This window comes from Malaya genurostris, chromosome 3 (assembly GCF_030247185.1).
Source record: "Malaya genurostris strain Urasoe2022 chromosome 3, Malgen_1.1, whole genome shotgun sequence".
Taxonomy (NCBI): domain Eukaryota; kingdom Metazoa; phylum Arthropoda; class Insecta; order Diptera; family Culicidae; genus Malaya; species Malaya genurostris.
The window spans coordinates 170809843-170954021 of record NC_080572.1 but is presented as its reverse complement, the minus strand read 5'-3'; the positions used below and the strand labels follow the sequence as shown (position 1 = coordinate 170954021).

At 36.9% G+C, this 144179-nt stretch overlaps 6 protein-coding genes across 11 annotated transcripts in view; 3 read left to right on the top strand and 3 right to left on the bottom strand.

Moving 5' to 3' along the window:
- Positions 1 to 20277: 20277 nt before the first annotated feature.
- LOC131437198 (nucleolar complex protein 3 homolog) lies at positions 20278 to 23317 on the bottom strand. 2 transcript variants are annotated; one of them, XM_058606377.1, is made up of 2 exons: positions 22962 to 23317; positions 20278 to 22897 (listed from the first exon to the last, which is right to left on the bottom strand). In XM_058606377.1, exon 2 carries the CDS (start codon positions 22876 to 22878, stop codon positions 20506 to 20508), a length of 2373 nt encoding a protein of 790 aa, XP_058462360.1. In that variant the 5' UTR covers positions 22879 to 22897; positions 22962 to 23317; the 3' UTR covers positions 20278 to 20505. The 2 variants fall into 2 exon arrangements, with proteins under 2 accessions (XP_058462360.1, XP_058462359.1); XM_058606376.1 differs by having other exon boundaries at positions 20279 to 22902.
- Positions 23318 to 32052: 8735 nt separating this feature from the next.
- Positions 32053 to 45840, top strand: LOC131435569 (spermine synthase). 2 transcript variants are annotated; one of them, XM_058603594.1, is made up of 5 exons: positions 32053 to 32531; positions 33979 to 34087; positions 44311 to 44433; positions 44489 to 44925; positions 44985 to 45840. In XM_058603594.1, the coding sequence occupies exons 1-5, from the start codon at positions 32250 to 32252 to the stop codon at positions 45150 to 45152; spliced, it is 1119 nt and encodes a 372-aa protein (XP_058459577.1). In that variant the 5' UTR covers positions 32053 to 32249; the 3' UTR covers positions 45153 to 45840. The 2 variants fall into 2 exon arrangements, with proteins under 2 accessions (XP_058459577.1, XP_058459576.1); XM_058603593.1 differs by lacking the exon at positions 33979 to 34087 and adding an exon at positions 32929 to 33040.
- A 7214-nt stretch (positions 45841 to 53054) lies between these two features.
- LOC131439043 (palmitoyltransferase app) lies at positions 53055 to 113730 on the bottom strand. 4 transcript variants are annotated; one of them, XM_058609568.1, is made up of 11 exons: positions 112892 to 113730; positions 75272 to 75691; positions 73955 to 74233; positions 73546 to 73891; positions 73366 to 73477; positions 73136 to 73290; positions 72952 to 73073; positions 72765 to 72894; positions 70131 to 70188; positions 54324 to 54764; positions 53980 to 54172 (listed from the first exon to the last, which is right to left on the bottom strand). In XM_058609568.1, exons 3-11 carry the CDS (start codon positions 74110 to 74112, stop codon positions 54126 to 54128), a joined length of 1569 nt encoding a protein of 522 aa, XP_058465551.1. In that variant the 5' UTR covers positions 74113 to 74233; positions 75272 to 75691; positions 112892 to 113730; the 3' UTR covers positions 53980 to 54125. The 4 variants fall into 4 exon arrangements, with proteins under 4 accessions (XP_058465549.1, XP_058465551.1, XP_058465550.1 ...); XM_058609566.1 differs by having other exon boundaries at positions 53055 to 54764; XM_058609567.1 differs by lacking the exons at positions 53980 to 54172; positions 54324 to 54764 and adding an exon at positions 60671 to 69797.
- Positions 113731 to 117986: 4256 nt separating this feature from the next.
- LOC131437594 (congested-like trachea protein) lies at positions 117987 to 119498 on the top strand. The gene is made up of 2 exons (XM_058607048.1): positions 117987 to 118113; positions 118354 to 119498. The coding sequence occupies exon 2, from the start codon at positions 118414 to 118416 to the stop codon at positions 119317 to 119319; it is 906 nt and encodes a 301-aa protein (XP_058463031.1). The 5' UTR covers positions 117987 to 118113; positions 118354 to 118413; the 3' UTR covers positions 119320 to 119498.
- LOC131437595 (uncharacterized) lies at positions 119490 to 120345 on the bottom strand. Its single transcript, XM_058607050.1, has 2 exons — positions 120187 to 120345; positions 119490 to 120114 (listed from the first exon to the last, which is right to left on the bottom strand). Exons 1-2 carry the CDS (start codon positions 120254 to 120256, stop codon positions 119618 to 119620), a joined length of 567 nt encoding a protein of 188 aa, XP_058463033.1. The 5' UTR covers positions 120257 to 120345; the 3' UTR covers positions 119490 to 119617.
- An 8101-nt stretch (positions 120346 to 128446) lies between these two features.
- Positions 128447 to 144179, top strand: part of LOC131437159 (triple functional domain protein) — a 181212-nt gene continuing 165479 nt past the window's right edge. The window contains exons 1-2 of the mRNA XM_058606325.1: positions 128447 to 128598; positions 130266 to 131201. Coding sequence (XP_058462308.1) covers positions 131023 to 131201 — 179 coding nt within the window. The 5' untranslated portion in view covers positions 128447 to 128598; positions 130266 to 131022. The remainder of the gene's footprint in view (positions 128599 to 130265; positions 131202 to 144179) is intronic.

Here is a 144179-nt window from a genome sequence, read left to right as displayed (position 1 = left end):
AAATCACAGCAGACAACGCAGTATCATCAACGTTTCGCTAGAGTTCACGCGGTACAATCAGAAGAGAATGCTGCAGAAGAATATGGTTCCGTTGAAGGCTTAGAACCAATCCCCGAGACTGCTCAATCACAGGATGAAAACAATCACTGGTCTTGGAAACTTGATCAACTGATGGAGCAAGTGTGCGAGTTAAAACTGCAATGGTCAACAAGACTCCCCAGAACGTCGAATTCCCAGAAGACGGAACAACCAATGCAGCAACATAGAGACGCGCGGCAACTGGCACGGCCGCCAACAACCGTTCAAACGAATACGCTGCAAAATCAACGGCGATTTCCAATAGCCGTAAAGCAAGAAAGGAGGACGGAAGCTAGACAGGAACAGCATCCATCACTGATACAACAGGAAGACATTTCGGGTTATCGGCGACTAGTATTGATTTGCTGGAATTGTGATGAAGAAGGACATCGTTTTATGGATTGTCCAAAACCACAAGCAATCCTGTTTTGTTACAGATGTGGAAGAAAAGGATACTCCTTACGCAGCTGCTTTACTTGCAGAACAGACACGGGAAACGAAGAAGCGGAGAACCGACAGTAGAGGGAGACGATTTTCCGCAGCAGTTCGAGAATCCCTCAACAGTTCCTGAATTTAAAAACATTAGTTCGATCATCATCAATCTCGGACAAGACAACCGGCCGCATGCAGTCATCAGTGTGCTAGGCAGAAACATAACAGCCTTATTAGACAGCGGCGCTAACTGTTCGTTGTTAGGAGGAAGCTACGTGAAGTTGGTAGAAGAACTCCAGTTACGAGAAGGCATTGTAAACGGTGGCATCCAAACAGCTGATGGAACTCAGCACAACATAAACAGCTTCACTCGATTGCCTATCGTATACAACAATCGGAATGAAACGTTACCGGTACTCTTGGTTCCCACCATTCCAGATTGTGTGATTTTAGGAATGAATTTTTGGGAGAAATTCGGAGTAAAGGCGATTTGCTGTACACTTGAAGCCGATTTCCAGAAAACGAAGTCTACAGAAGAAGAGTCGATGAAAGTCCTGACAGATGAGCAGTATCATAGACTTCAGCAAGTGATAAGAACTTTCCCGAAAGCAACCGGTGACAAGTTAGGAAGAACTTCCATGTATGAGCATCGGATCGACGTCGGACAGGCAGTTCCGCGTAAGCAGCGCTACTATCCAATGTCTCCATACGTTCTAGAAGAGGTCAACCGTGAAATCGACAGGATGATAGCATTAGACGTGATTGAAGACGCACTTTATTCACCTTGGAATAACCCTTTGGTAGCGGTAAAAAAGAAAACAGGCCAATACCGCGTCTGTTTAGATGCTAGACACCTAAACTCCGTCATGGTCAACGAAGGATATCCAATACCGCAGATATCATCGATCTTGAACAACCTCGGTGGATGCGCTTACATATCGTCGCTTGATCTGAAGGACGCATTTTGGCAACTACCGTTGCACCCAGATTCGAGACCTCTAACAGCTTTCACAGTCCCGTCCAGAGGACACTTCCAATTCAAAGTGGTTCCATTCGGATTATGCACGGCGAGTCAAGCATTGGCACGAGTAATGACGCAACTGTTTGCAGATATGGAGCCGCAAGTATTCCATTATTTGGACGACATAGTTATCTGTTCTAAGACGTTTGAGGAATACTTGAAAACCTTGGAGGAGGTAGCAAGGCGATTGGAGCATGCGGGATTGACAATATCAACAGAAAAGTCCAAGTTTTGTCGTCGCGAAATCAAATATCTCGGGTACATTCTCAACGAGAGTGGATGGAAAGTTGATGAGGATAAGATAGCAAGCATCGTTAAGTTTCCGATTCCATCAAGCAGGAAGGAAGTTCAACGATTCCTCGGTCTCTGTAATTGGTATCGTCGGTTCATCGGAGATTTCTCACAACTGGCCGCGCCAATCACAGAACTCACGAAGACAAAAGCGAAATTTCAATGGAATCCACAAGCAGAGCAGGCGTTCCTGAAGCTGAAAGCAGCGTTGGTATCAGCACCAGTATTGGCAATGCCAGATTACACAAAGCCATTTGATATTGCGTGCGACGCTAGTGATGTGGCGATAGGAGCAGTGCTATCACAGAACATAGATGGAGAAGAACATCCTATTTGCTATTTTTCGCAGAAACTCTCATCTTCGGAAAGGAAGTACTCAGTGACAGAGCGAGAATGTTTGGCCGTAATTCGTGCTATTGAGAAGTTTCGAGGATACGTCGAAGGCACCAGATTTACAGTATACTGTGATCATGCAGCATTGAGTTATCTGAGATCCATGAAGAATCCAACAGCGCTCATGAGTCGATGGTTGTTGAGGCTTAACGCATATAATTTCGACATCAAGTATCGGAAAGGCAGCATCAACGTCGTTCCGGACGCATTATCGAGAATTGTTTCTAGCATGGTGTTTGTGATTGATGAGGTTAAAGACGATTGGTACAAAAGCCTGAGAAAGCGGGTGATGAACAACGGGGACAGCTTTCCTGACTTTCGATTGATAGGAGATGAACTGTACAAAAACTGTCTCTGCAAGGATGAGCTTGGAAACACAAGTCACAAATGGAAGAAGGTCGTTCCAAAAGAAGAGCGAATCGATATCATTAGACGATATCATGATTCACCAACAGCCGCACATCTAGGTTTCTTCAAAACATGGCAGAAAATTCAGTCTCATTTCTACTGGCCAAAAATGCAGCTAGAAATTGGCAAGTACGTGAGGGAGTGTAGTACGTGCAAGGCGAGCAAAGCTCCGAACACTCGAATGCTTCCTACAATGGGCAAGTTGAAACCGGCTAGACTGCCATGGGAACTAATCTCGATGGATTTTGTGGGCCCGTTAACAAGATCAAAGCGAGGAAACACCGTTATGCTGGTAATTGTTGATTGGATTACGAAGTATGTCATCGTGCACCCCATGCGATCAGCTGATGCGACAAAAATGGTAGAATTCTTAGAGAAGGAAGTGTTTCTGAAATTCTCTCGTCCAAGAATAGTACTGAGCGACAACGGAAAGCAATTTGAATCCATGGCATTCAAATCTTTGCTAGCACGGCACAACATCGTTCACATGAAAACGGCGTTCTACTGTCCAATGGTTAACAACACGGAGAGGGTCAACCGAGTTCTCGTAACATGTATACGTTCACTGTTAGAAGGGGATCATCGTGAATGGGATGAACAGCTTCCGGCGATAACGGCGGCAATCAACAGTGCCAAACACGAAGTAACCGGAGTCAGTCCACACTCAGCGAACTTCGGCAGAGATCTCATTCTTCACACGGACCTGTACAAACAACAGAATCTGAATGCTGAGGACGACCCAAAGGTGGCGCAGGACATGCGATTATCAAAAATCCAGCGAATTCAAAAGTTCATTGTAAAGCGTATTCAAAGCAATCACGACAAATCAAAACAACGATATGATTTCAGAAAACGTGTAACTTCATTCAAGATTGGCGATTTGGTATGGCGCAGAACATTCGGGCTATCATCGAAATTGAATCACATCAGCCAGAAATTAGATCCAAAATTTGTACCAGCCATAGTTAAAGAAACGCTTGGAACAAATCTGTATCTCTTAGAGGACGTTACCACTGGAAAAAGGGGACGATATCATGCGAAGGACATCAAAGCCGATTAGAGAACTTTTATACAGCTATGTACGCAGACCAAATCTGTCAACAAAGAGTTTTGAAGCTCCAGAAATACCGCAAATGATCGGGATGATTTACACATTATCAGGGTGCGGCAAGCAACAACTTTTAGACTACCTTCCCACCTTGGTAAGACGATTTGAAGGAAACAAGCCTTCTGCAGGCTTACCGTTAGCGTGTCGTGAGAAAACGCACCCAAGTTGTACGATTATTGAAGCGAAAAGCCTTTTTTCAGGCGTGCCGGTAGCGGACCGTGAGAAAAACGCAAATCGGAACCTTCGTAGATTCAGCGAAGCAGAGCCTCTGCAGGCCAGCCGGTAGCGAACCGAGAGAAAAACGCATACAGTCGAGTAGAGGAGACAGAAAGCCTTCAGCAGGCCGACCGTTACCGTAACGGGAGAAAACGGATGGTCGAAGCATAGACTCGGGAGTCTTGTCAATCCAAGTCATAGGATCGAGGAAAGCGAGTCATAAGGTGGACAGATTGGTTGGGGAAGGCCCAAGACAACTGACAGTCGCAGCAAGTTGCTGTCGAGACGTCAGGGACGGGATCGGACTTCCTCCCAGAAAAAACTGAGGATGTCCACACGTTACCGTTCGGCGAGAAAACGGATTCAAGCTAGACCATAGCTTGAGTTATGTCGACAACCAACAGAGAATCATTTAGAGTTCTACGAAAACAGCCTTCTTCAGGCAGTCCGTTAGCGTACCGAGAGAAAACGCACCCAAGCACGAAGAAAACAGCCTTCTTCAGGCAGTCTGTTTGCGTACCGAGAGAAAACGCACCCAAGCACGAAGAAAACAGCCTTCCTCAGGCAGTCCGTTTGCGTACCGAGAGAAAACGCACCCAAGCACGAAGAAAACAGCCTTCCTCAGGCAGTCCGTTTGCGTACCGAGAGAAAACGCACCCAAGTACGAGGAAAATAGCCTTCTTCAGGCAGTCCGTTAGCGTACCGAGAGAAAACGCACCCAAGTTAATGCAGCTTTGAGGGAACCATCAGGAGGATACGTCCATCACGGAAAATGAGAACTCAAGAACCAGATAACAGTACAAACAACACAGGACAATAGCGATAGCGCAGCTAGTTGGCGCAGAGTGGAATCGCACTGGGACAAAACTCGCGCACAACGATAACTGCAAATGGACGAAGCAAAGCGCCCACCACTTTCGTAAACCGCGAACCTTGGTTCAAAATATTAATGTATGACCGTACAAGAAAGATACCGTGAAAACATCGAAGCCTTCGCAGGCTAGACGTTTGGTCAGATCGGGAGAAACTGACAGTCGTTGAACAAGCTATGAGCAACACCAGTTACCATTTAGTGTCACGATAAAAGCCACTCAGTAAAAATACGTTTTGCGGAATCACCATTACAATTCCTGGATTGGTGTCGAAAATTTTCTCAGATCCAGTGTCCATATAATCCATAAGATCGTAAGGGAAACAGTCGCATCAGGGGTCGTCATGACAAATCGTCAGAAGTAACGCGATTCTGGGCGCGGTAAAACCCTTGCTATGGACTCATGACGTTCTAGGGACTAAATACCCCTTTACCTATGCAATTGTGTACCTAAATTTGTACATATCTATCACCTATTATTGTAACTTCTCGTAAATTAAGAATAATCTAGTTTAGTTTTATAATAAATTAGTATTGATTTGTGCCTGTTGAGCTAAAGTGGAAGGGTACAGAGAAGTGAGGATAAAAAACTCAGTCGGAGACGTTTTGCACATATTTGTGGTGTTTGTGATCGCTAAATTTTCCAGAATTTGCTGGTATACGATTTTGAAGTTTTGTTTAGTTATGTCAAGAAATTTGGTGTTTTGGTGAGCATAAGCTTGCGTATTATGATTAGTATATTTTGGTTATTTGTCTAACGTTTATTACAGCAAATTTCCCTCTGAGCGATCCACAGTCTCTGACCGACTTTTTGTATGGAAAAGTTTAAGTTTTAGAATTTTTCATGCATCATTTGCAACGATGCATGAAAAATTCATCCGCTTTGGTAAAGTTGTGTAACGTAGAGTAATTTTGTTAGGTAATATCAAGTATGCACTGAACGATAACTCGGAAAGTTCTACATATGCGGCGTAAGTTGGAGGAAGCACAAACCGGCAATACTGGCAGCACGGTACTATCACTGATCGCTCCCTCGTCAAACGCAAATGGCTATAAGCGGACATTAGCTTCCGCTCACACGTCAATCAGCACACAACGAAAGTAGAAGTGAATGTCTGAGTCGTTTCATCATTCACAGAAGACAGACGGTAGTCCGTGTGGCAGCAGCAAATCCTAAAAACATTTCTCGGTCGTTGGCTGCTAACGAAAAACGTGGTGAAATACAAGAAAATTAAAAGGTATAACTCAATATAGGACATAGAAGTCCAACTCTTACACCAATGTATTGCAGTTCTGTCTCAGCACTAAACGGGGATAAATAGAAGAGAATCAGCCCACGTGGCTGTGCTGCAAAAACGGATCGCCTTCTCAGAAGAGAGGAAATTCACACCACTTAAGCTAGTGCAGAAAATGTTAGCTCACGTGCGAATGACAGTGAAAATCGGAACTACAACCAGGCTTTGAACAAGAAGAAGACGAATAAGACGAGCCGAGTCAATTCACTGGAAGCCCCGGAAGGGTAAGAAAAATCAAACGAAGTTATGCGCAATGGGAGAACTACATGTTCGCCGTTTTAGGGCCCTCATTGGGAGTCATCTCATTTTGGAGTTCCCTCATTTGAAGTTTTGCTGTTGTGGAGTTTCCCCTTGGGTGTTAAGCTGGCCTTCGCGCCTAGTGAGCGAGTCTCGCACTGGTCGAGCCACTGACAATCCAAAGCAGATCCCGTGCTGATACTGCATCGACGATCGAAATCCCGTGCTGACACGATACCGACGTTCATCAGATCCCGTGCTGATACTGCATCGACGATTGAAATCCCGTGCTGACACGATACCGACGTTCATCAGATCCCGTGCTGATACTGCATCGACGATCGAAATCCCGTGCTGACACGATACCGACGTTCATCAGATCCCGTGCTGATACTGCATCGACGATCGAAATCCCGTGCTGAAGGCAATTGGTGGCAAGTAGAACAGGGAAGCTCCGGTACCGTGAGTAGAGTTTTGAGTATGCATAGATCAGTTGAAGGTATAGACAGGGAAGAAAGAATTGAGATGAGAGAAAGGAGAAGCTAGTATAGAAAGTTGTGGATAAATGATGAAGCTTTGTGAAAAGAAGAAGGCAGACGGAAGGAGAAAGAGTGCATGCTCAATATAAATGTTATGAAACGATACACAACGTGAATTTTATTTGGGCTAGTTGGCTTTCCGTCGCCAAAGGAAAGAAATTCCTATATATTATATGGTAACAGATCATAAACCGCTAACATTCATCCAAACAGCTACCAAAAATTCAAAAGTACTCCGTTGGCGCCTCGAACTCGCCACTTACGATTTCGACATCTCTTACAAACCCGGAAAAGCGAACGTCGTAGCGGACGCTTTAAGCCGAAAAATCGAAAACGACAATAGCAACTTAGAAGTACACGTTAACACATCCAGTAACAACAGCTCCAACCAATCCGATGACGAAACAGTTCACTCCGCGGAGTCATCAGAAGATTATTTCATTCACTTCACAGAGAGACCAATTAACAACTACAGGAACCAAATCATATTCAAACAAACCAATTTCCACAGCATACTAATACCGTTTTCGTTTATTGATCAGAGCAGCCCGAAAGCTGACCCAGAGTCGCCCAAACAACGTTTAATATGTTTGTTTTAGCAACCTGAGGTCGCTCTAGAGCGGACTCCAATCGCGTAGTTTCGCTCTGAAAATTTTTTCGGGTCGCACCACGCATCCAGTCGAGTTTGTTTATTTTATCTTTTTTTCATGAGTTGTTGTTTAGGGCGCGTAAAACGTGTTCGTTTTACTCGGAGTCAGAGTAGCGCGCGTCTAGGTTCAAAAACGAAAACGGTATAACAGAGCACCCATTTCCGAATTTCAGAAGGATAACAATTTGCTCACCCAATCATAACCTAGAATCCATAACACAAAACTTTAAAACATATACTAACGGAAGACAAACAGCAGTCCTCGCTCCGGAGAACATGCTACAACTAATACAAAATGTTTATAGAACAAACTTTTCTAACATTCATTTCGTAATCACGCAAAACATCGTCGAAGATGTAGCTCTCGAAACCAGACAGGACCTTATCGTAATAAAAGAACACGAACGTGCTCACCGTGGAGTAACGGAGGTAGAAAATCAAATCAAACGTTCATACTTTTTCCCTCGAATGACGAAGAAGATTCGCCAGCTCATCAACTCCTGTCCAATTTGCGCTCAACATAAATACGAGCGTAAACCGTATAATATTAAAATTTCACCTCGCCCAATAGAAAACAGACCGTTTAACCGAGTCCACATGGACATTTTCAGCATGGATAAGTTTTACTATCTTTCCTTAATTTGCGCTTTTTCAAAACATTTACAATTAATCCAGATCAACTCACGCAACCTCACCGACATTAAAAATGCATTATCCCAATACTTTAGAACGTTTCAACCTCCTCAAAAAATAATTTGCGACCACGAAGCTTCATTTACAAGCGTTCAGTTTCAAATTTTTTTGGCAAACTTCGGAACCCGCATTGAATTTGCTTCATCGTCAGAATCGAACGGTCAAATAGAGAAAACACACAGCACAATAATCGAACTCTACAACACAAACAAACATAAATTTAAAGAAACTGGTTCACCAGCAATAGTTCAAATAGTTACATCATTGTATAACGACACAATCCACTCCGCTACGACCTACACACCCAACGAAATAATCTTTAATCAACGAAACTCAACAGATCGTAGCGAAATAACAGAAAGGGCTAACCAAATTTTCGAAAATGTTTCAAAACATCTTAATAAAGCAGCCAATAAAATGAAAAAACATAACCAGCTTAAAGAAGAACCACCAGTAGTAAACGAAGAAAGCAGCGTTCACTTGAAAAAGAACACCAGAAAAAAACTAGACCCAAGATTTTCAACAACAAAATGCCTTAAAAACAACGACAGAACCATAATGATAACAAGAAACGTGAAGAGAAACAAAAATAAACTGAAAAGACTAAGGAACCCAAATTAATTGATTATCTTTTTATCTTTTCAGGAATCCAATATTATGAATGTTATCAAAAAAAAAAAAAAAAAAAAAAAAAACAAGAAAGGATACCCTCTAAGTCAAATAAACCCAACTTATAATCATTTCATTTGCTCTTCTAATTCTAGCCACAAGACAAGACCAGGAAGCGAAAAATAACCAACTACTAGTATCAATAATTAATAACAAACGAAAACCAAAAACACGAACTGAGACAGAATAAGAAAAATGATAGACAGAAAATTAACATTTTGTTTCTTAATCAGCACGATTGTATATTGTCAGAACCTAGAAATTTCAAATTTAAACGACCAACCAATCTTGACACTTATTACAGGAAAGTGCATAATACAAACAGATACTATAAATATAATACATCCAATCAATATAACAGATTTGGAAAGTACCATAAATCTCTTGTCTAATCTAATTTATTCAAAGTCTGATAATTACTTAAGCCAAATAGCAAAACACAAAATTAGAGAACTTCATTCAAATTTCTTAGAAATTATGCCTAGGAATCGCAGAGTTAGAAGTCTCGAATCGATCGGAACAATATGGAAGTGGATAGGTGGAAGTCCAGACGCAACGGACCTAAGAATTATCAACCAAACCATGAACGAGCTGATAAGCAGTAACAACCAACAGTATAAAGTGAATGAGCAACTCGGAAACCGCCTCAAAGCAGTTACAAAAGCCATTAAAGAGGTGACGGAGAACAAAGCAGCAAACAAACTCGTATTAAATGAGATAGACACCATCGTCACGATAATGAAAATAGACATCATCAATAAACTTTTAGAAGATATTTCAGACGCCGTCATACTATCCAAAATCTCGTTAACCAGCAACAAAATTCTTTCATGGAATGAAATATCAATTGTTAAGTCTATCCTTGATGATCAAGGCATAAGAACAGAGCTTCCAGATGAGGCGCTCAGTTTGGTAAAACCAATAATAGCCGTCAACGATGAAACACTATTGTACATCGTACGAATCCCACAAGTTAGTCAAGAAGAAGCATCAATAGTACGTATAATTCCATTACCCACGAAACAACAGATAATTACTCAGTACCCAAATTATCTGATAAAAACGAGAAAAACCTTATACTTGACGACAAAACCAGATGAATACATCCAACAAAAAACATTCATTAACCAGTTCTCCGACAGTTGTATACAACCCCTAATAGAAGGACGACGCGGTAAATGCATAACGAAAGAATCACCTCAAACTAAGACACAATTTTTAACAGACGATCTGCTACTCATAAGCAATGCTAAAAATGATCTGTTGCAGTCAAACTGCGGTCCAGATGATCGGAACATAACCGGAAATATTTTGATATCTTTTACAAATTGCTCCATTAATTATAAAAATCAAACTTTCTCATCGTATTCAAAAGCAATAACGTCGGAAATTCTACAAGGAGCAATGCACAACCTTTTGATAGATCAACAATCGGAGGAAAACGTCCTGGAATTGATAAACAACATGACAATAACCAACAGGAAGAAATTGGAACACGTCTACCTGATGCAATTCAAAAGTCAATTATGGAATTGGAGTCTGCTCGGTGGAATCTCCATCTCAATGATATTCACCATTACGATTTCTGTTTATGCTTTCCTCTATCACCGAAAACTATTATACAAAATTATTATTAAACTCGTGAAGAAAAGACGAACCAAAAGCTCATCACAGGCAAATCAACAAAATCAGGACGCATGAGGACATGCTTTTTCACCCCCCGGAGGAGTTACAATGATCCCGTCCATAATAACTGCTGACCCAACAGAACTTCATTAGTAACAACACCAGAAACACACGGGTGCCTACAGCAAGAAACGCTGACTAGACAGATCGACCATAGCAACGACGAGCGACGATCCCTGGAAGAAGAACGGAAGTCCACCGCCACATCAGCAGGATATCGATGAGACGCGTGCATCAGCAGAATAGGTTAGCGCAGGTAAAGCCATGATCGGGCTTAGGAGAGTCAGTTAATTGATTTCAGTTGAGCGGTACAGTTCGTGTACGCGTAGAAGTAAGACGTTTGTAATTAGTTAAGAGTTAATGTGAATAAAAATATATTTTTTTTTGAAACCCACGAGCCACGACTCGTTAATATATATGACCACTATTTCTGGTACTTCCGGAACCGGATACCGGGAACCAGGATAGCCGGAATCGGTTTGTTTAGTTGCCTACTGATAATGACTATCGATTTGTGTAGTTTTGAGACCAGTTTAGAAAAATTTTCACGTTTTTTGTTTCGCCGGTTTAAGTGACGGTGTACAATATTGAACACACTTTACCCTATAATTCCGGAACCGGAAGTCGGATCTGGATGAAATTCAGGAATTCCGTATGGGACCACGAGACCTTTCATTTGAATCTAAGTTTGTGGAAATCGGTCAAACCATCGCTGACAAAAGTGAGTGAGATCCATTTTGGTATATATGACCACTATTTCCGGTACTTTCGGAACCGGATACCGGGAACCAGGATAGCCGGAATCGGTTTGTTTAGTTGTCTACTGATAATGACTATCGATTTGTGTAGTTTTGAGACCAGTTTAGAAAAATTTTCACGTTTTTTGTTTCGCCGGTTTAAGTGACGGTGTACAATATTGAACACACTTTACCCTATAATTCCGGAACCGGAAGTCGGATCTGGATGAAATTCAGGAATTCCGTATGGGACCACGAGACCTTTCATTTGAATCTAAGTTTGTGGAAATCGGTCAAACCATCGCTGACAAAAGTGAGTGAGATCCATTTTGGTATATATGACCACTATTTCCGGTACTTTCGGAACCGGATACCGGGAACCAGGATAGCCGGAATCGGTTTGTTTAGTTGTCTACTGATAATGACTATCGATTTGTGTAGTTTTGAGACCAGTTTAGAAAAATTTTCACGTTTTTTGTTTCGCCGGTTTAAGTGACGTTGTACAATATTGAACACACTTTACCCCATAATTCCGGAACCGGAAGTCGGATCCGGATGAAATTCAGGAATTCCGTATGGGACCGGAAGACCTTTCATTTGAATCTAAGTTTGTGGAAATCGGTCAAACCATCGCTGAGAAAAGTGAGTGAGATCCATTTTGGTATATATGACCACTATTTCTGGTACTTCCGGAACCGGATACCGGGAACCAGGATAGCCGGAATCGGTTTGTTTAGTTGCCTACTGATAATGACTATCGATTTGTGTAGTTTTGAGACCAGTTTAGAAAAATTTTCACGTTTTTTGTTTCGCCGGTTTAAGTGACGGTGTACAATATTGAACACACTTCACCCTATAATTCCGGAACCGGAAGTCGGATCTGGATGAAATTCAGGAATTCCGTATGGGACCACGAGACCTTTCATTTGAATCTAAGTTTGTGGAAATCGGTCAAACCATCGCTGAGAAAAGTGAGTGAGATCCATTTTGGTATATATGACCACTATTTCTGGTACTTCCGGAACCGGATACCGGGAACCAGGATAGCCGGAATCGGTTTGTTTAGTTGCCTACTGATAATGAATATCGATTTGTGTAGTTTTGAGACCAGTTTAGAAAAATTTTTACGTTTTTTGCTTCGCCGGTTTAAGTGACGGTGTGCAATATTGAACACACTTTACCCTATAATTCCGGTACCGGAAGTCGGATCCGGATGAAATTCAGGAATTCCGTATGGGACTACGAGACCTTTCATTTGAATCCTAGTTTGTCAAAATCGGTTTAGTCATCTCCGAGAAAACCTAGTGAGATTATTTGACACATACACACACACACACACACACACACACACACACACACACACACACACACACACACACACTAGTCGGTTTTTCAAGTGATTGCATAACCTTTCTATATGAGAAAGGCAAAACCGTATAGATCCCAGAAGGCACAGTACAGGGGTGGCATTATGTATCTCGATTCGACTGAAATTTTATCGAATCGACCACGTTTCGTATTATGGTTCTCGATTCGAAGTCGATCATCGAGCTTCGTTCGACTTCACTCGAAGAAGTATTAGATTATCGAGAAGTTTTGGCATTATGGAACCAAAACAATCGAGCTCGTAAACGACTGAACTCGATAAGAAATGGTCGAAAGCCTTATTACTATCGACTATGAGTTTTCGAATACGTTTCTTTTTTATTTAGGTATTATCGATAACATCTTAGATTTTGATAAACATATTAGTATTGTAAATCTTTATTTTAATGCATTGTTTTGTATATCGTTGTATATATTTTGTGTGTTTGGAATATTATGTACAAGTCGAACTGTTTAGAAAGCATATTAATTGAAAGCTGCGTGGTGTTTACTTAAAATAACAAAAGTAAGTCGAAACTAACCTATGCCCAGTAACTGTAGTTTGTAATAAAATTTCTGAATCCTGTGGACAGAAAACGTCGCCTAAACGGATTGTAGGAAAAAGCTTATTGGCTCGATAACAATGAGCCAATCAGCCATTTTTACCCATATATCTAACTCAAGTAAATTGAAAAATTTGTCCAAACACCTTGAAAGTATTTAGAATATGCCAAAAGCATCACAATCTCGTGCTATTAGCGTGTATTTGACTCTTCAATAGTACCTAAATAGATTATGAAGACTACAAAGAATGGATTGCTCCTGGTATATTAGCTAAAGCAATATCTTCTAATAAATATGATAAAATACTACAAAGAAAGCTGCAAAACCTAAAAGCCTTTGATTAAACTACACATATGGATGACGTAAATTGTATTAGACTTGAAACAATACATGAAAAATGCAGAATTTTTTTTATTATAATTTCAAAAGTTCATCGATAAATTGTGTACTAGAACACGCTTGAAAAAATTCTTTACGTTTTCAAATGGAGTGGAAACGAATCTGCTTCTTGATTTAAATTTCAGAAATGTGTTCATGTTAATTTCGTGCGGCAACTTAAAACCGCAGTATTACAAACAGTTTGCTTCTTTTCAGTACTTGAACTGAATAAATGTAATCGAAAATACTCAAACAATAATTCAGTTTAATTTTTTTTCATGATTGCTATGTATATGGGTTTGTTATGTATGTTATGACCAGAGATGCCAGATATTTTCATAGAAAATCTGTATTGATTCGTATAAAATATCTGTATTTATCTGTATTCGCTAATAAAATGAAATTTCTACAATACAATTATGTCAAAAGGTGTTATTCCAATAGATTATGGTTATAGAGTGGTAGATTAAATTTCATATCTTATATTATATTCATCGACGAAATTTTATAGTTTTTTCCTATCAACAACAATTGAATTATGGTGCCATATACTTGTATAATTTGAAAATGTTCACTTCATAAGTTGAGACGGATTTCCAAAACCCAATATGCAACATCAAGTCAGGTAATACAACTGTCAGTCTGGCAATAGGGTTTCATGATGCCAAGAGTTGTTTAACTTTTAAGTTCAATTTAGTTACAAATTTTAATATAAATGAATTTCAGTGTTCTTCATTAAATATCTGCACAAAAAATATATATTTTAAAAAGTGATTTGTACGTTGATTCCTAAACGTTTATCTCGTCATTGCAATCAAATACTAATAGATAGCTCAAATACTAATAGATAGTTTAATTTTTTTCCTTAATACTTTTGGTGAAATCTGTATAAATCTGTATTAAATTTAAGAAATCTCTACTCTGTATTAAATCTGTATGCGCATGTAAAAATCTGTATAATACAGACAAATCTGTATAAATGGCATCTCTGGTTATGACAGTTCGAGCAGCGTCAGTCGAAATCTAGTACCACATTGTTAGGATCTCGATCACGAGGTCGAAAGCGATACGTAATGCCTCAGTTCAGTCGAATCGACTTCAAAAATAATCGTTTCGAGCAACTCGATTCGAGATTCATAATGTCAGCCCAGTTTTGCAATTTTGAAAATTTGATTGTTATTTCTAGAAAAGTCTACATGCTCGAAACTAGAAATAGTTTTTATGCGAAAACCGAACAAACTATGAAAAATAGTGAAGAAAAATAAGGTTAGAAATATAACTACAAATCGAAGCACAAAAATTTGCAATACAGCTTGCTGTACATCATTCAAAACTGCTTCCTGATCGTTTGGAAGCACTTCCACGTGATTAGCTAATGCTTCCTGATCGCTTGGATCGGTTTCCACATTATTTGGAAAAAACATTAGACCGTACTACTTCTTCCGCATCATCAACTTCGGTAGCTTCAACTGCTTTCTGTGTAGTATGGTTTTCATTTTCAAACGTTTTGGTTTGAATCACTAAGCAAGCAGCACTATACCTCCTAGTAGGGCTGCGAATATACTTACCAACAGGTGATAGTATATTCTTAAATTTATCCGCCCTGGAGATTTTCTTTTTCGGAAGTGCCGGCTGATTGTTCAAAACCGATTTGTTAGCACGAATGTTTGAATTTCTGTGTGCAGACATGTTTTCGGCTTTTTCATTGATATATCGACCGACTTTGGATTGGATGTGGTCATATTTAGGATTTTTTCTGGCCGATATATTTTTCTTCGGGCCAACTCCATTCCCTATTCATAGGCTTCTTCAGACGATGTTCTTTTGAATTCATTGCATTGTTGTTTTGGTGTTATTTGTGTGCTTTTGTTTCGAATAATCTTTCGCACTCGAAATTGGTTTCCGCTTTAATCACTTCTCCTACAGTAATTAAAACAAGAAAAGCGAGCGCACTGCTTATATAGTTTTTTAGTTGTTATTTTTCTTCACCCTGGTTACTACGTAACCACGGGTGTTGAATGTTTTTCTCTGTGCACACTTGTATCCAACGATTACTATGTTACTTGGATCGTGCGCGGATTGGTAATTTTTCCACAGCAGTGACATTACGCGCTCCGACGGAAAATATGTTCGAATAATCAATTCATTTATTCGCTTTTAGTGCGAACATCATTTTTATAAAACACACATTCCTCTCGAAAAATGAATTGTCCACCGCACAGAAGAATACGTAAAAATAATAAAAACGGTTATGTTCTCTAGCACAAAATTTGGCTAACCCCTAAATGACCATACCTGCATCGGCCAGAAATAGTCGAAAACACGTTTTCGTTCGGCACGTCAGAAAAGACATTGCACTCCGTTGCCAAACAAAAAGTGTTCTGTAAATAGCAGAAACTTTACGTCTGCTTGGCAGTTCAAATTGAACTGCTGAGTTTAGAACTAAGCAGTTAAATTTGAACTGCTCTGCACTGATGAGTCAAAGACGAAACGTAAAAATAATATGAAAAATAGTAAAGAAAAATAATAACTAGAAATCCAAGCACAAAAAGTTGCAATACAGCTTGCTGTACATCATTCAAAAATGCTTCCTGATCGTTTGGAAACTCTTCCACGTCATTAGTTAATGCTTCCTGATCGCTTCGATCGGTTTCCACATTATTTGGAAAAACATTAGACCGTACTACTTCTTCCACATCATCAACTTCGGTAGCCTCAACTGCTTGCTGTGTAGTATGGTTTTCATTTTCAAACGTTTCGTCGGTTTGAATCACTAAGCAAGCAGTACTATCTCCTAGTAGGGCTGCGAATATACTTACCAACAGGTGATAGTATATTCTTAAATTTATCCGCCCTGGAGATTTTCTTTTTCGGAATAGCCGGCTGATTTTTCAAAACCGATTTGTTAGCACGAATGTTTGAATTTCTGTGTGCAGACATGTTTTCGGCTTTTTCATTGTTATATCGACCGACTTTTGATTGGATGTGGTCATATTTAGGATTTTTTCTGGCCGATATATTTTTCTTCGGGCCAACTCCATTCCCTATACCATTCATAGGCTTCTTCAGACGATGTTCTTTTGAATTCATTGTTGTTTTGGTGTTATTTGTGTGCTTTTGTTTCGAACAATCTTTCGCGCTCGAAATTGGTTTCCGCTTTAATCACTTCTCCTACAGTGATTGTAACAAGAAAAGCGAGCGCACTGCTTATATAGTTTTCTAGTTGTTATTTTCCGTACGTAACCACGGGTGTTGAATGTTTTTCTCTGTGCACACTTGTATCCAACGATTACTATGTTACTTGAATCGTGCGCGGATTGGTAATTTTCCCACAGCAGTGACATTACGCGCTCCGACGAAAAATATGTTCGAGTAATCAATTCATTTATTCTCTTTTAGTGCGAACATCATATTTATAAAACACACATTCGTCTCGAAAAATGAACTGTCCACCGCACAGAAGAGCGAAGAGTGAAAATTGTACGACATTCAAAAAATGCATCAGAGGAAGAAGTTCGAAGTACGACAATGTTAACCTCCCATCCCGTGTTCGGATCGACGGGGACGAAATCGAGGTGGTCAACGATTTTGTGTATTTGGGATCAACGCGCACCCTTGATGTTTTTTAACAGAATGTGTTCCATACCATGGTTAAGTGCAGATGGAAGACGAAAGAACCACGAGTTGCTTCAGCAGCTCGAACAACCACACATTGTGCATACCGCAAAAATCGGATGTTTGCGTTGGACGTCGTAAGGATGCCAAAAAATGACCCGGTGAAGATGGTTCTTACGGGTGACCCTACAGGAACAAGAATACGGGCGCACATCAAGACGATGGATCAGTTCGGGTTTACATCCCATCCTTATAAAACAAAACCGCTTACGTTGGGGACAGAAGAAACCAAGTACAGTATTGTGTAGTGAACAATAGACCTCGAAAATGAGTGAACCAAACGAACAAATGCTACCGCCGGTACGAAAGAATACAATTATTGTTGACGTCAGACAGTGCAAAATTCGACCTTCGATACGAGAACTTGAAGGTTTGTTTAAGGAGCAAATGCATCTTGACATTAAACGTGTGCATTTACTTCAATGCAATAAGACCAATAATGTTGTTTATATTCAGTTTTATAAAGAGTTGGATGCAACTAAAGACAATAATAATGTGCACTATGTGGAGCATGAAAATATCAAGTACAACATTCCAGTATATATGAAAGATAGTGCTATAGAAGTGCGTGTGCATGATCTTCCCTCAAGCGTCATCGATCCTTATATTCGCGCAACTATGTCCCAATACGGAGAGATTCTCTCTATCGAAAAAGAAAAGTGGAAGAATTTTTTCCCCGGTATTCTAAATGGCGTACGTTTGTTACGCATGCGCTTGAGGAGGCCTATACCTTCTTATGTGACATTCGGTCAGGATACAAGAATACCGTGCAAATCATTTGTTACCTATGACAATCAGATGGCCAAATGTCAATATTGCCAAAAAGCTGTTCACTATGGTAAGCCATGTGATAAACCGGACATGGAGACAACTATACCAAAGGACAACGGTGCTTCCTTCACATCAACCCCAAGCAACCCCAGTACACCTGTGACAGTCACCAACAACAGGGAAGTATCCCCTTCAACGAAACCATCCTACGTAACCCCTATAGAACAAAGTACACCAGCTGAAGTTAACAGCTTACCATCCAACCAACCAGCAACTGCAAACAATGTACAACAAGGCGCATCTACAGCAACTAGCAACGAAATCAACAACAATACCACGGCAATGCATGACGAGACGAACCACGAACAAACTGCCCCTCAATCCTCGCAGGACTCAAACGGAAGCTCCTCTCCCCCTAGAAAAAGGGTGACAACGAGATCCAATACAAAAAAACTACAAGGATCAGCCCCATGGGGTTGTTCGAGCCATTGATGTGGAACAAGGCAACCAAAATTTCTAATGATCTACAATCAAACAGTTCAATCAATCGTCACACTTTTGAATTCACAAATGCATGAGAGTCTGCTTAGATTGAACTTTATTAGGAACCATAACCGAACACGCGAACCCAGAATATAGCCTTTTTTTTTTTTTTTATTCAATAATATATTATAATATTAAGGCACACTGCTTAAGCTCTAAGATGCCAAGGGTATTTACTAATCTTAATTACGACTAACTTAAAACTAGAATAGTATTATTATGTAATGTAGTATCGGGGTAGCGGATTCTCGACAATTCAGCTTTCAGCAGGCGAGGTGAATTGAATATTGGGTGAGGGTCTTCCAAATGGCGAATATCCATGTTGGCCGCATCCTTCGGTCCGTGTGGGTCCGCGGGAAACACCCCCAGGCTACGAAGGCCCGGCGGGTGGCCCGCATGCTGGTCATTGACTGGAGCGGTCTTCCGGTGATGGTGATGTTACGGAAGAGAATGAAAAAAAAAGAAGTAAATATTGTGGGAAACGGGGTAAAAAAGGGGTGTGGGAACAAAATGTTTGAAAACGACAGAGATCTAATTAGTTGCCATCGAGATGGTGAAAAAACAGGGAAAGGGGAATGAATATAGTCTTTATTCGTCGTGATTTGTATGTGTTTTGTAGAAGACAAAATTAAACCAATAGCCAAAATGTATGCAATTATATGTTTGTACACGATACGGATATCGATATTTAAGCTTGCGATACGGATATCGATATTTATGCTTCTCTTCGCCAAACTTCAAGTTTTGTATGCAAGCAGCTATTTTTATAGCGTTTCTCTACCATTACTACCATTCTGCGATTTCGGTTGAAGCGATAAACTTTTTCTCATTATCAATCGAGGTCATCTTATATAAATTAGAAATTAATCTTATGCACTCAAAATTTACCCTGGTGTAGTTGTCAATTTGTCAGGCGAAACGACATAACATGAAATTTCATCCGATCTTCTTGCTGTCTAGCAACAACCTACCCCTAGCTATAATTTTGCTTATATTTATAGATTCGCGTGCTTCCAGCAGCTGCGCTTTAGCATCGATTGACCAATCAGAGCGATGCTTTCTCTTTGATATATCGTTTACTTCTTCAAAACCGTCGACTATGCAGGGAAATCCAGTATGCCGGAGATTTTTTGCAGACAAAATAGGACACTGCTAGCTATTAATCAAACATTTCAATGATACACAATTAAAAATACATGCCTATGAACATTCAAATCAAAACGTAGAAATATTTCCAATCAAATGGTGACATAATATTAATAATTTATATAAAATTGACTGAGCTGTAATTGTTCAAAACCTGACCACATTTCTACGTGTATTTTTCTTGAGTTTCTAGTTTGCACGCCTATATAGAAAACAAAAATGTGTTCCACATTAAAATTTTTATCTGAAAACTCAGCTAAATCGGCCACGTAAAGTTTGTACGCAAATAGGCCTGAATAAAATATCTTTTAAATAAAAAAAAAGACGATGGATCGATCAAGTAGGGAACGACCTGCGAAACCTCCGCAGTCTGCAGTGCTGGCAACAAGCGACAATGGACCGAGTGGGATGAAGGCGGCTTCTACATACAGCAAGAAATTATAGGACTCCTCTCTGACCGGTCAGAAAAAATGGGAAGAATAATGACGTTCGTACACGAAATAGTTCTAGTCTCTAAGCGGACCGAAAAGAATATGGATCAAAACTACAGCATGTGAAAAGTCTGACATGATACCATTATGGCACCTAAGCTACATAGTCGCGATATATGCAAACTGCTCACTCAGGAGTTCTGTGTTAAGATTTTAGAATTTCCTGCCGAATATTTTTTCGCTTGTCAGGATTTTAGCCAATAATTTTATATTTTCGAACTTTTTAAACAAAATTTCTTAACATTTACATTATTTATTGATCTTACATGATTTTTCAAAAAAAAAAAATTCTGTTCCATTGCATGGAGCTCGCTGTACACGAGAACAAATCATTTCAAGCTCTGGATCGTTAAACCTGTGCACTCTACTTGTTAACTGTTTATTTTCCTTTGGAGCAGGAATAACGGGAACAAATGCCATTTTAGTACTGTCATGTCTGATGAACAGATCTAACGGTGTTAGTTTCGCTAATGCAGGAGGCAGCATACCTGGCCCAGAACTGGGAACGTTATTAGCGATATTGCAGGCCAGTCTTCTAACATGTGTATGATAATGTCTATGCAATGCTGATAGTTCGTACAAATTGGTGGAGCTTGCGTTGCTGAATTCCGGATCTTCTACATTCGGATCATATTTGCCCGATCCTACAACGCATTCAGTATCCAACAAGACATCTAGTGAAGAGTTTAAAACAAATCCCATTTTTATAACACCAAGACAACCGAGTGTACCGAAGTGCAGCAGCTGTAGAGTCATCGTAGATAGGCGTTTTACAAATGCCAAATATCGATGATAGGTGATGTTGTTACGGCGTTTAAGCAGCACGTTATCCAGTGTCATAAGTATAGGTTCCAAATCATCGTGGGTTTTTCCAGCATGAACGCTCAACAGATTTTTATATAAATGTGTGTAAAATCGTGCTGGATCAATATTGAGAATCTCGCCTTGTCCTTTGAGAATAGTGAATACCGTCTTAATGCAGTGCAATTGTTCTCGATAGCCAAGATCGCCATGAATTAAAAGATTATCGAGCACATCGATTAGATCCGAAAAGAAATCGATATTAATTGTGTGTGCAAACTTGGCAAGTCCTTCTAGGGTGACACTTAAAAGCTTTGATTTTGGTGCTGTCTTTAAAATCCGGAAAAAAATCATGAATACAAGTTTCGATAGATCAGTTGACTTTTTTAATTTAACTTGACTGTTTTCTTCGGCTTTTGTTTCAAACAGTTCTTTTTCCAGCTCTTTAAGTTTCTTTTTGCGCTTGCGTTCCTGTTTGGATAAGTTGATGACGCGTGATTTTTTCGCTTCCAGTTTTTTCAATTTCATTTCATGCTCCTTTTCAGCGTCCACATTAATATCTTTTATTGGTAAATATTTAAGACAACCTATCATTTCTGAGTGCACGGCATGTTGCTTCTTTTTCACCAACTGGTTAATGTGACGAACAATATGAATGCTTATGTCAAACCGATTGTCCACCTTAAAAATTGCTACAAAACACGCATATATTCGTTTACGAATATCCTCGCGATCGTTGTTCAACAGAGTAACAAGCATTTGCGCTTTGTTTAAACTGTAGTTAAAATATGGATGCGCAATCAGCAAATCACAGATGCATTGTACAGCAATTTCTGCTATTTGTACTTTTTCACCTAAGGATTGATTTTGTTTTACCCGACCACGATGTAGGATTTGAGTAAATTCTTCACACAGCACAAGAAATTTTTTATACTGCAATAGAAGCTCTTTCTCGTAATTGACGCGTAACAAGGTGGATTTTTTCAACTTCTGTGAATTCGCATCTACAATTCCAAGTCTATACTCAGGAACAATATCCTTAAATACTTCCACCAAAGAAATTAGGGCCAATTTTCGAATTACAAACATGTTAACTTTTGCATCAAGATTTGTTTCAGTAATTAAATCCAATAGCAATTGTAGGCTGGTTACCTTCAGTTCAGGATTTTCTACAATCGATGCACATGTTATGCCAATCATATATTTTTGTTTCTCTATATCCTCGAATCGTTCCATCAACAAATCAGTTGTACTAACTTTGATTTTTTCTACTGGGATTATATCAGATTCATCGTTGTTAGTCTCCATAGCTTCCATAGACTCACGTTCTTCGATTTCAGTTGGTTTCTTAAGAATTATTTCAGCATTACGATTGATTATACCGCCCTTCTTAGTTTTGATTGGCAGAAGTGGTTTTGTTTTACCCACATAGTTTAGTTGATTTTGAGCTTGAATGCGATATTCATCTTCAATCTGTTCGGCACTCTTTTTTACATCAGCACGTTCTGTTGAAATATTGCTAGGTATAACGACCGAATCGATACTATTGTCAGATGACATGGTACCCGCAAAATCGTCAATCATATCGCCAATATCATCTACATTAACATCGGGCAACCTCAAGGGAATTCCTTTGCAATCATTGGATTTTTTTGCCACTTGTCGGGTCGCCTTGCATTTTTTACGAAAAATGTTAACCTTATCTCCCTTGTTTTGAGTGGCTTTTTGAATTGAGCCCTTAAAATTACCAAAGTTTTTCTTGTGCTTTTCATGATGTCCACGCTTCGCTGAACTGATTTTGATTTTCTTCCGAATTGGCATCCTATAATGCGTTTTATAACTAAACTGTTGAAATGATGGTACTGTAGTAAACGAATCGTGAACTGATTAATAAATGGACTTACGAAAATTTATAGAACGATGGGCTGCTTCACAATTGAAAATCACTTCAAATTTCTAGATTAACAATTTTTCGAGAACACATGGCCAAATAATGCGAAATGTCAACACCGAAAAGCGTGTTTGCATATAATATAACTAACATGTGATTAGGGCATATCGAGCGATATGCACTTTTGAAAGTTACGAAAAATAATGCTCATTACTCAAGTTTTGAACATGGAATTGAAGTATATTGCACACAGTTTCGTAGATTGGGCTTCTATCTACGAGATTATATCGATTATTGTGTAAATGAAGGTTGTAGAGCCGAACAATGAGCATTATATTTTGTAACTTTCGCAAGGGCCTATCGTGCGATATGCCCTAATCACATGTTACTACCGATATATATGTAGAATGAGAGCTAAAGAGGCGAAAGAAAACCAATTCACACTGCAATTAACACGCTGCCTGAAAATTACTTAGTATTAAGTACTTTCATCCGATGGATAGTGTGCAGCTACCCACTCGTACGCGGCGGGCAGACCCTAAAACCCAAAATATCGATGGTGTGCAGGTTATCAATAAATAAGGTAACGGTTTCAGTAGTCATCTCATATACGAAAACCATTAGTTATAGTGAAATTTTCGTGTCTCTGTTCGATAGATTGACCTTAAGGGTGGAATGAAAATAGGTGCATTCGCTTCGAGTTTTCGCGTCGCTATAACAGCAGTATTGAACAATTTTCGAACTATTTTTTCTGTCGTTTATATATTGAATGTCGAGTAATCTGCAAAATTATATGCCGACTCTACTAATAAGATGACTGTTGGTGCAATAGCCCTACAATGATTAGCTTCACCATGAATATCGCATAGCACATAGATTTCTAGTAAATATAGTGAGTTTGAACAAGCTTGAATTTAAAAATTTTAATTTTTTATCATCGGATGCCAATCTTTGGTCATAAATGTTAAATAAAAAATGGGTGGGTAATGTCTGAAACATAACTGGATGACACTGAAACATAACTGGTAATGCTTAGTTTTCTGATTTTACGTTTCGTCTTAGACTCATCAGTGCGCAGCAGTTTATGTTGAACTGCTATCGCGATCTGACTGTTCAACATAAACCGCTAGGCAGACGTAAAGTTATTGCTATTTGCAAGACACTTTTTGGTATTACACCGAAGTGAAATTTCTAAACTGACGTCTCGGATGAAACAAGTTTCGGCTTGCTAGCCATACAGATTGTGGTAATTATGAGGAGGAAAATTGTTACGCTACACACTGCAATACTGACCTGCTAGTTCCCGTAGAATCAACAGCTGATCGGTATTCAGTATACTCTACCAAATACGGTGTGCATCAGACTGAAGTAAAAATGGTCAAATTACATATATTTATAGATTCCTCTCTGTGCCAAACTTTATACTACGCAGAATGATGCTGTATTTTTTTATACATGACGCGAAGCCTCCCTATGCCGAACGAAGCAGAACTGCTACTAATATAAATTCGAGGTGTAGACCAACGATTGAAGCAGTTGGCCGTGCCAGGGTTGCCACATTGAAATCTGCATTTTTCAGAAGAAAAATCTGTAAATCTGTATCGGGAGCTCAAAAACCTGTATTGAAAATCTGTATATAGAAGTGATAAGAAATCGAAGCACAACGGAATGAAAAAGTCTTTAGAACAAAAATTTAAAGAAAACAAAACTTTTCTTAGTCTGAATTTTATGATTTTGTGGTTGAAAAAACGCTGGAAGCTGTTTTTGCGTTGGAGCCTTTCGAAATAATGATTTGACGAAAAACTTTCAAAATCCAATCTGAAAGTGAAACTTAATCTGATTGATCAATTGGCAATCTTTCTTCTTTACTACCTTACGTTATGGCCATCTTTTCATCTTATCAGAAGCAATTTTTGAAAGCATAAGCAATTTTTAATCCACGCTATCAATCATCTGTACAAATCTGTATTTTTTGCCAAAAATCTATAATCTGCATATACAGAATCTTGGTCACAAATTTATCTGAAAAATCTGTAAAATGCAGATTAATCTGTATATGTGGCAACCCTGGGCCGTGCACGAGGAAACAAGAGGATGACATCATCATGGTCTGCTGTGATTGGTTCGTGAAAACATGGGTCGATTCTAAAAAATGTTTCAATAGTATGCTATTGAAATACTGAAACGACGTTGCCATTCATGTTTAAGTTAAATGTTTCCCAATTGATTGGTTGTTAAATTATAGCAATCCATCAATAAATGACTGAACTATTATCGTTCAAAATTATGACAGGAAAAGGTTACGCGACTGATTTTGAAACTTTTTATTGCCACCCTGCGCCGTATAGTGAAGAGTAAGGAATTTTCAACGCTAAATAATCGAATAACCCATCGACTTGATTAATAATATCAGTTACGAGCGCTCATTTTGGCAGAACATTCAAATAAGTATAAGCTTCCATTGCTTTAGCTGTAGTTCTACTCAATGTTCTTGTTTTTACGTTCATTTTATCGAACGCATGTAGTACAATCGCCTTGAAGTTGAATTCGAGACCATGCGTGACACATTTTTGATATCTGCTTCAAATAATTGTTTTATTTATCGGAAAGAAACTTTTTTTCCATCGTATAGTAAATTTTTAGAAAATAAACTATTTCGTAATGATATGATGAAGCGTGGACATTGTATAATATTACTGGTTGCGAGTCTCGACATACAATAGCAGTGCTTGGAAAATGAATGAACTGAATAAGCATCATACATTCGCTTCATGGTTCATGAATGCACTACCAACTGAACCATTCGCCAGACACTTCTAAGCAGACGAAGTTGGTTCACATTGATATGTATTAGTGAATCAAAGCTCGAAAAATACCATGGAAACAAAACAAGTTGGAAAGGAAGCAAACATATGTTTACATTCAGCACATAATGATTTCTTGCCACAACTGACTTTAATGATTCATGGGATGAGGCAATAACAAACTAAATAAAATCTAGGCAATTCAATTTCTTGTGTGCCGAACACTAAATTATTGTAAACACTGGTAGATACGGTAGGTACATTTGTTTTAAGTCTGTGGTGAAATAAAAAACTTATTGTATGACAACGCTTATTTATGTCAGAGAATGCTCACAATTAGTATATTTGAGTGCATTTTGTACCCACCCTTTGGAAAAATCAATGGGATTCATGAAACTGGATATCGGGAAATGTCTTGAACAAATCATTTTTGAGTTACTTGTTGTAGAAAGAAGCTCAAGCGAGTTGCAAAATGTGGTCCATATATAAACGCTTCAAATTGTTATGGAAAGCATACATAAGTAATAAATGATATTGATATCGTATGCTACTCGTCACTATTTTATACAGGGTGATTTTTTAAGAGCTTGAGAACTTTTTTAAACAATAAAACGCATAAAATTTGCAAAATCTCATCGGTTCTTTATTTTAAACGTTAGATTGGTACATGACATTTACTTTTTGAAGATAATTTCATTTAAATGTTGACCGCGGCTGCGTCTTAGGTGGTCCATTCGAAAAATCCGCTTTTTTATCGACAAATTTTGTTCAGCGATGAGGCTCATTTCTGGTTGAATGGCTACGTAAATAAGCAAAATTGCCGCATTTGGAGTGAAGAGCAACCAGAAGCCGTTCAAGAACTGCCCATGCATCCCGAAAAATGCACTGTTTGGTGTGGTTTGTACGCTGGTGGAATCATTGGACCGTATTTTTTCAAAGATGCTGTTAGACGCAACGTTACAGTGAATGGCGATCGCTATCGTTCGATGCTAACAAACTTTTTGTTGCCAAAAATGGAAGAACTGAACTTGGTTGACATGTGGTTTCAACAAGATGGCGCTACATGCCACACAGCTCGCGATTCTATGGCCATTTTGAGGGAAAACTTCGGAGAACAATTCATCTCAAGAAATGGACCGGTAAGTTGGCCACCAAGATCATGCGATTTGACGCCTTTAGACTATTTTTTGTGGGGCTACGTCAAGTCTAAAGTCTACAGAAATAAGCCAGTAACTATTCCAGCTTTGGAAGACAACATTTCCGAAGAAATTCGGGCTATTCCGGCCGAAATGCTCGAAAAAGTTGCCCAAAATTGGACTTTCCGAATGGACCACCTAAGACGCAGCCGCGGTCAACATTTAAATGAAATTATCTTCAAAAAGTAAATGTCATGTACCAATCTAACGTTTAAAATAAAGAACCGATGAGATTTTGCAAATTTTATGCGTTTTATTGTTTAAAAAAGTTCTCAAGCTCTTAAAAAATCACCCTTTATGTACATGCAGATTTAACGCATATCAAAAGAAGTCGAACAGAAAAAATGGAGAAAGAGAGAGTTTAAATTCATTACTTTTTTAGACAGTGAGTGCGGAATCTGGCCATATTTTTGTCGGCTGTCCGAATTTGTCACATTAGAAAAAAGAAAATTAAATTGCAGGAAAGAATGAATGTTTTCTTAGGAAGGAATTGATGTTTTCTTAGGGGGAAATCACTCTAAGGTTGTTCGCAACGCTGTTTTATTACGTATGGGTTGATCTATTTTAGATCTACGACTAAACCATGTCAATCACAACGCTGAGATCTAGTTCTATTTTACGAGCACAAATTTGAAACAGATTTAAAACTGCTGGACGAATTTGTTTCAAATTAATGAAAATTTGAAACACGAATAGAACACTGTTTTAAATATCTTACGTAAGTGTGGGTAGCGAGATTTGACAGGCGAAATGTCAAAGCGTCGAATGACATATCAGAAATTGTCAATATAAGCAGTTTTGCACTGAATAATACAGTATCATTGAAAAGCACTGTAGCTCACTATCATCGAGAAATTTTCTTTAGAAGTTCGTGACAAAACTTTATATCGTTTCCGAAACCATTTATTTTGTTTGTTTGTTTCGGATTTGAAACATCACAGTGAGTTGACATAACACCAATACATTAACAGACAAATGTAGAACAGATGTTAAATCTTCGCATTGAGATCATCAAGCTCGAGTTTTATTTTTGAATATTTTAAATTATACGACAGCCTGTCATTTTAGAACTAATATTCATCACAGCGTTGCGAATAGCCTGAAGGTTGTCTGAGCTCAAACAAGATTTTGCGGGCTTGAAAAAGTTTATAAAAATGCGGAAGGGGTCAGAGACATAACTAAATTATGCGAATAAGAATATAATATAAATTATTGATATCTCGCTAAGCGGAGACATAAATTATCTATGATTTCTTTTAAAATTTATGAGAAACTGTAAAATATTCACTCACATACTGATATGATATGCACTTCACAAACTAGATATTTTTAGTGAACATCTTGCAAGCCAGTCGTAATTCCATATAAAAAGAGCTTGTTTGAATATTATTCAGTTCTTCTATACAATGATACCATAATCTATGATACATCAGCTAGATGAAATATTGTTATCACGCCAGTGATTGTGATCTGCAACAAATAATGAAGAATCTCGCGAGAATATCAATTATAAGAGCAGTTTGGTTATAAATTGAATGATTAGCCCACTACATTCAATCACTAGAAAATATTCCGAATTTCTTTGCGTCGTTTTTTTGTTTTATGTATTTTGTATTCCGAATACTTTATGTATTCATCATCAGTGATCATGTTTTAATGGTGAATATTTTAATGTGGAACACATTTTTGTTTTCTATATAGGGGTGCAAATTAGAAACTCAAGAAAAATACACGTAGAAATGTGGTCAGGTTTTAAACACTTATAGCTCAGTCTATTTTGTATCAATTATTAATATTATTGCATCATTTGATTAGAAATATTTCTAAGATTAGATTTGATTGTATGAAGCCACGTATTTTCAATTATATATGATTGAAATTTTTATTAGTATCGAGCAGTGTCCTATTTTGTCTGCTAAAAATCTCCAGCATATCGGATTTCCCTGCCATAGACGACGATTTTGAAGGAGTAAGCGATATATCAAAGGGAAAGCATCACTCTGATTGGTCAATCGATGCAAAAGCGAAGCTGTTGAAAGCACGCGAATCTATAAATATTAGCGAAATTATAGCTAACGTTTCAGTCCTACGCGTAGTATGCTAGAGGTAGGTTGTTGCTTGACAGCAAGACGAAAAGTGCCATAAAACGATTGAAGCTGGTGTGCTCTGATCTTGAGTCATGCAAGATCGGATGAAATATGTCGTTTCGCCTGAGAAATTGACAACTACCCCAGGCTAAATTTTGAGTGCATAAGATTAATTTCTAATTTATATAAGATGAACTCGATTGATAATGAGAAAAAGTTTATCGCTTCAACCGAAATCGCAGAATGGTAGTAATGGTAGAGAAACGCTATAGAAATAACTGCTTGCATACAAAACTTGAACACAAGCTTAGAGAAGAGAAGCATAAATATCGATATCCGAATCGCAAGCATGTACAAACATATAATTGTATACATTTGGGCTATTGATGTAATTTCATTGGCTACAAAACAAATACAAATCACGACAAATAGTGTCTATATTCTGAGTTCACGTGTTGGTTCCTAATAAAGATCAATCTAACCAGACTCTCTTGCATTTGCGGATTCAAATGTGTTACGATTAATTGAAAATGTCGATCATTAGAAATTTTGGTCTGTTGCCTTTTTCCACATCAATGGCTCGAACAACCCCATGGGGCTGATTGTTGTAGTTTTTTGCAATAATCGTATTATGTAACGTTATAAAGGTTTGCTAATATTTTGTATTATCCATACATACAGTAGTTGAAAAACTCCAAGAAAACTAAAAAAGCACATAAATTTTCATTCTAAAACTCGTGTAAACTTTATTGATTATTCACGGGAGAGAAAAATTCTCTGGCTTATAAGACTTAAAATTGAAACGGTTTCATTAACCAATATACTTCGTTGTATCATTACACAAATAAGATCATAAATAAAATATACCAATATTTTTCTTGATAAAAATATAAAACATTATTGAATCAACAAATACATTATCAATAACATAAACTCAACTTTGCATGAAATCCGCATGAGAGTATACAAATCAGTACATTACAAATAATAATTCTGCATGAATGGTAGTTCTTCTGATAAATGAAAAAATAAACACAGTCTAGATGACAGACTGGATATTTTTGATAGGGTAACGTGGCTCCATCATGACACATGCGAGTCCTTGCCCAAATATTTGAATATTATTAGATATATTTGAAACGACCGTTAAAATTAGAGTGTCCTAATATTAGAATTTTTTGTTTGATTCTTAACTCCGGGACAGAGATGCCATTTATACAGATTTATCTGTATCATACAGATTTTTACATGCGCATACAGATTTAATACAGAGTACAGATTTCTTAAATTTAATACAGATTTATACAGATTTCATCAAAAGTATTAAGGAAAAAATTAAACTATCTATTAGTATTTGAGCTATCTATTATTATTTGATTTCAATGACGAGATAAACGTATAGGAATCAACGTACAAATCACTTTTTAAAATATATATTTTTTGTGCAGATATTTAATGAAGAACACAGAAATCCATTTATATTAAAATTTATAACTAAACTGAACTTAAAAGTTAGACAAGTCTTGGCATCATGAAACATTATTGCTAGACTGACAGTTGTATTACCTGACTTAACGATGCATATTGGGTTTTGGAAATCCATCTCAACTTATGAAGTGAACATTTTGAAATTAGACAAGTATATGGCACCATAATTCAATTGTTGTTGATAGGAAAGAACTATAAAATTTCGTCGATGAATATAATATAAGATATGAAATTTAATCTACCACTCTATAACCATAATCTATTGGAATAACACCTTTTAACATAATTGTATTGTAGAAATTTCATTTTATTAGCGAATACAGATAAATACAGATATTTTATACGAATTAATACAGATTTTCTATGAAAATATCTGGCATCTCTGCTCCGGGATTACACCGAAGGCGGTTCGTTTCGATTCGAGTGCCATGTAAAAAGAAGTGCATTGTATATTGCATATTTTTTGTGTATTGAAATGCAATCTGGGTACTCTTGATTATTGAGCATTTTTAAAAATTGTATTAGAGTGTATTAGAAGCTCAGTAATTTATTTTTGAGATTATCGGAAGAAGATGCATTTTGTCATCAACGAAAATTCGGTACCAACATGAGGTCAAGTCATATAGTAAGATAGGTCCATTCGAATCTTGCACAATCTCTCCTATATTTTTCTAATTTCGCTAATCCCGAACTAGAGGTGCTAGATACTTACTCCATATAAAAAATCTGTATTTATCAGTATTCAATAATATGACGAAATTTTGTTAATTAAATTAAATTTGTAAACTTATTCCAATTCATTAAGTTGTCAGAATAAGAAAACAGTTACAGATGCAGATAATCTGATCAATTCGTATTCGGCGTATTAAACCTTGCATATTATTTAAAACGACCTATAAGCCATTTGTCAACATCCTCTTTTGAAGGATAATTTCGGGCATTTCAACGCACTTTGGTAATTAGTATTAGCAGTTCTGGACAAATCTGTTTAGTGCTTCCAGAATCTGTGTTTTGTATCGGATCAGTGTTTGGGTTTTAAAATCTCAATACTACAGATATATCTGCATGTATGGCAACACTGTCCCGCACAATCCCACATAAATTTTCGTAAACCTGCAATTCTCACCTAACTTCTCCTAAACCCTTTTTAAACTCTGAATTTTGTTTGAACTCAGACAACGTTTATGTCAGTTGTAAAATTTAAATCTGAAAACTATAACAAAAAACTGGCAATCTCAGCAGCGTTTTACTCGCGTTTCAAATAAAGAAAAGACAATAGCAGTAAAAAACTGACTCTTTTTTCAATATTTGCAAGACGTGACGTGGCGAGAGAATGACACACTTCAGCCTGCTGAAGCAGCCAGAATTTTACCAGACTTTTGTCGGCTTCCAGAATTTCTCACAAGCGGGTTGTAGATTCAGACAGATTTCAAAGTTGTTTTTTAAATTGATTTGTGTAATTTTTTAGAGTGTATTCACACCGCAGATTTTGACATTTATGTTTTATGCTGGTCGTCACATGTTCATACAGTTTTATGATTTTTATGCAAGCTTTTACCGGGTCGCGCTATTTCATTCGTTAGCCGTTCGTGTCGTAAATGCTAGCTCTTCGTTTGCACATGTGTGTCTCGATCGTCGGATAATATAAAACGGAAAAGAGGCGAGGGCGAGATTTTCAGTGAAATTTTATTGTGGTTTTCGTGTCTACAGTCAAATATCAAAAGAAATGTCGGCGAACACGGTGCTGCTAGATTTTTCACTAGATCCAACTCGCATAAGTGACGAGGTGTCTCGCAAAGATATAGTCAAGCTGTGTAGAGAACACTTGGAAAAATATTTGCCGGGACTGAAGATTACCTACGATATGCTGACGGAGGATGGATACCTTTGTATGCTAACTACGGTCGGTGGAATCGTCACAACCATCAGGTTCTTCAACCAGGGTCTGATTACGATCAACATCGAGTACTTTCGGGCAGAGCGCGAGCCGCCTAAAATTTCATTTGAAGTATGGTTCTACTGCTCTATTCTTGCTTGTTTATCATTTTAGCTATTTAATTAAATATTTTCCGCTTTTTATGTATTATTTATTACGAGTGTCCATATTTTGAAATTTTTATACTATGGAAACTCATAAAATTGGATGATTGACCACAGCCTTCAACGGAAGAGAAACAGAAATAGAATTTGTGAAAAATCGATAATGTTAGCGACGCGTTCATGTTACGTATCAACGGGATTCATTTAATAGTCTTTGTCCAATGATTGTCAAAACCATTAAATTTGTGATATTTGCACTTAACTAACAGTACGATACAAATTTGGCTGTTGTTAAACATCCTCAAGTTGCATTTCGCCATTCTCAGTATAACGTTTTAACTATTCCATATTATTACTGGTTGTAGCAAATAAAATCGCTAGAAAATAATTTACGCCTAAAGTTGGAAGCAAAACGTTCCAAGCACCTTCCACCGATAAAAAGGGGCAGTAATATTGACGTATATTTAACAAGCTCAGGTTAGAAAAAAATTCTCTATATAACTACTATTTTTCTTCCTCTTGTCTTACTTAGCCTAGCATCATCCATTTCATACAGAATAAATACGATTCCCTCTAACGTTTCATTCATAACAAAAAACGACAGATGCAAGCTGCTTATTGCAACATTGGTAGCGTAGCATAACTAATGTTAAATTGGGTCCTTCCATACTCAGCATGTTTTCCCCAACTTGATCGATCTAATATGTCATTTCAATGAAAGAAAAACACTCCATGTTGCGAGAGTAGAGACTGCTTTTTGCGGTTCTTTCCTATCAAGGTAGTGATTTTGAGTGTACAAAAATTTTCCCTTTGTTTTTTTTCTGTAGTTTGTAATGCGTTAATAGCACTGCGAGAGGCTAACAGGTAACGTGTTGAGATACATTTTTTTGCTTCACCTTTTCATATCGTTTTCACCACGAAATACGCAATAATTATTATCTTAAGGGTGGATCTAGACTTATTCTTACTCTAACCTGAGAATTAAAGGGTAATGATTGGCGTCCCATTTGCAATCTATAAAGACGGTCTCATTGTTAGTCTTTTTATAGTGTGTAGGAATGTGACATTTTTACATCGACTGCACAAATCTCGCATAATTAACCTCCTAGATCCGCGCCTGCCTCTTTTTACGTTGGAGAGTCTTTGGATTCTCATTTTCCCTTTCACACATTACCAAAGTTGGAAGTAATATTCAAAATTAATAGCTAATTGAAAGTTACTCTAAAAATATGAACAAAATTTATTCCAATATTGCCAGTTTTGGTACTGTTTTTGTACATTTAAATACCATGCTTTCGGTTACTTTATTGTTTCCTGTTCTTATCTCCTATCAAATGCGCACCTATCAAATCACCAAATGTCGTTGGTATGATGTTTTTGTTCCAATCACCACCACCCAAAATACCACCGAACAGCAAACACGTGAGCTCGAAAACAGTCTGGTACTGAACTTGAAACTAAATCACGGTCAGTCCTTGCCGACTTTACAACGTGGACCGTTGACTAAGTACTTCCCGACAGCAGGTAAGAACATTTATTAAATATTTATTCGACATCTATATTTTAAAGTAGTTTTTAATCATTGTTTTGTTTACTAAATACCTGTTACATACTGACAACTTCGAATCCAGTGCCCATTCTGTAACTCAGTATGTGATAGTTCGTTCGTCTGGTGTCTAAAGGAAGCCAGATTAAGAAGGGCTGACAAAGATGTAAATGCCCTAAAAACCTTTCTCAACATAGACAAATTTGTTTATATTTTGTTTTTATACTCTGTTCGCATAATGGAGTTAAATTTCCTTATTTAACTATTATAAACATTGTAACCCGCTGGTGTGAACTTAGTAATTGTTTAAAGCAAATAATCCTAAGGAATAAGACCATGCTGTGACGAGTTGGTGTAGTATATACACTACTTAGGTTGTGTAGACACCTTCAACCACATATTTGTGGGTACATTTTTAAACTTATTGTTCAATAGGTGCCGCCTTTGGTGTTTAAGGGGGGCACTTTGGGAAAAATCGATTTTTAATCGATAAATATGTTATCTAAAAACAAAATCAGTCTCGGAAGATGCTTGATATGTTCGTCATTTTGAATAGTATTGTTGTATAAGAAACATTCATTTTGCACGTTTCACCTTCGGCTCACCAGTGCATTAGAAAATCATGTTGGACTGTCACCTCGCATATCAAAAAAATTCACTTAGCCGACATAAAGTAATTGCTATTTGCAAATCACTAGAAAATATAAAAATTGTGTTTCTTATTCTCAAACGTACGTACAATACATTGACCATAGAAAAAATTGAGTGTATGTGTGTATAACGCAAATTTGCACTCACTTTCTTCAGAGATAGCTGAACCACAAACGAATTTGCAGACATGACAGTCACGATCTTTTTTGGCGCACATCTACGGTCCTCCCTGAAACTGGCACCAATGGTGATAAATTGGTTGCACTGCTGAGTTCCCATCATCACATTCATAATGCAAATGTCAAACCGTGAGAACCCTTTCGATTCGTTTGCTCATTTGTATATATTGAGATTTTATCGCACACTTTGGTCGAAATGATAACAATGCAATTAATCTCGTGCTCCACCAAGCGGTGAGTGCGGTCTTTTTAGAAAGTACCGAGAACGAACCAGATTTTTTTTAAATATTTGTAAGCACATACATGTCTATACTTTATGTTTCGTCTTCGACTCGTCAGTACATAACAGTTTATGTTGAACTATTATGTAACCTAGCAGCTCAACATAAATCGCTAGGCAGACATAAAGGACGAAACATAAAGTATAGAAATCGGTTATGTGCCCAATGTACAAAATAGGATAACCCCTAAATGACCATCACCTGAATCGGCCAGTTTAAGTCGAAACTCGTTTACGTTCGGCACGACAGTAAAGACGTTGCACTTCGGTGCAAATAAAAAAAAGTGTTCTGTATGTAGCAGAAACTTTATGTCTGCCTAGCGGTTTATGTTGAGCTGCTAGGTTACATAACAGTTCAACATAAACTGTTCTGTACTGACGAGTCGAAGACGAAACATAAAGTATAGAAATTGGTTATGTGCCCAATGCACAAAATAGGATAACCCCTAAATGACATACATGTCTTTCTTATTTATCTTTGGCTGAACCACTATTAACAAACATAGATTCGTAAAAAGGTCTCATTCTCTTTCCCTCATAACAATTTTGATTTTCATGTTAATCCGACTTGCGATTCCTGAATTACAGGGTGATATGCGCATAAAAAGAGAAAAATATGCACTCAATTTCCACCGATTTTTATGAACATAAATTCATATGAAAGGATTTTAAATTCTAGTGGTACAGTAAGGTGATGAGCTTTAAAAACTACAAACCCTCATTTAAAGTGACAATGCAACAAATGTATGAAACTCTTCCAAACTTACGCTTAGTAGTATTACAATTTGAAGAACTTATATGATGGTCAAAAAACCTGTTTTAATCCACCTAGTGGTGTAATGATGCCTTTCTCATATCGATCATACCATCATATATAACACTGGTATTCTTCAAAAAAATTTTCTTCGATTCCTAAAAGAATTACCGAAATCGGTTTGTTTGACCGTCTACCGATAAAAACTATTAATTGGAAAAGATTTGAGATCGATTTAAAAAACTTTTTACGGTTTTTCGCCCTTTTCAGTGATGGTATATAATTTTTAACATACTTTACCCTATGTTTCCGGATCCGGAAATCGGATCCAGATGAAATTCAGGAATTACGTATGAGACGACAGGACCTTTCATTTGAACCTAAGTTTTTGAAAAACGGTTGTGCCATCTATGAAAAAAGCTGCAGAACATGTTTTCATTTTTTTGTACATTTTACCCCATAACTCCGGAATCGGAAGTCGGGATATTAAGGAATTTTGTATGGGACTACAAGACCTTTCATTTGAACCCAAGTTTGTGAAAATCGGTTCAGCCATCTCTGAGAAAAGTTAGTGAAAAAAAACGTAACATACACACATACGCACACACACACACACACACACACACACACACACACACACACACACACACACACACACACACACACACACACACACACACACACACACACACACACACACACACACACACACACACACACACACACACACACACACACACACACACACACACAGTGATTGCATAACCTTTCTATATGAGAAAGGCAAAAACCGACTTTGGTTATGCCAGTTTCAGGGCTGGCAATAATCAACTCCGTACTTCATCATCACTGAGTTCAGCTCACCTGTAAATCGGTTTCAGAAGCATCACAGCTACTTGAGTAGCTGGGTAAACATTTGTGTAGAGAAAACATCGTCTCAACATCGTAGTGTTAAGCAATCAGTAGATGAGCGCTGAGTGCACATCAAATAATAGAACCCACTAAGAGACGATTTGTGAGTTGTGATCAGTGCTGTCAACTGTTTTTTCCAAAAATCTGTATTTGGCGAAAAAAACTATCTGTACAATATCTTTCTCGAAAAATCAAACATCAGTTTAGTGCGAAAACTGATTTTGCGACAAAAAAAAAAAAAAAAAAGGTCGCTCGACCTGGTTTACCCCTATGGAATCCAACACAAAAACTGAAAATCGGTATTTATCTGTATGAAAATTGAAATATCGGTATTTTGAGAGAGCATATCTGTATTCCTGTATCGAGTCCAAAAATCGGTATAAATACCGAGAAATCGGTATAGTTGGCAGCGCTGGTTGTGATTTGATGTGCTTGTACATCAACACATTGAATCAGATTCTTATGACACTGTCTCGCTTGTATTCCCCATCCACCAGAGTTGCCATGGGCGGCCAACGTTCGAATCGATGCCATTTCAATCCAATTCTCAACTCATGTTTTCGTATACTGGAAAACGCTTTCGGTTCAGTAGCCAATTATGTTTAGCTCGAGACATGAAATTCAATCGTTTATGGTATACATCACGCTACGGTTCGACTTTTGTATTCGTACATTAATGCTCGTGCTCGTTTTGAGTATCAGCAAAAACAAAACCGAAAATCTGGGCTGTGTTGGCAGCTCTGTGGTTTAAGCATACACTCACCGGTGTAGCTCGGTACGGTGATGCCAAACTCAGTACTCACTTTTTAAAACTAGGAATGAGAGTTAGATGCTACGAAATCAGAACTGAGATCATCAATACCATCATAATTTGATGTCAGCGGTGTTCTGTATAAGTGATTGTGTTTGTTTAGATCAGCGATGAGTTTCATCTTTACCATCATTTTACGGATTGCATCGAAAATTATGAGGTGAGCTGATGAATAGAAAAAATCGAGCCCCACGAATTGGATAAGGAAACCAAACAACTAATGCGGTATCAAGGATTGGCCGAGCCAGTGAACAGTACAAAACTTTCAAACAGTGTGGGTCTTTGAAATCCTTAGCGATTTTAGAAATGAATCCCATATGACGTAACGCTGATATTAATGTATTCCCAAATCATTCCCCTGGTTCACTCTAGTCAGAACTGAACCACCAGTATAGTAGCCGAATTTAACAGGATGCATATTACGATGAAACGTGATCACCTGACACTTTGGAACGTTGATAAAAAGTTTATTTACGCTGCACCAATCGACGAAGAGTTGGATGATTCTGTATTCGCCGACAATCCTCCACAGTTCGAACTACGAGATACAATTTTAGGTCGTCTGCACAGTTTGAAACCATCTCTCAAAGCCAATGAAACATCAATAAAAACAGCGTGAATAGCAATGGTTCCAAATTACTGCCTTGTGGAACTCCAGAAATATTCGAAAACTGCGATGACGTGCTATTATCTAATTTCACTCGTAAAATTCCACCAGAAAGATACGAGTTTAATCAGGACACAAGCTGAGCAGAAATCCCGAGATGAGATAATTTGCATAACAGTATCTTATAGTCAATTTTGTCAAAAGCAGCTTTTAGATCCGTGTTGATGACATCCATCTGTGCCTTAGTCTCCATGCAAGTGATACACTTTGACGTAATCGTTATTAAATTAGTTGCAACTAATCGTCCTGGCATGAATCCATGTTGGTCGAATGAGATGGAGTTCTTTGCACAATCTATGATAGCCCCACTGACGATCATTTCAAAAAGTTTGGAACAAGCAGAGATACTGGTTATCCCGCGATAATTTACCACATTTCGTCGATCCCCATTCTTGAACACGAGACACATGAATGATTGCTTCCATACAAGTGGAAATTTTCGCTAGTTCGAACGATCAATTAAAAAAAGTGCTAAGCGGTCCTGCAAAAGGAGCAATACAACGATTTAAAATAGTAGCGAGTAATCCATCAGTATACATATACATATAACCTTATGTTATGTTGTCAATGTCAATGTTGTCAATTATAAATACTCATAGTTCATAGTTCTAGTGTAATAGTAATCAATAACAATACAGATTGAATTAGAATACATTCGTCGTTTTCGCTTGAGAAAACTAAAACTGAACCAGGCTAGTTTTATCAAACAAGCAGTTTTCACGAAACTGTGTTGGTTTGGCACTTAACAACGGAGATTTGAGCCAACCTGATATAAAAACCACGAAACGGACTCGATTTTCAGTTCAACAACGTTTGAAAACTGTTTTGGGTTTGATCGGCAACTAATCGATTTTTTTTGCGTTCAAATCAAATCTTGTCAGTACACTCATCAATATATTTGGAAAATCAAAATAGTGAAACAGTATTTTAGTAGAATTAATCAAATATCACTAGCACTAGCATTAGAGACCACCCGTGTGTTGGTACTCCGTTTTTGACCAGAACCAATTAAGTTTGCAAAATGTTTTTCTGAAATAACTTGCTTGGGAATAGTACGTAGTTTCACATTGTGTTAACGGCATGGACCCCTGTATGCTGACCAATATCGAAAATAAGAAAAATGTTAAATATCTCTAAGGAACGATCTCACCAGTATCTTGTTTTCTCCAATTCGCATTGCTTTAAAACGCGTGATGACCACTACTAAAAAATTTAAATAAAATAAACAACACTCGCGGATGGGTTTGCTGCAAACCAATTCTAGATTTTCAGCTTGAATCACACGATTGACTTGTAAATTTTCACACATATATAAATCTGATAACACCGACAATGATATGCAGGTGGCGCTTCGATCGGTTGACATAGTTTAATTTTGGGCGGTAAATTCGCAGTATTCGTTGTTTGAACATTTTTTAGTTTACCTATCAGCATTATTCAATAAACGACAAAAAAAATCAATAGCAGGTTGTGGGACTATAGGGCTTCTCATTTTAATCTAGTTGAAGAAAATCGGTTATGCGATCTCTGAGAAAATCGAGTGAACTTTTTTTTCATTTTGTTGCGCATTTTACCCTCATACTCCCTAACCGGATGTTCGATCCGGATGAAATTCCATAGGAGACAATGGGACCAAAAAACCTTTCATTTGAATCTAAGTTGGTGAAAATCGGTTAAGCCATCTCCAAGAAAATCGAGTGCATATTTTTGGTACACACATACAGACATTTTGCGTACTCGACGACCTGAATCGAATGATATATGATACTAGGCCTCCGGGACGTAGACTTGGGACTTTCTCACATACACACACAAGTGTATTTTGTTTTGACAGCCGATTTTTGTTTACGTGTTTAGCATTCTGTTGAGTATGAAAAAAACACATTTTCGCTCTCTGATTTCGGTCCAAAAACACGATCGCGACTTGAGAAACGCGTTAAGCCATGCTCATACTGAATCGAGTCTTTTGACATCGATTGGTAACTGTTGATGAAACTTGGATCAAATAGCTAGACTAATAGACTGTAACCGGTATTTTGGAACTTGTCAAAGATCAGCTGATCAACTATTTGAACTCTAACAGCTACCTAAGACCTATACGCTAATACCGAAACAATCTGGATATCGGAAGAGTCACTCTTACGAAATCGCTTTAAACCTTGTTTTGGAAAAAAGGAAGGAAAAACCGAAAGTAAAGAGACAATTTTTGCAGTGTTATTGGATCTCAAGAGCGCTTTCAACACATTTTCTAAACCTATACTGTTATTGAAAGCTATTTATTTGATAGAACATTTAAACGAAAACTTATATTCTCTGGCTCGCATTAGAAAGTTGAAGTTAACAGTGCCATTAAGAATGTTGCCAAAAAGTACGGTGTATTATGCCGGTTAGAAAATGATTTAACGACCAGTAGTGAAGTTTTCCTGTATAAATCGATCATTTCTCCTCACATTGACTTCTGGTCATCGATTCTGTTCCTTGCTAACAACACGCAAATATTAAGACGACAGTGATTGCAAAATATGGTTATGCGAATTGATTTTAAAATGTGATAGATATACTTCCTCTAATATTCTATTGGATGCATTACAATGGCTTCCAGCGAAGCAAAGAGCTTATTATTTAACCATAACATCTTAAATGGCATGCTGCCATTATTTGTGTGATCGGATTGAAAGAGGAAGTGACTTGCATAGGTATAATCAGGGCCGCCGAGAGAAAATTCGGGAGGACTGCAATATTACGTGAGAATTAAACAAACATTGTGAGCATAGGAATATCATCGAATCAAAAGATTTTTATACATTATTTTGACAAAATAATTCGAAAGTCAAATTTATTTTGATTTTTGATATTTTGTTTTGTTATGAGGAATGAAAAAATAATTTTGAATCGTATTATGTATTTTACACGTAAACTTCCGTAATAAAATCTCAAATGAATTTGTGAAATTTTATTTACTCAACAATTGTATTTGATTTTCTCAGATTGTATTTTTTTATTTTTATTTTTTTTTCACTTCCAAGTAAGACACAAGGCTGTTTTCTGTTCTGTATTATGATGATGATGGCTTCCTTATTTCTTCTAAAAAAATCCCTATTTCTTCTAAGTGGAATCACCTGCTACAAAATAAACGAGTTAATCGAATTTAGACTAAATATTCGATTCATTGTACCGACATACTCTAATTTTTTTTTTATAAAATCATATCAAATCTCCAAACAAAGGTCAACAGATTTCACGCGCGACTTGATTGTTTATTATTTCCGCTTCATTGTTTTGATTATTTATTAAAATTATATTGGTTGATCTGGGCAGCCGGCTACCGAGAAAAAATTAATTTATCAAACAAACAAATATGTTTGCCTTTCTCGTATAGAAAGGCTATGCAATCGTTGTGAAAACCGACTTTACAACCGAGGCCCGGATGGCCGCGTATCATCTACCATTCGACTCAGTTCGTCGAGATCACAAAATGTCTGTCTGTGTGTGTATGTGTGTGTGACAAATAATCTAACTCAATTTTCTCAGAGATGGCTAAACCGTAACTCAGATGCAGATGAGTGTCAAAACATTCAAAATCAGGATAAAGAGAATCATTTAGTGCGACGATGCAAAATAAAGAAAAAATCTTATTTACATGACATAACTGTCAATGTTGCTCGAATAACGAAAATGCAACGTTCGCCAATGATCCTCGTTCGCTTCCCTTCTCCTTTGCTCGATAATCGCTCTGAAATTCGGGATGTCCGTATATTCGGGTGCGAATGAAGCCGACGCTGCTTTGTTGCTCGCACGAAGATCTATTTCTTGCATTTGTTATTCACATTGAGCATACCCCCGAATGACTAACGCGAATATGGAACGAATATTCATGCAGCGATCATCGTCAAAACCTAATTCGCGATGATCGTTCGTGCTGTCTTCGAAACAAGCAAATTAGGAGGTTTTCCCCTGCATTAATACCGTAGTTTTATGTGTATGTGATGAACCATATCCCAGCACTCCCCCATTGCTGTTACCTCACGAGATATGATGAATTTATTAGATGAAGAATGCTTCGCGAAGAATGAAATCCAACGATCATCGCAGTGACGCTATTCGAACCAATTCGAAGAGAAAAGTAAATGAACGAATGATATAAAACGAAAACGAATGTATAAAACGAACATGCACGATGTATACCAACAGCGAAGAATGTATTAGTAGATTCCGGTTCTCTACGATTATTGCTTATTCATTTTCACCCTTCTCTCTTTCGTGCAGTGAATAGTTCAACGTTGTTCGAGACGGGCATATTCGAAGACAGGATATTCGAATCGAGGATAGGTGAATAAATTAGTTACACGAAGAATACGTGCAACATTGATAACTGTTTACAATTTGAAAAGGTTATGTTAGTTCATACCCAAAGAAAGTTTCTTATTTTATTTAAGATCGAATAAAAAATTTCTTCGCAAAATCTTCTGGTGATATTTTTGAAAATATAAGTAATATGATAAAGGCATCATTACACCACTAGGTGGATTGAAAAAGGTTTTTCCTACTTATTCAATATTCCGATATATGTTATCTCTGTTATTACCTTTGAAATATTAACGAAATTATGCAATAGTTGGTTTGTATCATTCAATTTATAATCTTGAAAGACAAGCAATAACATGGAAAAAGAAAACATACCAAATAAAACTTTTCTTTGAAGCTAGCCGCAAATTGATAAGTTCAATGAAGAGATAATTTATTAGAATAGAGCAATCAGAAGTGAAACGTTGAAAATGTTTAATAACTTAAATGTAGAAGATACTGCTGCAATTGTCGCCTTTTACGACATGGAAGCAGGAACCCAGTGGATCTATTCTTGGCTCATTTTTTCCGTCGGATTCCACACGGCATCTAGGCTGGTACTGTTCGGAGGAAGATAATAGGTACTATCAATCTCCTATTGGACCCCAGCCCTTTGGAAATTTTCTTGACTAACCCTGGATAGTAAACTGGAAATATTTGAATGTTTTCTCGTTCTCAGTCGCTCTTTAGAAGAAGATTCGTTAACTGCTGGATTAACCAGATCGTTTTTAATTTAGTTTAGTTTACAGTTCACACCTTTGTAGGGGTATGAGGCGGGACCATCATCATCAATAGATGACACATCAGCAAAAAAACTCAGGTCGTGCAGATCATTAACACCGCGGAGCAGTGTATTATAGACCATCTGGAATTTTTATTTCGATTGAGATCCAAACGAAGTGGACAAAAAAAATCAAACCGCGTTCGCCAAGGTTGTTACTTTTCACTTCATCTCGAAGATAGTGAATCTTAGAAAACATCCACAACAATAATGACTTCTATGTACACCGAACCCGGGTTAGCGGTTGAATGCATTAGGCGCTGGTCCTACAAGCCAGTTGTCGTATGTTCGAATCCCAACCTGGAAGGATTCTTAGTGTCAATATGATCGTAGCACTTGCCATACAAGGAATATAATGCCAGGACTTTGCTTTGTGTACACCAAATTGCTTAGCTGTATGAATCGATTACCATAAAACACAACACTACCTTTTTGTTACAGACATAAATCCAGTTCTTATTATTCCAGACGCTATAGGAACAATCGAAAATTTATGTTATTGTACTAGTAAGGGATCTCTCAACCCTGGATAATCCAACTTTTTATTTCTGCACTCCTTTCGCAGTATATCGTTATGTCTATTATTTACTATATTCAAAATCAATATAACATACATGACGTACTCCTACGGGTGAGCACAGTTATCACATAAATTGAAACAACATTTGAAAATGTACAAATCTGCAAAATGTGGCTACCACAGTTAGAAACACCGTAACTTCCTTGTTTTAGTTATTCATTATATTTCAAAAAATTGCATGACTCGTTAAATTGTATATCTATGAGTATTATTCAACGTTTTTTTTTTCTTTTGGTTTTCAGATGAACGCGTAATCGAGTATGATATCGATAAGGTACTCTACGACAAACGATCTGATTTTCAAAAAATTCAGATCGTTCACTCAAAAAGTCTGGGCAACATGCTTGTCCTAGACGAATTGCAAAGTAAGTTTCCTCCTGTTTCTGAAGCCAAATTATCATTATCTCATGCTCCCATTAGATATTGCTGAAGCCGATCTTATCTACACCGAAACGTTGATGCGTCGAGGTGTGGAAAACTACAAAGATAAAGAGATTTGCATTCTCGGTGGTGGCGATGGTGCGTTGCTTTATGAGCTGCTTAAAGAGAATCCCAACCACGTCGTGATGTTGGAGATCGACGAGCTGGTGATGCAAGCGTGCAACAAGTACATGAATTCCATCTGTGGTGACGTACTGGAGAAACGCAAAAGTGACAATTACGAGATCATTGTTGGCGATTGTATGGTTTATCTAAACAAATATATCAAGGAAGGTCGAAAGTTTGATTACGTCTTCGGGGATCTAACCGATATTCCCATTTCGGATACACCAACCGGAGAAATTTGGGAGTTTATTCTTACAATCCTGCAGTCATCTTTCAAAGTTTTGAAAGCGGGCGGCAAATTCATGACACACGTAAATATTTTAAATCGAAATTGACCTTTACCGATTAATAATTATTCTTACTTCGTTAGGGTAATGGAGTCAGCTGCCCCGAATCGCTTGAAATGTATGAAGAACAGCTTTCCAAATTATCACCAAAGGTTAGTTTTACTAAGTGCTCCGCGTTTGTGCCATCCTTCATGGAAGAATGGGTTTTCTATCAAGTGCAGCATCAATCGGATGCGACAGACAGCGTTTGACTTCTAAACAGCGGTAAAGTCTGTAAATTTAATGCTTCAGCCACTTTTACGGAAACTATCAAATTTTTAAACTATCTGCATTGCGTTCACTTCAATAGTAAACAGTCAGCCGTCATGATAGTTTCGGTACTTCCAGTGTTGATAATATTGATATTCTCAAAGTTCAGCATTTTTTCTTATCAAGAAACTTTGTCGCAATTGATGTATAATAGTAGATACTTGTTATAGTATACCTTCACCATAGTCACCAAAATCACTATCGCAAAATACGCTTTTATTTTGTTACAGCCAGTTATTACAATGAGACAAGAAGAAAATGTCAGCTGACGAACGTTCAGAATTTGTTTTCGTTGTTTGGTAATTTTATGATCGAGTAGGAAGGAACAGTGTAGCACAAATAGTGATCGCATTCTATTTACGGATGAATCCGCGATAAGTAATCAAATAGTTCCTGTTTTTTAGTTTGATCTGGTAACTTTAGTACACTTGTACTACGTGTGAGTAAGTTTTATTCAATAGGTTTTCTGTGTGACATAATGGCCATTATTATCTTATTAGAAAAGATAAATAAAAGCTGTACTTATAATAAACTAGTAATACCTAGTAGTATAAATTTTGTTGCGAAACACCCTACGCTTCGGTAGCGCAGGTATATCCTTGCTTAAAATAAACCTTAACTTGACACATACGCTTATAGTTGAATTATTTTCCATAGCAATATCACCTTAAGCGCACAGCGAAATCTAGCCATGTTTGTCAATATAAAATTGTCACTAATACCGTTAACACAATGTCTTAGTGTGTGTGATCGTTTTGACATACGGTTTGCTGACACCAAAGTAGAGATGGTCGGGTATAGAAATTCTTATACCCGACCCGTACCCGAGTGATCAGCAAAAAAATTTACCCGTACCCGATCAAAAATAAAAAAAATTACCCGTACCCGACCCGTACCCGATCAAAAATAAAAAAAATTACCCGTACCCGATTAAAAATAAAATTTTTTACCCGTACCCGACCAAAAACCCGTCGGGTATGGGTACGGGTCGGGTTTCGGGTAAAATACCCGAGACCCGACCATCTCTACACCAAAGCATTATTTTGCAAAGCGCCATCGTTGTCGAGAAGCTTAAAATCTATCGCAATAATTTTAATCAAAATCTATTATCAAAATCGGTTCAGTATCAACGAAGATACAGCTATTTGAAAATACCGTTCCGAATATTTTTGAAGCTTGGTGGTTGGTGTAAGTGAAATAGGTGTTGTTGGAGGAGTCTTAAGTCCTTAGGTTTAGGTGCATGATTGAGCTGATTCTCTCCTACGGTTTTGGAAAACAATGAAGATTTCATACACGCTGTGGATGATCTAAAATTTAATATAAATATTCATTTTTTAATTAATTTAATCAATTTCACTATACGTTGGAAACAAACGTCTCATTACTGCACCCTATTTGACTATTCGACGCGATACAGCAATTTTATTTTTTTCATGTGATTTATTTTACCTTTAATCATTTTGGTCGTTCACCGTTTTTTAAATATAATATTCCCTTCTCCGACTATTGTTGGGGCCCAGCCGTCCCAAGGAGGTGAAACGTCGTAAATTGAAAATTTTGTGAAAGAGTAGAGGGAAGGACTCAAACTTTTACCCTTTTCCTTTCCGGGGAGACGTTCTGCCAACTACGCTTGTCTGGAACATGTGTAGAACACGCTCCAGTACCCAACAGATGAAATAGTGCGGGATACTGCACACAAGCCAAGTGCGTTTCGACTACTGCCCTAGCTGCTGGGTGACGGGGCTACCACGTTTGGCATAAAGTCGTTTGGCATAATACCGTTTGGCATAACGCCGTTTGGCATAATGGTTATTTGGCATAATGGTTATTTGGCATAATGGTCATTTGGCAAAACAGTCATTTGGCATAACAGATGAACATGCTGCTTAATAGAAATTGTTCTAAGCCGAATGGGTCACTTCGCCGAATGTCATTTCGCCGAAAGGGTCATTTCGCCGATTCCTACAAACGTCTTAAAATCGTAATGGGAATCGATTTAAAATAAAGACAAATTAAAGATAATAACGTTAACGCCCGTTTTGTTGACCTACAATTGTACTTCTTGAATAAAGATTGATTCATGAACCTCAGAACGGAGCTCCCAAAGAAACTTGTTGACTACTAATCATCAAAGCAATTCCATAGGTATCTACCAAGCAAATGTATGTGGTATTTTCCGTTTACTAAATAAAAACATATTTAATGCGGCTACGCCACATCGATTTGATTCGTGTGCTGTCCGACCTCGCTACCGCTCGTTCGGACCTAACTAAAGCAAAGAAACCTAGCTTTGAGTAGACCGGGCAAACGAGGCGGTTACAGGTTTGTATGCAAGAGGCCGCCGCTTCCGACGGCGGGTCGGCGGCCAACTCAGCCGGCGTCGCCTTGGCGGCTTTATGACGACTTTCGGCGAAATGACATTCGGCGAAACGACTTTCGGCGAAATGGCTTTCGGCGCAATGACCCGCTCCCGTAGAAAACAACGGAGCTATAGGGATGGTAAGGAATCTGGAGTGCAATCGGGCCAAACACAGATTGGCGATTGAATCCATAAGTATGACGAATCAGTTGGCGGATATTTTCACCAACGCATTGGACGCTAAAAGATTCGATGAAATGAGAAAAAAGTTAGGAGTAAACGATCGAGAGGGGGTGTAAGTGAAAATGACGGAGCGATCGTTGACAGGAAAAATTTTATTCATTTTAATTAAGACTTGAAATAAACGGTCACTAGAAATATACTGTTCTGTACGGTACCATTCATTCTTCATTCCGACCGGTCATTTCATCAAACAAAACAGCAAAACAATATTTTTTTACCTTTTTTTATAAATATAAAAAATAGATATAGAATTCGCTCAAACTTTAGAAAAATTTTCCGAGGCCCGGGGGCCGAATGTTATATACGAATCGATTCAGCTCGACGAACTGAACAAATGTCCGTGTGTGTCTGTAGGTTTGTTGTCAACTAAGAGGTCGAGATCTCACAGATGGCTGGACCGATTTTGATCAAACTAGTCGCAAATGAAAGGTCTCCCCGTCACCCTGAACGATTTTGAATAGTTTTGAGATAGGATGTTTACTTTTTGAGTTATACGAAGTTTTATGTCAAAATTTTCAGTTTTTTGACAGTATCTGTCACAATTGACCTTGAAAACAGAATATATTTTCAGACTTATTCAGATTCCGCACGGTAATATCTATCCCACAAGCGATAGATTGTAAAAATCCGTCCGGAGATATCGAAATATTTGTGTAAGCGACTTTTTCCCCTATTCCAGCAGTAGAAGTTTTGAGCGATGTCTGGCAAAGAAATGCTTGGGAGCAACATAAAACACGATTTTTTATACTGTCACATACATTTGTTTCTAAGTACCCAAAAAACTGTGTACAGCATGATATTTTGCCTCGGACCGATTTTAGCACGGTTCGTTTTTGGCAACATAGTTGTTCTAATATGACACATGTAAACTAGACGATGGCAAGCATTTTCGAGTTGAAAGCAGTTCCATAATTATATTGATTTAAACTACTTACAGCAATAAATGCTGGAAGAACATAACACCCATATACCATTCGAATCAGTTCGTCGAGATCAGCAAATGCTTGTGTGACAAATAATTTCACTCAATTTTCTCGGAGATGACTCAACCGTTCTCAACAAACTCAGATTTATATGAAAAGTCGTATGCTCTCAAACAAGGTTCCTGAATTACGTTTGGCTCCGACCTCTGGTTCCGGTTCTGGTTGGTTCTGCTACAGGAGGACATGTGAAACGAAATTAAAATTGTGTAACTCTATTTTCTCGTAAATGGCTGACCCGTTTTAAGATTCAAATGAAGTCTAAGAATTATCTAAGATTCAAATGAAAAGTCTTTAGATTCTATAAGACATCTTGCTTTTTAGTCAGATCCAACCTCCGGTTTCGAGAATACAGGATGATTAGTATAAAAATGTCTATTTCACATAAATTAATCAGGTTTATCGGGACTATTTGGATAGTCGATAACCAAATAAACTTATTTCATTTTTGGTTGTATTCAGTTTTCGTTTCTGGATTATATTGGTTCCTGATTATATTGGCTCTGGAAGTACCTTAAATTACCGTAAACTCTAAAGTGGAAATTACTTCGACATATCATGGAATGTTTAATCGATTGTTACACTTTTAGATTCAAATTCGATCCGATTCTCAGTTTCGACATTACAGAGTAATGAGTGATTAAAATCGCAAATTGCAACTTAAAACGACGGACATTAGAATAATGTCATGAAAACTGAAACACCGAAGAATATTTATGCGAAAAACACATGCGGATTGATAAAAAAGGTATCATCTCAATGCTAGGTGGAATAAGCAAAGATAAACTCAAGATTACAATGTCCCATACGATTCAATGAGAAATGTTGGGTCAGTAATCGTGAACCAGTTGGTTCAGTAATAATGTAATTTTATTGACCCTCCGTTAATAAGCGTCGACTAGTTCCGACAAAATGCCATGGAAACGATTCAAGGAAGGAATCAAACATATGTTTACATTCAGCACATAATGATTTCTTGCCACCACTGACTTCAATGCTGCATGGTATGAGGCAATAACAAACTAAATAAATTCTAGGCAATGGTTCTAAGTAGTTTTTACTTTCTTATTGCAAGAATCACTGGGTATGAGGCAAAATCGTTCAATATCGTTCATACTGTAATGTGATATTTTTCCAAACATAAACAATCATTGTCATAGCTACGACGCATCTAGCGATCAGACGCTTGTTGTTTTGCTTCAAAATACTGAAACTGACAGTGAACCGAGCTCATCGAGGGGTCCTATTCAAATGATACATAAGAAATCGCAGACTACTCCATCTTGAGTTTATCTTTGGAATAAGCACGTTTTTCATTAAGTATTCACTTCACCCAAAATAGTGTCGATCGCAGTAACCTCATGGTTTCAGGTTCAGGGGTGGAATCATGTAAGGTGATAAGTGACTATCACCTCCTGGTGATAAAGAGGTGATCACCAGAATGTTTGGAATCACCGAAGGTGATCACTTTTACTATCACCATCACCGGTGATTGAGCTAACTTCACTCATATATCACCTGTCAAGAAACGTCAATTTTTCAGGAGTAAAATATGAATGTGGCGTATACCGTTGATATTTAGAGGAGTAACATATGAAAGTGGCGTATACCCATATAATATTTTAAAATCTAAATTTTTATTCCTATAGTTTTCAATCCTTTTCATTAATTCGAGTCATGTTTATCAATGATGATTTGTATGGATCGAAGAGTAACGCTGAAAAAAATTACCTGCGCATAAACAAATAAAAAAATTCACTTGTTGGTTTAATTTAGTGCCGATTTTTATTTTTCAATGGAAATCAATGTCACAGTCAATTCTTTGGGATAAATTTGAAAGCTTTGACACGAATTGTTAGATCTTCTTGATGTTTCACAACGGATGGCATTCCTCTCGAATGAGAAAGATCCGTTAAATAATTTCTTGTATAGTTTTCATTCACTTTACGATTATGTCATTTCACAGAGCTTTCAAATGCTACCTCCATTTTGGAAATTTTACCCACCGGTACTACGAATATCCACTATGATTAGCAGCAACCAATTGTCCAAAAATATTGCCTTATTTAGTTCAACTCACAAGAAGAAAATTAAGAACGCAGTTTTATCTTTTTTACTCGTTCAGTTGAACGAGACTGATATGTCGCTCACTAAGTCACGGCCATCTAATTCTACTGAAAATGTTAGCATAGATTTTTTATGTTACGTTATGTGCAACATGAGATGTCTACATTCATAAACTTATCACTTTTCCAGAAAGCAATTTATCTTTGACTCTACGAATACCCCAATGATATTCCTTCAAATAATAATTACAACATAAATGAATTGATTTAATTGATAAATACTACCGTTCATTCTATGAATTCTTTAAACCTTATAAACTAAGTTCTTTTCATTTTGGTATTTAATTTTGACACAATATCAGTACGAATTTTATTAAAAAATTATCCTTCGATCAATATTGGTAGGTTGTTTATATCAGTGGCTTAAAATTCACCTAACGGACAATAATTTATAAAGCCACTTCTCAAAAAATCAAATCACTACTGAAAGTGATAACTAAATTGCTATCACCTCCATTTTGACATGAAGGTGATTAAATCGTGGTGACTATCACCTTACGTAATGCCAACGTTTGATAGTGATGTTAGCCTCTCAGCAGTGGTGACAGAACTTGGTGATTATCACCTTACATGATTCCAAATTTTCAAAAGTGATAATCACTTGGTGATAATCACCTTACATGATTCCACCCCAGGTCTGGCTGCCAGTATATATTTTAGATTCGGGTTCAAGGCGTTTAATGTCGTTTTCGCTTGATGCCAAACCTAACCCAGTTTCCACTCAAACTGCTGTCAAACCGTTCGTTTGAAGCCAGTTTCGAACCTAGTTTTGACGTTGTTGAACTGTAAATCGAGTCAGTTTCGAACCTGGTTTTTATATCAAGTTTACTCAAGCCTCCGTTGCTAAATGCGAAATCAACACCGTTTTTGTTTGATGTAACTACCCCGTGAGAGTTTCAGTTTTCTCCATCGAAAACGATATAAGAAAACCACCTGCTTATTTAATTTTTTCGTGTTCGTGTAGGATACGGGTGACGATTTCGATTTATTTAATCGGGTACGGGTCGAGTCCAGTTTTAAAATTTTTCATGCCCGACCAACTATACTCCGTATCTTTCGTGTTTTCTTCAGAATTTGTGATACGTAAGTTCTATGTAAACTACGAGCATTCAAAATTTTAATGTTTTTTTTTTTTTTTTTTTTTAAATAACTATTTATTGGAATATGAGTTAAAATTAAATTATTAAGATTTAAATTGGGTGTTCAGCCACAAGTGGTGACTTTTCAGCCCTGTTATATATATATATATATATATATATATATATATATATATATATATATATATATATATATATATATATATATATATATATATATATATATATATATATATATATATATATATATATATATATATATATATATATATATATATATATATATATATATATATATATATATATATATATATATATATATATATATATATATATATATATATATATATATATATATATATATATATGATTTGGTTATTACCATGAAGACATCATTTGCTTCCGCAATTCTGAGATTTTTGTGTAGGGAAAATTCTAAACCTACTTGTATTGTGAAAATTTTAATGTTAATTTTCTTTTCTCTTCTTCGTATGACCATTAATGAATGAATTCATAAAACCAACTCAAGCACAAGGCTTCGGAGAGATAATATCCAGCCAAAAAGATAATATTCACCAGAGGATATAGCTGAGCATATTGTTTAATTGTTCGTACATTTTTGTAGTGTATTCGCATACGTAGTATTGACTAAGGTAGAAATAATTTTAGTAGATTAGAAGGTTAGTGCAAGTCAAACTTCAGACATAGAAGACTGTCTTTATATAGGAGAACACGGCCAAGACCATAGCGGATACAATACAAAATTCTGAGGAGTTTCACTGGCAAAAACATGACTACGGCGAAGCAGCTGGTAGGATGACATAATACCGGTGAACGACCAAAATGGTTAAAGCCGGAGTAAAATAAATGATATAAAAAATGGCATAATACCGATCAAATCGACACCACTGATAGACGACCAAAAGATACAGACGTACATGCTAGACTGGTGACCAGATGAAGCACTTTGCTGCCTGAGTGTCAAATTATATGATGAACATAAGGGACGTGTCATCAGTAACGTTGAATGAACTACAAGTTCTACAAAGTGTAATTGCCATTTACTGTTAGTTGCAATTGTTTTACATCCATAATATAAACACACTATCATAACAATGTACTTTGCCTCATTGCCTACAATGAGGAACGCATCTCTGTAGATATGTACACAATAATATTTTCTTTGCGCCAACATTTACCATTCGTCCATTCTATTATACAAAAAGCAATCACTGCTCATAGCAGTAGCATTCTATCATTTCTATTGTACAATCACTTGTTACTTAGTATGTATTAAATCCTTTTTCTCTATTGGCAATCCCAATATCAGGAAACTTTGATATTCATAGTGTAAAAATTATTTCTCTTCCTAATTTTCTACTCATTTAGAAAACACAATACTTTTATGGTATCTCTATCGGTGCAATGGACGTGTCTCATCGCGCATGGACGTTGTTTAGGATACCTGTTTCAAATTAACTAGATCGTTGTGCGGGCTGTTGGTGGACACACTTGTCATAAGTAGTGACACAAGAAGCAACGATCGCTTCAAGAACAAGAAGATGAATATGTTATGTGCCCTAGTAGTTTGATCAAACAATGGCCGTTTTGACCAAACAAGACTGTGAGTTGTTTCCGATTGATCCATCCAAGCTATCGAGATCGAGTGCAGTATCGATCATCGTTGATTCCTGCAGCAATCGAAGTCGGTTGGAGTTCGTCATAAATGCACTAGTGTTGCTGCTATTACTGCTTATGTTATTGTTAACAGTATTACTGCTAGGATTGTTATTGCTGGTACTATGACTACTGGCAGGCGTTAGAGGCCCCGTGGAAGCAGAGAGGGTAGCATTGCTATTGCCATTGTTTCCCCCAGCTGCCTGAATGATTACGCTTGGATCAAGCGTTTTGATCACATTCTTCATTTCGATTGCTGTGATTGGTTGGGAACTTTTCAGCGGTGGTAGTGGCATGTGAGTGGACGGTGTAGCAACCTTCGCAGTTGAAACGACATCGACCGACAAATTATTCGTCGGTTGGATCAATCCCGTAGCACACTTATTTGCAAATGCACTCGACATCACTGGATCATCCAAATCAAGGTCATTCGTTATAAAAGAAGAGTTGAGTAGTGATTGATCATCGACGACAACCGCACTAAAATTATTATTGATACTATTACTGCTAGGTAGCTGGTGGAAATTGCTAGAAGCACTGTGCCGTTGACCAACCACATTACCATTGCTGGTGTAGTTGCTGCTACCAATATTAGAATACACGTGCAAATGCGGATCGTGCATCGACTTACCGCTGGACGTATCGCCACTGTGCGTCACCACAGGATTCAGGCTAGACCTTTTCGGTGCTCCTCCTATAGTACCATTCCCAACCACTCCAGGACCGGGAGGTATATTACTGTAAACATTTTCATGGCCACTCACACTGGACACCATCATCAGTTCACTTGCGTTAATAATCTCATCAGCGTTATGCATCTTGTCACTGTTGGTGGGAGAGGATCCTACATTCAGTAGCTTCCCGTTGGCGGTTGGTTCGCGGAATAGATTACTGTAGCTCCCACTTAGATCTCTGCCTATTTTCGATAAATTTCCGCCCGCTTCCATATCAACGATCGTGTCGTCATCCATGACTATGGTCGTTGTTGTAGTGTCTTCGATCGCTGAAATATTACCGGTGTTGGAAAGTGGAACCTCATTCTCAACCAGATGTGCTATGCTGTTGGATTTTTCTGAAAGAAGGACAAATATAGTAGTGTTGACAATCGGTTACCAAGTGATAGAAGTATACATAATCAAAAATATAACAAACTTGTAAGCGAAACGATTATACTACAGGCTGAAGCTGTTAATAAACAGTGAAAAATCAATTCGGAAGAATGCAGTATAAATTGTTATTAAGTTAGTTTGAGTAATTTATGTTGAAATATTATCCAATGCTCCATCAATATTTACAGCAAACTCACTTATCATGTTTATACGAAACAAACAGTGCCATGTGAAAGTGTGTCTAACATGCTGTTGTACTAATGCTTGTGAATTTTGTTTTTGCGTGGAAGTATACGTGTGTGGTTGTATGTGTGTGCGCGTTTGTACGTGGATTAAATTAATCGAACAGATATTTGTTAAAAAAATGTTTACTAGAAATAAATTTAAATGCTTGTATTATACCTCATCTGTACTTCCCGCTATCACAAGGTTTATGGATATTAAATTTCACTTAACATGGTACAAACATGAAAATGTTTAGTTTTTTTATGTCGATGAGTTAACGAACGAATTGAGGTGTTATGTTCATATTGTAAACACTATGGGTGGCTTTCAAGTTGATCAAGTTGTATATCAGCTCATAACATTTTTTTTCTAATCGTATCATAATCTGCCGAACTACTTTCTACACTACCCAAAAATCAAACTCTTTACACAATGTTACAACAGATGCTCTTCAGGGCGATTCTGTGAGGTCTAGCTGCCATACAAGCATTATTGAATAAATATTTTTGCAATCTAAAACAAAGAAACGTTTCTGTACTTAAATATCTCCCGTAATACGCATGATTGTCCCATACATGGGATTTCTATACATGGGACAATTATACTTTTAACAGCAGTATAGTAAGCAAACATGTGACCAATCTTTCCATTTATGTGAAAACAAGTATCGCGAAAAAATTAAATTGGTTCAATTAGTTGTAGCGTTTGAAATTTGATTACTACCATAGAAGAATTTACGTACCAAGTATGATAGTTTATAATGCGGCCTTATTCCAAGAGATGTCTCTGCAAACAGAGATTCGTTCACCGCTGACACTATCGCAGCTTTTTTTTTGCTGTAGAATCTCTTCCAAAAAAAACTGTTACTGTTTTGCCAATTGAAAGTTAGTGTGATAAGTGAAGCTAACATGTCGAAATTCTTGTCCAGTAAAGAACATTTACGGGAAGTGTAGATTCATTACTTTACTGTTTAAAAAAAGTGCTACTGAATCCCATCGAAATTTTTTTTAAACTTATTCTAGCATGCTCTATCGGCTACGAACTTGTGACGCCAAACCTAACCCAGTTTCCACTGTAACTGCTGTCATACCATTTGTTTGAAGCCAGTTTCGAACCTAGTTTCAACGTTGTTGAACTGAGAATGGAGTCAGTTATGAAACTGGTTTTTATATCAGGTTTGTTCAAACCCCCGTTGCTAAGTGCGAAATCAACACAGTTTCCCGAAAAATGTTTGTTTAATGACACTACCCTGGGTCAGTTTCAGTTCGCTCAAGCGAAAACGACATCAGATTCTATCCTCGGTCATTAGTATTGTGAGCTTATCGAATTACCTAATAGTCACATTCAAAAGAGTCTTTCTAAATTCATCCTTTCATCTCCGAGGAATTTTGTTGCATTAAAAAACACTGGGATTTGTCGGTTACGTCACATACAACATTACATTGAATTTAATTGATATTGTTAGCATCCAAATAAACTTAAATTTATCGAAACTCGTTAAGTCCTCTTCAAGAAAATTCAGCCGATGAAAAATATGCGACTAGTCGTTTACGTCATTCATACTATTATATTTTCAGAATCAGAAGTGAAAACTATTTGATCTTCAAACTTGATCCGCAATTTAATAGTAGCTTTCAAATGAGCCTCGAGTTGTTAAAATCTGATCTCTGGTCATCTACACGTCATGGGAAAAATCAGAGAGTGGAAAAATTGGATCCACATAAACTGAATGATAGACAGTTGGAAAAGCGTAAAACGTAGACTTTCCAGACAAGCGCCCTTATTCTGAATAACGTCGTATCGTTTTTTCCCCAAAATCAAAGGTAGCTATGATTCCATCGAACCACATTCGATCGAAAAATCAATACGTCGTTACTGAGAATAAGGGCGAAGAAATCCCTTCGTTTTTGCTCCATAGCATAGCTATCGAAGGCAACCACTTTGAATAAAGTTGCTTGAACCGATGGCACACCTGGAAAACATTATCGCGATTTTTTGTTCTTTTTTGATATTTTCGTTAAATGCGACATAATTTGACAGTGAAAACGTCTTTGAATCATATAAAATATTTTTCGCATTTTCACCGACTGTAAACAACTACATAACTAAATCAGCAAATGCAAAACTAATTTTTTTTTATCCCTGATGTCTTAGAAATGCATGAAACGTCGAGACGTAGTGTAATCTAAAAAAAATTCTTTGAAAAAAAATCCAAGTAGAACAAAACCGCAAAACTAAAGAATTTTTCATGACAAATGTATTGGAAATGCATGAAACGTCCAGATCTGGTGTAATTTCAAATACAAATTTTTCTAAAAATAGACTGGGATTTTGAGATTTCCGAAATAAAAAAAAAATTTTTGATGCCAAAGGCCTTAGATATGCATGAAACGTCCAGTGCTGGTGTAATCTCACAAAATATTTTTTTGAAAATGTGCCAGTTGACTTAATTTTCGGAATAACACTAGATCTCGACGTTTCATGCATTTCTAAGACAAAAAAGAAAACCGGATAAATCAAAATCCACGTAAAAATGTCGCGTAAAATATGCGGTAACCTCAGTGTACCTCACTGTAACTTCATTACCAACAGTCAATTTTATCATTGAAAAGACTGCTATTTTCAAAGTGCGTTGCACTTGTAGTGTGTCTAGACCGATTAGTAATCCGCGACCTTCATAATTCGGTAATTGGCAGTCGGTGAATGACAAAACGATCCTCTCGATTCTATGTTCACCATTAGATAACAGGGGTAACTATCGAGCAATATTCGAAATGCTTATGACAGACATGTGATATCGGAATCACTGTACACATCACTGTTTACTGTTACCAGCGCCATTGACGAGCGATGGTGAACTCACGAAACAATATTTCCTTCTTCCAGACTCTGTCAGCTTGAAGCGAAATCAATCTTCAGTTCAGCAACGCCATCGCACGGCATCTCTTTCAACATATCATGTCAATTGTATGGGTGCGCAGCCCTGCTATTTTGGCGCGCACGAATTTGACATTTCTCTTCCCTACTTCTATGTATGAGATTCGATGCGGACTCATCTGAGGGCCAATGATTTGTTCGGGAAATGTTAGAGCTGGATATCTTGTTAATATGATGTCTTTGCTTCTTCTGAGCATAAAATGATAAACAACCATCGTTTTATTTTGAACAAAATTTTGGTAAAATGCTAACAAGGAGCATAAAGCTTATATATTTTATCAACGTTTTAGCACATTCTCAAAAAGCAGTCAAACCAAGAAATGTTGATAAATTTGGTGAAGCTTTGGAATACAAATAAGGAAAACGATATATTCATATGTGTACATAAAATCAGCACTATTGAGCAATTGTTTTCTATTCAATAACAAGTAAATTTATTCTGAAATGGATTTCGAACACATAATGATTCATATTTTGAATGCACATGTGGTAATAATAAACGATAAATATCCAATACATCAATAAACCAATTGTGTAGTCACAACTTTGAACTCCTCAAAATCCTAATAAAACAATCATGAGATTATATTCTAACGTAGTAGACCATTTTTCATAAGCTTTATGAAGTAAAATGAAGCATCAAACCTATATCAAATCTATTTGGGAATGATTTCAAATTCAAGAAGTTTTAAAAATCAGCTTTATGGTAAACATAATCCTTTTTATGGAAATTTCGTAATGAACAAACTATTTCGTTGAAAGCATTATTTTGGAATATGTGTGCCATGTCGTTTTTATTGGTTACCTACTAAGAATATCTTAGATTTATTTACTATTTTGACGCTCAAAGTTAAAAGTTTATGCGCTCTTATTTCATTGTGAATATGCGGGTAAAAAAGGAATTATTACTGAACAACATGAAATTTTTGCGGATTTTGCAAAAGTCGGCATGATTTACAAACAAAATCTGGTGATCAATCACCTTTATTTTTATTTGATATCAGTGAATGTTACGGTAGAACATCAAAATTATGGACAGCAAGTTTTTTCTCATGCTAATTACATTTGAATGATGAAGGTAAAAATCCTGTATCCCAGAACAAACGTGTCATAAAAGTACCTTAAAACCTTAAAATTTGATATGAGTGAAACTGTCATCCAAAGAACACTCACACACAAAATTAATTCAGAGAGGCATTGATTATATCTGTCTAGGAATACACTTCAAACCGCAAAAATTTTTGGTTTCTATATTATCGATCATCGGAGCTGGGAAATTAAGCTGAGTTTTGAGTTGTTTCGTTTCACTGTATATTCTTTCTGTGCGCAAAACATGTCTGTCACCTCAACGTTGTACGCGTACAGCGTTGTACAGAAATCATTGTACGGAAATCACATGTCTGTCAGCGGTAAGAGTTGAACGAACGAGCGAACAGTAAAGCGATTTTAAACAGTGTCCAACTGTAAAGTGCATAGTCATCTTAAGCAACGGGGAACTTTAGCTTTAATGTAACTGATGCGTTGCTTGAATGTAAGTTGTTCACCGCCAATGGCAATTGTTGTTGAAGCGTGTCTTCTGAGTAGCGGATGTTGTAGTTTTCTTGAGACCATTCAAAGAAATTATGATATCATTGAAGTACAGTGAAAATATTAATGGTCTTAGATAGCTTCCCTGCGAAATTCCGGATGATGCGAAAAAATATTCAGAAATGTAATCATCAATTTTTTATTGCCAAACGACTATTCCGGAGGTAGCCAAAGAAAAATATTCGAACCGAATCCAAGTCTGTCAAATTTAACATCCTTGATATCGTGGTTGATTATATCGAAAGTGGAGGACAGATCTGTGTAAATGATTTCAGTCAGTAAACCGTTCGACATCGTCTAGCTCACATCAAATGCATAACCTCTTCCTTGAAATGTGGATATTAGGCTTCGATTTTGATGGTGCGGTGTGATCAAGCAAACCCCATGGTTTTCAGACATTGCAAATTCCGAAAGTGCTACCAGACAAATGGATGATATTAAGGCAGATTTAGCGCCTAATGGATCGAGAATCTAGAGATCGTCGTACTGGTGGTAAATAATCTGCAAATCCCCAGATTGTACGATCATGTTTTACGATAAGAAACGTATCTGTTTGTTTATAATTGATGGTGTAGAATGTAGTGATACAACATTCAAAGTTTACAGCTTACTATCACACAATGAGTTATTATAATTATTACTATTATTATTATCATTGTTATTATTATTTTAGTTTGTTTGTAAGAAGTTATAAAAATTTAATATCGAACTTCGTCTAATTAACAAGAAACATTCGAAAGAACAGACTACGCTAACATAAAGTAACTATTCATCTAGCAAAATAGGTAGAATTCTGTGCTAATAAAGCCGACATAGAAAAAATATAAATTTACGATCAGTTACCATACCGTAGAATAAAAATTATGAGCTAGCCTAAAACGTAGGTTTGAAAGTGAATAACGAAAGAATGCAAAAAAAGTAAGACGACTACAAACACTCACCCCACACCCTTGTCAGTTGACTTCTTTGCTCTGCTTTGTGTGTAGTATACACGCTTGTTAAGTGCTATTTTTGAGATTTCATCTCCAATAGAGATTTTCTCACATTGAATTGTGTACCTTGACTTATGACAACCAGAACGGTGTGCAATAACTTCTAGTGAGTAAAATGCTTGATGTCGTTAGTTTTGAAAAGGACTTTTTATTATCGTTTAGTCTTCTTTGCTTGGATCATAACTATTGATTCATCAATGTTCACAGTTTGATTAGCAAAATAGAGTATGTTTGTAAATAAATATTAATTATTAATTTCATTTTTATTCTGCTCTCCATCGCACGCACCGAAAACAATTCTTAAATCATTGCGCCTAGCGCTAGTTGAATTAGTACTTTTAGCACTTGTTTTAGAATAACAATCAATCTAAATGTAAATGAGTAGTCCAAGCCTCAATGCTACTGGCAATGGAGTCAAATGTCAACAATACATAATGCACTTTGTAACTTTCATTGTAAACGATCAATGTTGCTTTTATACCCTTCCTTACACTATACGGAGTACTTGAGGTTATTCTAAACTAATTAATAATAATAATAATAATGTATCTTTTATTTATGAAGCCACAGCCAACATTTACTGTTGGTATTCGTTCTATCATTTTTGGAACACACAAACCATTTTTTGCATTAAGAAGTGAGATGAAATAATTAATAAGAAGTATTTTTTTTTGCCAGAATGCAAGCGTTTTGTAGTGAAGAGCAATGATTTATAAAATATTCTGTTTAAAAAATCTCTGGTGTAGTTCTACTCAGCAAAAACGAAGGTAATCGACAGTCAAAAGTATGTACACTATTGATCTGCATCTTATTTCTCGACAATTGCAGCTTGTCTCCACATTCCGTAGCGTAGAATAGTATTTAATCCTCTCACAAGACCTTGTATTTTGTGGTGTAATCTAGTATTTCATTTTAGTGTTTGATATGAAAAAGCGGTGAAAAAAACAAATGTGCATTTGTTAAAAGCACCAACAGCTTAGTTTGTATGTTTGCTGTCGATAGTTCAGAAAAGGGTCATTCTATTTGTTTTGTGTTTCTTTTTTTTCTCATTGTAAATATCAATTAATAATTATTAACAGTTGTAATGGCATTCCAATCTATAAATCTTTGAAAACTTAAACAAAGTGCAATTTATGAAACCGGAATTAGCTCTATTTCTGTTACATTATGCTTTCTAGCGGCGATGGCCTCTAAACAAGTTTCGTTCATTGTTTTCATTCGTCGTAGTATTTTCATCTCTTCATTGAAAATAAGCTTCAGTCGTCTGTTTAGGTCAGTATAAAACTTATGTAAGAAGCACACGGTTTGTTATTTGGTCATCTTTTACATTCATGCTACCATAGATGTATGCACCTTTGTTCCATGGGAGGTTCTTCTCATATATTGTTCCATACACATTCTTTCGGAAAGTAAAATCAACCAAACAACAGTATCTCAATAGCAACAGCGTATCCAATATGCATTTTTAGGTGTTTTGTAATTTTTTGTTCTGCTTCGAAGGATAGAATCAGTATGGCAACATAGGTGTTGTGCATTATCCGTTTTTAATTCAACAATCTAAAAAGCTAGATGGAACAAAATGAAAAATCTTGGATTGTTTTCCAGCCTTTAGTAAATTTCTTTAAGTGCAGAAGCTTTAATGAGTACATTTTGAATTGATCTAGCAATGCTTCGAGGATCGAAAACTAATTATCGAATCAGTATTATGTATTAAAAACTCTGTATTACTTCCATAATTCAGTACATTCTGTTGTCATTGTCTCTTATACGAGATAGTACTGGGTGGTCCATCTGCTGATTTTTTTGACGTAGGACTACAACGTTATTTCTATATAGAGATGCGATTTCTATATAGAATGCGAATTCCAAAAACCGTACAAACAGTGGTCAGATTTTGAACATACAGAGCAAAACCAATTTCAAACAGATCTTCAATTGCACTGGTTGGAAATATTTCTAAGCATCGATTCGAGTAAGTGTAAGCATATATTTTAGAAAAAAGGCAGGTCTAAATTTCAATTAATAACGAACAATGTATAACTCTCTCTGTTTTTCAAGCCATTAGCATAGTTCACAGATTTCGTTCGAATTCCGCTTGTCAATTTATGACCATTTAAGCACAAAACAAGAATCAGTATCGAACCGACTCTGTTTAGTTCGATAATGCCGAACTCGAAGATCGAAGGTAGCTATCCTACCTAACTTCATCAATTTTAGAATCAATTCGCAGTCGAAAAAAACGCACGATGACCTGGATTATGGAGTGCTGGATGAACATAATGAGCACCTTTCATCGTTAACACCAACAAACTAAACTGTTCTTCCAGGTATGTTTCTTTTTTTCTCATTGTAAATATCAATTAATAATTATCAACAGTTGTAATGGCATTCCAATCTATAAATCTTTGAAAACTTAAACAAAGTGCAATTTATGAAACCGGAATAAGCTCTATTTCTGTTACGTAATGTTTTCTAGCGGCAATGGCCTCTGAACAGGTTTCGTTCATTGTTTTCATTCGTCGTAGTATTTTCATTTGTTTGTTTCTAAAATCCGAAATGTTATTTTCGAAAATCAAAAATTTCACAGACACAAATAAGTTTCTATGCAACACAAATAAAAACTGGTACCTAAAAGCTCAAAACAAATATTAGGAATGATTTTGACAATAGTTGTTTTTCAACAACAGAGCAATACATTTGATTCATTAAATTTTGTTACGGAAATTGGCGTTCCATGAAAAATACACTTCGCAAACTTCGCGTAGACTTCGCAAAATGACTATCTGGTCAAGTTGGTGGGCTGACGGTATCATTGGGTCGATTTTAATCGAAAACGTACGTGAGGATAGATTATGCACAGTTTCCAGGGTAAAAATTCTATAAAACGATTGGTTGAGGAGACATCTCTAGTAAGTTTTATCGTTAAATTCAACAGAAAACTCATGATCTGGCAAGGTAACTCGGGATGCGACAGAGATGAAGAGATTGTGGCACATAAAGGCCGCTCAAGTTATCCAACAGTGTCCAAAATATCATCAATACCAGATCGGAAATCAATTTTTCATTTAAAGTGCGTGGTTTCGTGATAAACAGGTATTTTTTGCGTTCAGATATCAAATAACTCAAAGTTTAGCTTTCTTATCATTAAAATTCTGTTGTCATTGTCCCTTATACGCATGAATATTAGTTTCAATAGAAAGCATCAATCTTCTATTTTTCGAATAAATTAAACGTTTGAATAACTAACAAGGTTACTGACGCTTGAAGTGACCGTTACACGAGTAATATACGAGGTCTGTTCAAAAAGTTCCCGGATTTTTTTAATTGCGCGCGTCAGGAGAGTCCGGTGGTCAAATTTTTTTTTACTGTGTTGGTACATATGTCCCTAATGTATAGTGAAATTTTCAGCTGTATTCATTGTTTACATTCTGTCTTGTAGCGGCTGGTGTAGACGTGTTTTTTTGAGCTCGGCGATTTTTGTTAGTTTAAACAATGGAAGAATTGAAGAATTTGTATTAAATTATGCGTGAAAAATGAAATAAAGTGTAACCAAGTGTGCGAAATGTTACAGAGAGCCTACGGTGAGTCTGCTATGAAAAAAACAAGTGTTTACGAGTGGTATAAGCGTTTCCAAGATGGCCGCGAAGACGTTGAAGACGACGAACGCTCCGGTCGACTCAGCACGTCAATAATCGATGAAAATGTGGGAAAAGTGGAAAAAATGATTATGGATGATCGCCGAATCACTATTAGAGAAGTTGCTGATGAAGTTGGCATATTAGTTGGCTCATGCCATCATATTTTTTCAAATGTTTTGGGCATGAAACGAGTGGCAGCAAAATTCGTTCCAAAACTGCTGAATTTTGATCAAAAAAACAAACGCATTGCCATCGCTCAGGAGCTGTTAAACGACGATCCAAATTTACTTGAAAGGGTCATAACTGGTGATGAAACATGGGTGTACGGTTATGATGTCGAAACAAAAGCACAATCGTCCACGTGGAAGCACCCAACGTCACCAAGACAAAAATCGCCAAGCTCAAAAAAACACGTCTACTCCAGCCGCTACAAGACAGAATGTAAACAATGAATACAGCTGAAAATTTCACCATACATGAGGGACATATGTACCAACACAATAAAAAAAAAATTTTACCACCGGACTCTCCAGACGCGCGCAAATAAAAAATTCCGGGAACTTTTTGAACAGACCTCGTATTTACTATTGACGTAGAACCCTCTCATATTTTAATGAAACTTTTTAGATATGTAGATTTTGTCACAAAAAGCCAAACTTTGGGTAGATTTTGTTACAACGTTGTATGCATTGTTTTATTCAACTGATCTTGTCTGTCTATTGAAAATGGTCCAATCTTTTCTGCCCATTTTACGAAATGGTGATAGTCGAAAAATGTAAAATCCTACAAAAAAGTATATTCACAAAATTTGTTTGGTTGAACATTGCAAGATGGGCACTTTTAGGGAAAACAGGTTATTCAATCAAAACATTTTCTTATTTAAACTGAATTTTTTCCAGTGTTTTTGTATCGAAAACTGAAGTAAACGGAAAGTAGTAACCGCCTTAGAATTAAATATTAAGCCCAATTTGTGAGAGGATGACGTGCCGCGTATACTATTAATAATCGAAAATTCCACACATGTTTAAATTATTATTACAGTGCTTCTTAATTTTATGTTACGAAGCAAATTTAAATTAACTCATTAATTAATTATTTTGAATGTCCCATGCATTGAATAATTGCACATCAACTCGAACCTAGCACCTAGTCAAATTTTTTCGAGTAAATTCGATTATAAAAATTTAAAACCTACTTTTATGAAATGAAATTTTGTCCTAAGATAGGTAATTATGTCCATAATTGCAAGATAGGCACTTTTAAAGAAAAACCGATTCCCTAACTACAACTTTTTCTTTTCCAGTACTGATACTTTTCGCAAATCTCGAGCAACTAGTGGTAGAGTTTTCTGTGAAATCTCCTCGAAAATTGAGTTTCATTGGATTATGACCATCAGTTTAATTAAAAAGACACTAGAAATAAAATACAATATGCCTTCTCTGTACAGAGAGCGAGCCTACCCGAGCGTCTGTTCCCCATGTTGGGGCGGCTCGAAACAGCGTCTGTTCTCCATGTTAGGAGTGGCTGATTACCGTCCTTGTGTCAGTGTGGGATTTTAAACAGTGCTGACATGATGGCCTTCCGGCGAGATAGGAAGTTGGTGCAGGCCTAACAAGCCGCCCCTAAAACACATGTTACGCACAATCAAGAAAGAAATACGACTCGGAATAATCGGCAAAGACCTACGCGACGAACCAAGGACTACGATTGGAAGCTTGGCACATGGAACTGCAAAACGCTTGGCTTTCTAGGATACGATCGAATGCTGCATGATGAGCTTCAAATTCGCGGCTTCGATATCGTAGCACTGCAGGAACTTTGTTGGACGGAAAGTGGGCATCGAGCGACTATCTTCTACTAGAGCTGTGGCACAACCAGCGTTTTAGGAACGGGATTTATAGTGTTGGGCAAGATGCGTCAGCGCGTGATTGGGTGGCAGCCAATCAGTGACAGGATGTGCGTATTGAAGATCAAGGGCCGTTTCTTCAATTATAGCATCATCAATGAGCACTGCCCACATGAGACGAGACCCGATGATGAGAAGGAAGCATTTTACGCGCAGCTGGAATGAATCTACGACAGCTGTCCACTACGGGGTGTAAAACTCGTCATCGGCGACATGAATGGTCAGGTAGGCCGGAAGGCAATGTACATGCCTGTGATCGGGCTGAAGAGCCTGCACGCGGTAACAAACGAAAACGATCAATGATGCGTAAACTTTGCAGCCTCCCGAGGAATGGTAGTTCGAAGCACCTTGTTCCCCCTTCATATCTTATACACAAACACAACATATACGACCACGTTCTCATCGACGAGCGATTCTTCTCCAACGTCATCAATATCCGCACTTACCGCAGTGTCAACATTGATTCTGACCACTACCTTGTCGCGGTTTGCATGCGCTCAAAACTATCGACGGTGCAACACTCGTCGCACAGGAACGCCGGGACTCAATCTCGAGCAGCTACGTAGCGTTCGTACTGCAGAGGAATACGCGCACCAACTGAAGCTAGTGCTACCAACGAAAGAGCAGCTTGGCGCGGCGACTCTTGAAGACGGCTGGAGGAATATAAGGTCTGCCGTGAATAGCACTGCTGTAACCGTACTAGGTACGATGTATCGTACGGACAGCTAAAATCGGACGTCTACGATGGACTGGACATGTCATAAAGATGTCGGACGACAGCCCAGTGGAAATGGTTCTTGAATCTAATCCGACTGGTGCAAGAAGAAGAGGCGCGCAGCGAGCAAGGTGGATCGTTACGAATAGTTTAAAAAACATGAATTTATCATTGTTTCTTGATGAAAACAATACTGTACATGCTCTGCAAGTGTTTTCCGTACTCTGCTTCATCGTAAAGAACTATTTGTTATTGGTTTGCTGTATTTTAACGTCTCGTACAGACACCGATGATAGTGAATGTTCTGGTCGTCTAATGGTAAGTACTCCAGAGAACATATAAAAGTCCACAAATTGGTAATATCTGATCATAGATTTGCGCGAGATAGCTGAGGCCCTAAAGATATTAGAAAACAGTGTGTTTACAATTGTGCATGGACATTTGTCCATTAGAAAAGTTTTCAGAGTGGGCGCCACGTTTACTCACTCATAACTCAATAATAACGTATGATGATTCAGATCAGTATTTATCCAATCAGATTTTATGCGTCTATATTTTATAATGGATGAAACATGGATCCACCACTTCACTTCGCAAACAAAGCGATCATCATCTGAGTGGACTACAGCCGGTGAACCACGTCCGTAGCATCCAAAAGCACAGCTGACAGTTGTTATGAAAAGGTTAAGGCTTTCGGGATGCACATTTATCGACTATCTTGAAGAAAAAAGAATCAGTAGCATATACTACATAGTGTTGTTAGATCGTTTGAATGCAAAATTCAATGAAAACGACCTCATATGCCGAAGCAAAAATCACTGTTTTGTATAAGACAATGCACCGATTCACAAGTCGATGGAAATGTTGGTTAAAATGAACGAATTACACTTCGAATTGCTTGCTCATCCACCGTATAGTTCAGATCTGGAAATTCGCTGATATAAAAAAAACGAAACTCATTTCACAACTACTGAATGTGAAGCCTATTTTGACATCGACATCGAGAGGTTAGAGAAGCGTTGGAAGGATTGTATTGCTCTTGATAGAGATTACATAGACTAATAAAATCGATTTTTGACAAAAAAGATGGTTTTTTAGTTATCCACAGGAATTATTGAGTGATATGTTAAATCTGTCTTTATTTGATTTTAATTCGTTCTTTTACAAGAACATGTCATTTGAATTCCACATTTAATTTTGATTTCGCTGATGATAGGGCGTACATTTATCTTCGCATGTACTCGGATAGTAAGTGTCGATAATTTCTTCTTATATTAAATCCATTCAATTCTTTGATAACTGATTTTAATGCAACGCGCTTCTTTGTGAAATGAGTCGTTCTCAAATCGGACGAGGTGATACCAAAGTTGCCACAACTTATGAACTGTACTTTAGCTTGTTTCATGTTATCTCAGGTTGAAAATCATTGCCAAAAACAGTAAAAAAACTAAACGAAATTCAAATACACTGATTGAGTAATACTTTCGCGAATTCTATTGAAATGAAAAGAGGGAAAAATAGACATAGAACTAAAGATAGAAGTAGTATAGAATTTCAAATTGAACTGATAGAGTAATGTGATATAAAAAGTGTCATTAAATTTCTTTCTAAAACCCCTCCCTAGTTAGAATTTGTCTAAAAATTCAACAAATAAGCCTTCTGGTGTTTTGATTGAATAGTGTAATTTTAAACTGTGTTGCCATAAAAAAACGAATAAATCTGCACTAAATACAAGTTTGTACAATAGTTCGAAATAAGGGAGACACTAAAATTGTACAATGTAAGATTTTCACGGAATATCTCTGCTACAACCACTTCAATCAACCATGAATGCCAATAACTGTGTACCCTCCGAAGCTAAAGCAGAGCGCATGCGAAAAACAAAGCCCAAACTGAGTCTAATTCAGTTTGCTTGCACACTCTCTTCAAGGCTTATAAAAAATTACAAAACTAAAAATGCAATATGTGTTATGTTTCGTTCGTAGCGTCTTCGTGTATTGAGTTTAGATCGAAATTGTTGAATTTATAGTCGTACACGTTGGAAAACCGCTGTTTATCAGCACGGCGCTGTGCGTAGGGACTGCTACCGTTACTGCCGATTACCCCGACGCCGCCATAATTCTGATAATTTCCACCGCTGAGAATGCTACCGTTGCAATCTCCTCCGCCACCATTAACACTTCCATTGCCAACGGCAGCAAAGCCAATAGAACCGAGTGTTCCGGTGCTAATGACACTGCTTCTATTGCTGTTGGCACTCCAAAAACTTGGACTGAACTGGCTAAAGGATGACTGGGGCGATATAGCATTCGCAATAGAGCTGTGCACTGTCTGTTGCTGTTGTTGTTGATATTTATGTTTATAAAGCTTGTAATTTTTGTGATGCGTTTGTTTTGTTTTCTGTAACATCGGATCCAATTCACTGCAGCTAGGGCTAGCACACTGCACCCGGGGACTTCCGGGGCATGTATGTGGAAGGGAGTTTGTTGGAAGCTGCTCAGATATCGTGTCGTAACTATTGAGATAAGACGACGATCCCGATGGCAACATCAGTGATTGTTCCATCGACGAGCTAGTGGAAGTCGTTGAAGAAATTGTAGTAGTCGAAGAGGATGAAGAATCGGAAAGCACTAGCAAGTTATTGTTCGATGGTGCACCACAGCTAGTGTTTAGGCTGTTCGTGCTAGAATGGCTATAGTAAGGAGCATGGTTTGAGTAAAACAATTTGCTAGATTGGTCGTGTAGTTGCAGGTCTTGAGGAGATTTTCTACCTATGGCGCGATTTTTATGATACGGATACCTTGGGAGAGTCAAATTGATGTTGATATTGATTTGTTGCTGCTGCTGTTGATGCTGAAGTACTTGCTGTGCGTCATTAGATTGGTGATTTTGTAGCATTTCTGTAGAAGTTTGCGGGACCAGTTGATTCTGACTTTCGCTGTACGTATTGTACTTGGACTGCGGAGCAAAATACTTAAAATTCGTTGGTATCGGTGCTGCCGCCAGATGGTGTTGCGGTTGCAGACAACGTGGGGTCGGTTGGTAGTTGGTTTTTGGATCATTATTAAGCATAGGAGTGTTGTGAGTTGGCATGAAGTTTGATAAGGACACATTGCATGTCGCGGAATGATACAGTTTCGGTTGCGGTTTTTGTGAATGATTTACATAAGACAATGAGAGATTATTGTACTGTGATGGAGATTGCGATAATTGGACATTTTTGATTTGGCTACTATTATTGCTAGTATTAAGATGGTTTGAATTAGTCACATTCAGATTAGTTAGATTATTGATACTGCTAAGTGATGATTTGATGGATGGTGACTTACCATTCTGTAAGTTATCGTAGCTGCGCTGTCTGAATACACCAGCATTTGAGTTTTCATTCTGCAAAAAAAAAAAATAATGATAATTCTCCTGTACACGTTGAAATCGATCTATAACGATAGAAGGTTTTGTGGTTTTCTGAGCTCCTGACATAAAGTTTGAAGATAAAGTATCAGGTGTACAACTTTACTTCCGCCGTTTTTCGACAGGTGGCTGTACATGCTGAGGCTGGTCAAAACACATAGATGATTCTTCTTGTTTTCGTATTATTCACGCTCGAAAATGTCTGTTTAATGTGCCCAATTCTCGCCATTTGCGGGAAGTTTTACTCATCTGTTACAATTCGAAAAAATGCAGTTGAAGCGCATCGAATGCTCTCAGAAACTTACGGTGATGCCGCTCTGAGTAAAAGAACGTGTCGGGAATGGTTTCAACGTTTTCTATGTCGAAAACAAACATGGTGGTGGAAGAGAAAATACCTTCAAAGATGAACAACTAGAAGCATTGCTTGATGAAGATTCGTGCCAAACCCAAGAAGAGCTTGCCGAATCGTTGGGAGTGAGTCAGCAAGCCATTTCAAAACGTCTCACGTCAATGATTCAGAAAGATGGAAACTGGGTGCCGTACGAGTTGAAACCGAGGGACCTCGAGCGCCGTCTATTTGTATGTGAGCAACTGCTTCAACAACAAAATCGTAAGCTGTTGTTACACCGAATCGTAACCGGTGATGAAAAGTGGGTTCGATACGATAATCCTAAACGCAGAAAATCATGGGGAAAGCCCGAGCATGCTACTTCGTCGAATGCAAAACCGAATATTTACGGCGCTAAGGTGTTGATTTGTATTTTGGTCGGATCAGCTTGGTGTGATTCACTACGAGCTCTTAAAACCGGGTGAAACCATCACAGAAGATCGCTATCGAACGCAACTGATGCGCCTTAGTCGCGCACTAAAAGAAAAGCGGCCACAATATCAAGAGCGACATGACAAAGTCATCCTCCAACACGACAATGCTCGGCCTCACGTTGCAAAAGTGGTCAAAAAGTACCTGGAAACGCTGAAATGGGAAGTCTTGCCCCACTCGCCGTATTCCCAAGATGTCGCCCCTTCTGACTTCCACGTATTCCGTTCGATGGCACACGGCCTGACAGATCAACATTTTCAATCCTTTGAAGAGTTGGAAAAATTGATTGCTTCATGGATAGCGTCAAAAGAGGACGCCGGGATCCGAAAATTACCGGGAAGATAGGAAAAAGTACTTTGAATAATACATCTGTATGCACTTTTTCGCAATCAAGCTTTTAATTTTGAAAAAAAAAAACGGCGGAAGCAAAGCTCCAATCCGTGGTACTAGAATTCTCAGTACCGAACAAATTCGTTAACTGTATTTAATACACTACACTTTTACGTGCGAGGATTAAGGACTAAAATTGACACCTTTTCCTATGCAACTTAGGATGCTGAATTTGACAAGATCGTTCTCACGGACACCACCGACTGTCATCAATACGACGATAATTCGGGTGATGCGCGTCGTTCGAGAATATTGAGCAGAGTCTAAAATTGGAACGTATTGTCAATAAAAGAATACAATCTGACAGCCTCAACATTTTCGTCTTTCACTTCAACAAAAGAGAGTATCAATACCAACGTCCCTACGACAAGGCGAAAACAAAATATCTTTTGCATGAAAATTAAGTCGATTTTCTATCCTTAAAAAAGAAAATCTGTTAAAATTGATATATAGAGTCTAAAATATGATAAATCAAAGTTATTACTCTTTAGAACCTCTTTGGAAACCAAAGCTAGTATATATATGAGCACCAACAGGTAACAATCATTGTTTGTTTCTGTCATTATCGATTCTCGAAGCTGCGGTACTCGGTACTGCATAATATACGATTTTCTTTGGAAACCAAAAAAAAACAAAGAATACTGAAAGCTGAAGCCAGCAGGATTAAAGTTAGCATCAACGTTTGGAAGATAAGATACAAGAGACGACGAGACGATGTTTAGCTTCCACCCCTAGATCAGATTGTACATACCATAGCGTTTGGGTCTCTTGCTGTATCAAGCAGATTGTTCCAAGTTGCTCAGCTATATCTGTCCCCAGTTTCAGATTCCGGAAGTACCAGGAATTGTAAACAAAAACTCCGAATTGGAGCTCATTTCGATTTCTCAAAAATACATTGACTGATTAAAAAAAAAGTTCTTTTAGCCCCTAGGTAGGTGTAGTACATGGGACACTCTCGAGCCCCTTCGAGTTTCGAGGCGTATCGGACTGGTTATAAAAGCGTCGAAAACAAGATAACGAAAGAAAGAGGCTCTAAAGAAGAATCACTATGCCTCCCACCACGAATTTTTAATAATAATCATGGGTTTGATCGCGGATCTTACAAGTCAGTTGGTGTTTTTGTTCAACAAAAAATATCAAAGCTGTCGGTCCCATATGTTGCTGCTAGAGAGGTCAGTCCAACATTAAAAACATCCCACTAAATTCCTCGACCGGTTGTGTTGTTACCGTTTTATATTTCCTGTATGTTTTCGGCTCTCTGTCCCTATCAACCATTTTTCTGTTATACCAAAAGGGCAAAACAGTCTGTGTACATTCTGGCACACTGAAACTTTGCACTTACCTCTAAGTTATACGATTTGTTTATTGATTCTAATCCTGGTTGCATAACGACCAGTGGCGGAACTGGTGCATTATTGTATTTGTCCGGAGGTTGCATCTGTGTTCGATATTCATCAGTCACGACTCCCCTCCTGAGCACAATCATAATGAAAATAGGTAATTGAATGATGCTTTACCACTTTACCTACCTATCGATTAGCGATGGAGTTATTGGTCCGCAAAGAATGTGGAAACAATTTAGGCAAATATTTCCTTGAGAGTAGGGATTGATCGTTTGCTGGCCGCCTTTCGAAGTAAAAGAACCTTTTATCTGTGAAATCAGGCAAACAGAGCATTATCATTTTCAGATATGTAAGAAATAGAGGGGTTTACATCTTCATTCGTTGTCTGATCACTGGTAGTTAGGTAGGTATGGAACCCGGCGAGTCCTATCACCGACCACACCGAGCAGAAACAAATTATCGCTATTATCACACTAAACGGAGTCTTTTTGACAATGTCAAAAAACTGATCCTCATCTTTGAACACTGGGGAATAGAAAAACATATTCAACACATTCAAATCTATTTCTATAAATTAACAAGCTGAAATCGTTGACTTACACAAAACTATATGCGTTGTTGTACAAGAAAAAATGAATACTGCTAAGAACGCGAGAGAGACTATAAACATATAGAAAAAACGATAGTTCCGTTTTCCCACACAGTTGCCCACCTACAAAAAAAAACATACAAATAAATATACAAATCGATTATTTTCCTAATTGGTTCAAAACCACTTACCCAAGGGCAATGGTGATCAAAGCGATCAACGCAATTATCACATAGACTACAGTGTGATGCACGAGGCGGTCGAAATATTTTGCACGTGAAGCAATACTTGAGCTTCACAGTTTGACCTTTGACGAAGACCTCTTTCGTTCGCGGTGGCGGCCGATATGTCGGGCTGTTCAGTGAGTTCGGCACTTCAATCTGTTTTTCGATGTAAGCAGCCTCATCTTGGGAGGCGCGTGGAATAATTCCCGGATCGCTGAATGAGGTGCGAAAAAGTGAACTCATCGTGAACACAAACAGGATGCCTCCAATGATCGGAATAGCCGGTGTTATCCGTTCTGCCAAAAACGGACAGCTGAAAATGATACATGTTACGGGGTTGTTCACATAAATAAATAATTTACTTTATAGCACTTACTCGACCGCGAAAAATAGACCGCTGGTTCCGGTGATGAGCACAACGGTGAAGTAAAAGACACCGGAATTGGGAGCCGTCATTAGGTACCCATCGCAATAAAACTTGTTTCGTCCAGCAAAAATTTCCCATTTCTTTGTGACCTTCTGACTTGGTGGCATCGTGACAGTTTTCAGTAACCGTTAAGTTTGTACTTTGCTGGTGATGTTTAAATTTAAATTCAATCTATCCCTAAATCACGTTCGATCCTTTCCTCCTGAGTTTTCCAGTTTGATTTGGTTTCTGAAATGGCAAGAACGTAATGAAAATCCTTTAGTACATCATTGATTCATAACCTGCAATTTGAATAATTATGATGTATATCGGATAATGTACAACTCATCATAATATCAGTTGCTTTTACTGTACACATCCTTTCTGTTTTATTGTTTTAAGTTCTGGATTTAAACCATGCATTAAAAACATCATTTTCTACAAGCAAAGGTCCAGGAAAAAGAAATACAAACGGTTAGTTAATTCTCTGGCCTTTCGCATAACCTAACGACAGCTTGAATGATGCCAGGTACCAAGACTTTCTGGTATTTATGATTGGTACAAGTTGTTCGAAGAAGGTCGAGACCGCGTTGACGACGAACCACGTCGAAGCAAGTCAAAACCGGCCAAACTGTGAACAAGGCATATTATTTGAGTGTTATGCGTCATTTGCGCGAAAAAAGCCAAAATTATCAACCAATATTGTTCCACAACCACCGTATTCATCTGATTTAGCTCCGTGTGATTTCTGGCTATTCAGCAAACTCATACGACCGCTCCGGGGAAGGCCGTTTTGAAGAAATCAAACGTGAATCGCTACGCGCATTGAAGGCTATTCCGGAAATTGACTTTAACAACTGTTTCGAGGATTGGAAAAAAAATAAAACGTTGACACAAGTGTATTGGGGCCGGGGGGATTACTTTGAGGGAGACGAAATAGATTTTGAATTTGAAATTATGAACAAAGTTTTACTATTATTATTTTTTGTCCACAGTAGTATGTATATTAGAAACAGTTGGACAAGATCCTTTCTTTCCTAAAAGATCCTTTTTGCCGATGTTCTAATTGATTACATTATTTACATCGACGTTTGCTGGAGGTTACCAGGGTTGGACATTGGATTTAATCATATTTCTGTTCGGTACAAATAAAAATTATGAATGTACTTCTTCAAATTGATATAATCTTGCATAGTCAACTGAATTAAAATTACTGGTTCTCGGGCACAACACGAAACTTCTCTAGATTCGAAAACATTTGGTTCCGATTAAATTATACGAACTTACATTTGGGCACCGTTCCGTATCGACAAATGCCGCTTGTGTCTTGTTTGGATGATAAGTTTCTGCTCGATGTAATCATGTTTCGACCGCCAGCCAACGTACTTCTTCTATTTTTTTCCTGCTTTTCTTCGTATGTTTCCTGATGTTTGCTTTAGTTAGAGTGAAGACCAAATTACAGCCCCACAATGCGGAAAACCGAGCAACCCGGGTGGTTGGATGTATTTGTCCTATTACCTCATCACGTTCAGTTGAACGAGCATTTTTGCTAGGATCGCATTTCTTGTGATGACATCGTTTCACGCTGTGTACATTGAAGATATTGGAAGATGCTGCAACTGAAAACGATGTGGGAAAATGTTCGCCCAGACCGCGGGATTTACTCGTTCCGCTTAGAGTGTGTATGGGATTTTCCTCACGTGCTATCTGTAAAGAAAGTAACACATATAAACGTGTTAGTGCTAATGTTTTTGTAAGGTTATCGGGTGTCTGGTGTACAGTAGAACTCTTTTCACAAATACAATTGCAGATAGGATTTAGCAGAATCCTGAAGCCTGAAGGAAAAAGGGCTTCGTTTAACTTAACCGTTAATTAGCCATTAAACCTAACAAATCAATAAAAAAAATCAATCCACCTATCAGTGGAAAGATGTCTTTTCAATATATTCTAGTAACTATGATTATGATTAAACCTGCACACTTGAACCCAATTCTCGAGCTCGGTAAAGTAAAATGCCGAGACAGATCGGTAAACCGTAATTTTGATGATTGCTCAGTTATCAATACTGTTTTCCGTGATCCGTTTAGTAGATTTACTGATTTTTCGGCAAAATGCACCTTTTTGCCAATATTTAGCAAAATCTTGTGCTAAACTCATCGGTAATTAACAATTATCCTAGAATCAGCAAATGCGTTTGCCGAAGTTTCGAAATGTGTGTTAGTTTTTGCTGAAATTCGGCTAGACAACTGTCATTTACGTTTTACATTTTCGCAGTTATTTTCTTTTTTTACACTACGCAGTTATTTTCTGACGAAATGTTCCGGAGAAAATTTCCGATGGTCATTATAAAAAATATAATTAGTACAAAAGGAAGACATGAGAATCTACGATCTATCCAGTAAGCATAATAACTACAAAATATTGTTCATTATTTGGTAGTAACATGTGATTAGGGCATATCGCACGATAGGCCCTTGCGAATGTTACAAAATATAATGCTCATTGCTCGGCTCTACAACCTTCATTTACACAATAATCGATATAATCTCGTAGATAGAAGCCCAATCTACGAAATTGTGCGCAATATGCTTGAATTTCATGTTTAAAACTTGAGTAATGAGCATTATTTTTTGTAACTTTCAAAAGGGCATATCGCACGATATGCCCTAATAACATGTTAGTACCGATTCACCAGTCGTCGTATGTTCGAGTCCCGACCTGGAAGGATTCCTAGTGTCAGTAGAATCTTAGCACCAGCCATGCAATGGTTCGGTACGGTCTGAATCGACTGCGAAATCTGTTGAAACAGAAGGTCAAATTCCACTACAGGAATGTAATAACAAGTCTTTGCTTCTTCCAGATCCTGCTTTCACTGTCGTTATAGGATACGACAGTCATTATAGGATACGACAGTCATTATAGGGTAAGTCGAGGAGCTTCAACCACATGTCAACCATCATATTCGACAATTGGTGTTTAGTGCGAACTGAATATTTTATAATTGTACATCCTCGAAATATAAGTAATTAGGCAAGTTTATGCTTTGTATGTTTATACGGAAATAAAATGAAATCTTGATTCCCAATCGAATACTTACAATTAAAGAAAAAACGAATTCACGAGACAGTAAACTTTTTGATGACAATTTCGGTGGTAATAGACGTTATCTTTTGCTGAAATGATTACGGAGAACTCGGCAATTATTTTGAAGAAAATCAGCGAAAAATATATAAGTGTGTGTCAATCTATACAACAAATGTGAATCAATAATTTTCAGTTTTAAGGCAACTGAGCTTTTGGGAAACGCTGTCGGCAAAATGACTTTCGGCAAAAAGGCTTCCAGAAAAATGGCACTCGGCAAAATTGCCCTGATCCGTATAGTTTGTCTACGAAGGAATGCAAGCACAAATTGAAGACATTGTTTGGTAAGAAATATTGATCATTCAGAATTTTGGTAGCTTTGCTCCACATCAATAACGGCTCATGCATCTCTAAATCACATGTGTGTGGCAAGATTTTTCTTGCACACCTGTCCGAATCAGTTTCGTCGCCATTGCAATGTGTCATAACATCAGTTCCTTCACGATTCATAAGATGTTAATTTACTCTGATTCCTGATAGTAATTCGAATTAAATTCACCAGCTCAGGACGAATGTGATACATTAATATGAACCCCAACTGCGTCAAGTTAATCCAAATTGGGGACCAATTCCACGCATAAGAATGCTTGAAACCACCTAATGACCTATTGTCTATTTCTAGCACTATTAGTCATATTCACTCCGTGATCGATCCAGAGGCAGGGCTGGCAATAATCAACTTAGTACTTCATCCTCACTGAGTTCAGCTCACCTGCGAATCGGTTTCAGAAGTACCACCATTTGTGTAAAGAAAACATCGTCTCAACATCAACATCTCACCCAACACAGTCGAAAATCGTTCACGGTCGAAACAACAGAAACAAAGACAATACAGTGCAATGAACAATAGAGTGTACGGAATGGTCAAATACGATTTAACAAAGCCGGAAACTTGGCCTACAAGACCAAATTGAATTTGTATAGATTTCAAGCGTTGCAAAGTTAGACCAGCAGCAAATGAAATTGAAATCTTACATAAAGAACGAATTCATCTAGACGCTAACAATGCACAGTGGTCCAGGAAGCAAAATTAGCAGGAAACAATTGATTACGCTTGTATTATTGGGCTTAGAGATTTGAAGTCTTCGGCACATTAGTTGCAATTAATAAACTGCGTTTTTCGGCCATAGTGGTTTTAGGGTGGTCCTAAAGCAAACTATGAATTAAAAAATTATTTCAAAATCTGGATGAGATAGAACAATTAATCCTTCCACAATAATTTAGAATAATTTAAGGCAACTTTGTCGAAGATATTGGTTGTGTATCTTTAACCGTTTTTACATTAGAACGGTTTACATATCCTAAGTTAGGGTGCTTCTTAAAAAAACAGTTTTTATTCAATAACTTTTTCATTTGAATTTTCTCAATAAAATATTGTTCTAAGAAATTCAGGAGCCTAAAAAATGCGCAACTTTTGGTGGAAGAAGATTTTTTTTTATACTACCTGGCTCAATAGTTATGAAAGATTTCAACAAAAAAATACGCCTTTTTTAAATAACGGTTTCCAAAAATGGCGCAATCCGAAAAAACAATTTTCGATTGCATGTGATAGCTTATACATTTTTATATAATATGAGAAAAATTTGGAAAACAGTTATTTTTCTATCTCATTTAAATCAAAATTCCGTGCAAGTATTTTTGTACTTTATCATATAACATCTAGCTTAGTAATATACTAAGGAGTGTTAGAAAAAGGATATTTCATGACAAATATTTACAATCTATTCTTTGGACATTTGTCGTACGTATAATAAGATGTAACTTTTAAATTTTTTATCTTTCTCATAAAGAAAAGTTTTACAATCACTGTGAAAACTGAGTTTTGAACAGAGGTCCATAGAGCCGAATATCATATACTAATCAAAAGTGTTTGTGTTTGTCACACTCAGTTTCAATGGGGATCTCAGAGAAATCTCCTAAAGTTCATTTCATTTATATGCAATTACATGGTGAAAAGTGCCAACAAATCAATTTCCAAGTGTTTCTTATAAGTGGCCATGGAAAGGAAGGGGATTTTCCATAACTACTTAGTAAAATTAATTGGAACAGTATGTATATTAACGAGTATCATATTACAATATTAGATGCCGTGTATTTTCTGGAAGGAAGCACCCTAGGATATGTAAACCGTTATAATGTAAAAACGGTTAAAGATACACAACCAATATCTTCGACAAAGTTGCCTTAAATTGATTATTCTAATTTATTGTGGAAGGATGCATTGTTCTATTTCATCCAGTTTTTGAAATAATTTTTTAATTCATAGTTTGCTTTAGGACCACCCTAAAACCACTATGGCCGAAAAACGCAGTTTATTAATTGCAACTAATGTGCCGAAGACTTCAAATCTCTAAGCCCAATAATAAAAGCGTAAACAATTGTTTCCTGCTAATTTTGATTCCTGGACCACTGTGCAATGTAAGTGAGATTCAATTCAACAAGACGTCTAACTGTGTGTACATTATGTTTAAACGTGAAAGCGATGCAATTGCATTTGCTTCGGTTAATAACGAGGTGCACAGCGTTGAGTGTGACAACATTAAATACAAAATCCCTGTGCACATGGTGGACAATGCCATAGAAGTACGGGTGCATGACCTTCTCCCGCAGGCCAGCAATAAGTTCGTTCGGGACAATATGTCGCAGTACGGTGAAATCCTTTCCATCGAAAGGGAAGTATGGCGGAATTTTTTCCCCGGCATCCGGAATGGCGTGCGAGTGGTACGTATGCAACTACGTAAGGCAATTCCATCTTACATCATTTGTGGTCAAGGTGGGACACGTCCGTGTAAAACGTTGATTACCTATGAAAATCAGCTGATTACATGTCAGTTTTGTGAACAACTTGCACACTACGGTAAACCTTGCACTGAAACTGCGAAAAAGACATTTTCAACCAAAGACAAGGTCAACCATTCAACAACAAAAAACTAATGAGCGCAGTACTCCTGTTTCACCATCAAACCAACCAGCAACTGAAACCAATGTACAACAAGGCGCATCTACAGCAGCTATCAACGAACTCAAAACTGCGAACAACAAGGAAATCGAAAGGAAGACGGAATTCAACACCACCGATAATGGATGACGAGACGAGTCACGAAACAAAGTGCCCCTCAACCCTCGAAGGAGAGAAATGGAAGCTCTTCTCCTTCTAGAAAAAGAGTGACAACGAGATCCACTTCAAAAAATGCTTTATTTAAAAAAATCGGCTTAGTCTTACATACATCGCGACGGACAGATAATAAATCGAGACCAATCATTTTTCAGCGGTCATGGTAACTCGGTAAGTTTAAATGATATCTTCATGAAAGACGTCGGAGAGTGAATCGGACAAATTTGCGTTGAATCACTTCAATGCGTTGGATATCGTTTTGGTAATAAGGTGACCAGATAACAGCAGCATATTCGAGAGTTGAGCGAACTAAAGCGCAATACAAGCAATGCACATCAGAGAATTTTTTTATTAATGCAGAAAATAAATCCTGATAGCTTTGAGGCAGATTTGATTATATGAAATATTTTCAAGTCATCGGCGAACGATAGTTTCATACACTTGATCAACCAATTTGGATCGTTGAGATACAATAAAATTATAAACGGTTCAAGGTGACTTCCTTGGAGAACTCCAGGCGTAACAACAAATGGTGAGGTTGTACAGTTTCCTATTCTCACTATCATTTCATGACCAGTTAGGTATGATCAAAGCCAATTCAAAAAAAAATTCTTTTTCGTTTCTTTTCTTGTCCAACTTCACTTCGTAAGCCTGTCGTGCCAATTTCACTTTAAAAATGCATTTTTTTACGCACAAAATTAGAATAGCACGTTCTTTGCATTATTGAATGTGTTTTTACTGAGACGATATCTTCCATCAGACATCAATATATTTGAGTGCGAAAATCTTCTTTCGTTTTCTGCATTAGAATGGAGAAACGCAATGACATATATCGAAAAGTTTTTGTAATTCCTGGTAGCAGCTCTGCTGGAATAGCAATTTGTACCACTCGAGATCGGAGAGCATAAAATCGAAGTTTTTAAATGTGAAATGATATTTCTTGAAATTCGAGCGGAATCCCTGCCATTCATGATTACGCATGCTGATTTTTCGCACAGTACTAATCGTATAAATCACGGGCTCTTGGTTTTACAGATTTTCAATTATTTTTTCTGATTCTTGAACATCCTTAGTTCATTTCGTGGCCTTGTTCAATCGACGGTACGGATTTGGGTGGTTTTTTCGCCATCCGAATCGCACTGCAAAGTGCTCCGATGCTCAAACCTTCCATTTTCGACAAACGCGCACGGTTTCCGGGGAAACGCTTCGCATTTTGGTGAAAACTAGATGCACTTGAAACTCATAGATACACACTAATCATCAGCTGTTGAAACGTCATCTAAAAACAAGAAAGGTGCATCAAAATTGTACTTATGCTTTCTGGGACACCCTATACTAAACGGTACCGCTATCTAGCGCCATTTTTTTATCAGCTGTGAGCAATTTTCCTGATGGACAGGTAGTTGCACAACCATTGTCACCCCTTTCTCGCTTTGATTGACCTCAAGCGAACGATTCATGACTGAATGATAATTAGACGTTTGTACCGGAGAGCAACACAACGAGACACCGCCAATCTCACGAGTGCTCTTTTCGTCGGGGTTCGTTAGAAATTCGTGCGCTCAGTTGCTGCTAACAGAAGACCTAGCCGACAGGAAAAACATCATGCGAAAAATCTCTCCTATTTCTGGCCGGCATATTGTGCGGCATGTTATACAGCATCAATCAAAGGCCATATAATGAATGAAACGAGAATTATTATCACTTACGTAGCGACGGCTGAGTGGTGCCATTGACGCAGTCTACTACTGGTGCGGTGGCGTTCAATCACCTTCAAGTGTTACTGTAGGATTATACACTTGCTACTGCATTAATGGACCGTAATTGTGTCAAACCAGGCTGCCTGCTGATGCATATTAAGTGGATATGTGTAAAACCCCCAGAGCAGCTAGATTCGAAGATATGAAAAGATTTTAGCTGAAATTTCAATGTATGAATGTATTTCAATGACACTACCCATACACAGCTGATATATCTGATCGGGCAGTTAGAATACGTATTACTGCGAAAAACGTTCTTATTCTATGGTTTGAATTGTCCAAACTCCAAAATGAGATCATAATGTGAGAAAAGTAATTAGCACAAACATTAATAAACGAATGTTGTTTATTTTTGCGCCCCCCGCCGCCACCACGTTTCATACGGTCAAACTAAAGGAAATTGGGATTTCCACGAAAGACAGTAACATAATGCTTGTTAGTTTTTTTGCTTTCGTCCTCGTTCACCGAGAACTACGAGACCACTTTTAATTTTAGGTCAAGGATTACTGCTTTAGCTATTGGTACACAAGTGGATTATACCACAAGGGACGCGGAAGAAGTTTCCAACCGGTTTTTCGTTTGAGAAGAATAAAAAATGAGAATGAAAAGAAAAAGGAAAATGAGAATGAAAAAACAATTGTCAATCACTTTCCCTCCCGGTTATTTGCATTTGTTGTTAGTGTTCTCGTTATCTGTCTTCAATAAATGGTATATTTTTATGGAAAACGTAAAATCTGTTCGATTTCTAGGTTATTTTTAATAATTGCGATTTCATTGGGAATATTAGATTATCGCACGATTTGGAACACACATTTATCGAACCTTACGATAATAAACATTGGTCATGTTTTGCCACTGTTTCGTAGGAATGCACGCTCCAAATGGCCAAACGAAAAAAAAACCACCCAAATTTAGTTTATTTCATTTCCTTCCTCCTGCATCGTCGTTAAAATTTGTCTAAAGCAATAACAGCTGGGCTTCTCTTCTACGGGAATTGCCTGAGCGTAGTGCGAAATAGTATGGTTTGGTCTTGTAATATGATGAACAGAACGAATCAAAAATAATCACAGATTTATTATAAACTAGCGTGAGATTGCAGAAGACGAAATTATGCTTGGTTTGATACCAATCAAACTAGCGTAGTATTTAACTATTCACTAGTGTTTCTATTCCTAGAACTATATAAAAAGGTCTGAAATTTTCGTATTGTGGTCTGCACTTTTGAATAAAGAAGCAGAGATTCGTACCGTAATGATATTATCTTGGTTGGTGATTTTGTATTACTTTCAAACGCTTTTATTTATATCAAAACATAATTTTTTTCCACACAACCTATGAACGTTTTCTTCATTTTCGCGATATTCACATTCGGATCATTAAATTTCAATCCCCCACAACTGAGTGACGTAAACTACTCTCAATCGAATGATTTGTGCGTTGCTTGGCTTCTCCATCGCTATAAAATTGCTTTGTCTGTTGTTTCTATGCCAATAAATCGTTTATTTTTTGGTTCACTCCAACCGATGCACGGAAATTGGTGAAAATCAACTTTCAATCCGTATTCAGCATCGGAAGTGTTACTCTCTTTGGATAGTAGTTGTGAAGAAATTCCAGCCAGAAACACAAAATAAAATTTTCGTTTTTACCCTACCAATGGTTTTTATCCTGATAACAGATAACAGATAACATTTCATAAAAGATTTTTCCTAAATTAAATAGTTTTTACCTTTTCACAAACCTAGATTTAAATGAAAGGTTTAGTGGTTCCATTAAACAAATCCTTAACTTCCGGTTACTAAGATCAGGGTGGCAAGTGAATTGCCGATTTCAATTTCCCGGTCTTTTCCCGGTTTTCCTGGTTTTTTGAGATAAAAATTCCCGGTTTCTGGAATAGGCTCAAATCGCCCCTGTTTAGTTTTTCTTTTAATTTTTAATTTAAACTTTAAACAGCTATCCCATGTCCAAAAAGAATCGTTATAATAGGCCCGCTAATTGAGGATTCAATTACTTTCCAGACATTTCGATGAATAAATAAAAAAATATTAATTATAACATGTGCGTATAAGAAAAGCATAAAGCCTTTTCCAAGTCATTCAAGGCTTTTGGTTACACGTAACCGATTTCTTCCGAGTGCACATGACTGTTTTTATTATTTTTTCGGTATACACATGATTGAAAATAAATCAATAAGGAATAACAATCCTAAAAACGGAAGCTTGCCACTAGAAAAAAAAAACAACAACAATCTATGCTTGCAACTTCAAATCATTTTGTACAGAGCTTTCTTCGCTCCTTCCGGAAGTAAAAGTGGAAATCTCAGATCGGCGGGAAAATTATAAACGGCATAATGGCCAAGGATGGCTTTTATTGTACCAAAGAACGCTCTCTACCAAAGCAAAGCCTTGGTATTGCATTCCTGTAGTGGAATTTGACCTTCTGTTTCAACAGACTTCGCAGCCAATTCAGAGTGTACAGAACCAGTGCATGGCTGGTGGTACGATTCTACTGACACTATGAATCCTTCCAGGTCGGGGCTTGAACATACGACAACTGGTTTGTGAGACCAGCGCTCTATGCATTGAACCGCCAACCCGGGACGCTCTCTACCAACTCTTCACAATAATCAATCATGGCCATCAAAGAGAGACGGATATCATCTTAGCAACAAAACACCGTCATGGTTCATATAACATAGAATAGACACCAGTGCGAGAGCGAATTTCTCTCGATGAGCTGCCCGAGCATCACGGGTTAGCACGCTGTTGTGGGCATTCTCTCTGAAATAACAAACGGTCGCTTATTCTCGTTTTGCGATCCGATTCTATACGGGAGTGGATAGTTGCGATAGAATCATTGTACTATTGCCGCTTATTCTAACTATGTGCAATTAACCTTTGTGGTGTCTATGAAAATGTCTGTGAATGCTCCAGACCAGGGTTTTGAAATATTGTATATTGTAACCTAGTATGAGAATCATCAAGTCGAATTATCTGCGATAATTATCAACTTGCGATTCTCTCTTGGATCATTGCCGGACTGTATATATTTTGTTAAGGACTGTGAAATACTCAGAGTATGAAGTGGAGCGAAGAAATGTAGAAAAATTCTCTCACGGTTCATGCATCGAGAAACAGCGAGTTCTTTTAGCATCTTCTACCAGATTGAAAATTTTGTATACAATGTAGAAAAATATCGAGACGCTTTCTGCCAAATTATCGGCAATCACAAACACTGATCATGGCACAGCGAATCTAACATAATATCGTCATTGGCTTCGGCCATGGTACAATAAATTGTTATATGGACATACACTGTTTAAATTATGTCGCTTGCAAGCACATCTGTTCAATGAACGATACCCTCAGATGAATTATCATGCTATGATTGTGATGAATACCATAAAATCAATTATTAACAAAGTCATGTCAGTCCAAAAATTTAAAATTTTCATGTAATAGAATTGAATTTAAAATCATTAGATGGATGTATATCTAAGATTTCGCCAAATTGTTGACTTGTTCTTTTAAAACACCATTTTTTTCTAATATATCTGTTAGTCAATAAACAATGTTTACGATTTCAATGCGTTGATGGGCAAATTAATCAAATGAGAACTTTTAAAATGCACAATATATCGATCTAATCCTAATAGGATTCTAAACGCTCGTAGAGTAACCAGAAAGTACGAGTTCTTCATGATGAACTCTCCGCTGGTTTTAAACCAGTTTTATTTCCAATAGCTTAACTAATTTATCTTCTATGAGAAATCTTCCTACAATTGATCTGATTCTAGCAGATCAATCAATAACATTCAGGGTTTCAAATTAAGCAATGATTAGATCAATTAGTTATATATTCTACCAGTTTAGAACTAATCGACTAGAATACTATCGAATGTAAATCCTGAAATTGTTTTGGTAAATAAAGATATAGCCGTATATAATTTAAATCATTACTTTATTGAAGTTCCAAAAGCTCAAACTAAATTCAATTCACCTTCATCTACATCAATATCAACGTTCTTGTGATCCTACTATGGAATAACAATTAAACATAGATTCACTGAACAAATCAATTAATGTTCTGAATCTTTCTAAGATTCTATACTGGTTCTCAGAAACCAGTTTCAACTCTTCCAATTTTGCGAGTCGTTTTGACATCTCACAGAAATAAAAGCTATAGGGTGTTGGCCCAATTTTCAATGGACAATAAGTTATTTCAACACTTGTACTGAACATTTCACTCGAATGCAAAATTGGGTATTGTCTCTTACTCTTCGATTGTTGAAAAAAAAAATCATTATGCTAACAACTGTTACTCATAGGTGAGCTAGTAATATTTTTCCCGGTTTTTCACTGAAATTCCCGAATTTTTCCTGGTTTTTCCCGGTGAAATCAAATTCCCGACTTTTTTCCGGTTTTCCCGATTTTCCCGGTCACTTGCCACCCTGTAAGATATAGGTAAAGGGTGTTTTTTTTCAAGAAGTAACACATAATCAATAAGTCCCGAGACTAACAATGGAAACAACATTTTTTTTGCGAAATTTTTTTTTATCCATCAACATAATCACCTTTTAGGGTGATACAATGGTTCCAACGTTTTTCCAATTTTTCAATACCATGTTATTAGAAATTTATCTTTCGCTTCAAAATAAGCTTCAGTTTCAGCGATGACCTCCTCATTTGAGCCAAATCTTTTTCCCTGGAGCATTTTTCAAGATCAGCAAAGAGCCAGTAGTCACCTGGGGCTAAATCTGGCGAGTATGGGGGGTGGGGAAGCAGATCGAAGCCCAATTCGTTCAATTTCGCCATTGTTTTCATCGACTTGTGGCAGGGTGTTTTTGTTCCATCGAAAGCAATCGCGGCACCCACTTGGAAAAAACCTTTTTCATGCTCAATTTTTCATGAAGGATAGTAAATACACTTCCATATGATATCGGTGTCATCTCAGCAATCTCACGGAGCTTCACTTTACGATCTTTCATTATAATTTTTGTCACTTCACTCACATTTTTCGGTGTAACAGCTTCCACCGGTCCACCCGAGCGTTCCGCGTCATTTGTGTCGGAACAACCACGTTTAAACTCGGCGAACCAACGACAAATCGTTGCTTTTGATGGACAAGAGTCCGGATAACATTTTTGAATCCATTGTTTCGCTTGCACGGTGTTTTTACCCATTAAAAAACAATGTTTTATCAAAACACGAAACTCGGTTTTTTTCCATTTATTAAACAAACTACAAAATGACTTTACTCCAACCTCGATAACTCAGCTGGTTCTGGTCGGATCGACTTAAAATTTTGACCCGTTCCAAGCTAAGGTTAGTACTCTAGAAAGACGTGGTTACTGGTTTACTACGAGCGCCATCTCTGCTTTAGTCTCGGGACTTATTGATCCATGTGTTATAGGATTTGATTTAAAAAGCTGTTTTATTCCACCTAGTGATGAAATGATATCTTTCTCATATTACTTAAAACATCATAAATATTACCGTGAAATTTGCAAAAACAACTGTTCATTAAATATAAATAGGAAAATTTATTCGGACCTAATCTAATAAACTCTACAAATCCTGTTTACCCTATAGTTCCGGAACCGGAAATAGTATCAACAGCAAATTTAGGAATTTCGTATGAAACTGTAAGACTTTTCCTTTGAACACATAAGTATGTGAAAATCGATTTGGTCATCTTGAAAAAAGTTTGGTGATTTTCAATCACCATTTCAAATTCTTTCGAAACCGGATTCATATAAAAAATGTAGTAGGATTATTATTATTGTTATTATTACTATTTTTTCCCTTTATGGGCTACTCTGACCGAAAGGGATTATTATTATTATTATTATTATTATTATTATTATTATTATTATTATTATTATTATTATTCTTGAAATCATTGACATTATTATCATAGCGTGTACGAAATAGAACAAGGCACGCATCGTTCGTATTGCGTTTTCTCTTCCACGTTGCACGTACCGGTGTTGTGCATATTGTCATTCTATATGGCGATTTGAAAGCTTTGACACTCATCGCCCTGTAACTGCGGAACCGGAAGTCAGATCCGGATGAAATTTCACGCTAGCTTGAAAGATAATATGAGCTTCAATTCAAATTATGATTTGTGAAAATCGGTTCAATCATCGTAGAGAAATCGAAGTGAGTTCTATTTTTGGAGTTTTTCTTCACCACTTTCGGCGCTTCCGGAACAGGAAAAGGGGGGACCAGTAGTGCCGAATTAAGTTTTTATTCCCACAAACTCATAATCTCTGCAAACTAGAAGAATTTATCAGATAGTTTTATGGGATTTGCACCTGTTTTTGACCATCGTTTGTGAAAAACTACTAATGAATTTGGTAATTTTCCTCTTATCACGCTTTAGTTCCCGAACCAGAAGTCGGATCTGGATGAAATGTTCTAAAAAGTTTTAGGAAACTATAAGACCTTTTATTTGAATCTTAGTTTGTGAAAATCGGTTGAGCCATTTCAGAGAAAAATGAGTGCACACTTTTTATTCTAATTTTCACATATTACCATGTAACTCCGGAACCGGAAGTCGGATCCAAATGAAATTCAATAGCAGACTATGGGACCATAATACCTTTTATTTGAATTTTAGTTTGTGAAAATCGGTTCAGCCACTCTGGAAAAAGTGAGTGCATATTTTTTCCATTTTTGGGACATATGATATATATATATATATATATATATATATATATATATATATATATATATATATATATATATATATATATATATATATATATATATATATATATATATATATATATATATATATATATATATATATATATATATATATATATGGGACCATGAGACCTTTCATTTGAATCTTAGTTTGTGAAAAGACATTTGCTCAGTTCGTCGAGCTTAGTCGAATGGTATATGACATTCGGCCTTCCGGGCCTCGGTTAAAAAGTCGGTTTTCACAGTGATTGAATAGCTTTTATAAATGAAAAACGTGATTAATCCACCTAGCAGTGAGATGATACCTTTTTTTTATCAATCCGCATGTGTTTTTTGCATGAATATTCTTCGGTGTTTAAGTTTTCATTACATTATTTTAATGACCGTCGTTTTAAGCGACAATTTGAGATTGTAATCACTCATTACTCTGTAATGTCGAAACTGCAAATACAATCGAATTTAAATCTAGAAGTGTGATAATCGATTAAACATGCCTTGATATGTAAGTTCCACTTTAGAGTTTACGGTAATTTAAGGTACTTCCAGAGCCGGTATTCAGGAACCAGCATAACCCAAACCGATTCGTATGGCCATATGACGAATAAATTACAGTTTTGAGTACAACTTTGAAGCTTAATTGGATAAAATTCATTATTTTTGTATGTATGTATAAAACTAATTAATTTTGTATATAAGTTTAATTCAATTTGAATTTTTGTTTCTGAAATTTGATTAGGCTTTTTTGAGAAAACGATTGAGCGAACGCCTGAATAGCTGTATAGTTTACATTTGTTTCAAAATATTTGAAAATCAGTGAAGACATCTTTGAGAAATCATAGCACGAATTAAATTTTTAGGTGCCTTCTGCATCGACAACTGAATACCACTAAAACTGAAAAAAGTTAATTTTTTTTATCGACTATCCAAATTTGCTAACCCGATAAACCTGATTAATTTATGTGGAATAGACATTTTTATATTAATCACCCTGTATCCCCGAAACCGGAAGTTGGATCTGACTGAAGAGCAAGATGTTTTAAAGAATCTTGAAACTTTTCATTTGAATCTTAGATCGGTTCAGCCATCTACGAGAAGAATGAGTTACACAATTTTGATTTCGTTTTATATATCATCCTGTAGTTCCGGAACCAGAGGTCGGAACCAAACATAATTCAGGAACTTTGTTTGGGAGCATACGAATTTTCGTATGAATCTGAATTTGTAGAAAAGAAATTTTCAGGGAAAATTGAGTGAAATTATTTGTCACACACGCATTTGCTGATCTCGACGAACTGATTCGAATGGTATATGGATGTTATGTTCTTCCAGCATTTATTGCTGTAAGTAGTTTAAAACAATATAATTAAAAAAATTCTGCCATCATCTGGTTTATATATGTCATATTCGAACGATTTTGTTACCAAAAACGAGCCGTGCTAAAATCGGTCCGAGGCAAATTGTCATGAAAAAGGATGCTGTACACAGTCTTTTTGGTACTTAGAAACAATTGTATGTAACAGAATAAAAAATCGTGTTTTCCGTTGCTCCCAAGCATTGCTTTGTCATACAGCGCTCAAAACTCCTACTGCTGGAATAGGGGGAAAAGTCGTTTACACAAAAATTTCGATATCTCCGTTAAAAATGGACGGATTTTAACAATCTATGGCTTCTTGAATAGGTATTATCGTGCGGAATCTAAGTCTGAAAACATATTCTGTTTTCAAGGACAATTGTGACAGATACTGTCAAAAAATTGAAAATTTTGACATAAAACTTCGAATAACTCAAAAAGTAAACATCCGATCTAAAAACCATTCAATAGCGTTTTCGGTGACGGGGAGACCTTTCATTTGCGACTAGTTTGATTAAAATCGGTCCAGCCATCTCTGAGATCTCGACCTCTTAGTTGACAACACACATACAGACACACACATATACACACACACACACAGACATTTGCTCAGTTCGTCGAGCTGAATCGATTGGTATATGTCATTCGGCCCTCCGGGCCTCGGAAAAATTTTCGAAAGTTTGAGCGAATTCTATACCTATTTTTTATATATATAAAAAAAGGTAAAAAAGGCAAAAATAAGTTATTATAAGGCGCGTAATTTGAGGTTTGGTTGTATGTACAAAAAATGAAAATATTTTTTTCAGAGATGACAAAACTGATTTTCATCATTTATTAAAATGTATGGTTTCATGGTCACATAAAAAATTCCTGAATTTTATCCGAGTCACAGTCACAGAGTAACATATGCACTCACTTCTTTCGAAGATATTCGAAACGATTCAGGGTTGTTACGAAAAATTTCAAAATCAAAACGCGCGAAATCCGCGCGAAGTCGAACACTAAAACGCGCGAAATCCGCGCGAAGTTGAAAACTGAAACGCGCGATATTCGAGCGAAGCGTTAGACAACTATTTTTATGCAGGTGATACTTTACGCAGTACTTGAAAATTCACTTAAATATAATTTAAAAATCTGCATAAGTTTGTCATATGAACACAATAAATAAGTCCGCATACAGCACGTCACTTCGAAAAACCCAACGAAAACGATTTCATTTTTATTCTTCATCTTTTTCGATGCCCTTAGTTAAGGAGCAAGACTTTTTGCAAGCGTATGAGTAATGTCAACAATATGTGCGTAAAAACAAATTCCGGCGCTTCTTTTACTGATTTTAATCAATAAATCTTCCATATGGTTGAAAAATAAACCAATCAGTTCATTCTACTTAAAATTGCAATTCAAGAAAAGTGTCTTAGTCTAGAACTCTTCGGTTTTCCTTAAAACTGCTCGAGAAAAATTATCTCAGTTTCAAGTTAATTCCACTGACACATTTGATTAGCAACAAACACATTCCTATATGGATTTCCTCTTGCAGAATTTTTTTTCGTAGCTTCTACAAGTGAACCCGTAAAATAGGAACCTTTAATTTAACATGCGAGAGGCAATGGAAATGGCATGTTGTCGTAAAACTATTTATTTTTCCGGAAAACTACTTTTGTAACAGAAAATATTTAGTTTTGCTTATTTTGTGTAGCGCAATCTAATACAAATGATTTGAAGCAGTGATGCCAACTTTTTTTATAAGGGAATTAAAATCTATATTCATAAAATGTAAGCAATTTTCCATCAAACGTTGGTGAGAAATTGTTCAAAGCTGAAATATCATACAAAATGTCAGGTTTAACATTCATTTGAGAATAAATTATTGTTAAAAAAAATTGTTTGAAACTCAATCCTGCAAGTTACTTTAATAAACTCGTTGCACTGCATTTATTAATCTATAACAAACGTACTGAATAAATTGTACGTAATACACAAGTTAACTTGGTTTATTCTTGATCCTTAATTAATACTCTCTGATGTACGGAAAATGTTACAGTAAAAATAAAAATGCTTACACTTGTGATTTTAAAAGAAGTGAATTAGATTTCATCGAAGATATTTTTTTTTGCTTCGACTTTTTTTTTCTCGGCAAACATTTCCTTCTTGGTAAGAAGAATTTTTAGGTAAACCACATCGGGATGATCTGATTCACTCTTTTTAATATCAGTTTCAATTATAATAGCGTCTTCTTCTGTTGAAAGATTTTACTCTGAATGTCTGAGGAGGAAATCATCTTTTATTCTTTTATTTGGATCAGGGAAAAGCTCACTGGAATTAGTTTCTGTCAAACTTGTTCTCAAGTAGGCATAAAAACTCCTCATCTTTTGCATCATTAGATCAAAATCATTCAAATGATACATTTGCTTAAATCTAGTGCTTCTATAGTAACTACATCTAATGAGACAGTAACATGAGAAACGATTTCTTGATAACATTACGTAATAAATGAAAGTCGAAAGAATTGAAACATTTGTTAAATATGCAGCACATGCTAGCAATGGGCTCGTTATATCCATAATTAGTTCTAACATAGGGAATCCGAAAAAATAGGAAAACTACGATGTCGAATGTCAAATTGTAACAATTGAAAGCTCTATGTGCTCTTTAAAATTTAACTTTCCAGAACACCCAGGTCCTTAACAGACGATGCGCGTTCGAGAACAGTTTGTGGCATATTGTAGTCGAACTTGAATACAGACTTTTTGCTACACAAAGAGACGACGGAGCATTTAGTGGCATTTAAACCATTTAGAAATATGAAATACGAAAGTCATCAGCGAACGATAGTTTCTTACACTTGATCGAAAAATTTAGATCGTTGAGATACAATAAAATTATGAACGGTCCAAGGTGACTTCCTTGAGGAACTCCAGATGTAACAGCACTTGGTGAGGTTGTACAGGCTCCTTTTTTCACTATCATTTCATTACCAGTTAGATATGATCGAAGCCAATTAAAAAATGATCCATTTAATCCCAGTCTACTTAACTTAACTCGTTATGTGATGATTGATTTTGTCGAACGCAGCAGGGGAAGTTGAAAGCTTTGGCATGGATCCAAGCTGAGTCTCTGATATGTAGTCAGAGCAACTATGTGTTATAAAATCCAGAACTATAATTTCAAACAGCTTCGATACAGCGCACAAAGTAACAATTCCAAGGTAGTTGGATACTACAGGGTCCGGCACTCGAAGTGTAACCAATTAAAAAGGCCATAAATTCAGTTTGGAAAATTACTTTTACTTAATTCAAAGTACAAAATATGTAAAAATAATACAAAATTCAGAATCAATTCACTTTTGCTCGATATGACCACCTTTTGCCTTGACTTGATGACTTGAGAGAGCGAAGGAGTTGCTTCGTTTCGCCGAAAGCGGTCAATTTCCGAACATTGTATTTTCTGACGAGAAAATTTTTCCAATTGAGCAATTCGTAAACTCTCAAAACGATAGGGTTTACTTGACCGACCGTTCATACGAGAATTTGAGTCATCGATTGGCCACCAGGAGGCAGCACCCGCAACAGATAGTGGTTTGGGCCGCTATAAACGCAAATGGGCGCTCTCCAATCGTTTTCATCGAGCCTGGCGTCAAGGTAAATGCGACATATTATCGGGAAAGTATTCTGGAGGTTGCTTTGAAGTCGTGGGCAGACAAACATTTCGGTGGCGGACCATGGACGTTTCACCAGGACTCGGCACCGTCTCACAAAGCTCGAGTGAACCAAGAATGGCTGAAAAACAACGTTCCGAACTTCATCACGTCCACACAATGGCTCTCGAATTCACCAGATGCGAATCCAATGGATTATTCTCTTTGGGCCATTTTGGAGAGCAAAGTCCGAACTAAAAGATACACCAGTCTCGAGGCGCTGAAAAAAGTTATTGTCCGCGAGTGGGCCAAAATACCTGCAAGTCACATTCGGCCAAACGAAGCAACTCCTTCGCTCTCTCAAGTCATCAAGTCAAGGCAAAAGGTGGTCATATCGAGCAAAAGTGAATTGATTCTGAATTTTATATTATTTTTACACATTTTGTACTTTGAATTAAGTAAAAGTAATTTTCCAAACTGAATTTATGGCCTTTTTAATTGGTTACACTTCGAGTGCCGGACCCTGTATACCCTTATTCACATAGGATTTCTTCCATATTTCAGGACAAATTCCAGAACGCAAAAAACAAACTATTAGAACACTTTCTTATCACCACGAATGGAATCCCAGAACTTCTTCGTTTCTTTTATTATCAGACTTCGCTTCGTAGGCATGTCGTGTAATTTTTGCTTTAAGAATTCGATTTTTATCATACACAAAATTTGTTACTATATTATTGAAGAATCGCATTCCATTTATTACGTTCTTTGCATTATTGAATGTATTATCACTGAGACGATATCTTCCATCTGACATCAATATCCTTGAGTGCAAAATGTTGAAATAGCAACTTGTATCACTCGAGATCGAAAAGCATAAAATCGAAATTATGTCCACTGAAGTAAACATTGGCTAGAACCGCCTTCTAGTAAATTTTAGTTTTATCAAGGGAAAATTCGGCCAACTCGACCAATTGCTGAAACGTTCGCCCATCTTTAATTTTTTAGGGTTTCATAAAACTCACAAGTTTCAAAAATTTGCAAAGAATTTTGTGGAATGATGTTTTTTGAAATTCGCGCGAAATCCGCGCCATAGCATCAAAATCTTAGCAGAAACCGCGCCAAATCCGCGAAAATCGCGAAATCCGCGCGACCGTAACAACCCTGGATTTGCAAACTTAGAATCAAACGAAAGGTGTTGTAGTATTATACATAGCCTCATGGTTTTATACTAATCCGACTTCCGATTCCGCAATTACAGGGTGATGCATGTTCAAAATAAATAACGTTTTTTTTTAAATTATGCAAAATATTGAAAAAAAATTTCCTTCTAGATAAGCAAATCCCAGTGGACATTTTGTTGCTAATTGGTTACGGTGGTTTTAAATTTGTTGCTCAATTTTATATTTTTAGTTTTTCGAAACCCAGTTGATATATATGATAATGTTTACTTTATAAATGAGCTACAATATGCTCTGCAAAGTTCATGTTATTTCGAGTAAGCGTGTGAAATCTTTCCCTGAAAAGAATTTATATTTAACCCGTTTCAAAAAGCTTGGACTGGAGACCATTTTCCCACAAATTCCCAAATATTGTATTGTATTGTATTATATTTTGTTATATTATATTATTTTACATTGTATCATATTATATTATATTATATGGTATTATATTATATAATGTTACATTATATTGTGTTATATTATACTATATCATACTGTATTATATCTTTTATTTTTGTAAATAGTCACAGTGGTAGCAGTCCTTAATTCGGTTCTACACTGGACCCTTGATAAGAATTGTCAAACACAAAGATAATAGTATTCTTTCTGGCGTGTTTTTTTTTTTTGATAATATAACATCGAGTACCTTCAGTGGCATATGCAATTTATTCGCACATGCTCAGATGGAACGGTTTCTTCAGAACGTTTCCCGTGATATGATAAATGTAATGAACATCTATTTTTAAGGAGTATTACGGTGCTAATAGATAAATAGATAAATTGAAAACCTCAATATCGACTGACTCAAAAGGAATTCCGCCTATAGTGCTGAACATCTCGTTCATGAGCACTGTGGGTAGTTCTGAAATTAATTAATAACCAATTAATATCGTAATCACGGTTTTCTGAGCAATGAAATAATTTACAAAGTTGCGATTGCGTAAATTTTTTAGAATATGTCTAAAAACAACAGACAGTTCGAAATGAGATATTGATGACCATTCCTTTTTAAGGAAATTTTTCAAATCTAGTTTTTTTTGAGAATTTCGCAGTTCATGCTTGAAAAATTCCTGGTCCTTCATTCGGGGCTACCACGTTTGGCATAAAGCCGTTTGGCATAATACCGTTTGGCATAACGACATTTGGCATAATGGTTATTTGGCATAATGGTTATTTGGCATAATGGTCATTTGGCATAACAGTCATCTGGCATAACAGATGAACATGCTGCCTAATAGAAACTGTTCTAATTTACTGCAATTTTGAAAGGTCTAATTTATTTATTTATTTTTATTGTTTGATTCCATCTGACTGAAGTCTACATGAAATATTACCTAATATTATATCGATGAACTATTTTCAATCCGTGTTATGAATCGGCAAGATGGTTCTCCGAATTCGAAAAACTCTTCGACAGATGTAAAAGTGCGGATCATTGATGTAAACGGTTCGTAAAGTCCAAAGCTAGTACGATGGAAGCGAGGTACAATTAAGGATCCATGACGCAGAGATCTGGATGGCACTCGGATGCATAACGATGACAATAGATTAGGGCTGTCGACTTCTCCATTCAAAAGCTTTGCAACAAATCCAGCCTGTTGGATACAACGACGTCGTTGAAGAGTTTCCATATTTAGCAGCTTGCAGCGAGCATCATACGGTGGAAGATTTATCGGCTCCAGGTCAATTGATAAGGATGCCAAACAATTGAAGCATTCTCCAGTATTGGCCGAACGAGAGAGTAGTAGAGAGCTTTTAAACAGTACGGATCAGAAAAATGTTTTGATATCTTCGTAATAAACCCTAATTGTCGATTAGCTTTTGCAATTACTGCCGATCGATGCAAATTGAACGTAAGCTTTTGATCAAGTAGCACACCTAAATCGCTAAATTGGTGAGTTCTTTGCAGAATAACACTATCAGTGACATAGTCGAATCTTATTGGCTGTTTGGTACGATGGTAGGACATAACCATGCATTTTGAAATGCTCACGGTCAGCTTGTTTCGATGACACCAGTCGACGAATTGATCAAATATTGTTTGAAGGCAAACGCAGTCCTCAGTAGATCGAACGATGAAATAAATCTTTAAATCATCGGCATACGCTAATTTACACCCAGGCCTCAAAACTCGTAATATGTCGTTGAAAGACAGAATTAATAGCAACGGACCTAGATTGCTTCCTTGGGGTACTCCGGACGAGTTAGACAAACTGGAGGATTTAGTTGAGCTAAGCTTAACACGTAGAGTTCTGCAAGTCAAGTATGATCTTAGCCAATTAGTTATACGCTCAGAAATCCCTAGTTTAGATAACTTTGCAAGCAGAATATCATGGTCAATTGTATCGAAAGTCGCTTTAAGATCCGTATAAATTACGTCCACTTGCGCTCCGTGTTCTAAGTGTTCTAAACAAGTTGTTGTGAATTGGAGAAGATTTGTGGTAACTGATCGTCCGGGCATAAATCCATGTTGATCGTTCGAAATATAGCATTTAGCTTTAGCAAGGAGAGCATTGCTAACAATAATTTCAATGCGGCTATGCCTCATCGTTTTTAATGACCTGCTGTCCGACCTCGCTGCCGCTCGTTCGGACTTAACTAAGGGATAGCTACTAGCTTTGGGTTATCCGGGTAAACGCCCGCAGTTAGGCAGAGGGGGGCCCCCCCTACATTCTTACAGAAAAAAACTAGTTATTTTGACTCGATAGCGAACGATTCGTACATTGCCATTGTGTATAATTGTCAGGATAAATAAATGTTACTTGGAAAATACTAGCTGTCATATTTTTTCCGAATGTATTACTTTTGACTCGTGATAATGATTCACAATTTAAAATTTTCAATTCAATAGCAAAACCGAGCCACTGCTGTACATTACAGCAATAGATGCTGACGTAAGTGTAAGTTGCTATCTAATCAAATTTACCAAGAGTTGACGTTATCAAAAGTGCATGTACTAGTAGCACGTATTTGACTACAGCATATCGTTCGTTTTTTTTGACATTGTGATAACTTCACGTACCCCGATTAAAAATCGAAGATACACAGTTTAATATTATTACTACTACTTTCAGAAACACATTTTCGAGAAAACATATTCTTACACATTCATGGAAAACCAATTCTCAACAATTTTTTTTAACTTTCTCATATAGAAAGGATATGCAATTACTGTGAAAACCGACTTTTTAGCCGAGGACCGAAGGGCCAAGTGTCATTCGGCTCAGATCGTCGAGTACGAAAAATATCTGTGTAGATAAGTGAGTGTGTATGTGTGTATACAACGTTTTTTTTTTTTGCACTAGCTTTTCTCGGAGATGGCTGACCCGAATTTCACAAGCGTAAATTCAAATAAAAGATCTCGCAGTCCCATTCAAAATTCATGCATTCAGGGTGGCAAGTGAATTGTCGATTTCAATTTCCCGTTTTTCTCGGTTTTTTTCCGGTTTGCGAAATAAAAATTCTCGGTTTTTGGAATAGGCTCAAATCGCCTCTAAATTCCTTAATTTCAAGCTTTAAACAGATAACCTCTGTCCAAAACAGAACATTATAATAGGCCTGCTAATTAAGAATTGAAGTACTTTTCGGGCATCTCGATGTATGAATAAGAAATAATTATTAACAATTTCCTATCAGACAAAAAAATTTAAATTCTTATGTAATAAAATTCAATTTTTAAATCCTTCCATTTTCGAAATGCAGCATGTTAACGATTTCAATGCGTTGATAAGCAAATAAATCGAGTGATAGCTGTAAAAATGCACGAGATATCGATTTTTTTCCTAATAGGATTCCAAATGCTAGGCATCTCTCGTGGAGTAATCAGAAAAATAATCAGAAAGTATGAGTTGTTCATTATGCACTCTCCGCTGGTTTGTAGCCATTTTTATTTCCAATAGCCAACCGAATTTTTCTTCTATGAGAAATCCTTCTACAATTGATCTGACTCTAATAGATCAATGTATCATTTGTAGTGAACTCATCTACCTATAACACTCAGGATTTCAAATTAAGCAATGATTAGTTCATTTAATTATATATTCTACCACCATAGAACTAATCGATTACGATACAGATCTCATATCAAGCAAGCAATGTAAACCCAATTAAATTGTTTTAGGTTTAATATCGATACAGCCATACATAATATTTATCAGTGTTGATGATAACCGATAATTTGACAGAAGCTGCTCGATATTTATCTATATTGTATACAGCATTTTCAATCCGGTAGAAGATGCGACAAGAGCTCGTGTCTCTCAATGCATGAACCGTGAGAGAATTTTTCTACATTTCTTCGCTCCACTTCATACTCTGAGTATTTCACGGCCCTTAAAAAATATTACAGTCTGATAATGATCGGTGCTGTGAGGAATTCACCAAGAGAGAATCGCAAGTCGACAATTATCACAGAAAATCGAATCCATGATTCGACTTGATGATTCTCATACTAGGTTGCAATATTTCAAAACCCTCGTGTGGAGCATTCACATACATTTTCATAGACACAACTTATACAAAGGTTATATGCACACAGTTAGAATAAGCAGCAATAGTAAAATCATTCTATCGCAGTTATCAACTGCACATATAGAATCGGATCGCGAAACGAGAATACGCGATCGTTTGTTGCTTCAGAGAGAATCCTCACAGCAGTGTGCTAACCTTTGATTCTCAGACAGGTCATCGAGAGAAATTCGCTCTCGTACTGGTGTCTCTTCTATGTTAAATGAACCATACCGGTTTTTTGTTGCTGCGATGATATCCGTCTCTCTTTGATGGCACTGAATCCTGTGAAGAGTTTCTAGAGAGCGTTCTTTGATACGATAAAAGTCATCCTTGATTTTTATCATTACATTATTTAAGTTAGTAGTTCATCAGTTCTTAAAGCTTAAACTAAACTCTATTCTCCTCCATCCGCATCAATATTATGGTCTTGTGATCCTACTATGGAATAGTTAAGGACCTTTGAAAGAAAATTAAACATAGATTCACTGAACAAATCAATCCATATTCTAAATCTTTCTAAGACTCTATATTGGTCCTCAGAAAGCAGTTTTAGCTCTCAAAGAAGAAACTTAAATACTCCCTGCAGACGGTGGATAAGATCAAAGTTGACAATTTTTCCGATTTTGTGAGTCTTATTGACATCTCACAGAAATATGAGCATAACACAAGCATTATCTTAAGATGATATTATTGAATCAAATTATGATGAAATAATGGCAATCATTAGCAAATTTAGAACAAATGAAGGCTCCTAAGAATTTTTAAGAATTTTATTAAAAATTTTCCCTTGAAATTTTGCAATCCATTTTGCAAGTGTGTTAAATACTTCTACAACATAATAAAAATCCAACAGAAGCATCCAAATTATCTCTATTTTTCAAAATGAGCTTTCATTGTGCTCTTATTGATAACAACTAAGAAAGCTCCGATGCTCAATCATTAAAACTGCTGTTAAGCCCTTATCGTTGGACGAGATATGGGGTGTTTGCCCAATTTCCAATGTAATGTTCAACATAGACCCTCTATGGGACAATAAGATGTTTCAACAATTACGATGTTTCAACAATTACTTAATTTCAATTATTACTGAACATCTCGCTCAAACGCCAAAATAGGTATTGTCTCCTCTTGTTGAAAAAAAACATGATGCTAAAAACTGTTGTTCATATTTGAGCAAGTAATATTTTTCCTGGTTTTTCGCTAAAATTCCGATTTTTCCCGGTGAATTCAAATTTCCAACTTTTTCCCGGTTTTCCCGGTCACTTGCCACACTGAGAATTTTGTGTGGATCTGACCTCCGGTTCTGGAATTATGGGGTAAAATAAGCAAACAAATGAAAATTTGTGCACTAACTGAACCGATTTACACAAAATTAGATTCAAATGAAAAGTCTTATGATCACAACGAAAATTCCTGAATTTCGTCTTGATCAGACTTCCGGTTTCGGAATTACATGGTGATTAGAGTAATATTACAATTTCAAATTACTAACTCACTTTTCTCAGGGATGGCGTGACCGATTTTCACAAACTTAGATTCAAATGAATGGTCAGATGATCCTATATAAACCTTCTGAAATTCATCTGGATCCGACTTCCGCTTTCGGAGATAAAGAGTGTTGCACATTTCAAGCAATTATGAAAGAGCAGTGATGCAAAACACGGAAAAATGGGATTACTGTGGGCTCAAATCAGTTCCAATGGAAAGGCCTTGTCAGTTGATGGCCGAAAGTATCCGTTCCGGTTGTACCAGTTCCCGGCTTCCGGTGCCGCAAGCACTGGAAATAGTGGTCACAAACTCTGAAATGGAGCGAACTCATTTTTCTCAGCGATGGTTTGACCGATTTTAACAAAAAAGGTCTTATATAACTTCCGAATTTCATCCGGATCTGACATCCCGTTCCTGAATTACAAGGTGATGAGTGTCAACATTTCAAACCGTCTTATAAAGTGCACCAGTACATACAGTATGTTATTGTTAATAATGGCTTGACACCTTCGAGGCATACTTTGAGCGAGATTTTGCGCGTATTCTTCTGAAAACGACCTTAAAATTTGTGAATTCGGCGAACAAGCTGTTTCAAATTGTGTGGTCGGGTTTTCCCAAGCTCCTTCTTCATTTGAGCCCAAACGTTCTCAATTGGATTGGCATCGGGCGACTGAGAGGGCCAATCGAAGGTCACCTCACCATTTTGCTCCTGTGCCGATTCAAGACGTTTTTGTACATGTTTTTCACTCAACATTGGTTTTTACAAAGTACTCCGAAATTGCGAATCATTTGCGATCAAATGTCTGTGAACAGTTCCGTACGATATATTTAAACCTTTTTTGGTCAATTTCGTCTTTTTCCGACAATACACCAACAGAGCCGCGATTTGGAAAGTTGTCGACATTTTTCACCTCTTTAAAACGATTCACCCACTTAACAGTTCGGCTGAAAAGTTCGTATCGTTTAATAGAAACACACATTTTTTTGCCAAAATTCGTTTTTATTCAGCCTCATTCTTGTTTACGGCCGTATGCGATACGTTCGAAGGTATAGCAAATTCGTATTCCCGTTTACGTTCGAATCAATCACACTTTTAAACATCGTACATGCATAAAAACAACGCCCATCCAACTTTAAACTATCAGTTCTGGTACAGATTTGAGTTGTAAATAAAAATCTTTGATATCATTTGTTATTTGACTTGTTTTTTCACTGATTTTGTATCATCATGTTTGCTTACGTCCGTATCGACCATACGACGAACACATGCTTTCGAACGAATGCGAACAAGCCATTCTTGTTTTCACTCGAACGTGTACGTACGCGATTCCTGTGCAAAAGAAGGATCGGTAGCGCAGGTAGTTTTTTAAGGAAGATTCCAAGCATCAAGGAAGTGGCGAATGCTACATAATAAATAAATATCGTACTCAGGACCAATTTTATTCAAGTCGGTAAATGAAATTTTCAAATTAAACTTCGTGCAAAGTAAAAGTCCGATCAGTATTATCTGCGAAAAATATGTTGCATTTTTCTTGCAATTTTGTCATGTTTTCGATAGCCTACATATTTATTTCATTGGTAAAATCATGCATTTGATATAAAATAAAGCATGTTTACCCATGGCGTATTTTCCATAAAGTACTTAATAGATGCAAAATTGATGCGTAAAAACTTTGAACCTCGCATATATTCAAAGGCTTCCCAGAAAAAACAGCGTTTTACTATATTGCTATGCTTTCTAAATGATTTATGCAAAACACAAATTTATGATTTGATTACAAATCACCTTTAGATTCAAAAATAATTTTGTTAGAGATCGGTTAAACGTTTTTCAATGTGTTCGAACGGTTGATTCGCAACATTAAACTGACGAATCGAAACCACGTTCGAAAGTACCCGTTCGTCGTATTGCGGATACGGACGTAAACAAGAATGAGGGTGATTATTCAACATAATTGCCATCAGAGGCGATACAGCGATTATAGCGATCTTCCAACTTTTCGATACCATTTTTGTAGTACGATTTGTCCTTTGCCTCAAAATAGGCCTCAGTTTCAGCGATTACCTCTTCATTGCTTCTAAATTTTTTACCAGCGAGCATTCTCTTGAGGTCTGAGAACAGGAAAAAGTCACTGGGGACCAAATCTGGAGAATACGGTGGATGAGGGAGCAATTCGAAGTCCAATTCGTTCAATTTCAGCATGGTTTTCATCGACTTGTGACATTGTGATTGTGAGCTCACGCGGCACCCATTTTGCACAAAGCTTTCTCATATCCAAATATTCGTGAATAATATGTCCAACACGTTCCTTTGATATCTTTAGGGTGTCAGCTATCTCGATCAACTTCACTTTACGGTCATTGAAAATCATTTTGTGGATTTTTTTCACGTTTTCATCGGTAACAGCCTCTTTTGGACGTCGACTGCGTTCATCGTCTTCGGTGCTCATATGACCAGTGCGAAATTTTGCAAACCACTTACGAATTGTTGCTTCGCCCGGTGCAGAGTCTGGATAACACTCATCAAGCCATTTTTTGGTATCGGCGGCACTTTTTTTCATCAAAAAGTAGTGTTTCATCAACACACGAAATTCCTTTTTTTCCATTTTTTTTCACAATAACAAAAGTAGCTTCACTCAAAATGCAATATCTCACAAACTAATAATCAGACAGCTGTCAAATTTATACACGTATCTTTTGAAGGTTGGTACTAACTGAAAATGGTATGGATTTAATTCTAGTGGCGCCTTCTCATAGAAACGATACGAACTTTTCAGCCGATCTGTTACTCACAAACTGTTTCGACTTTTTCATGTATTTCGCCGCGACAGCTTGGGTCATTTGGGGACCTGTGCGAGCACAAAAAAACTGTTCCGAAGCGTACGCGGTACTTATTTTGGAAAAATGCTGAAATCAAATTATAAACAATTGTCAGCTAATTTATTCTCGCATTGTATCAAAGTAGTGTTCCTCTGTGTTAAAAAAAATATCATTACTTTACCGATCGCGAGTAATCGTGACCACGCTCTTATGTAACAGACTGTACATGCGAAAGAAGAAAACACAACATAGCCTCTACGGATGAAACATGCTGTGTGTGATGTTTGATTTCGTACAAGCGATAAAGAAAACGAAAACCAACACTGGATCTTGATTTTGAAAACATGAGCGAGGCTATCGGCAGCAAGCACACATGAGTCCGAGTTTTCAACCGTTTTGAAGAAAACAGAATCACGGCACAGGGACGAATGTCTGTTACTGGTGTGTGATTTTTGTTGAATACGGTGCTAAGGTAAATACAGCATAAAGAAAGATAAAAATGTCTGAATATAGCTGACGACACAAAAAAGTATGAAATTTTCGAATCAGATTGTAAAATTATTCGAACTTGTAGGCCTGGCTATTTAATGGCCCTAAAAACTTACTGCAATTTCGACAGTCTCCCGATTGCGGTTTTGGAAACAGTTATTCAAAATGTCCAATACACCACTAAGTAAATTAAAACAGATTTTCTTTGGGAAAATACTCGAAAGCTTAGATAGCTGTGAAAACACTAACAGTCCAAATGATTTTTTTTTCAAATTTAGTGATTGCTTTGAACTGAATTACTCAAGATACTCAATCTTTCAAACGCTAGTTAACTCTAAGTTAGGGCGATTCCACTGAAAATCACGACTTGTTTTATAATAAATTTAATTTTGATATTTTTTATTTGGCTTAAATACATATTGCATACGCTTACATAATCAGTTCTTAAATTTGACATTAGCCTTAGTTTTGACCAAAGCAAAAACTTCATTGAAGTTTTCGTAAACATATATCGCGAAAACGGTTGAGCCGATGGATTTGGTGTCTTTGGCGATGTTTCAATTGGGATTATATGGAGAATTTAGGCACTGTGAAAACACTGTTATTTTTAATTTATTTCAAAAATGAAACTTTTAAATCGATCAACTCAAAGATAATTTGGTTTTATTTTCTATTTTCATAACATTGAATCAAAAAATTATTTGAAATTTTTTTCTGGGTTTACCGGTCGGGCAGTTGAATAGCGCAGATTCTAAACCGGGCCCATTTATGGATCCAGGATATACAATCTCAATTCTTCGTCAGACGAACTAGTCTATGTTGACCAACTGAACACTGGCGGCCAGGAATCCTTTCACCATGTGTAAATTCGTTGTTGAAATATTTAAAGAAGATATTTAATAGAAATTATACTTACTAAATATGGCTTGATGGTGTACTTAATCTATAATCTTGGAAGAGGAAATAAATATATGTTTTGCATAGTAGAATATGAGTGATGATTGATTAGTGAGTGAATCATTAGTTTGGATCTAAGTAAAAGTGTCGAATGTCTGAGAAAGCGCCAAGCATACTACAATGTAATCTAAGAGAGAGCTACTTTCAACAAGCAACTAAACAATTATGTGCGGATGTTTCGGGCGCTGTTATCCACTTCATTTGCGGTTCCAAGAGGTAACAAAGAGTACACGATTCGGTGATCATATAAAGAGATCAAATTTGATTAGTAGATCACTTCTCTTCCTTAGATCAAAGTGTAGTATTTGTTGTAGCATGGACAATGCCTGACAAGTTTGGCACACTCAGAAAGATGAACATATCCATTTTACTGCTCTCATTCTGTGTATTGTTTTCTTTTCTTGTCAGACATTACCCATGGCACCATTAGTGTGCATTCTTCTCCATTGAGTAAGGATACAGACAAGCCCTGGGACCGCGATAGTATCATTCAATCTGTCTCAAGGTTGTGCTAACGCCCAGCGAATCAAAAAATTATTTGAAAAATATTCCAACAATTTTCTAAAATCCACCTGTTTTTTTAACAATAACTAGGAGGTCCTCTTTGGAGGATGTCGGAGCGTCTGTACTCCATGTTAGGAGCGGCTTCAAACAGCGTCTGTTCTGGTATCCAGTGGCTGAGTGTGAAATGCTGCATCCCGTCCAGCTAAATCCAAGGTGGCAACCCCACCAACGGGATCGTCCTAGTGCTAGTTGGGACGTTAAACAGAGCAAGCACGATGATCCTCCGGCGAGACAGGGGGTTGGCGTAGGCCTAATAAGCCGCCCGTAAAACATCTATTACGATTAATACAGGAGAGAATACGACCCGGAACATTCGGCACGCGTCGAAATAAGGACTACGATTGGAAACTTGGAACATGGAATTGCAAGTCGCTAGGTTTCGCAGGCTGCGACAGGATAATATACGACGAACTAAATCCTCGCAGCTTCGACGTCGTAGCGCTGCAGGAGCTTTGTTGGATGTGACAGAAGGTGTGGAAAGGCGGTCATCGAGCGGCTACCTTCTACCAAAGCTGTGGCACAACGAACGAGCTGGGAACTGCAGGGTTGTTACGAAAAATTTCAAAATCAAAACGCGCGAAATCCGCGCGAAGTCGAACACTAAAACGCGCGAAATCCGCGCGAAGTTGAAAACTGAAACGCGCGATATTCGAGCGAAGCGTTAGACAACTATTTTTATGCAGGTGATACTTTACGCAGTACTTGAAAATTCACTTAAATATAATTTAAAAATCTGCATAAGTTTGTCATATGAACACAATAAATAAGTCCGCATACAGCACGTCACTTCGAAAAACCCAACGAAAACGATTTCATTTTTATTCTTCATCTTTTTCGATGCCCTTAGTTAAGGAGCAAGACTTTTTGCAAGCGTATGAGTAATGTCAACAATATGTGCGTAAAAACAAATTCCGGCGCTTCTTTTACTGATTTTAATCAATAAATCTTCCATATGGTTGAAAAATAAACCAATCAGTTCATTCTACTTAAAATTGCAATTCAAGAAAAGTGTCTTAGTCTAGAACTCTTCGGTTTTCCTTAAAACTGCTCGAGAAAAATTATCTCAGTTTCAGCTTACTTCCACTGACACATTTGATTAGCAACAAACACATTCCTATATGGATTTCCTCTTGCAAAATTTTTTTTCGTAGCTTCTACAAGTGAACCCGTAAAATAGGAACCTTTAATTTAACATGCGAGAGGCAATGGAAATGGCATGTTGTCGTAAAACTATTTATTTTTCCGGAAAACTACTTTTTTAACAGAAAATATTTAGTTTTGCTTATTTTGTGTAGCGCAATCTAATACAAATGATTTGAAGCAGTGATGCCAACTTTTTTATAAGGGAATTAAAATCTATATTCATAAAATGTAAGCAATTTTCCATCAAACGTTGGTGAGAAATTGTTCAAAGCTGAAATATCATACAAAATGTCAGGTTTAACATTCATTTGAGAATAAATTATTGTTAAAAAAAATTGTTTGAAACTCAATCCTGCAAGTTACTTTAAGAAACTCGTTGCACTGCATTTATTAATCTATAACAAACGTACTGAATAAATTGTACGTAATACACAAGTTAACTTGGTTTATTCTTGATCCTTAATTAATACTCTCTGATGTACGGAAAATGTTACAGTAAAAATAAAAATGCTTACACTTGTGATTTTAAAAGAAGTGAAACAGATTTCATCGAAGATATTTTTTTTTGTTTCGACTTTTTTTTGCTCGGCAAACATTTCCTTCTTGGTAAGAAGAATTTTTAGGTAAACCACATCGGGATGATCTGATTCACTCTTTTTAATATCAGTTTCAATTATAATAGCGTCTTCTTCTGCTGAAAGATTTTACTCTGAATGTCTGAGGAGGAAATCATCTTTTATTCTTTTATTTGGATCAGGGAAAAGCTCACTGGAATTAGTTTCTGTCAAACTTGTTCTCAAGTAGGCATAAAAACTCCTCATCTTTTGCATCAATAGATCAAAATCATCCAAATGATACATTTGCTTAAATCTAGTGCTTCTATAGTAACTACATCTAATGAGACAGTAACATGAGAAACGATTTCTTGATAACATTACGTAATAAATGAAAGTCGAAAGAATTGAAACATTTGTTAAATATGCAGCACATGCTAGCAATGGGCTCGTTATATCCATAATTAGTTCTAACATAGGGAATCCGAAAAAATAGGAAAACTACGATGTCGAATGTCAAATTGTAACAATTGAAAGCTCTATGTGCTCTTTAAAATTTAACTTGGTTTCCAGAACACCCAGGTCCTTAACAGACGATGCGCGTTCGAGAACAGTTTGTGGCATATTGTAGTCGAACTTGAATACAGACTTTTTGCTACACAAAGAGACGACGGAGCATTTAGTGGCATTTAAACCATTTAGAAATATGAAATACGAAAGTCATCAGCGAACGATAGTTTCTTACACTTGATCGAAAAATTTAGATCGTTGATACAATAAAATTATGAACGGTCCAAGGTGACTTCCTTGAGGAACTCCAGATGTAACAGCACTTGGTGAGGTTGTACAGGCTCCTTTTTTCACTATCATTTCATTACCAGTTAGATATGATCGAAGCCAATTAAAAAATTATCCATTTAATCCCAGTCTACTTAACTTGGAGATCGTTATGTGATGATTGATTTTGTCGACCGCAGCAGGGGAAGTTGAAAGCTTTGGCATGGATCCAAGCTGAGTCTCTGATATGTAGTCAGAGCAACTATGTGTTATAAAATCCAGAACTATAATTTCAAACAGCTTCGATACAGCGCACAAAGTAACAATTCCAAGGTAGTTGGATACTATACCCTTATTCACATAGGATTTCTTCCATATTTCAGGACAAATTCCAGAACGCAAAAAAACAAACTATTAGAACACTTTCTTATCACCACGAATGGAATCCCAGAACTTCTTCGTTTCTTTTATTATCAGACTTCGCTTCGTAGGCATGTCGTGTAATTTTTGCTTTAAGAATTCGATTTTTATCATACACAAAATTTGTTACTATATTATTGAAGAATCGCATTCCATTTATTACGTTCTTTGCATTATTGAATGTATTATCACTGAGACGATATCTTCCATCTGACATCAATATCCTTGAGTGCAAAATGTTGAAATAGCAACTTGTATCACTCGAGATCGAAAAGCATAAAATCGAAATTATGTCCACTGAAGTAAACATTGGCTAGAACCGCCTTCTAGTAAATTTTAGTTTTATCAAGGGAAAATTCGGTCAACTCGACCAATTGCTGAAACGTTCGCCCATCTTTAATTGTTTAGGGTTTCATAAAACTCACAAGTTTCAAAAATTTGCAAAGAATTTTGTGGAATGATGTTTTTTGAAATTCGCGCGAAATCCGCGCCATAGCATCAAAATCTTAGCAGAAACCGCGCCAAATCCGCGAAAATCGCGAAATCCGCGAAATCCGCGCGACCGTAACAACCCTGGAACTGGCTTTATAGTGCTGGGCAAGATGCGTCAGCGAGTGATTGAGTGGCAGCCGATCAATGCTAGGATGTGTAAGTTGAGAATTAAAGGCCGTTTTTTCAATTACAGCATCATCAACGTGCACTGCCCACATGAAGGGAGACCCGATGACGAGAAAGAAGCGTTCTACGTGCAGCTGGAACAAGCATATGACGGCTGCCCACGCAGAGACGTAGAAATTGTCATCGGTTACATGAATGCCCAGGTAGGAAGGGAGGCAATGTACCGACCGGTAATCGGGCCGAACAGCCTGCATGCCGCATCGAATAACAACGGCCAACGGTGTGTCAACTTTGTGGCCTCCCGAGGAATGGTAGTCAGAAGCACCTTTTTTTCCCCGCAAGAATATCCACAAAGCCACCTGGAGATCACCTGACCAACAGACCGAAAACCAAATCGACCACGTTTTGATCGACGGAAAATTTTTCTCGGACATCAACAATGTTCGCACCTACCGCAGTGGGAATATAGATTCGGACCACTACTTGGTTGCTGTATGCATGCGCTCAAAACTCTCGACGGTGGCTACCCAACGTCGAAACCGAACGTCGCGGTTTAACATCGCGCGGCTCCGGGATGTTGGAGTAGCCCAAGATTACGCGCAGCAGTTGGCAGTGGCACTACCAACGAAAGAGCAGCTTGGTGCAGCTACTCTTGAAGATGGCTGGAGAGACATCCGTTCTGCCATAGGTAGCACTGCATCAGCAACGCTAGGTACGGCGGCTCCGAACGTAAGGAACGACTGGTTCGACGACGAATGTGAACAGTTAGTGGCCGAGAAGAATGCAGCTTAGGCGAGTAAGCTGCAACACCGGACGAGAGCAAACGAGGAGCGATACAGACAGGCGCGGAACAGACTAAACTCGGTATCCCGTAGAAAAAAGCGCCAACAGGAAGACCGAGTTCGCGAAGCGATGGGACAGCTGCCGGTCCCAGACCTCCAAGAAGTGGAGGAGGTGGTAAGCCGGTTGAAAAATAATAAGGTCGCTGGCGTTGACCAACTACCAAGCGAGCTACTAAAACACGGTGGTAATGCACTAGTGAAAGCACTGCACTGGGTCGTTACTAAGATCTGGAAGGACGAGATTTTACCGGAAGAATGGATGGAAGGAATCGTGTGTCCCATCTACAAAAGGGCGATAAGCTGGAATGCTGCAATTACCGTGTGATAACTCTGCTGAACGTCGCCTACAAGGTACTCTCCCAAATCTTATGCCGTCGACTTTCACCGACTGCAAACGAATTCGTGGGACAATTTCAGGCAGGATTTATGGGCGAACGCGCTACCACGGACCAAGTGTTCGCCATCCGCCAGGTGTTGCAAAAGTGCCGCGAATACAATGTGCCCACACATCGCTTATTCATCGATTTCAAATCAGCCTACGACACAATCGATCGAGAACAGCTATGGAAAATCATGCACGACTACGGATTCCCGGACAAACTGATACGATTCGTCAAGGTTACGATGGATCGAGTGATGTGCGTTGTTCGAGTATCGGGGATAAACTCGAGTCCCTTCGAAACTCGCAGAGGACTACGGCAAGGTGATGGCCTTTCTTGTCTGCTATTCAACATTGCTTTGGAGGATGTGATAAGAAGAGCGAGAATAGACACGAGTGGCACGATTTTCAGAAAGTCCGTCCAGCTACTTGGTTTCGCTGATGATATTGATATTATAGCACGCAACTTTGAGAAGATGGAAGATACGTACATCGGACTAAAAGCTGAGGCCAAGCGGATCGGACTAGACATCAATGTGTCAAAGACAAAGTACATGAAAGGCAGGGGCTCGAGAGAAGATAACGTCAGCCACCCATTACGAGTTCTGATTGGTGGTGATGAAATCGAAATGGTCGACGAGTTCGTGTACTTGGGCTCACTGGTGACTGCCGATAATGACACCAGCAGAGAAATTCAGAGACGCATATTGTCAGGAAATCGTGCTTACTTTGGACTGCGCAGGACGCTTCGATCGAGCAAAATTCGCCGTCGTACGAAATTAACTATCTACAAAACGCTGATTAGACCGGTTATCCTCTACGGTCATGAGTCCTGGACAATCCTTGCGGAGGATCAACGCGCACTAGGTGTTTTTGAACGGAAGGTGTTGCGGACCATCTTCGGCGGAGTGCGGATGGAAGACGGTACGTGAAGAAGGCGAATGAACCATGAACTGCACCAGTTGCTGGGAGGACCAACCCTCGTCCAAACGGCCAAGGTCAGGCGGTTACGGTGGGCCGGGCATGTTGTTAGAATGTCGGAGAACAACCCGGTTAAAATGATTGTCGATAATGATCCAACCGGTATAAGAGAAAGAGGCGTGCAGCGGGCAAGATGGATCGATCAAATTGAGGACGATCTGCGGACCCTTCGCAGCTACCGAGGCTGGCGGCGAACAGCCATGAACCGAGTTGAATGGAGACGCCTCCTGTATACAGCAGAGACCCGCGTGGTCTACGACTGAGAGAGTAAGAGTAAGTAAGTTGACAGTATTTAAATCAATTTTTCAGTGTCGTGTACAGAAACACGCTCTTGAAATTGAACATTTTATACTTATGAGCCTTTAATTCCGAAACCGGAAGTCGTATCCGGATATGCTTCAATAGGTTTTTTTGGGTTTTAATTGAATCGAAGCTTGAAAATTGGTCAAGCGATCTTTGAGAAAATCGAATGCACTTTTTTCTTTTTTTCTTTTTTGAGCAGTTTACCCCGTTACTCGGGAACCGAAGGTAAGATCCGAATAAAATGCAATAGCATAGCAATAGCCTATGTTCGAGAGTATATTTTCACAGTGAGTGTAAAAATAGACAGTTGTGATGAACGCGAACCTACTAAAAGAATGTTCTTAAATCTGATTCGGTAGTCATATGAAAATGGATACAGGATCGATCAAATTGAAAGATTTACAGCAGTTATCAGAGTGAGCGCGAGAAGCTAAGCCGAGCCGATAGCTGACATTAGAATGTGCAAAGCGAAAAATGTACTTACAACCAATTAAAGGAATCTTGTTAGAGTGGAAGCTGAGTCTAACAGATCAGATTTCTCGATTTCATGACCCTCTTACATAACCCCTTTCGAAGAGATCCGAAATATTTTGTTATGAGGCAAAGTCTTGACATTACATTCCTTTTGTGGAATTTGGCCTTTCTGTTTCAACAGACTTCGCAGCCGATTCTTAGGGTACAGAATCATTGCATGACTAGTACTACGATCCTACTGACACTATGAATCCTTACAGGTCGGGGCTCGAACATATGACAACTGGCTTGTAAGACCAGCGCCGTATGCATTGAATCGCCAAACTGGGACATATTTTGTTATAATGAAGAACAAAGGAAATTAAAATCTCGAATTTCCATACCCCTTAAAAAAGTACGGGCCCAGAGCCCCGTTTCCATCATTATTGATTCGATTAAAAACCTAGGTTCATGGTAGAATGATTTTGTAGATAGAAAATGAAACATAAAACATGTTTCAAGGTGTCCATCGTGTGCCATTTCTTAAGCATTTTGGTAAAGATCCTAATTTAAATGCATCCATAAAAAATTTGTGATTACAAGTTGGTATGTAGAATTTATTGAATTTAATTTTTATGTGTAATACATCAAAACACCGATAACTACAAATACTTACGAAGGTTACAACATATCTACAGAGCCACAAATAAACAATCAAATCTAGGCGTTCTTTCCGTACAAAAGCTAAACCAGAATGATTTTTTTCGTTTTTCTCCTGATTTTTTTAAGCTCACGCAGGTTGGCTAACAAAATCGAGAATAATCAGCTTTTTTTTATACTTCATTTCAAACTTCAAACGCACACACCACATTAAAAGCCAACGAAAACACTTTGATGCATCAGGTAAAACCACACTACTTCATGTTCGATGCTGAATAATTTTAGCTATTTCCTTTTTCAGGTGATTTCATCATTTCACGGCCACATATTTAATACATTTTGATTGCCACCGAAGCACTGCGATTGCCAAAATTATCAATTTTTTCACTCGTTGGCAACACCCAGCGACAAGTTGATCCGTATGCGGAGACACCTTCAAAACAGTTTCCCTTTATTATCGAGTTTCTTCTTGCTGGACGTCTTCAAGTAATGTTCAAAACAAAAAAGTAACATACACATTCAAATATTATCTTGTTTGCACACCAGAAAACTGATCGTTTATCCTTCAACGCGTATGCGACATGCCCATAAAAATTAAAGGTGCCCAAACTTCGTCACCATTTTCTAAAAAAAATGAGACCACTTTGGAATTTTCACTAGCTATCCTTCTATTGATAAAAGTTCACTGCATTAGATTATAATTTAGACGACAATATGTATGTCAACGATAGAAAAGTATCAATAATGCACCACGAGAAAGCACATGTAACGTAGTTTTATGTTGATTTTACATCATACATTAAACCTTCAGCAGCCAAAATACATCGAGCACAAAACCAACCACGCACGGAAAGCTTCCTACAATGACTGAAGCATACAGAGAGAAACGCAACTTGCTACAACTTATACACAGAGAAAAAATAGATTGCTCGAAACAACAAAAAGGTTATTGGCAATTTGAACTTTCTTTTACATTTTGAACTTCCCTTTCTATTTGTAACCGAAATCTTTTTTTTAATTTAGAACTAGCATGCATTTCTTTCAGGTGACATATCAATGATAGCATGTAGAAAAATTGATTGTCGCCTTCGTAAACCAAACATTGTTGAAGCATTTATAACTTAGTAATTTATAAAAAAATTTATCTGAGTGTACGGCGAATAAAATCACGAGGAATGAAATAGACAGCAGAACGATCAAACACTGCACGGAGAAATTGTGGGCACAGCGCAAATTCAACCTTTCCACAATGTACCCAGTGGATTTTGTCGACTCGCATCGGTACAGCATTACCGAGTGGACGTCACCTGGATAGCGCGACATTTGTTTACTCTGTATTAGCTTTAACCTTAAGGTCATTCCTTCCGTCGGGCCTGAAAATTCTGACCCGTTAATCGGCAACGGCAGTGAGAAATACAAACGACTGAGCAGTAATCAAGGGTTGAACATTTGTTGAGAATTTGTCAGGACTCACTTTCATACGGTTCACTTTACACCGCTCAGCAACTTTCGTCGGTTTTCAATGCTAAACATACTGACATACAGCTCAATAAAACAAATAATGCAATTCACATTCGATTCGCCTCTGATAGCGAGGTAAGAAATTTCGCAGCTAGCAACAACAATAAACATTAGTTAATGTATGGAAACGTGAAGTACAACACACCGGTGTATGTGTAAGATAGTACAAAGTCTGCGTGCATGATCTCTTTCTAAAGTCTGAGAGAAATTCATTGGAAACAATCTGTCGTAATACGGAGCAATTCTCTCCATCGAGAAGGAACAATGAAAGAACTTTTTACCCGGTGTTCAGAAGCGCATGCGTTAAAAACGTGCACCGCTTAACGGAACCAATTTTATTTTATTTGACCTTCATATGTAAACAGCACTTTAATTTAATATGCTTTTTTATTTCAATACATAGCCAAAGAGATTTATTTCAAGAATTCATGTGCAAATTCACTAAGATGCGAGATAAGATTATTTTTCACTTAGCTTTCATGTGTTTTTCCTTTGAATATGATGTGTTGTGCTATTGAATCGAACTACCTGTGTTATACAATTCATTTTCTAGTGAAAATGAGTACAGCACAAATGTATATGCAAAACAATTAAATCGGCCAACTCTGTTTCAATTGAATTCTATGTGGAAAACAATGTTACATTCATATGAAATGCATATAGAGAGGTAACGATAAATCTTATCGTTTTGATGTGCATTTCAGATAAACGTAGCATGATTTCCACTAAATATGAACAGTTTTTACACTCATTTTATGAATTAAGTGTATATTTTCATGAATTGCAAATGTTCTCTTTCATGTGTTTCATGAATTTCATGATTGCATTGCTGATCGGTGTAAATTGAACCGTATGAAAATGAATCCTGACGTTTACCGTGGAGCAATCCTTACCAACTATCAAGCTACAAAAGTCGTGGGCTACTACTATTCGGTATCAATACACTACAAGCTCGACGAGAAGTTTTATTAATAGCAGATGTTTTGAATAATAATATTGGCTACCCCGCTTTGATGGTCTTTAATGAAGTTTAATCTGCGTAATTAATATCAACGTCCGACCTCGTGCTCTTTGCAACAGCGCATTTCTTCGACTTCTTTCACAACGTACTAACTATGATGCTACCAATGCTGTTATTGCCTTGCAGAACAGATCAATCGGTTATTGTTTGGATTTGACTGTATTCTGTATTAGAAACTATCATTGGGACCATATTGTGTCTGTTTATTATACTTAAATAAATAAATAGGCAATTTTCGAAAAAAATTGGTGAACATTTTTCCATTAATTTGCACATTTTATCCTGCAATTCCGGAACCGGATTTTGGATCAAGATGAAATTCAATAGTAGGCTATGAGACTATAAGACCTTTCATTTGAATCTAATATTGTGAAAATCGGTACAGCCATCACCGAGAAAAATAGAGCAATATTTATTCCACATTTTGGTGCATATTACCCTGTATATCCAGAGCTGGAAGTCGGATTGAGATGATATTCAATAGCAGTCTATTGGACTATAAGACTAGGGGAGAGTCGCTCAACACAAACTATGTTGTTTCTCTAAAAAATACGTAATATACTGTCAGCCTAAATGTGCCACTCTGTGCTCCAATTTAAAAAGGAAAAAAATGGAAACACCTTTCTGGCACAATCAAAAGTGAGCCTGTGTGTGCCGCAAACCTGCAACTGGACTAAAACGAAAGTACCAATATTGAGAAATGTATCAATGTATTGTGTTAATGTGTGATTGGCACACTGCTCTAAGTGACCCGTCCCTTGTTATAAGACCTTTCATTTGAATCTCAGTTTATGAACATCGGTTCAACCATCTCCGAGAAAATTTGGTGCATATTTTGATAACATATAAACATATACTCTCTTCAAACAAAAATCGAATGGTGTATAGACACAGACTAACAGACATGACAGTATGAGTAAATTCTTATAAAAATAATTTTTCGTGATGCACTAGTTCCACCTATATTGTACTGCGCGAACTATTTACTATCTGTATACCCCTTGTGTTATGTAAAAGTTTTTTTACTAGTTGGTTTCCCCTCGTTTGTCAACACCGATCAGCTGCTTGCAGGGATGCCTGATTTCATCAAAATATTTGAAATTGAATCGTCACAACAAATTATTGGATTACGTTGATAACATATTTAACTTTTTCGCGATGTTGGAAGGTAGCCGTTTATTTGACTCAATGTTGTTCATCTAGACTATTTTTTATTGTGTTGGTAGTTTTCACTCGAAATTAAGTAGTGGCAGACCAGAAGCAAGTAAATATTGTAATAAAACGGGTTCGATTTTGTATTGCGTTGGAGGATGAGAAGTAGGCACAATTATGTATATAGTTTTGGCAATATGTATTAAATCTGAATCCTGCATGAAATTCGCATGGACGTATACAAATCAATACATTACAGGTAATTCTGTATGAACGGCAACTCTGTTGGTAAATGAAAAAATTAAACACAGTCTAGATTACAGACATGATGTTTTTGATAGGGTTACGTGGCGCCATCATGACACATGTGAGTACTGTCCCAAATAAAGGAATTTTCGAAATGACCGTTAAGATGATTTAAGAATCGAATTTGAGTGTCCTGTCTGTTAGTCTGTGGTATAGATCCACAGTGACTGCATAGCCTATATATATATATATATATATATATATATATATATATATATATATATATATATATATATATATATATATATATATATATATATATATATATATATATATATATATATATATATATATATATATATATATATATATATATATATATATATATATATATATATATATATATATATATATATATATATATATATATATATATATATATATATATATATATATATATATATATATATATATATATATATATATATATATATATATATATATATATGGGAAAATTGAAATATCAAAATCCAAACTTGATATGAACACAGAGAACAGACATTTAAGTGAGAAAGCATCCTGCTGTATGAATGTTGCAATCAAGTTAAATAACTAACGAATATTCAAACCACAGACTAACAGACAGGATACTCAAATTGGATTCTTTAATCATTCAAACGGTCAAGAATCAAGAGGTTTCCACGTTTACCACTCAACTCTTTGCATAAAATAATACCCGAAACTTTCGACTTTAAACCAGAACTGTGAATTCCAAGAAAATGTTTATAATCACATCACAATAATCGAAAAATAAAGTAAACAAAGAGAAACTGTCACTTGCTCTTACGGCCTTCTGAAAAATCAACCGAGATATATACTTTGATTGACTGTATGGTCACCCTAAGCGATATCATGATGAACATTACAATTAGTCCTATATGCGAATGATAGTTCTACTTTGATAATTTGCCTTTTCAAATGTTATTACATAATCCAATCTTTATCAATAATTTTTCAGGTCTAATCGAAAGATTGTGGTTTCAGTCATATTTTAGAAAAGAATTAGAATAAAATGTTTCCAATAGTACAACTATAATCGAAAGAAAAATTAAACTTAGAGAAGCTGCTATATGTAGATAGGACCATTCCAAATTTTGTCGGCACATGTCATCGTTTCGTATCTACTTGTTGATGTTGTTAGTCAGCTTGAAATCCAAATTGAACAGTCACCAATCAGTACTCGTCAACGAGAAAGATTAGAGTTATTTCGTTTGTACTTTGGACTTACTAACAATTAGGTAAATAAGTGAGATGGATAGTTATATTTTTTGTTCGAATAGAAATCAGTTTTTGTGTTTGTGCTCCTAATAAGTTTATTATCAAATCTAGTCCCGTGCACACTAATACATTCCTAGATAAGATTAATTTGTTCGATTAACCCAAAAATTCAACCTGATAGACAATTTTCAATATTTGTCGTACCTTAGTATAAATAGATGAACGATAGCGAGAACTGTTTTTTTATTATCTTATTTCAGTGTATAGTGACATAATACACAAGAGCAACAAGTTGAGTCCAAAATCAAGACAGTAATAAAATGTCGGAAAATGTCAGCCCAATTAAGTATTTCCTGTCTGGAGGATTTGGTGGCATCTGCACGGTTCTGGCTGGTCATCCTCTGGACACGATAAAAGTCCGTTTGCAAACGATGCCATTGCCTACCCAAGGCCAAGCTCCGCTGTACGCTGGAACGTTGGACTGCGCTAGAAAAACAATACAACGCGAAGGGTTTCTAGGCTTGTACAAGGGCATGTCCGCGCCTATTGCCGGAGTTGCACCTATTTTTGCAATGAGTTTCTTCGGTTTCGGACTAGGCAAACGTTTGCAGCAGAAAACTCCGGATGAAGAATTGAGTAATTTGAGACTTTTTGCAGCCGGAGCTTTTTCCGGGATTTTCACTACGACAGTGATGGCACCAGGAGAACGTATTAAGTGCCTTCTACAAATTCAGCAGGGTGGAAATACGCCACAGAAATACAACGGAATGGTGGACTGTGCGAAACAACTGTATGCAGAAGGTGGAATACGCAGCATTTATAAAGGATCATTTGCAACTTTACTCAGGGACGTTCCTGCTTCGGGAATGTATTTCTTGACTTACGAATATGTGAAAAAAGCATTAGCCCCAAAGGAAAACGAGAAAAGGGATGCCGCCGTTGGCCTTCTTGGAACCATATTTGCAGGTGGAATGGCGGGTATTGCAAATTGGGCTATCGGAATGCCAGCTGATGTCCTCAAGTCACGATTGCAGACAGCTCCTGAAGGTACCTACAAAAATGGCATCAGAGATGTATTTAGAGAACTAATGAAAAACGAAGGGCCATTGGCATTGTATAAAGGCGTAACGCCTGTAATGCTTCGAGCATTCCCTGCCAATGCAGCTTGCTTCATAGGTTTTGAAGTGTTTATGAATTTCCTGAACCTTGTCGCGCCTAACTTGTGAGAAAAGTGTGTTCTTTTTTTTGTTAATAGACGTGTAAGCCATAATGTTTCTATTGAATGGCGGGATATAGGTGTAATAGGTTAGCAATAAAAATTACAGATGTTTTTTTTGCGCAAATCTGGAACCTGGTTCCTATTTGTATAAGAACAAATTGAAATACATAATTTTATATAAAATGAGTATATTCTTTTTGTGTAGTACACATAAAACATGCAACAAATTTGAATGTAACAAGTTTCACAGATCACAAGAAAAACTGTTCGCAATCCAACTACTATGAAATCTAAGACTAATACCTTTATAACTCGAGAACATTTTGCATCACTTCGGCTAGGTCTTGTACTAGATCGACATCTTCAGCCGGAACAATTTCTTCTCGTCTGTACTGATCAACTAAATCCATCAAAACAGCTTCACTCTCCAAGCAAGGAGTTAGCCTTTCGTGAACCTTGATTTCTTCCTCCAGCAGCGCAAGAAAAACACCGTCTCGTCGAAACTGTTCATCTAACTCGTCAACCTTCACCTGCAATTCTTGTACCTGTTCGGCCGTGTAGTTTTTTTTCTGCATTAGATCCGATGGAAGTAATACATTATCCGGTATAGTGAAAGTAGTTCGATAAAGTTCACTCAACTCTTTCAACTTGCCTTCACACTCGGAAAACATTTTACCGGAAGTACCGTAACACTTGGCCCGCAGTTCCATTGCGATTTGGTCAGGTACTTTATGCTTCTTTATGAACTCGTCTGTAAAATCGACCAGTGACTGTTGAATCAGCGACTTCACCATCAAGCGATCTGAAGAGATGAGAATCGAAATCGAGAAGGTAGTGATTAATTTTTGTATTCAAGTTTTCTAAACTAAATTACTTTCTGCAATTATATCTTCCGAACAGAATGTGAAATGTTGCAGTTGATATTCTTCTTTTTCAGGATCCATCAGGACAATTCAGAGCAACAACTTTGTTAGTTTTTTACTACTGTTTTGAAATCTTATCGCGGCAATCCCAAAAAATGAATATGTGAATTGACAAATTCTCAAGCTCGCACTAGTCTAATTCAACAGGGTTGTACAAAAACGCAATGTACACGCCGCGAATTTTTTATAATTTTGAGTGCTTATCACCAAATGGAGGAGTTGCGGGATCCCAGATAAATTTTCCAAAATTTGATTCGGAATTCATTATAAATTCCAAAACAGATGCAACATCCGAACTTTTAGGAAAAATTTGTAGTTGAATGTTTTTCTTATTTCGAAACAATTCGACAGTTCCACCGACGACACGACCTGCAATTCGACTATCAAAACTGTATCGCAAATTTAACTACCCCTCAGTAACTGGTAATGTCAAAACGAAATCGCTTGAAAAAATGTTGGATCTGGCAACACAAGTTGGACAATTATTGATTTTGAAAAACAGTTACCAGTAGCCTTGGTAACTACATATGGAATGTAGGCAAAAACAAGAGATTCTCACTTAAAACGAGGGAATATTCAAACGAATTTGAAAATCAAAATAATGCGAATTTGAAATATAAAATAATTGTTTTCTGCGACTATCGTAAATAATGTTTTCTTGAAAAATCTGTATCTGTATTGAATATAAATTAAATATTAAATCGATTTGAGGATATGATTGCATCTCTTGAATTAACGACTGTATAATATTTACAGCAGTTTCTGAAACAGATAATGGGAATGACAATAATTACTTTAAGAAAAGCGTATATCTTACCATGGAAGACTTAGCGAATTAAGCTAGATTTCTAATAAAATCTGAAATTTCAATTTCTCCGTTTTCGATCACCTGTCGTTCTTGTTGCTTTATTAAATTGAGTGCATTCTTACGATTTAAACTATAATTGCTCATGAAAATACGGATGACCCATTCCCATATCAGAACTATATCAATAAATTCCGTAAACTACAAAAAAATATGAAAAATATACAATATTACTTTATTTATGCTCTTATTACCTCCCCTTTTTGTTGTACTGGGACAATTTTTTCTTCCAGGAACAAAAAATACAAAAATTCAAATCGGTGGAATTATTCCACAACTATTTCAAACTGTTTGTTTATCTATTCTGGTGCTCCTTGGTAGCTAGTTCATAGCAACTTAAACAGTGTTACTCGAATAGTTAGTTTTTGTCATTTTCAAGGGGTCGCTATATTTATGGTTACTGGTGGTAAATCGCTCACGAACACTTTTTATTTCGATTTTCTTCGGAGTTTTTGGTCGTGTTGTCGGTTCCACGACAAATGGGCCTAACTGCAAATAACAGTTTCTCTTGGTTTACTTTATTGTTCACGATTTACCACACTGAATTAATATTTTACGCCTTACTCTTCGCAAAACTTTCAAGGTAAAACCACAAGCTTCCGATTTATAATCAAAAAAGAAAGTATACAAAAAGAGGCTCTCATTTTCAGTTTGGCCCTTGTGTCGTGGGACTATCGAATTGTATTTAAAAGTACAAACTTTTGAAATAACAGTTATAATACTTTTAAAAAAGCAAAAAATACTGAAACGGTACAGTGTATACATTTACACAAAAAAGACAAATCACTTATGTGTTCGTTTCGAATAACTTATTCCAAGGACTATTAATTAATAAGATATGAAGCTCTCATATTTCACTAACAAATCATTGGCACCATCCTGTTTTGCAAGTATGGCACCCTCATGCGAGTTCTCATCAAATCTTGTACATACAAATAGAGAAATGCCAAATTCATGCGCGACAATAGCAGAATTGCGCACCAATACAATTGACATGATATGTTTAATGTAATGCCGTGCGATGGAGCTGCTGAACTGATGATTGATTCCGCTCCAAACTTATTTTCGGTCATCTTGTCTGGAATTCGATTAAATTTATATCCAATTCGCAAGAAAACCAGAGGGCAAAAATGATTCTCTTGTGATGTAACAACAAATTCTTCGGAAACATATTCGTCAATTTCGACAACAAGAGGTTGATCCTGAGATATGATTGTGTCCATCAAAGCCGAGTCAATCTATTTTTGTGATGTAATGATTAATTTTATCGAAAGCGGAGGAAAGATCCGTCTAGATAATGTCCATCTGTAACATGTCTGATATAGCGTTTTTTAACACACTTTACCCTATATTTCCGGAACCGGAAGTCGAACCTGGATGAAATTACGTATGAGACTACATGACCTTTTATTTGAACCTAAGTTTGTGAAAATCACTGAGAAAAGTTGGAACACATATCTTTATTTATTTTGCACATTTCACTCCATAACTCCGGAGCCGGAAATCAGATTCAACAAAAATTCAGGAATTTAGTATGGAACCTAAGAGCTTTCATTTGAATCTAAGTTTGTTAAAATCGGTATAGCCATCTCCGAAAAAAAGTTATTATGTTGACAACTTTTTGCACATATTACGCCATAATTCCGAAACCGAAAGTCGGATCCAAAAAATTTTCAGGAATTATGTATGGGACCACAAGACATTTCATTTGAATCTAAGTTTGTGGAAATCGGTCGAGCCATCTCCGAGTAAAGTTAGTGCAAAAAACGTTACATACACACATACATACAAGCATTATGCGTACTCGACGAACTGAGTCGAATGGTATATGATACTTGGCCCTCCAGGCGTCGGTTCAAGAGTCGGTTTTCACAGTGATTGCATAACCTGTCAATATGAGAAGAGAAGAAGTGAGATACGTCGAGAAGTTTTGAATGTGTTTCATATTTGTGCTAGAAAAATAGAACTAGATCTCAGCGTTGCTATTGACATGTTTTACTCGTAGATCTAAAATAGATCAGTCCATATGAAATAAAACAGCGTTGAAAAATGATCTACGAGCAGTGATACCAAATACAAATTATAATACGGAGTACTCCGACAAATTTTCAAGGACACATTTTGCATCGTGCGGTACATTGTCATGATACACTGTCAGAGTGACAATGTACTTTAACGAATTTCCTATAAAACTAGCAACACTGAAGAGCAAGAACAAGTTCATTATAGTTACTGTTTATTATAGTGAAAAATATGTAAACACTAGCGAAGTCAGAAGAACTATATTCTTAACCGAGGTATTGTAAAACTGGAGAGATGAAGGTAAAATAATCGCCACAGCCAAATGCTCTACAAACAAGTTAATTCAATGATCAGCAAAACGAACACAGTGCTTGTTGATCTAGAGATAAAGGAACAGGAACTGATGCAACAAGTGAGCGCCGTCAAAAAACATACTACTGATGATGATCAGCCAACAGGCGTTGTTAGCGAAGAATTGATGCGAATCGATGAACTGATGTCGGTTATAAGAAAAGTAAGGTTTAAAAAAAACATTTTAAATTATGATAAACAATCTCGTATATTTTTCAGCAGGTTCTAGATGATTCCCGGTTAGACCAAATTTCAGAAATCCTTTGTCAAAATTGACAACGATCACGATGGGATATAAAAGTGGAAGATGTTTGCAACTGATTAGAGTGTTTCTTCTGGCGATGGTCGAACAAGTAAAAGAAACGGTACGAAGGTCGGTTCATTAATAAGTCAGTATATTTATTAAAGTGATGTTACAGAATAAAACTACATTCCATCAACTGCATCATTACCATTTATTTACAATGCTAACCGAAAGCTTTCCTCAGTTAATTTCTAATGCTTACAGCAACTAATAAAACAAAGATAAGTACTTTGGAATGGTCTGGCCCATGAAAATACGAAGAGCCCACTCCCCTAATAGAACAGCATCTATAAATTCTGTGTACTGAAATACATAATACTAAATTTAAGTAGAATAGAAATATGAATATCATTACCATTCCAAGCTCTTCTTGGGAACATAATTTTTACTCTAAGAAGCGTGCCATTTCATACATTTGTGCGTCAGTCATAATCATGACCACAGTTTAATACAGCAACGATAAACAAACAAGTTTGTTTTGCACCGTAGCAACTAGCATAAAGCGTTGCCAGAAACGATCTCCTTTTACATTTTCACACTATCGCAACGAAAGGGAGATATTTGCTAGGCTTACTTGTTCATGCTGTGAACCAAACATTGGCGATTCGTTTGTATGGGACTTAGGGGTATTATTATTTGTATTTGGTGATACCACGGTAGTTGTTTACATTTCATTTATCGGTTTTTGTAGACCGGGAACAAAAGCGAAGCTTTTCATAAATTGGGAAATATTCCTGTATTCAATGGCATTCTAAACAAGCGGTAAAGGTGATATCATCTTACTCGAACATTTCTTTGAAATAATTGCCATCTGCCATCTATCTGTATGCCATCTGGTCCTACAGAAAGCGAAAGTTTCAATCCAGCGAGAGCTGCCTTACCGAATTCTGGTTTTTATAAACAGAGTGCAAAGATCAATTAGACACTAGCACTCGAACGATATGTTATAATGATGATCATGCGATGATAAGCTGCTTTCAAAATATCACGCAAATTTTTTGAGTAGTTGAACCGATACGCTCCCTCACGAAATTAACCATCTAAAAAACGGTCATTAGATGGAAGATGGAACGTGGAGACGGCGTATGAACCACGAATTGCAAGTTATGTGATTGTGCATTTTTCGAGAAATCGACTGATTTTCGCGACTAAGATAAATCTGCGGATAGTTTAATCATCTCATTTATTATTTTTAGTAGTAAAAAGTTCGGAAATCATCTAACACAACAAAAAGAAAATAGTTTTGCCCTTTCTCTCTAGAAATCAAAGTTTCGGCCTGTTTTTTGACATGGAACACGGATGGCTAAACTAACTAGAACAATTTCATTTTTTATAGTTTTTTGTATCACAGGTTGAGATTTTTGTAGGATTCAAATTTTTGGGCAAGGTTGCCGAGTTTTTAAACATTTTTCGGTAGGAGAATGAAACTCGATTTGTTTACTTTTGTAAGATTTGCCTTTCTTTAGCAACTGAGATCTGTACATTGGAGCAGAGATCCCAGGTTCACAAATTAATCTGTATTTCAAAAATGAAACAGATTTTCACAGATTTCTCACAATTAATCACAGACTGTTAATGAGCCCCTAAAAGTCTTCAATTTGCTAGAGAAAACACAGAGCAAATATATTTCTGACAGAGCGTTTGAAAGTAGCCAGACATTTTTTTGCTCACTAAAATCATTCCGATCAGCATTATGGGAAGTGTGGACAAATTTTACACAGACTCATTTTTGATACAATCTCCACAGATTTTTGAAAAAATGACCTGGCATCCTTGCATTCGAAAAGATCTGTTCAATTACGTTAACATAATCATTTTCGAGAATGTCATTCCAATCGTTGGTTGAACGAGCAAAACAAAAAAACTATGCTTAATCTCCGGAGAGATCGCTTGGATGAGAAAAAAAAAATGACACAAGGATTGGTTTGCCGCTCCCCTAAAAACGGGGTGGGTGCCCCCTTCACACACATCTAGATACGAAACTGTCCCGCTTGTCAGGAATTCTGGCAACTGTCAGAAGGCTGGCTGCATTCCGGCTGCTGTCAAAATTGTCCAGGCGAAATTGCGTCATTATCTCGCCGTACGTGTCTTGTTTATTTCCCTTCTATTTCTTTTTTCTTTTTGCCTTTCTCATATAGAAATATGCAATCACTTTTTTCAGAGATGGCTGAACCGATTTTCACCAACTAAGATTCAAATAGAAGGTATTATGGTCCCATAGCTTGCTATTTAATTTCATTTGAATGGGACTTCCGGTTCCGGAGTTATATGGTAATATATGAAAATTTGAGAAAAAGTTTACACTCAATAATCTCTGCAACTACTCAACCGATTTTCGCAAACTGAGATTCAAATGAAAGGTCTTATAATATCCTAAAAATTTGTAGAACATTTTATCTGGATCTGACTTCCGGTTCCGGAACTAAAGCGTGATAAGTGGAAAATTACCAATTTTATTAGTATTTTTCCACGAACGATGGTTAAAAACAGGTACAAATCCCATAAAACTGTCTGATTAATTCTTCTAGTTTGCAGAGCTTGTTAGTTTGTGGGCATGAAAACTTACTGGTTCCTTCTTTTCCTGTTCCGAGAGCACCGAAAGTGGAGAAGAAAAACTCCTGAAACTAAATTCACTTCGATTTCTTTGCGATGTTTGAACCGATTTTCACAAATCTTGATTTGAATTAAAGCTCATACTGTCTTTAAAGCTACTGTGAAATTTCATCCGGATCCGACTTCCGGTTCCGCAGTTACAGGGTGATGAGCGTAAAAGTTTTCAAATCGCCACATAGAGTGACAATATGTACAACACCGAAAGAAGAAGAAAACACAAAACGAACAAGGCGTGCTTTGTTCTATTTCGTACACGTTGTGTAGTGATGTCAATAATAATAATAATAATAATAATAATAATAATAATAATAATAATAATAATAATAATAATAATAATAATAATAATAATAATAATAATAATAATAATAAGAATAATGATAATAATAATAATAATAATAATAATAATAATAATAATAATAATAATAATAATAATAATAATTATTATTATTATTATTATTATTATTATTATTATTATTATAGTAATCCTACTACATGTTTTATGCTGCTGATTCATGTTATTTAGCTTGACTTACATATGCAGAAGTAACAGAAACGCAGGTTCGTTTCATTTGTTAGATTTCGTTTAATTGGTTTAATCGAAATATAGCATGAGATAGTAAGTATAGGTTTAACTACGTTCAAAACTGTTCCAATTTGTAGGTCATAATTGTTGGTTGCAAACGAACCAACTTCGGCTATTCCGTTTATCTGAATCCGGTTTCGGAAGAATTGTAAATAGTGATTAAAAACTGCAAAAGGGATCTCACTCACTTTTCTTGGAGATGGCCAAATCGATTTTCACAAACTTATAGGTTCAAAAGAAAAGTCTTACAGTTTCATACGGAATTCCTTAATTTGTAGTGGATACTACTTTCGGTTCCGGAACTACAGGTTAAACAGGATTTATAGAGTTTGTGAGATTAGGTCCGAACAAATTTTCCTATTTCTATTCAATAAACAGTTGTTTTTGCGAATTTCACGATTATATTTATGATGTAATGAGTAATATGAGAAAGGCATCATTACACCACTAGGTGGATAAAAATAGGTTTTTTTTTATTCGACTTCATTTGATATTCGTTAATCCCGCATGTACGTACAAAAAACGAGTCATGAGACGAGGTAAATGAGATTGAAATATGGGTATGTTTGGTAGTGAGAAAGCAATGTTATTGGCAATAACATTTTCCATGATTAGTATATATCACGCCTTTTTTTTGAGAACGGCCAATAAGCCATTCATCAACATTTACTTTGAAGAGTAATTTCGAATGACTCGGCACTCACTGAGAGTAAGTCATAATAGTAAACGGCAGAGAAAGAAATTCTCTTCCGTCTGGTGTTAAATTTAATACTCTATCTTTCATAGCTCGCTTGGAATTTCTTTCGAAAGTGGAAGTTGACAGGCGCTTATTGGCCGTTCTAAAAAAACGCGTGATATGAAGGGCAATAACTTATTACCTTTCATATGTATCTTTTATTGAAAAAAAAAACAAGACGCTTAAAATGTAGAATCGATTTAAAACGGTTCTGCCAATCTTGTATGGCAAGAAGCCGACAGATAAGAACCGTTAATAACCGCTAGGTGAAATTCTCTGCCGGAAACGGTTGTTGCATTGTTGCCAGACTTTTGCCGGAATTCTGGTAGAATTCCGGCAAAAATGGCCGGCAGGCATAGCCAGCCGTCTGGGGGGAAATCTGCCCGCTGCGTACAAGTGGGGTATACCAGTCATCCCGCATCATAGTCGGAGCGAAAACGAAAAAGAAGCGTAGAAGAATAAAAAGAAAAAATCGTAACGTTAACGAGGTCAACTAAAATCCGACAGGCAGCAACATTTAATTCAGATTCGTTTTTTGCAATTTTTCGACCACCTCACTCCGATTCTGAATTCATTCCGAACTGGTTATGTGGACGATCGATACGCATTTTCCGTGTGAACATTGCTTTAAGGGTTGTTTTCTCTCGCACTGGTCGAAAAAAGCATCGAATTTTCGACAAGTTTTTGACAGCCTCGCGTCGAATCTCTTTTGGCTTTCGCAGAAGAAAAGAAGAAAACGCAAATGTGAAAAAAGCGACGAAAAACGGATGGCAAACTTTTGCTTGCTTTCCATCGTTTGTAAAAAAAAATGGATATTATTGTGCTAGATTGCTGTCGAATAACCGAAAAATAGATCGCAGTTGAACGTTTATCCTTCGGGATGTGTAATGTAAGTGAAATTCGACAGTTTTGAGTGAAATATGGCAGCGAATATCGTGTTGGAAAAATCGGATCGTCTGGAGCAATCAAGACTAAAATTTTTCCCCTGCTTTACGCACACAGTGGTGCTCTGCCTTTCATTATTATTTTGGCTGCTCGCTTGTGTATATTCCTGTGCAGTTTCAGTCTGCAATGCGAGGCGGACGAATGCGAAGAATTGTGGGACGAATGGACCTGTCGGTCGATGAGACGGCGGGTATTGGTAGCGCTCCAGTAACTCTCCCCAGGAGCAATAAGCGATGAAAGCAAGAAGTGGAATGGCAAGCAGTTTTTTTCCGGAAGTTCTCAATCGTGTATTTACAAAACTTAGGTTGTTCATTGTGATTTTGGCCATCAAAATGTTCTGTACGGTTCATCTGTGTGTGATGAGAAATAAACTTACTAGAAATCACTGCATAGCGGTTGCTCGAAAAGGTGCTCATGTAGTTTATGTAGAATAAACAAACGTAACAAAGCGAAGCAAAATTAGTAAAAAATCAAATGTGCGAAAAAATCAACCATGTTCCGGGCATCCTAGAAAGAGTGCAGTGAAGTGAAGTGAAGTGGCTCGAAGAGTGCAGAAGAAAATAAATTTCCTACTGAAGTGGATGGTTTATACGTTTGCTGGGAGGTTCTTGCCTTCTATCGCAGCGGAGTGAAGCTAACGTTGCTACTGCTGGTTGCGGAGATTGATTTTTGTTCCATTCAATAATTTTGATTTGTTGGGGCCAGTTTTGTATGTATTTGTGGACCTTGGTTGGATAACTGATGTTTCACAACTTCAAGAAAATGGAAAATATTTGCTGCGATGATTTGGAATTTAGTCAAAATAACAATAAAACCATACATCCCAAGTTTATTTAGGCTTTTTTTAATTCTATCCTGTATGGTGCCAAATGGCAACAGTGTGTGCTTGAGGTTTAAATTATATTTTAGGACAAGACTCAAATGTCAAGTGATTTGTTGTATACATTCAAGAAAACACCGGATATTTGTGAATATTTTGAATTTTTACTGCCGGTGGATCAAACCAAAATGAGAAGCAATTTGGAATCTTAGAAAAACGGTCCGTGGCGAATAACGCACAATAGTTACAATAAGGAACTAAGGAGGAACTGATATTTCTTTTATGGAAACTCGACAGTAGGGAATAAAACTTTTTTTCGTTTTTCAATAATGTCTGTTTTTCTAAGATTGTGGATTGTACCTTAATAAGTAATCCTACCTTTTGCATTAATATTCGTAAAAAACTGGTAATTTTTAATATTGAATACAAACAAAAATGTTTCGGTATAAGAGTTGGCCATCATCTTCCTATTCTTTTGATCGTACATTTGTAAACCTTACGTTTTTCACATTCTTCACAATTATCTACCATCGAGTAAAGTCTTATCAACTTCAGAAATGCAATCCTGAAATTCTGTAAACATTTAAACTGTAATTTCAGCAGATACGAATGGAGTATCTTTCAATGTGAAGTATGAACTTAACCGTTACTATAGCTTTTAAGATTTCTTCTTCAAAACAACACATTGTCACTTCTAGTTTCCATTTTAGTATTACCGATGATCGGTGTTTATTCACACCGGTAAGTTGGCCAAGAAACAAAAATTAATGGATGGAACGTGTCTCTTCCAGAATCTTTTTCTGCGACCGATAAATATGCGATAATCACCTGTGAACGCCGATAAAGGATCGATGCTTGTGGCTGCTGGCATCATGAAGAGCTGTGCGTAAACATTACCGTAGTGTCATATTTGGTTTTCGTGTGAGAGCGTTTTGTAATAAATAATATTCGAAGATAATCAGGCGAACCAATGCGCTAACAGCATGAGAAGGATGAGTGTGGCATGCTCGAGCAATAGGTGATACATCAGCGCTTCCCCGGAATACTTCAGCAGACGTAGTCATCCAGTACAATTTACAAGAACAGTGGCTCTGGGTTATGGTGAAGCAAAGTGGCTCGGAAAGAGCAAAACAAAAAATGAGTTATGAGTAATTTAAAATCCCTCGATGTTTTCCGTTTTCCTCCCTCTCATGGCGGTCGCCGATCTTGCAGAATGTATTAATTGTGGGTTTGTTGCTAATACTAAATAAGAGTTGAAAAAAAGTATAACGATGCAAAACGATCACTGTCTGGATACTGCGCATAGGGAGTGTTTTTGTGCTGTCTTGAAAGTGTGTGTGTGCATAATATCTCGTTCCCTGTACTCGTCCAAATCCAGTGAGCGAATCTTATAATTAATCCCAGTAACAGTACCGATCAGATCCGCAAACACGATAAGTGCGGAAATCGTTGTACGTTATCACGAGTACAGCTATCGGGAGAGCAGCAGCAGCAGCAGCAGCGGATCCAATTTCTCCTCGTGGGTCTTCAGCCAGGGCAGCGGTGGCCATGGACGGCGTACGGGCGTTGGACATTCTGCCACTGCTGCAGGAACGCTTCGCGCTGCTCTCCGGTGGCCGGGACAACCGAGGCGGCCCGATCATCTGTTTCCCGGCCACTACCAAGCGGGAACGAGTGAAACCCGAGGATATCAAACGGGTAGTGAGCTATTTCATCGGATTACCGGGGTAAGTACTGTATGGATTTCATGAGCACTTTTGATTTCCTGGTATTTGTTTTTTATTTTTAAAACTAAAATTGCAAATGTTTCGAATATGCACTAGAAATAGTTGTTGTTGTTTACAGCCGGCAAATCGTAAGATTGCACAACATGTAAAAGCGAATAATAAAAACCTGTTTTAATCCCCCTAGTGGTGTAATGATGCCTTTCTCATGTACATATAATATTGTGGTATTCTATTCAAAATTTTTCTTTTTGATTTTTGAAAGAAACCAAGAGATTGTTTATGCATAACATACAGAATAGAACAGTGATTTGATTGCGTAAGTCATACATAAGAAAACGAAATGGGTTCACTATTATATGCACTTCCGGCACCGGAACCCGAGAACCGCTATAATCAAAGTCGGTTCGTACGGCCAACAACTAACATGACACACAAACTCTTCTAGTACGAATTCAAAATTAAGATTTAAATGTTTGTTAAATCCGAAAATATTTTAGGTGACGGTGTACAATATTGAACACACTTTACCCTATAACCGAAAGTCGGATCCGGATGAAATTCAGGAATTCCGTATGGGACCGGAATACCTTTCATTTGAATCTAAGTTTGTGGAAATCGGTCAAACCATCGCGGAGAAAAGTGAGTGAGATCCATTTAGGTATATATGACCACTATTTCCGGTACTTCCGGAACCGGATACCGGGAACCAGGATAGCCGGAATCGGTTTGTTTAGTTGCCTACTGATAATGACTATCGATTTGTGTAGTTTTGAGACCAGTTTAGAGAATTTTGTAAGTTTTTTTGTTTCGCCGGTTTAAGTGACGGTGTACTATATTGAACACGCGTTACCCTATAACTCCGGAACCGGAAGTCGGATCCGGATGAAATTCAGGAATTCCGTATGGGACCACGAGACCTTTCATTTGAATCCAAGTTTGTGGAAATCGGTCAAACCATCGCTGAGAAAAGTGAGTGAGATCCATTTTGGTATATATGACCACTATTTCTGGTACTTCCGGAACCGGATACTGGGAACCAGGATAGCCGGAAAAGGTTTGTTTAGTTGCCTACTGATAATGACTATCGATTTGTGTAGTTTTGAGACCAGTTTAGAAATTTTTTACGTGTTTTGTTTCGCCGGTTTAAGTGACGGTGTACAATATTGAACACACTTTACCCTATAACTCCGGAACCGGAAGTCTGATCCGGATGAAATTCAGGAATTCCGTATGGGACCACGAGACCTTTCATTTGAATCTGAGTTTGTCAAAATCGGTTCAGCCATCTCCGAGAAAACCTAGTGAGATTATTTGACACATACACGCACACACACACACACACACACACACATACCTCGAAGAACTGAGTCGAATGGTATATGACATTGGTATTTTCACTAGTCGGTTTTTCAAGTGATTGCATAACTTTTCTATATGAGAAAGGCAAAACCGAACAATTTGAATCAGAACAAATTGGCTCAAGTGACTCGTTCTTCCAATTATTTAGAGATTTGAGTTTTACTGTGGCTTGTCATCATTTTCCCGGTGGGAAGTGAAAAATCATAAACGAAAAAAGTGGATGGATAATGTCAAAGACATAACCGGATTGGTGTGAATACGAATAACATTGACTCGCTGGAACTGAAAATGTGCCATTATAAAGCACGATATCAATTTCGGCGAACGATAAATACTGGTTAAAACTAGGATTAAATAAAAGACACATAATAGTAATATGTCCAATAACAAATATGATAACACACATAGAAAGTATAGGGAACATTATACACATTTTTGCGAGAACTGCCAATAAACCACAATTCAACATCCATTTTTGAAAGAAATTACAGGCGAGCTATGAAAAATAGAGCATTAATTTTAAGACCAGACGAAAGAGAAAACTGTTTTCTATTGTTTACTGTTGTAACTTGCTCTCAGTGAGTACCAAGTCCTTATAAGCAATTCCTGAAATGCTTAGCAGATCATCAAACTCGACCGTCTCCGATTTGGATGAAACTTTGCACATGGCTTCATTATGGCAAACCATAAGTTTTGAACCGATGGAGAAGTCAATCCGACTCAAGACTGCTTTTTAAAAGGGCATATGTATTTTTGAATTTCACAAAAATTGCCTTTTTCAAATCGTTGTACTCGGAAACCGTTAATTTTTTTGATAATTTTTATTTTAAAGCTGTTATTAAAACCTACAGATTGATGGCTATTCCATCCGTGCCTTCTGAAAAATGAAGAAGTAACAGCTAAAAAAATTTACAGATATATTCGAAATTTCAAATTCTCGTTGAAAGATAATCATTTAAACAGTAGAATATTATTCTAGAGGTTAAAGGCAATAGATTTGTTCATGATATCCTTTCTTCTAAAAGTAGCTGTTCTTGAGATACTTGGATTTTTAATTATAACACCATTTTTTATATTTCCATGAATTGTTTATTTGCTTGCTTAAGAATTATTTATGTACATGTAATAATTGAAGATACAGCAAGCAAAAAAATAATTCGTCGAAATATAAAAAATGGTGTTATAATTAAATATCCAAGTATCTCAAGAACAGCTACTTTTAGAAGAAAAGGATATCATGAACAAATTTATTGCCTTTAACCTGTAGAATAATATTAGTATTAATGATTATCTTTCAACGAGAACTTGAAATTTCGAATATATCTGTAAATTGTTTTAGCTGTTACTTCTTCATTTTTCAAAAGCTACGGGTGGGATAGCCATCATTCTCTAGGTTTTAATGAGAGCTTTAAAATAAAAATTATCAAAAAGAATCGAAACCCTGATTATTTTTTAATTTAGTTTTCTGGTTCATTTTGAAATTATTGAGAGAAAAAAAATCAAATTTTCTTTCAGTGTATATTTTTTTAGAGTGCCCTATTGATTCTCTACAACTTCTTTCTGGACGTCATTTTTGTACAATTAACGGTTTCCGAATTACAACAAGAACTTGAACATTTGCATGCACCCGTAAACTGTTTTAGCTGTAACTTCTTCATTTTTCAAAAGGCACGGATGGGATAGCCATCAATCTGTAGGTTTTAATAACAGCTTTAAAAAAAAATTATAAAAAAAAATCAAAACCCTGATTTTTTTTATTTAACTTTTTCGGATTATTTTGTAATTATTGAGAAAAAGGCGGGTGGGTAATGTCAGAGACATAACTGGATGTCGTGAATACGAAAACAACTGACATGTTCCTTAACACTTCCGAATATCAATTAGTTGATCGATTGTATGAATTATGCAAGCATTTCCCTTTTCCACATTTTTCTCAAAAACAAAGCTTCACTTGATCTAGATTACTGTAAATTTCACACAGCGAAAAGTGCAAAAATCGAATCAAACAGTTCTAGATTTGCCCTAAACTGAGGATATTTCCCTTCGATTTGCGAACAACAAATCCTATTAGTTCTTTAGAAAACTTTTAGAGCCATTAGAACGGCTGATTTTGTGTAATACTCTCCACTGTTGCTTTTTCACCAATGCAAATGACTCGCAGCTGTGACGTAATGGCTCTTGTCGGAAGCGAAACTAGCTTTGCAAACGACACAAAATACATCTGCTCGCAGTGGCGATAGAATCCAAACTGATCCAATTTTTGTTGGGAGGTTTGTTTTTACCTGATTTCGTTTGTAGCTTTTTCACTAATGGGCGGTCCCAACGGCTATAAAAATAGCAGCATATAGAATTTTAATTTCGATATTTCATTTCGGATTTGCATTTTATTGAAAGAAACTATCCGGATGCTGTACGGGATTCATTCCTGCCTTTCAGAAGGACCAAATTGTGGAACTCACTACGATATAAAACACTGTTCGGAACATTTTCTCGAACGATTTGTTGTACAGCAGCAGATATTTTGTTCTCTTTCTCAGAACGCGTTCTGATTGGCTGGTGTTGACATGGGTCAAATGAGACAGATTTTTCAATAGTGTACTATTGAAATACTTCAATGCTTTTTCTATACACGCTTAAGTTGAAAAATTTCGATTTTATTGGTAGTTAGATTATATAAATCCTTCTACAGATCACTGAGCTATGAGCTTTCAAAATACGAGAAAGGCAAATGCGCCTTATGAATTATCCTCTTTGATACTCGTTTATACCAAAGTTTAATTTTAAATTATTTGAGATTATGTCACACATCTTAAAATTTTATCATAAAATTGTGATCATATTTCCGATTGCGTGTAGAAAAAATTAAATTATGTTGATTCGTTAGATATAACGAGAGATATTCACGATCAAAAACTTATCACTCTCTCAGAGGGTAAATTTCGAAAAGGCGCCCATAGTAAGTCGTATTCACGACAAAAAATCAAAAAAAATTTTCAATGTATTTCTTTTAGAGTGCCCAATCGATTCCCTACAACTTCTTCCTGAACGCCATTTTTGTATAATTAACGGTTTCCTAGTTACAACGATTTGAGAAAGGTAATTTTTGTGAAATGAAAAGCCCTTTTTAAAAATCAGTCGTGAGTCGGATTGACCTCTCCATCGGTTCAAAACATATGGTTTGCCATACTGAAGCCATGTGCAAAGTTTCATCCAAATCGGAGAAGGTCGATTCTGATTTTGTCACTTTTTCGTCTACTCATTCCTGGAATTGCTCTTATTGGCTCTTATCGTGACTTATTACCCCTTATTGCAAATGACACAAGAACAGAAATAATTCTTTATAATAACGCAATCGCTATGCAAAATCATAAACGCTTAAACTGCAGTCGTTGGCAATATTCTGTAAATAATATTATTCCTGGTATTTAGAACCTGTAATCGAGACCTCTTACTTCAGCATAACTTCGTTGATGTTTGAGTCACTTTTTTTAACGTCATCGCAATCGGTTGTGTCTTGTACACAATCCTGTATTTTTTCTTATTAGTCCAATATAATTACACAATTCGCTTAGTGGATCAGCACCTAATAAATTAAAATTCGAAGAACGCAGGGTAGTTTCCAATTTTCGTTTAATACGCCAATGAAGATATCGCGCCATGGTACAGTTATAGCGTTGCTTAAGTGAAATTAAATTTCATCTCTCTATAGGGAACCAGGTTTCATCAGTCTTAATTTTCTAAATATACAGATTTTTATTTTTTACACTTGGCATCCCTGTTCCGACCCCTTATAAAGACATTTTCAAAGATTTTATGGGTGATGAAATTGTTTAACAATACGATATTTGAAGATAAACACGAGAAAAGGTCCTAAGTGCTAATTAGAGTTTTTCTTTGTTTACTTTCTCTCGATTATTACGTTCCTATTGGTAATCCCTCTCTCTATCTCTTTACTTAGAATAACGACTGAATCCATCAACTTTCGATCTGTAGTTAAGAAATGGTTGGAAAATACAGGAATATGCCGTAATAAGATAGAGTAAGATTACAAAGAGAAACTGTCATTTGCACTTGGGACCTCTTCCAACGATCATCGAGATTTCATTATAAACAACCAGAGAAGATTCGGAGTGCATGAACCGAGTATACTCATTGGAAAATTCTCCCCTTTTCACGCGAAATATTTCGAAACGATACCCATACTAGATAAAGATGAGTCCCACAACAATATTTTTATGTTTGCATTGCGTGTGAGCGTTGCCCGTCGCAATTGAATGTGTTTGTGACGATGCAATGTGATTTTTCTCGAACACAAAGCAGCTTATTTTAATTTACTCTCGTTTGTTGCGAATTTCGAATTACGCGCGGTGCACTAAACTGATTATTTTCATTTTTTTAAATAAAATGCTTTTATTTGGCTCATTTCGGTTAGAGAGAGCGAGATGGAAAGGAAATCGTATTACGGGGCGGCTTACTCCCCTAGAGTTAGTAAAGGAGTATGAGGAGGGTGGGACTTGATCTAACTTGTCAATAAGTAAATCTTGTCGTTGGGTATTCATATTTATGGCACAGCTTGTTTTTGCGTTTCCCGGTAGGGTTTTTTATGTTCTTCCGGTTGTATTTTCACTTTGAACAGTTAAATTTTTTTTTTGCTTTTTTGTAAACATTTATAGCCCTTAAAAGGGCTGATTTCGAGAATTTTTTTCGTCATTGTTTACTTTGCGATGTTTTTTTGCTCCAATGCAAATGACCAGCAGCTGAATGCTGTTGTGATTGCTCTTGTTTGAAGCGAAATTTGCACATCGAACGGTGCACCGAATAAATCACGCCGTAATTTTTTCCCTCATCAGAGCAAGCACGGCATGAATTGCGGAAAGTGTACAAAGCCAAGATCCCAAATACCGATTTGATAATACCAAATGAACCGTTTAATTAAGTTACTTCGATGCTCGATCCAAAATATTGATGTCATTTCCCTAGAATGTACAAAGCAGGGACAGTAGAATATTTCTCCTCCATTTGAAACTGAAATTTGGAACTGAGTTCTTGATCCATAAGAGTCAGTCGATAAAAAAAATGCTTACGTTCGGAACGGCAAAAAACAAGCACCGTATTGTGTAGTGAACAATAGAATGATCTCGAAATGAGTGAATCAAACGACCAAAAGCTACCGCTGCCACTATGAAAGAATACAATTATATTTGACTTAAGGCAGTGCAAATTGCGATACGAGAACTTGAATGTTTGCTTAAGAAGCAAATGCATCTTGACATTAAACGTGTGCAATTACTTCAATGCAACAAGACAAATAGTGTTTGATGCAATTTAATTCGCTAAAGACAATAACAATGTTCACTCAGTGAAGCATGAAAACATCAAGTACAACATACCAGTGTACATGAAAGATAGTGCTATAGAAGTACGTCTGCATGATCTACTCTCAACCGTATGTGATCCTTAAATTCGCAAAACTATCTCTCCGTACGGAGAGATTCTTTCCATCGAAAAAGAAAAGTGGAAGAATTTTTTCCCCGGTATTCTAAATGGCCTACGTTAGTTACGCATGCGCTTGAGGAAGCCTAAACCTTCTTATGTGATTTTCGGCCAAGATACAAGAGTTCCGTGAAAATCACTTGTTACATATGACAATCAGATGGCCACATGTCGATATTGCCAAAAAGCGGTTCACCATGCTTAGCCATGTGAAAAAGTAGACAAGAAGACATCTGCACCAAAGAACCACAGCGCTCCTTTCACACGAACCCCAAAAGCGCCTGGTGGTAAGAAATATTCCGCCAACAACAGTGATAGCGTGAATAGGGAACAACTGCTTCCTCTTCATATATTGGATAGCAATGAAAACGACTCTCCGCTTAGAAAAAGGATGACAACGAGATCCAACGATAATAAAAAAAAAAAACGACCACGTTAAGCGGAAGAGCGAATGAGCCGAAATACAAGTTTTATGAATTAAAAAAACTAAAACAAAATTATTTGGTTATCGGCTATCAAAATGTGCTAATAATTAGTTTTTGCAAATCAGCTAAGCCACCTTCGTTTAAATTGAGTTACATTATTTGTCATACTCGCTGACATTTCCTGATTTCGACGAAATGATTTAACTGGTATAAGGATATAAGAAGTTCTTCCAGCAAAATGGCATCAGGTGCTTAGGTTCAATTGCATACAGCAGTATTGAAAATCGTTTATCATGCAGCGCTCAAAACTCCTACATCCCGAGGCACAGTGGGGAGAAAACGATAAAAAACGACGCGTCAATAATTTTATAAAAACCTAATCATTTTATAAAAACCTAAGCAAATATTTTCAAAGTTAGTATTTCTTATGCAAATTTTTCCGTAGAATCGATTTATGATAGTTAGAAGATCCGCAAAACTTACTATCATGTCCGTTTTGCTCAAATTCTTTTTTTTCTGACTTTACTTTGAAAACTAACTTTGAAACTCTGGAAAAAATTGAATTAGATCAATCGGAAGGTATTCCTGATATGTTCATAAGTTAAATAAATGGATTGTTTTTAATAAGATTGACCGCAAATAACTGTATTCTGTTTTACCCCCAATAATATTCTTCCATGAGTTTTCAGAAAAAAAGTCCTACTGATCGGTGTTTGGACCAATTATGGTTAGACAAGACAGTTCTATGTTTCGCATATAGCCTCAAAAAATAATTTACAGATAGTCTCCATGATCGCATGCATCGTGCTACATTTTCTTTGGCATACCGAAAGCAGGCTGATTGCGGTTGATGAAAATAGATTGATATTACGAAGAAAGACCTAAAAATAAGATTACGAATGAATTCAATGGCCGCACGATTCTTTTTATACCGTTTTACCCCAATTTATCCTTTAACTGTGTCCTAAGATTTTGCTCCACATTTGGAAAATAAACTTTCGACTGTAGAGGATCTTTCTCCTTGCTTGCTGTCATTTAATTTATTTGTAATCTTATTTTTAGGTCTTTCTTCGTAATATCAATCGATTTTCATCAACCGCAATCAGTCTGCTTTCGGTATGCAAATGAAAGTTTAGCCAGAAATACAACTTTTGATATAAATTTGGGGTAAAACGGGTTTCACAGGCTAGTACTGTCATTCCCATTGTGTTTAATTGGATCACAGATGTTTTGTACGTAATATGAACCAATATTGATAGATAGTATTGGATCTGCTTTTGGATTGTAGGTCATATTTCAACTGAATATTATAACTAGAAATGAAATGGGGTGAAACGGTACAACGAGTTTTCTGCAGTCATTAAAATTATATGCACTCAATTTGTTAGACTTTTTTACATAAGAAACACTCTATTCGCTCTTCTGCAAGTTCTTCGGTTTTATGTTATATAATTAAGCTTGAATACAATGCAGTATAAAAAGGGGACCTTGGGGTAAAATGAACATGATAGCGTTTCGTGCGGTCCTTCTAAATACATGGAATCGATTTTACTGACCATTTTACACAAAAAAATGCTTTGTGGTCAGCTGTATCATGCCTCCAAAAAAAAAATCGTCGCGTTTTTGGTCTATTTTTCCCCACTGTGCGATGGTTCAAAACAACAAAACGATTGGTTGCTCATCAAACCAAAAAAGAGCTGTTTCAAGCCAAGATGCTTGTTTTTGAAACCGACTTTCGAACTGAGACCCGGATAGCCGAATTTCATATACGATTCGAGCATTACAGTCCCATAGACTGCTATTAAATTTTTGATCCGATTTCAGGTTCCGGAGTTACTGGGAAAAATGTGCAAAATAAATTAATAAAGTGCACTCAATTTTTCTCAGAGTCTGTTCATACAATTTTCATAAGCTTGAGTTTAAATGAAAGGTCTTAAGATCCCATATAATCCTACCGAATTTGAGCTGGATACGACTTTCGGTTCCGGAATTATAGGCTGATAAGTATATACATTTCATTTTCAGGAGCGTTTTTTTATACATGACACGAAAAAATTGAGCCAAAGATATTCAAATAGCCGTATAATTCTTCAGTCAGGCAGGTATGGTTAGTTGATTACCAAATACGTTGATTTCTTGGTATACCGGTATAGCCGTTCTGGTATCGGAAAATTGCTCGTGTGCTGCAAACCGGAAATCACTTTAATCTCTCAGAAATGACTGGATCGATTTTGATAAACTCAGATTTAATTAAAAAAAGTTGATGTATAATTTTATTCAGATTCGGTTTCTGGTCATGAAAATAATAAAGCAAAAAACGTTTAAATTCTTCTAAATTTCAACCAAAACCAACGAACCGATTTCAGCTCTACCGGTTCCCAGCTCCCGAAACGGTCCGAAAGTACCGGAAGTAGTGGTCGAAAACCTCAAAAAGGGAACTCTCTTAATTTTCTAAGAGACAACTGAGTCTATTTTCACTCACATAAAAGGGTCTACGTCTATAACTACTTTTAACTTTTGTTCGGATCTGACTCCCGGTTTCGGAACAATAAGGTGAAGTGTGTTTAAAATTTTGAACTTTCATTTAGAGCGAAAATGCAAAGAACGGAGATTCCTATAAACTTGGATCAAAACTGTAGAAAATTGAAAAGGTTTGGCTAATGTACACCTAAACTAAGGTTTTTGCTCTTAGTCAAAATTCTAAGGAAATTTTGTTGAAGGATCCCTTCCTTATTAATGAAAACATGAGTTATATGAGAAAGGTACCTACTATTAATCTAAGCTCCATTAGTCATCTCGTATACGAAAACCATTAGTTAGAGTGAGATCTGTTGTCTCTGTTCGATAGATTAACTTCAAGAGTAAGATAAAATTTGGAGCATTCGCTGCGAGTTCAGCTCAGCAGTATTGTACAATTTTCGAACTACTTTTTCTGCTGTATTGTGTCTCAGAGCCGAAGCAAAGATATTGTATTCGATTCTATCACAATTCATTGATCAAAGGTCAAGAAATCGGTAAAATAACATGGTGACTTCACTAATGCGATGACTTTTGGTACAATATTCCTATATTGTTTACATCTGTCAAGATTGAACACGTTGTATCGTGTTTTAGTGCGTTGAAAATTTGAGTATTTCGCGAGAAAGAAAGGTTTTTTATCCGTACTTTGGCGACTCGACGTTGTCACGCAGTGAGGTTTTCAATTGAAGTCCAGTGAAAAGAAAGTGCATTGAACTATAAACGACAAATATTTGTTCTCTTACAATCAAAATCTATAGGAGTGGTGGTTGACGAAACTTCCGTCAACTTCTTGGGCAAGTATATTTCGTTTCTGATTTGGCAGAAAATTTGCAAATGTAGTTAAATAAACTTTTCCTTAATCACTTCTGGAACAATCTACGGTGCGATTCACAAGCAAAGTGCTTTTTGAACCGTCTCTTGCTATTCAGAAGCAAGCACAAAGAATCAACTCTGTTTAGGCCTGGTCCTAGCATCCTGAAACTTGAAACGTGTCGGAGTGGTTAATTTTTTTCCAAAAGAGATTTGTGTCAACGAACTTAATTTTGCACCACAAGAGATAAACCCACAAAATTCACGGAAATTTTCTTCAATTTCATATTCTTGGGTAATTATAAAGCATTTCACAAACATTACAGAAAAAGTAATTTAGACTGGAAATAATCTTCAAAATTTGTGCTAGATACACATATTCAGTTTTACTTGATTTTACGTTTAGTCTAAGACTCACCAGTGCGCTAGTGGTCTTCGTATATCGGAGAATATCAGCTCAGAAATCATACAGTATAAGCACGTAATGCATATATCAAATAATTATTGTTTCGTCAATAAGCGATCAGAATAGATATCGTTATTTCATGCCATATCGGTTGTGTCACAACGGAAGTTTCATAAACAGTAAATAATGCCACAAGTTTCTTTCTAGTGAACGATGACAGAAAGAAAACAAACTCGAAACAGTTGAATTAGGAAGGTCGCATATGCTAAATGGTGTTTTTCATGCACGTAATAGTTGGTCTGAAATATTTTAGCAACACTAGCCTGAACGCTAGTGCTGGGCGGATTCAGATGACGTAAAGATAACCTTGCCGTGCACTATACCGATGAAAACTATTTTCAAACACAATTTTTTTTCACTGCAAAGTGAGTGAGTGAGCGAAAAAATGAGATGTATATCTTCGACGGATGGACAAAAAGAAAGTTTCATATGTGCGCGGTCTGATGCTGAGCCCTATTGAAACCATCCGAATGGAACGGGGGATATGACCGGAACCAAAATGTAGCACGTCAGAGTTTCGTATCTGCGAACATCAGAACGGTTTTTTTTTTGGTAGCCGCTTCCAGTTGAAATATCGCTGTTGGAACGGAAAGGGAAAACTAGTATGGAAATCCGAACGAAAATAGCGTCCGGAACAAGAAGTACAATATAATAAAAAAAATCAGATCGTACAAGATATCATAATACTTTGGTAATACATTCACATGACCTCCTTGCTGGTAGCTACGGATTGATACCGGTTGGGTTCGCAAAAATCATGTCGAAGAAGCGTGTCAAACAAAAAGGTTATTCCAAACTTGCACTACAAGGTATAATAAATGGTTGCCAATTCTAGGCAGTGTGTCTTCCGGTGAAATTTATCATTGGACCTAGCGGCTCCACTGCTAAATCGGTTGACGCAGTCAAAATTATGGATCGCCGAATTGTTGCCATTCTACAGCTAGGCTGATGCGCTTTTTAATGTCTAGAAGGTTGCCTTCGGTACGTACAGAAAGGTGTGGCACGTGATGACATCATAAAAGATGAAAATCAATACAGAGGTTCGGTGGAATCGACACAATAGTACCGAAAGTAGGCAAAGTTATCATAAGCAAGGATACTAATTCCATCGTGTAATGAGTGCATTAGCGTTTTGCTTTTTTTTTGGCGAATTTATTGTATTTCTTTCTACAACACCAATTGATTTTGTTAAGATTAGGTATAAGTTAACCCAACCTTTCAATTTGTAAACAATTATGCCAAATAATTAAAAAGAACTATCTTGTTTTTGGCAGCTTTCACCCTAAGTGACAATTCGAGTAGCGAGCAACTATCATAGCCTACAAATTGATATAATTTTGAGCCGATTTTAGAAGAATCTTTTCCTATTTTGCATTGTCGCTCTAAATGACGGTTTGCCGTTTTAAGCACATACACATTTTTGGTATAGTTCAGGAACCGGAAGTCGGATTCGAAAAAATATTCAATAGCGTTCTATGGGACAATAAGACGTTTTATTTGAGCCTAAGTTTTTGAAAATCGGTTCCGCCGTCTCTAAGAAAATCTAGTGCATAGTTTTGTCACATTCACACTGATTCGAATTCGACCCTTCAGTGTTCTGAATGATTGCATATCCATTCTATATGAGATATGCAAAAAAACTGATTAATTCTAAAGTAATTTTGTGGATAGTTTACCCTAAAAATGGCTGATTGGTTTCAGTCTTGAAAAAGACTGGTAAGTTTGGAATATAGTTCTTCTGAGCTAGTGTTTCAGATAGCCTTGAAAAAGACTGGTCTAATTTACTGTAATTCTACATCAACCCTTAATTTAACTTACCACAACGCACAGTAAGGAAAAATGCATTGTGGCAAGTGACCGGGAAAAGTCGGGAATTTCGTTTCACCGGGAAAAAGTCGGGCATTT

Excerpts from the sequence above, each read along its gene's own strand:
- LOC131437198 (XM_058606377.1), bottom strand. The coding sequence starts at position 22,878 with ATGCCAATTCGGAAGAAAATCAAAATCAGTTCAGCGAAGCGTGGACAT.
- LOC131435569 (XM_058603593.1), top strand. The coding sequence starts at position 32,250 with ATGTCGGCGAACACGGTGCTGCTAGATTTTTCACTAGATCCAACTCGC. Across the intron at positions 32,532-32,928 it reads CGCCTAAAATTTCATTTGAA|CAAATAAAATCGCTAGAAAA; the intron begins GTATGGTTCTAC and ends TACTGGTTGTAG. Across the intron at positions 33,041-44,310 it reads CGTATATTTAACAAGCTCAG|ATGAACGCGTAATCGAGTAT; the intron begins GTTAGAAAAAAA and ends TTTGGTTTTCAG.
- LOC131439043 (XM_058609565.1), bottom strand. The coding sequence starts at position 74,112 with ATGCCACCAAGTCAGAAGGTCACAAAGAAATGGGAAATTTTTGCTGGA. Across the intron at positions 73,892-73,954 it reads GGTCTATTTTTCGCGGTCGA|CTGTCCGTTTTTGGCAGAAC; the intron begins GTAAGTGCTATA and ends TATCATTTTCAG. Across the intron at positions 72,895-72,951 it reads ACTCCATCGCTAATCGATAG|GAGGGGAGTCGTGACTGATG; the intron begins GTAGGTAAAGTG and ends GATTGTGCTCAG.
- LOC131437594 (XM_058607048.1), top strand. The coding sequence starts at position 118,414 with ATGTCGGAAAATGTCAGCCCAATTAAGTATTTCCTGTCTGGAGGATTT.
- LOC131437595 (XM_058607050.1), bottom strand. The coding sequence starts at position 120,256 with ATGGATCCTGAAAAAGAAGAATATCAACTGCAACATTTCACATTCTGT. Across the intron at positions 120,115-120,186 it reads GGAAGATATAATTGCAGAAA|ATCGCTTGATGGTGAAGTCG; the intron begins GTAATTTAGTTT and ends TCATCTCTTCAG.